This window comes from Chiloscyllium plagiosum, unplaced genomic scaffold (assembly GCF_037043375.1).
Source record: "Chiloscyllium plagiosum isolate Xiang-an unplaced genomic scaffold, Cpla_swu_hap1 HiC_scaffold_5, whole genome shotgun sequence".
Classification (NCBI taxonomy): Eukaryota; Metazoa; Chordata; class Chondrichthyes; order Orectolobiformes; family Hemiscylliidae; genus Chiloscyllium; species Chiloscyllium plagiosum.
The window spans coordinates 81,404,934-81,514,536 of record NW_028270143.1 but is presented as its reverse complement, the minus strand read 5'-3'; the positions used below and the strand labels follow the sequence as shown (position 1 = coordinate 81,514,536).

At 40.7% G+C, this 109,603-nt stretch overlaps 1 protein-coding gene and 1 long non-coding RNA gene across 5 annotated transcripts; one reads left to right on the top strand and one right to left on the bottom strand.

Moving 5' to 3' along the window:
• Nucleotides 1-13,015: 13,015 nt before the first annotated feature.
• On the bottom strand, nt 13,016-89,202 carry LOC122550012 (signal transducing adapter molecule 1-like). 4 transcript variants are annotated; one of them, XM_043690392.2, is made up of 14 exons: nt 89,067-89,202; nt 62,700-62,784; nt 55,418-55,493; nt 55,076-55,171; nt 43,470-43,616; nt 43,204-43,294; nt 36,048-36,237; nt 35,689-35,783; nt 35,359-35,447; nt 30,627-30,714; nt 28,036-28,090; nt 27,020-27,173; nt 25,674-25,849; nt 13,016-13,349 (listed from the first exon to the last, which is right to left on the bottom strand). In XM_043690392.2, the coding sequence occupies exons 1-14, from the start codon at nt 89,104-89,106 to the stop codon at nt 13,337-13,339; spliced, it is 1,395 nt and encodes a 464-aa protein (XP_043546327.2). In that variant the 5' UTR covers nt 89,107-89,202; the 3' UTR covers nt 13,016-13,336. The 4 variants fall into 4 exon arrangements, with proteins under 4 accessions (XP_043546327.2, XP_087843491.1, XP_043546324.2 ...); XM_087987365.1 differs by lacking the exon at nt 13,016-13,349 and adding an exon at nt 18,806-19,959; XM_043690389.2 differs by lacking the exon at nt 13,016-13,349 and adding an exon at nt 19,990-22,548.
• A 159-nt stretch (nt 89,203-89,361) lies between these two features.
• LOC148149966 (uncharacterized) lies at nt 89,362-92,801 on the top strand. Its single transcript, XR_015757231.1, has 2 exons — nt 89,362-89,500; nt 90,045-92,801. It is a non-coding gene; the product is annotated as an uncharacterized LOC148149966 (long non-coding RNA).
• Nucleotides 92,802-109,603: the final 16,802 nt, after the last annotated feature.

The window sequence follows — 109,603 nt, the reverse complement described above, 5'->3', positions numbered from 1 at the left end:
GTGGTGGAGGATGATACAATTGCAACATTTAAAAGGCATTTGGATGGGTATATGAATAGGAAGGGTTTGGAGGGATATGGGCCGGGTGCTGGCAGGTGGGACTAGATTGGGTTGGGATATCTGGTCAGCATGGACGGGTTGGACCGAAGGGTCTGTTTCCATGCTGTACATCTCTATGACTCTATGACTCTAAAAGCAGAAACTGCTCAAGAAACTCAACAGGCCTGGCAGCATCTGTGGAAAGAAATCAAAGTTAATGCTTCAAGTCCAGTGACCCTTCTTCAGAACTCTCTCCTTTTATTTAACATTCCCTTTAAAATAAAAGGGCAATACTTGATGTGCATTCACTGTTACCAATTGAACTTGGATGTTAGTTGTTTGTGATTCATGGATGACTCACAAATCCCAATGTAGACTGTATAGAACTGCAAAAGGGCACAGAGTTACTGGAGTGGGTGGATAGGTGGCAGATGGTGTCCAGTACAGGCAAGTGTGAGTTGATGCATTGTGGTAGGAAGAACATTGAAAGACAATAAAAAGGACAATTCTAAAGTGGGTGCAGGAATTTAGGAATCTGGGATTGTATGCACACAGACTATTGAGATTTGCAGGACAGGTTGAGAGAGAAATGAATAAAATAATAGAATATCAACAATTTTATTAATACAAGCATAGAATACAAGGGCAAGGAGGTGATGTTGAACTTGGAAAAGAAACATCTTAGACTTTAACTGGATTACTGTGTACAGTATTATTGAGTTCCACATTTTAGAAAGGATGTGAACACATTGAACAGATTGCAGAAACGATTTATAAGAACAGTTTCAGGGATGAGAAACTTCAGTTGATGGCAAACTGAAGAATTCGGGACTGCTTTCCTTGGAGAAAAGGAGGCTGAGAAAAGATTTGATAAGAGATAAGGAGAATTCATTCCCATTCATTGTTGGAGCAAGAGCTGGACGGCACAGATCCGAAGTGTTTGGCAAAAGAAGCAAAGACGAAGAGATAAAACCGTTTTCTTTCAGCAAGCACTTAGGGTATGAAATGCAATGCCAGAAAATGTGGTGAAGACTGATTCTATTGAGACATTCAAGAGGGTGTTGGGTGATTACTTGAATCACAGAATTGTTGTGGCATAGCAGGCAGCCATTCGGCCAATCATGCCTGTGCCAGTTCTATTAACTCATGTCCATTTCCTCTTTTCACCATAGCCCTGCATACTATTTCTATTCAAATAATATCCAATGGCTTTCTAAATACCTCAACGGAACCTCCCTCCACCACATTTCCAGGCATTTCATATCCTAACTACTTAAGAGTCATAGACGTGTACATCATGGCCACAGACTCTTAGGTCCAACTCGTCCATGCCGACCAGATATTCTAAAGTAATCTCATCTCACTTGCCAGCATTTGGCCCTATCCCTCTAACCATTTGCTAACCATATACCCATGCAAGTGGCTTTTAAATATTGGGAGAAAGTGAGGACTGCAGATGCTGGAGATCTGAGTCGAGTGAGGTGCTGGAAAATCACAGCAGGTCAGGGAGCATCCAAGGAACAGGAAAATCCTGCTCCTCACATGCTGCCTGACCTGCTGTGCTTTTCCAGCACCACACTCTCGCCTTTTAATTATTGTAATTATACCAGTCTCCACTACTTCCTCATACACACACCACCCTCTGCGCGAAGCAGTTGCCCCTTAGCTCCGTTTTGAATCATTCCCCTCTTACCTTATACCTAGGGCCTCTAGTTTTGGACTCCCCTACCAAGGGGAAAAGATCTTGACTGTTCACTCTATCCATGCCCCTCATGATGTTATAAATCTCAATAAGGTCACCCATCAGCCTCCAACATTCCAGGGAAAATAGCCCCAGCCTATTCAGCCTTTCCCTATAGCTCAAACCCTCCAGACTGGGGGTAAAGTCCTTGTAAATCTTTTCTGCATTCTTTCAAGTTTCACAATATCCTTCCTGTAGCAAGGACACACGAATTCTATGTAGTATTCCAAAAGTGGCCGAACCAATGTCATGTACAGTCACAACACGACCTCCCAACTCCTATAATCAGTGCACTGACCAAATAAAGGCAAACATACCAAATGCCTTCTTCATTATCCCATCTATTTGGGCTTCCACTTTCAAGGAATTATGAACCTGCATTCCAAGGTCTGTTTATTCAGCAACACTCCCCAGGACCTTGCCATTAAGTGTATAAGTCCTGTCCTGATTTGCCTTTCCAAAATGCAACACCTCACATTTATCTAAATTAAACTCCATCAGCCACTCCTCAACCTATTGGCCCATCTGATCAAGATGCCACTGTAACCTGAGTTAACCTTCATCGCTGTCCACTACACCGCCAATATTGGTGTCATCTGCAAACTTATTAACCACGCCTCCTATATTCATATACAAATTATTTATATAAATGATGAAAAGTAGAGAACCCAGCGCCAATCCATATGGCATACCACTGGTCACAGGCCTCCAGTCTGAAAAGCAATCCCCCCCCACCACCCTGTCTTCTACCTTCGAGCCAGTTCTGTGTCCAAATGGCGAGTTCTCCCTGTATTCCATAAGATATAACCTTGTTAACCGGTCTACCACGTAGAACCTTGTCAAATGCTTAGTGTCCACCGCTCTGCTTTCATCAATCCTCCTTATTAATTCTTCAAAAAACTCAATCAAGTTAACGAGACACAACTTCACTTGCACAAAGTCATGTTGACTATCCCTAATCAGTCATTACCTTTCCAAATACAGTGGTGACCCCAGAATCTGAACGCCCTATTGTTCGAACAAATCGGAATCCGAACAATTGTTTTGAGAAAATTTTGCCCTAAAATCCGAACACATTTTCAGAATCCGAACACCACGTACCGTTCAGATCGCACATTGTTTGTTCGATTCGTACCCTGAAGTAGTCGTGAAAGCATCTCTTGTGTGTCCATCACTAGTTTATCTCGTGTTTTCACCTTGATTTGTGCTTTTTTTAAAATTATTACCCTTGTGCATTCACCATGATTCCTGAAGAAGGGCTCATGCCCGAAACGTCGATTCTCCTGCTCCTTGGATGCTGCCTGACCTGCTGCGCTTTTCCAGCAACACATTTTCAGCATTCACCATGGCACCCAAGAAGAGCAGTGAAGCAAATAAGAGTAAGAGGAAGTCCGTGAGAATGACAATTGAGTTGAAGAAAGAACTTATCGCTGACCATGAGAGCGGTATGCGTGTCTGATCTCGCTGCCATGTTTGAGATGCTGAAATCGACGGCGTGTACGATTCTGAAAAATAAAGTGATAAAAGCATCTGATGTGGCACAAGGTGTTACAACTCTGACCTCTAAGAGATCGAAGTTTATAGAGGAGGTGGAAAAACTCCTCATAGCGTTGATAAACGAATAACAGTTGGTTGGTGATCCCATCTCTGAGGGCATAATTTGTGAGAAAGCCAGGCTCCTCTATGCTGACCTTAAAAAGATGTGCCTGGAAGTAATGCTGATAGTGATTAATTTGAGGCTAGTAGGGGGTGGTTTGAAAACATTAAGAAAAGAACTGGGATCCACAGTGTTGTTATGCATGGAGAGGCTGCTAGTTCAAATGTGGACGCAGCGGCAAATTTTGTGAAGAGATTTTGTGAGTTTGTGAACACTGAGGGGTATGTGGCACAACAGGTGTTCAATTGTGATGAGATCAGTCTCTTCTGGAAAAAGATGCTAAGGAGGACTCATATAACTAAGGAAGAGAAGTCTTTACCAGGCCATAAGCCAATGAAAGACAGGCTTACTCTCTTGTTGTGTGGTAATGCTAGTGGAGACTGCAGGATAAAGCCTTTGCTTGTGTACCTCTCAGAGAATCCACGTGTGTTCAAAAAGAACAATGTTATGAAGAGCAAGCTTAATGTTATGTGGAGGGCAAATATGAAAGCATGGGTTACCAGGCAGTTCTTCACTGAGTGGATTCATGAGGAGTTTGCCTCTTCTGTGAAGGCTTATCTTGAGGAAAAGAATCTACCCATGAAGGCTCTTCTTCTAATGGACAACGCTCCTGCTCATCCTCCAGGCTTTGAAGAAGATTTGGAAAATCTCAGCAGGTCTGGCAGCTTCTGTAAGGAGAGAAAAAAGCTGATGTTTCGAGTCTAACTGACCCTTTGACAAAGCTTTGACAAAGGGTCAGTTAGACTCGAAACGTCAGCTCTTTTCTCTGCATACAGATACTGCCAGACCTGCTGAGATTTTCCAGCATTTTCTCTTTTGGTTTCAGATTCCAGCATCCGCATTAATTTGCTTTTATTTTGAAGAAGATTTGGTGGGCGAATATAGCTTCATCAAGGTGAAGTTCTTACCCCCCAATACCACTCCTCTCATCCAGCCCATGGACCAGCAAGTTATCTCAAATTTCAAAAAACTGTACACCAGAAAGCCAGTCCGGTGAGCCCCAACCCTCTACAAGTGGTCTTAGTGTTACCGCAATAAAGAGACAAGGAGAGCAAACAGCAGAAGCACAGTTACCTGATGTTATTATGGAAGGTGACTCACCTTCCAAGCAGTAAACCCTCTCCCTCCTTCCTCCTCTCCAGCTTCCACATGCACCTTTAGCACTCCTCACGAAGGTAAATGAAGTTATTTTCATGTTAGTACATTTATTTCTTGCTTTTATTATTATTACTTGATATTTAGGTCATTTAATCATCTTATTTTACCTGAACCACGTGTATTTGCAGTTAAAACTGTCTTGAATTTTTTTTTTGGTTCCAGAAATGGATTAATTCACTTTCCATTATTTCTTATGGGGAAAATAGTTTCGGAATCCGAACTTTTCGCAATCCATACAGCCTCCTGGAATGAATTAAGTTCCGTTTCCAAGGCACCACTGTACATGTAAATTCAGTCCTTCAGGATTCCCTACAACAACTTTCCCACCATCGATACCAGGCTCACCGGTCTAGATTTCCCTGACTTTTCCTTATCACCTTTCTTAAATAGCGACACCACATCACCTAACTTCCAGTCTTCCAGCACCTCATTTGTGGCTATCGATGATACTGTTGTGGGGAAAATCACCAGCCTCAGAGTCAGAGTCAGGGTCAGGGTTCAACGATAGAGTTTATTGTACAAGGAAATACTAGAGCTCTGGGGAGAGAAAGACACCACAGCACAGTGGTCAGCTGCAATTCTCCTCTCAACCTGGAGCACATGTCAAGACACTTTTATACATTTTGTAATATAATAGGTCAGTGATGAGGCTATTGTCTCTGTAACATAGTTTGTTTATTGTAAACATTGCAGAATCGTTGATAGTTTTGGTGCAGTCATTGTACGCTTCAATGTCTGCATGGAAATTCATTGCTGTAGTAATGAGCACTAATCGCTCTTCCTGAGAAGAACGATTGCTGCAGCTCTGGTTATTACCACTTTGTATTGAGTCCATATCAAACGTGTTGGCTCGACCCAGACACTTCTGCGGGCAGTGTACGCTACTCATGTGTATTCTCTCCCCCACCCACGTTAAACTAATCGACCAGGTTGTGAGTGCATTAAGCTGGCATTCTGGTGGCCCCAGGCAATGTCTGTATTTGCTCTGTTGTCTCTCTCCATATAATGGTCCGGCAGCCATCTTGTGTGCCAAGTGGCCAACTAATGGCTCAGCGGCCATCTAGTGTGTCGGTGTGTCTAGTGTCACCTTGCCTCGTGCCATCTCCCACTTCACTCCTCCCTTTGTGGTCAAGAAGACAACTTCAGTGATCTCCCGCAGACCACCCAATTTACATGTGGAGGTAGGTCATCTCTACGAGCTCCTCCTCCTGAGGGGTATCATGGAATGCCAATTTCATTGGGGGGGCTCTTCCGTGGTGACACTCGCTGCTGGTACAGTTCTTGTCAGTAGCGCCTTACAGCAGAGCTTTAAACATCTACAGCCCACACAGTATACCAGCATGAGTGCAATGAGGAGAACTATCCCCTGTGTCAAATAGGGTCCCCAGTTTAGCCAGCTGTCTGTAATTGTGGCTCCCTGATGAAAATTATCTAGCTGGCCTCAGATATTCTTGATTCGGAGATGCCGGTGTTGGACTGGGGTGTACAAAGTTAAAAATCACACAACACCAGGTTATAATCCAACAGGTTTAATTGGAAGCACACTAGCTTTCGGACGCTCCTTCATCAGGGAATCACCTGATGAAGGAGCGTCGCTCCAAAAGCTAGTGTGCTTCCAATTAAACTTGTTGGACTATAACCTGGTGTTGTGTGATTTTTAACTCAGATATTCTTGATAGCTTCTGTAATATTATATGAGGCATCAATAATTCTCACCAATAATTGTACAAACTCCCCTTTGCTGTGCTAATTGATAATCCACCATGTAACGTGTCTACTGTGTGTAGAGTCTGAGTTCAGCCAGCTCTGTCTTAATTGCTTCCAGAGCTTTTGAGGTACTATTGCCTAAGATAGTCAGGCGGCATTGCAAATCCTATCATGCTCCCAACAGTCGCGACACTTAAACACAGTGAAATACATACAGATATATACATTTTGCAGTTAAAATAAAGTTATCATTCAAAGTCATTGCTTTTGTCAGGAGGTGCTGTTGTGCTTCTGTGTGGTTTATTCTGTTGTGTTTTTGGTACCCCCTCCCCGTGATGACTGTCTTGTCCGCTGTTCCTGTCTGCACCTGGGGAATGGTCAATGACATTAGTTTGGTCACAGGATTCTTTAAATGGTTTTAGTTGGGTTCAGTGCTTCCACGTGCCTTTTCCTTTAATATCTATACAGGCATAGGGGTCCCCACTTATTACCACGTCGTATGACCCATTCCATTTTGGGGCAAAGCCTGGTTTGTCAGGCACTGCTCACACTAGGATATGGCTTACTGCTGCTGGGACCTCAGGGAAGATTTCGAGTTCCCCTCCTTTATCCTTTTTGTCCTGTTGATCAATTGCGATTTCCAAATCCCTTGGGCGCTCAATTCTACAACATAATTGCTGAATTTTGTCTTTCAGTGGACCCACATCGGTGCTACCTGTGATTATTGTCTCTGGAAATTGCATTGCTTGCCTGGTCATTAATTCATGTGGTGTTAGCTCAATTGCTTGATTCGTGGTGGGGCTCTTAATCTCATCAGTATGGCTGGCAGCACTTCAGCCCATGTTCTGCCTGAGGTTTGCATATCTTTGAGCATTGTATTCATTGTCTCCATCATGCCTGAGTTATGGGGAGTTAGGGGATGTAAATTTTTTGTCTAATGCCGAGTAATTGGCAGACAGTCTTCATTACCTTGCCTGCAAAATGTGTCTCTTGGTCAGAGTCGATCTAGGGGGGTACCCCCCTCCTCCCCCACCTACCCCCTCCCCTGCTCCACCTAGGGATTATCTCCTCCACTAATATTCTGGCTACAGTGGTCGCAGTGCAGCTTTTGGTCGGGAATGCTTCTACCCACTGGGTGAATTGGTCTATGATGACCAGGCAGTACGTTTCCCAAGGGAGGGTGGTAGTGGCCCTGTAAAATCCACTTGAAGGTTTTCCCAGGATCCCCTAGGTCTGGGCTGGTGTCCCATCCTAACTTTTATGGGTCTCCCTGGGTTTTGTTGTGCACATACCATGCATCTGCAGCAGTACTTGGCCACATCTCTTCCCATTCCCTTTCACCACCACACTCTCCCTAAGCTTGCTATCATGGCCTCTCGACCTGTATGGGGGAGCCCGTGGTGCAGTTCAAGCAATGTGTTCTGTACACACGCCCGTGCTACCACCTTGTCTGCTCACCTCCAGACACCATCCTCCTCTTTAAATGCCCCCTGCCGTTTCCATTGCTCCCTCTCTTCCTGCTGGGTGTCTTCCAGTAGCTGCTGAATTTGGATAGCGTCTTTCATTAATTCAATAGTGGCTATTGCAGCCTCATCAATGGCCTCTTGTTCGAGGGCTTTCTGAGCTGTTCAGTCTGCTGCCTGGTTTCCTTTGCATTTTAGCCAATTTGGGCTCTCTTTTACTGGCTCCTTTTGATGGCTTTTATTTTTATTACTGAAGCCTCCTTTGGCTGTACACTGGCACGCAATAGTGTTTGAATTCTGATAGGTGCTCCTCCCGCAGTGGTGAACCCACTTCTACCCCATGCCACCATGTAGTCATGGACTACACAGGAGGCATATTGACTGTCTGCATATGTATTCACAGTTTTTCCTTTTGCTAGTTCCAGGGCTTTGGTGAGTGCTACCAATTCTGCTACTTGTGCGGACTGGCTTCTATCAATCCTTTTGGACATAGCGGTTTCTAACTTATCATTTACCACAGGCCATCCTGTTTGGGGCGACCCTGCTACGTATTTTCGTGACCTGTCCACGAAGAGGATTTGCTTGGATGTTTCCGGGGGGTATCTTTTACTCGCCCTCATCCTCATCCCCATCCCCATCTATATCCCCACAGCTGTGCGGTTCCCCTGTGTCCAGAATTCCCTCAGCTGGGTTTTCTCCCACATCCCTATTACCACAGACCAACTTGGGGGTAAAAGAACTGCCTCCCACTTTGCCCTTCTCACATTGGAGACAGCCCTCAGTTTCCCTGTGTTTAGCATCTCTACTGGGGTGTGTTTAGTGTGGAGGATGACATTCCCTGTCATTACTATTACTACTCGCTAATCCTAATGGCACAGTCAAAGGCTATGTACCTGGGCAGCCTGATGACTACTGGCCCTTCTGTTGTTGAGTAGTACCCTACGGGTCTTCTCCTGCTACCGTGGTCTTGGGTGGCCACCACAGAGTAAAATCCTCCCTCACTATGACAGTGGATGTGAAAATGCATGCTGGAATCTGGCAGCCCTAGGCCGGGGGCTGATGAGAGTCGAGTTTTAAGCTGACTGAATGCCTCCTCCTGTTCTGGCTCAGGTTACAGGTTCCAAGGCGGGATTGCTTACTTGAATTAATCTTTGGATCGGTTCAGCCAATTTTGCAAACTCGGGCATAAAGTTCTGACTGTAGTTGAATAGCCCCAAGACCTTCCTGACCCCCTTGACAGTGACAGGTTGTGGCTACGGTTGGATTGCCTTCTTGCGGTCGTTAGGCATTTCTTTGAGTCCCTGGGATGTATAAGACTTGTGTTTTGACAATCTGTGCCTTTGTGGGGCTGTCTTTTAACCCTGCAGTTGCCAATTCCTACAATACAGGACATAAAGCTTCCTGCTGTCCTGACTCGGACCTTGAGGCAATTAGGATATCATCTACATATTGGAGGGCAGTGCTACCCTCTGGTGTATCTACTTTTTTTAGGATGGCGCTCATTACCCTGTGAAAAATAGTGGGGCTGTTGTGGAACCCTTGTGGCAGGCTAGTCCACGTGTACAGCCTGTCCCTTACTGTAAAAGTAAATTTGTTCTGTGACTCCGAGTGTAACAGGATAGACCAGAAACCGTTGGCAATGTCTAAAACAGTAAAAATCTTGTGTTCGGGGGCAAGGCGTTTAAAATGGTGGAGGGGTCTGCTACAATGGGGTGCAATTTGGGGCGACCTTATTTAGTCCTGTATAATCAATACTGAGCCTGTAGCTCCCCTCAGGCTTTATTACTGGCCATGTCAGGGAATTAGTTGTACTTGTGGTTGCTTTCAGGATTCCCTGTCTCACTAGTCCTTGCACTATCTCCACAACAGCTTTTTCTGCTTCGGGTTTTATTGGGTATTGCTGGTGGGGTTATGCTCCGGTCCGGGAACCCTTATGGCGTCTATGTTAACTAGACCTGTATCTAACTTTGTTTCTGCCCATGCTCTGGGGCGGAGGTGCAGATTGCTCCAAATCCCCCCTTTTCGAGGTTCCAGTCCCTACTGGTAACTGTAAACACTTTAATAGTTTCAAGGTGATTTGTAATTTTCCCAATCTCAGTCTTCTGACGGTCCTGTCTGGGTCAAATCAATTTATCTTTTGCACCAATTAGAACATTATATTCTCTCATGAGATCATTGCCCAATACGGTGCCCTCATTATTTTGGCCTATGTAGAATTGCATGGGGATATATATATTGTTTATTTCTACAAGGATAGTTTCGCTTAGGTAAGCTGATGTTTTGTCCCCTCCTACCCCAGTTAAGTGCATCATTTTATTTGTGTAGGGTAAGGGTAAGTTTGTGACGGATGCAGCCACTTCTATGTCTACTAGCATTTCACATTTCCTCACTCCTATTACTGAAGGCACGCAAATTCTCCTCTCGCCCTTACGCTCACAAATGGAGGCAGCTGGTTGTCAGCTCTGCTGATCTCAGGACTCCTGCGGTTCCATGGTGCTCCGGGTGGTGTTTGGGGGTGACCCATGCTTTTCCCAGAACACTGCTTCTATGTGCCCTGTTCTTTTGCAGTGGCTGCAGCATTTTACATTGTTCCCTGGTCTATCCCCTGTTCATGGGATCCCACATTCTCTGGCAAAGTGTCCCTGTCGGCCACAGTTGTGGCAGGATTGTTTTATTCTGCTCTCGTCTCCACTCCAGTAGGCTGCTTTGTCAAGTCTTGCCTTTGCTGCACCCCTTTGTGGCAGACCCCTCCATCACTTTAAAAGGGATGGCCCTCCGAGCACAAGATTTTTATTGTTTTATACAGAGCCAAGTTTCTGGTCTATCCCATTACACTTGAGTCCTAGAACAAATTTGCTTTTACAGTAAGGGACAGGCTGTACACGTGGACTCACCCGCGACAGGGTTCCACAACAGTCCCACTATTTTTCACAGGGTGATGAGTGACATTCTGAAGAGAGTAGATTTACAGAGGGTAGCATTGCCCTCCAATATGTAGATGATATCCTAATTGCTTCAAGGGCTGAGTCAGGACACCAGGAATCCTGCACCCTGCTAGCCCATTCGACTAGGTCATCATAATCCTGGGACATTATTACTCCCATTTTCAGGATGGTTTGGTGGAAGAGACAGTTGAAACTTTATTGCTGGAACAGCACAGCAGGTCAGGCAGCATCCAGGGAACAGGAGATTCGACGTTTCGGGCACAGGCCCTTCTTCAGGCCTGTGCCCGAAACGTCGAATCTCCTGTTCCCTGGATGCTGCCTGACCTGCTGTGCTGTTCCAGCAATAAAGTTTCAACTTTGATCTCCAGACCTCACTTTCTCCTTGGTGGAAGAGACAGCCCATCTTTAAAAGTTTGGATGAATGCTGATCTGGGTTTGCTTGCCCTAAGCATTCCTGGTAGACTCTAAATAGTTATTCCCATATTCAGAGGCTCCTTTCCCTTTAAGTTGCTTGGTTGTGATCTTGCTCCAGTTTGTGGGCGTATTTCCTTGCACCCTCTGGATTTCCTCTTTAAAATGGGAGAAGGGGGCCTGTTGGGCAGCTAGAAGGGTGACAGCATGTGTCCACCATCCTACCCTAAAGTCTCAGGCTGCTATGGCATCAGGTCCACCAGCTACCTGCCTCCACTTGTCCACTGGGCAAGTTGCCCAGATTGGTCGTGTATGTCCCTCAGGTGTAGTTGGTGCCCTACCCATACACTATCCAGCTCTTCACAGAACCGGGTGCTGGCGCTCCAGGGCTGTAATTTGCCCAGGGAGGTCATAATCTGCTGCCTCTGCCATGGGGTGAATGGTTTATAATTTGCTTTGGGTTGTGATTCTGTCCCTTCTCTGGTAACAGGCACTGTTATACTCTTGCAAGGTTCTTCCAACAGAGGGAGCAGTTGATCTCTACTGGACGCTTTCGTAGGAGGGAAGAGAGTCAATCTTTTTCCACTTTTACTGTTTCTGTGTTCTAACTCCGTTATCCTGTCCTCCAGCTCCTCAATTTGTTCTTGGCCCTTTCTCCACCTACTTGTGGAGGCACTCATTTGTTCAATTAGGCCTGCTAATTGTTACACTACATTACCCCTATCTTTTCAGTTTTATCCCATTTCTGTTTATCTATCCCCTCTCTCTGTTGTGCTAATGTCTGGGATGGATCACAACCATTTTTCTTCATTTGGTCTGTCAACCCTTGTCTGTCTGCCTTGCATTTCTCAATAAAGGAACCTGCAGTATCCCCCTTAAAACTTTGATCTGCCATTTAGCAGATTGTGTACCTGCGGATACCACCAACAGTAAAGTGTTCCTAACCAATGGGGACTTCTCTACCCTCGGCCAATAATACTGTCCCAGCACCGTCCGTACGGCTGTAGCAGCCGCTAGCAAGGTGTACTCTCTACTGGTGGAATTTCTCTACCCTCCCGGCCTCCACTAGTCAGTACCTACCAGCTAGGAATGCTGGCTCAGTAAGGTGTGCTCTCTACCAGGACTCCTCTATCCTCCCAGCCACCTCTACTGACCCAACGCCTCCCGATAGGCCCAGAAACCTACCTCTAGCCCAGTGTGCGCTCTACCGGTGAGACTCTTTACCCTCCCAGCCACCACCACTATTCAAGCTGTCGTTCTACTATAGATAGGGTATCACGGTTACTCAGTGTCCATGCTCTCCACCTTGGTAACGTGCGTTCCACTGAGGTTTGGCTCTTGGTCAGTGATCAGCTCCTTTTCCTCACCCTATTGGAAATTACATTTACAAACAGCACCCAACTTTTAACTGAAACTTTAACTGAACTCTGCGTTGTTGGCCCTTACAGAGTCCAATGTTACCTGACTTTGTCACTGGTGCTTCACAACTCCAAATAGCCTTGGCACCTCAATTCTCACTTCAAATCCCAACCTTTGCATTGGGGGGGCTGCCCATCTTAACAACCATTTCAGGGCAGGGTTGAGACAGGCATTACCTTGTCCTCTGGCTGTTTCAACACAAGCAGCAGGTTCATACAGTAGTTAATACAGTTAACACATTCTCCACTGACATGCACTTAAAATTTTTTAACTCAGTACTGCAGCAAGTTAGACATTACAATCGGTATACCTTTTAAACTGTGTCTTTGGCCGGATCTGACTCTTTCCATTTGCAGGTACAAATGGGTTCTTACCCCAGCTCCCCGATCGTGGCATTTGACCAGGGCACCAGTAATAAGAACCCTGCTCGCTGCACCAATTGTTGTGGGGAAAATCACTAGCCTCGGAGTCAGAATCGGGGTTCAACAATAGAGTTTATTATACAAGGAAATCCCTGAGCTCTGGGGAGAGAAAGTTACCAACAGCACAGTGGTCAACTGCAAGTCTTCTCTCAACCTGGAGCACGTCAAAATACTTTTATACATTTTGTAATATAGTAGGTCAGTGATGAGGTTATTGTCTCTGTAACGTAGTTTGTTTATTGTAAACATTGCAGAATCGTTGATAGTTTCAGTGCGGTCATTGTCAGTTCCAGCGCAGTCTTTGTTAATTTCAGTGCGGTTGTTGTCAGTTTCAGCAGACATTGCATGGAAGTCCATTGCTGTGGTAATGGGTACTAATCGCTCTTCCTGAGAAGGACAATTATTGCAGCCCTGGTTATTAGCACTTTGTATTGAGTACATATCACACTGTTAATATTTCTATCAAAGGTGTTGGCTGGCCACAGATACTTCGGTGGGTAGTGTACGCTACTCATGTGCATTCTCTCCTCCACCCGCCTTAAACTAATCAACTGAATTGTGAGTGTATTGAGCTGGCATTCTGGTGGCCCCAGGCAGTGTCTGTGTTTGCTCTGCTGCCTCTCTCCATATTGTGGTCCAGCAACCATCTTGTGTGTCAAGTGGCCAACTTATGGCTCAGTGCCCATCTCGTGTGTCCATGTGTCAGTGTCACCCTGCCCCGTGCCATCTCTACTTCAATAGAAATATCTCAGCAAATGGCCCAGCAATCACATCTCAAGCTTCTCAGAGCTCCAGGGTACACCAGACCCCAGGAATTTATCAACTTGTATGCATTTTAAGACGTCCAGCACCTCCTCCTCTGTAATATGGCTATTTTTCAAGATATCGTTATTTACTTCCCCAAGTTCTCTAGCTTCAATACCCTTCTCCACAATAAACACTGATACAAATTACTTTAATATCACTCCAGCAACCCCGCCCCACCCAATGAATTTGTAGAATCCCTTTGGATTCTCCTTAACTGTATTTGCCAAAATTATCTCATACCTTCCTGATTTCCCTCTTAAGTGTACTCCTACTGCTTTCATACTCTTCTAGGGATTAACTCAATCCCTGTCTATAACTGACATAGGCCTTTTTCTTGACCAGAACCTCCATTTCCATAGGCATCCAGCATTCCCTGCATCTACCAGCCTTGCCCTTCACCCAAACAGGAAGATACTGTCTCTGGACTCGATTTCATTTTGAAGGCTTCCCACTTTCCAGCATTTTTTTAACCTGAGAATATCCACCCCCAATCAACATTTGAAAGTTCTTGCCTAATACTGTCAAAATTTAGAACTTGAACTTTTAGAACTGTTCCATCACTATTTTAAAACTAATAGAATTATGATTACTGGCACCAAAATGGTCCCCTAATGAAACCCCAGTCACCTGTCCTGCCTTATTTCCCGACAAAAGTCAAGTTTTGCTCCTTCTCTCGTAGAAACTAAACCTGAAACTTTTGTACACACAAATTCCTCTCCATTCAAGCCCTTAACGCTATGGCAACCCCAGTCTATGTTTGGAAAGTAAAAATTCCCTACCATTACCACCCTATTATTCTTAGAGATCTCTTTGCAAATTTGCTTCTCAATTTCCTGCTGACTATTGGAGGATTTATAGTACAATCCCAGTAAAGACTGCACGATATGCAAAGGATTGGTAGTAGGTATTGTTATGGACTAGGCCATACCCCCTCAAAATATTTCAAGGAAATAGCCCAGACCCTAACTTGGCTAGTTGTTTTAAGCAGGTGTACAGTGGATATTCCAGAAGGGATGCAGCTGGGCCAACCATTTAAACAACAGAATTTATTTGCAAAATTACCAAATGAAACAAAAGAGAACAGAATGTAGAATAACTTAACCTATCCAAAATCCCAAGAGATTATCCCAACTTAATGATGCTGTTCCAACTACTTGCAACAATCCCCATAAAAACCCATTTGCAAAAAAAAAGTCAAAACGAAGTGTCTTATAAGAGAGAGGGAGGATCAGCAGGGACCCGCTTTGTTGGTTCCAGAAGCTTCACAACTGACTGCTTGCGAAAACCAAACCAAACCAGAGAAAGGTTGAGCTGGGAGAACTGGCCACTCCCCTTTCATTGTACATGTGTTTTATTTTAAACTTGAAAACCCATTGGCTAAGACTGTATCCGTTAGCTATAATCAAATTGGCCCTAAAACCCTTCAAACCTAGACCTCCAAGACTCTCTGTAATTACTACCCCTCCGAGAAAAAAAAACAAGCACAACTTTGTTAAAGGAACATCAACACCACAGCATTGATGCAAATTTCAAGAGTTGGTACAAACACAGTCGGTCAAATGTTGTTATGACACGGTGGTGAACCCTTCTGCTAATTAAACCAACCACCCAGAGAAGCTCACCTCGACTTATAATCTGTTAAAATATGAGTAACAGAGAACTCCCAAACTGCACTATTTAAAGAAAATACTATCAAATTTATTCCTTAACTCTAAAAGTGAACATTAAACAAGTATTCACAACTCTAAGCCACCCTTCTCTGAACTGCTGGTTATCTGCCTCCAACTCTATAACAATATGCTGTTCCAATAAAAACCCATGTGAAAATGATATCAACTTAATTTCAAAACCACATTCAGTGGCTGTTGTCTCTGGTGTCTGTCTTCTTTTGGCTGAGGATCTCCCTGGGTCATCTTCTGTCTTTTACTGCAAAGATGCTTCATATGAAAAAAGTACTTTAATTACAGAGTGTTTCTGAATGGCAGTCTTTCTCAATGACAATCACTCTCTGTTTGACATCCAAAATGCTCTCTTTATTTGTACCCCAAACATCGGTTCATCTCATTGGTGTGATGGTGGCAAAACAACAAATTTGCCTGGGTTTTCGTATCCTGGGGCATAATTTAAAAAGATTGGTTCAATTCGAATTATTGTCAAAACAGCAAACAGCTCATATTTCATAGCCAAATGTTACGTATTTTCAATTTTCCAGTACAATCTGAGGCTGCTAGCTAGTCATATGACAGGTGCTTATAAGCTCTCAGTGCAAAACAGCATTCACTCTCTTAAAAGATACAGTACACACTTTCAACTTCATAACAATGGCCTCCACCTGCACCACAATACCTCTGAGATTATGTCACTAAGTCAAAATACTGAAATTCCATTTCGAACAGGATAGGGGATACCCCTACACCCCCTGTTCAAGTAGTCAGTTTATCACCACTTTTTCCAAGGCAATTAGCATAACCAATAAATGCTCACCAACCCACCACCATGAAGCAAATTTACAACTTCTACCTCTGTGCAAATGCTAATAATTGAGTGTGGAATTTTGGCATATATTTTTAAACCTGTCTTCCACAGACCTTTTAACAAATTAGTTGAAGCAAGCTAAATATAAGCAGTCATACACCAAATGACTTGCTAATTATTCATGAAAATAATTCATGATTATTTAGCATCTTTAATAATATGAGGTAACACAAAATTCTTCAGGGGAGCAATATCATGGAACAGAATCATAAGGAGATTTCAGTCAAAACTTTGATCCAAAATTAGTCTTTAGAAAGGAGCAAGTGTCTTAAAGGAGAGATGTAGATGAGCAGAAAGGGAATTCCAAAACCTGAAGCTTCGGCAAATTGAGGTACAGCTACCTATACTGGAGCAATTAAAATTGGGGATGTACAATGATGATCATTCTAAAAGAGGAGAGACTTAACAATCCAGGTCTTTTTCAATATGTAATGTCAGTTGCATCACACTGTAAACTTTTGCTATAAATTCTGTGTCTGATGAACTTATACTCCACAACCACCTGATGAAGGAGCAGCACTCCAAAAGCTAGTGCTTCCAAATAAACCTGTTGGATTATAGCCTGGTGTTGCGAGATTTTTAACTTTGTACACCCCACTCCAACATCAGCACCTCCAAATCATGAAGGTTTCAGCAACAGATGAGCTCAGACTGGTGTAAATTTGGACAATGCTATGGAGGTGGAAATAAGGCATAAATACAAGGTTGTAAGTTCACCTCAACAGCAAATGTGATATCAAGGCTGTGATCAGATGAATTAATCTCAGACTGTTGTCAAAGCCAAAGCATCAAACAGCAAGGGAACATAGTTTAGAGCAGGCAACAAACACAAAGATAATATCTTCAAGCCTTCTTAAAGTTTATTTCGAGGATATTTCTGCTCATTATGTATTGCATGTTAAATAAGCAAAAGGTTGATAACAGAAATATCCTAACCAAATCCAACAGGAGTTCATACAACAACGGCCCAAAAGACTGGATGTCAAGTATTAAGAAGAGTCAGTAGAAGATGAAAGAATAAAAATCCACAACTCCTGTTTAGGCATAAAAAGATAGTCAAAACAGTGTCAAAAATTAAGAACCACAAGTCCACTTACTCAGTATGACTTATAGTCAGAGTCAGATGTTTCTGCATGGAAACAGACCCTTCATAGAAACAGACCCTTCATAGAACATAGAACAGAGAACAATCAGCACAGAAGAGGCCCTTTGGCCTTCAATGCTGCGCTACCTGTGAACCAATCTAAGCCCACCACTCGACACTATCCCATCATCATCCATTTGCTTATCCAAGGACTGTTTAAATGCCCCTAATGTGGCTGGGTTAACTACATTGACAGGCAGAGCACTCCACACCCTTACCACTCTGCATAAAGAAACTGCCTCTGACATCTGTCTTAAATCTATCACCCCTCAATTTGCAGCTATGCCCCCTCATACAAGCAGATGTTCTTAAAAAAAACTTTCACTGTCCACCCATCTAATCCTCTTATCATCTTGTATGTCTCTATATAATCGCCTCTTAGCCTTCGTCTCTCCAATGAGAACAGACCCAGGTCCCTCAGCCTTTCCTCATAAGACCTTTGCTTCAGACCAGACAACATCCTGGTAAATCTCTTCTGCACCTTTGCCAAGGCTTCCACATCCTTCCTGTAATGGGACGACTAGAACTGCACACAGTACTCCAGGTGAGGCCGCACTAACGTTTTGTACAGTTGCAGTATGACGTTACAATTCCAGAATTCAATCCCTCTACCAATAAAACCTAACACACTGTATGCCGTCTTAACAACACTATCAACCTGGGTGGCAACTTTCAGGAATCATGTACATGGACACCAAGATCACTCTGCACATCCACACTACCAAGAATCTTTCCACTGACCCAGTATTCTGCCTTCCTGTTATTCTTCCCAAAATAAATCACACTCCATTTGCCACCACTCAGCCCAATTCTGCAGTTTATCCAAATCCCCCTGTAACATTCTTTCACACTGTCCACCACTCCACGGACTTTAGTGTCATCTGCAAACTTACAACCCATCCACTTTCACTTGTGTCCAAGTTGTTTATAAAAATGACAAACAGCAATGGTCCCAAAACAGATCCTTGTGGCACACCACTAGTACTGGACTCCAGGCTGAATATTTTCCATCAACCACCACCTGTTGCCTTCTTACAGAAAGCCAGTCCAACTCGTCCATGCCCACCAGCTATCCTAATCTAGTCCCATTTGCCAGCACTTGCTCCATATCCCTCTAAAGCCTTCCTACTTATATACCCACTCTGGCAGCTCGTTCCATATACTTACCACAATGTGTGTGAAAAAGTTCTCCCTTTAGTCCCTTTTAAAAACACCCCCCCCACCCCCCGCCCCAAACCTCTGTCCTCTAGTTCTGGACTCCCCGAACCCAGGGAAATTTATCCTATCCATGCCCCTCATGATGTTATAAACCTCTATAAGGTCACCCCATTGCCTCTGACATTCCAGGGAAAACAGCCCCAGCCTATTCAGCCTCTCCATATAGCTCAGACCCTACAACCCTGGCAACATCCTTGTAAATCTTTTCTTAACCCTTTCAAGTTTCACAACATCCCTCTTTACTTATTGAATTTCAATAAAAAGTTAAAAATATCAAAGAAACAAACTGCATTCATCTGTTCAAATGCACATAGGATTGAACTGACTACTTGATCATCTGATTCACAAAAGGTGGTAATCTCAAGATAGTTTACTCAGTTATGATACAAAGCAAAAATTTCAAAAAAAGACCATAAAGCCAGAGTTTTTTCCAAGGAAGCATAAAACTATTTTGTCGATATTTCTACTTAAGTCCACATTACAGAGTACTGACCTATAAACAAATTTAAATTAATTGACACCATTATGTAGTTTGAGTTTCAATATTTATTTAAACTATTCTTGGTTGATCACAGGTCAACTGTGAAATCATCTCCCAATGAAGATAATCAACATTTTTTTCCTCTTTTCTTTTAAACTCAGGACATGCAGTAGAATAAGAAATGGTATGACATGGTCTTAGAATTTTCGCATTCAGCCGTTCTGTTAACGAGTTATTTGAAAGCTAACAAGTCAAAGTTAATACTAACACAAGATCTAGTCATTTTACATCTTATTCTTAAATTCAAATTTGTAAAATTTTGTTGAAACATACTTCAGCATTCTTTAGCACAAGTGTTTTCACATTTACTTTGTGGATCTTTGCTTATTTTCTTATAATTCCCCTCCAAAATAATTTGTACACATGGGCAACAGAGCACAAATTAATTAGCGTTGTAGTGTTCTCTGATTAGTGTTAAATAAACATCAACTGAATTTGTAGAATTATGGACCATTAGTGTAACTATTTTGTGCATTTAGAGAAAAAAATCTTAATGTTTACATCTGTTAATCTGCACATTAATCAATACACATTTCCAACTAAATTAAATTGGACATTGTTATGGCATTGGAGTGAGCAAACAATGTGACCATTTTGAACATTAGAAAACCTAACAAAATATTTATTTTAAGACATTTAAAAAGCTTAAATACAACAAACATTTGCAAATATCACACCTCCAGTTTAAAGTACTAAATCAAAGGAGTGCCATTTTCATGTAAGCTTGAAAAACACCATCTTTCCAAAATCACCTGCAAACAGAATGAATAATAATGTTGGAGATGAAATTACTGAGTCACTTGACTGCAATATTCTTGCTAAACTGCATTGGTTTGGTTCCTTCTGAAACAAGGTCTCATCAAGTACTTTTTTCATGAAGGTAGTGCCTTAAAAAGGAGAGAAACTCTAGCGTCAAAGACTATGACAAACAACTACCTTTTGTTTAAAAACAAGTTTCCAAACATGGTTTAAAAAGAAGATCGCAACACACAAGTCTGAATGTCCTGCTCCAAATTACCCAGCAAGTCCACTAATGCACTGAATACTAAAACAATACTCCTAGTGAAGACTGTAAATGAAACCGATCTTCAATTTTTAAATGAATTTTTTAATGTGCTGCTGCCATCCCAGCGGGGTGGGAGCAGACCTGGAAAGGTGTGGAGATGTGTGCCACTGGTCTTCATACTGTTCCCTAGCTCCATAGCCCGCCTGGAGACATTTTCCTCAAGGCAGGATTTGGGATGGGTGCTGCAAGGCTGCCTGTCTACAAACTGAAACTGGCCAAGTTCAGTCTGTAGCAAGACCAGTTGTCAAAGGTCTGCTGAGTGTGCAAGTAAAAGCAGCAGAGAAGAACTTTCCAGCTAGTCTCCAAGTCACCACAGAGAGTGGTGAACATGCCGTTATCTGGATACAGTACTCAGCAGTTGATTGGCAGGGTGGTGGAGGGGAGATGAGGATTTCAGATATGTTCTCTTCATGTTTGCCTGCGTTCAGCAGCAATCACAGGCCACCCTATAGAAGAGTTATATTTGCATTTTGGTGAGTGGACTGGCTGCAAAGACCTTTTCTTTATTTTATATTTAAATATAAATGGATCCTCCATTTTCCTCCCTTGCTCACCCAATGCGGCATCCTGCTGCTCATTCCAAGTAGTGGGGGGGGGGGTTTGCTAATGGTCCGCCAACTTTGATCGGCCACCTTCACTGGACTATATGCCTGGTCTCTGAACACTAATTGGACAATGTGTTCAGAATTGTGTAGTTAAGTGAACATACACTTAGCCACCATTTGAGCATAAAATTGTTGACTTCTGAAGACCATGGAAAAATTTGCCACAAGTCTTCATAGCCATAGTACTCAAACTCTTTTAATACAATTATCAGACAGTTAGTCAAGAAAAAGATAGAACATAAATAACACCATATAAATTTTAATAAGTTCTCGAATTGTACTCTAAACTTTTTCAACCATAATTGCAGAAGCTATCAGATCTCACAATCTCGGTTCAAATTTTTAATTCCACACAGTTTATTCCAATTATGACCAGGAATCAACAGCAGCTTTTGCTTCAAAGCTGGGATTTTAAAATTGGGCAGTAAAATATCAAGCGATATGTTAAAAGAAATTTCATGCACCACATCATACTACCAGAGAGAAAAGAAATTATATGTCTGACAAGAGGTTTATGCCCCAGCAGCTGTATATTGCCATTCCAGTTTTCATTTTGGACTTCATCACATTCATTTTACCTTGGAGTAGAATAGTTTCTTCCTTCTAGAAATTAAATATTTCCTAATCACAATAGCAATTGGCTGCCTGAACCCTGAGGAAATAACAGCATGAGGAAATCAGAAGAGTATTGCTGAACTTTAAGTTGCATATAGTTGCAAATTGGCTCATAAATAGGTCTCCTAGCCTTCCACTGAGAAATTAAAAAATGTATACTACATATAAAGTTTTATTTTTAAAAATACTGCTAGCAGTAAAGTTTCTATTTTAAACACTAAAGTGGACTTACTGGGATGAAAAGGCAGTAAAATTAATGCATAAAGCAATCCAACAGCTTATTTACTCGGGCAGTTGCTCTGGTCCAAAGGAGAAAGATCACCTCAGGCATTTGGGAGGTCACTTTTGACAAAGTGCAAAATGAGACTACATAGATTTCATTCTTCACATCATAGGGAAAAAGCAAAATTTTATAACATACATACATAACTTAAAATTACTACAAAAATTTGATAATCTAAATTTAAAACCAACATGAATTAATTTCTAAACCACCTGCAACAGTTTATGTTCACACATTTACTCAAAGCTATCAAATTTAGCACGAATGCAGTAAACCAATGCATGTACACAAAACTAACACCCAGTCCCACATTTTCCGACAAAACAGGAAATCATGTTCATCATAAATAGCTGCAGTCATTGTGAGAACATAACATTTGATTGGGGTAGGTTACCATTCATATTCCTTCAGCACAAGGTGGTTCTGTTTTTTAAAAAAAAAGTTCGGTGCAGTTTGCGCAAATTGATGACTTTTCAATTCCTGTAAATTGCACTACTACCTATTTGTTCCTAGCCGATGTCAAGGATAAGATGGATAAGAGAGAGAGAGAGATCACATTTCCTATAGAAGTGCTTTCTGTGAGTAAGGAGATTGTTGCTGATTGGTGGACTGTTGGCCATGGCTCACTGAGGCAACATTGTAGTTTGGCATCTGCTGTCCATTTAGGCCAATATTCTGGTAACTAGACATATCAACATTTGAAGGGGCAGATTGACTGCAGACAGGTGCTTGCGTTAGGTATGTATTTGCAGTCACAGTACTGTCCACTGCACTAAAAAAGAAACAAAGAAATTCATTTGATTGCCTGCTTTTGCAACACATTACAATTCTTGCATTTTATTTTACATAGTAAATAGCCAAAACAGTTACTTTATGAAAAGGCATGACTCCACAACTGAAGTTTCAATTGTTACTCAGTGACAGGATATGTGCAAATATCAACTTATTCAGAGATAATATGACACACCTCTGGGATAGATGTGACTTGAAACCCAGGTCTCCTGGCTCAGAGGTAGGGGTACTACCACTGTACCACAAAAGTCCTTAATGATAGGATATGACGCAGTGCCCAAAATTTCCCCTACCTGCTCCCAATCTTAAAAGCCACTTTGGTAGGTTCGGAGTTGATTTTTGACCAAATAAATAACTAAATACGTAAAGGAATTTAACAGTAGGCATGTAGAATTTAATGCTATTCCTATGTTGTTGTTTCATTTACTATATAAGAATGCTCACCACTTTATTGAAAGAAACAAAATAGTGCACAAAACATTACAGGTATTCACAAGAAAAATATAGGCTCCAGAAATGTATATCATGCACTTGAAGATACAGAACTCAAGCAATTTGGCGAAGAAAATGCAACCGATCGATTACTGAAATAGTAAAACTGTTAAAAATTTAACTGTTAAGTAGAATTTTCTTCATTTCTTGAGGCAATATAACACCAGAGTCAAATAACGTGGTGCAGGAAAAGCACAGCACGTCAAACAGCATCTGAGGAGCAGGAGAATCAACGTTTCAGGAATGTGGGGGTAGGGGCAAAGGTGCTGGAGGGGAGTTAGCTGGGAAGGCGATTGTTGGATACAAGTAGGGGTGATTGTGATAGGTTAGTGGGGAGGGTGGGGCGGATAGGTGAGAAGGAAGATGGACAGGTGGGACAGTTCAAGAGGGCAGTGCTGAGTTGGAAGGTTGGATCTGGGATAGGAGAGGGGTGGAGATTTGGAAACTGGTGAAGTCGATGACATGTTGTTTGGAGGGTCGTGTGTTGAGGCGTTCCTCTTCCAGTTGCCAGGTGGCTTTGATTTGGCGGTGGAGGAGGCCCAAGACTTGCATGTCCTTGGTGGAGTGGGAGGGGGAGTTGAGGTTGTTTGGTGCCCGTGTCCCAGAGATGTACCCTGAAATTCTCCACGAGTTGGTGTCCTGTCTCCCTGACGTAGAGGAGACCATATCGAGAGCAATGGACACAGTAGATGAGGTGGGTGGACATGCAGGAAAATCTCTGTCGGATGTAAAAAGATCCTTTGGGGCCTTCAATGGAGGTTGGGGAGCGGGGGGTAGGTTTTACACCCCGTGTGGCAGCAAGGGAAGGTGCCGGGTGTGGACAATGCCAACTCACGCAGAGTTTCAGGGAACATCTCTGGGACATACGCAGCTAACAACCCCACCGCCCTGTGGTCGACCCTTCGAACTGCTCTGCCATTCAACAAGATCATGGCAGTGATGACATCCACTTTCCTGCTTTTTCCCTGTAAGCCTTGATTCACCTACTGCTCAAGAATCTATCTCAGCCTTCAATATACACGAGTACTCCGCCCTGTGGCGAAGTGTTCCAAAGACGTTCAATCCTCAGAAAAAATTCATTCTCACCTCAATCTTGATTCTGAAATTATTTAGATTTACATTTATTGTCACATGTATATAAAAATATTGAAGAGCATTTCTTTGAATGTATGGCGCAAAATGTCATCATGCTCCAGCACCATCTTGAAACACCAGAAAAAAGATTCTATTGCAATAGAGTCTGCTTGACATAGGCCTGTTACAGAGAGCCCGGCCAATCTCCAGCATCGCCGCCACTCCCACAATTGCCAAGTCTGAGCAGGAGCCGTAGGCCTAGTCTCATACCAACTGCACCACTTCCGATGTTCCTCCAGATGCTGCCATCAATCTTATGCCCTCTGGTCCTAGACTCTCCCATGAGGGGATACATCTTCTCAGCATTTACCCTATCAAGCCCCTCAAGAATCCTATATGTTTAAGTGAGATCACCTCCCATGCTTCTAAATTTCACTAAGTGTTGTCCCAACCTATTTAATCTTTACTCATAAGAAATCTTTCCATACCAGGGACCATCCTGGTGAAACTTCTCTGAATTCGTCCAAAGAAATAATACATTTTCTTAAGTAAGGGGACCAAACTGGTCACAGTGTTTCAAGTTTTGCCTCAACAGCACCATGTACAGTCATTATTAAGACTTCCCCACTCCGATAATCCAAGGCCTTTGAAATAAGGGCTAACATGCCATTAACTTTCCTATCTGCTGCACCTGTGTGCTAGCTTTGTGTGTTTCATGTACAAATACCCCCGCTTTTGTATTTAGCACTTTTCACAATGAAGAACAATTCATGCACAACACTATATATCCCTCTACATAGAGTTCTACAATCTCTGACCATTCAGACAACATGCCTCTTTTCATCCTTCTAATCAAAATGGACAATTTCATATTTTCTTACATCTGCCAGATCTTTGCTCACTCACTTAACTGGTCTACACCCTTTTGTAGCCTCGTGTCTGCTTCACCTACCTTTGTATCTTTCTACCTATCTTTGTATCTTTAGAAAATGTAGCAACCACACTTTTGATTCCTTCACTCAGGTTAGTTACATAAATTGTAAAAAGCTGACAATCCAGCTTCAGTGCCTGAAGTGTTTTTCAATAATTAGTATACTTTAAGTTATAAGCACTCGTATTTTAATTGTGTTTATAATTTAATTGCTGGCATCCATTGCCATTTAAAATCAGCTGCATTCAAACAAATTCAACTTTACTTTCTGAAATTAATTCACAGATCTTTTATTGACTAATAATGCACTGTATCTGAAATACACAACATACAACCTGAACAAATGGATCTGAGGTCCAGTTATTCCTAGTTAAAAATAATTACAAGACCACACAAATTTGAGACATTGGGTATATTTAGACTTTTCCTTAAAACACACAAACTTTGGAAATAATTATATAATCATATTATTGCACAAGGCTTCAAATTAGCAGTTAACATATGCAGTGGTTGAAAATGGTCCACAGCCATTCAGTTCTGCAATGGATATCAAAGCTATCAGATGGAAATGGGTTAGTACAGATGGTGCATAATAAATTATTACTTACTTGGTGTAAGATGTTGGAGCTTGCTGGCTGGACAGGGCTGAACTGACAGTTGGTGGCAGACCAGCTTGACTAAGTGATGGAATTTGATCTGATGGAATACTGTATCCCTGGCCTGAAGCCATCTGGGGTGTTCCAGATATTACATATGCACCACTTGGAGGCTGTCCTGTATATACCTATCCAGAGTATTTAAGCAGAATTAAATTGCAACATAATTTAAAATGCATTTGTAGTATTCAAACATACCAATAGAAGCAGCCATTTGTTTTGTAACAGAATGGTATCTTCTGAACAGTAACCACTTCTAGTCTGTTCACTGAGTATTTGCAGCAGCAATGGACTCAGGCAACCAAGCACAATTAGGTTACAAGATTCATTACGGTTGTACAGGCACCAGATATGCCTCCTGGGTAAAATATCATTCATAGAAACGGAAGGAACAGATCAAAAACAAAAATGAGCAAACAAAGGTAGCTAAAATATGCTTCAATTTAGTGAAGTTGGAAGCACTCTCACCTTATTCAGGTGGTTATATTCATGACTACATGAGGATTAAGAAAATAATCTGGGCTCTCACTTCAATACTGTATTGCAGGTATGCCTGGATAAGCTGCAGTCTTTCACATAAAATATTCAGCTAAATGTTGTACCTGCCCATTGCGATGGTTGTCCTGGAACCATTCTAAAAGTAAGGCATTTTCCAGTGCTCTGGTAAACATTCAAACAGCACCCCTTACCACAAAATGATGAAGATTTCAGTTTCTAGCTTTATAAACAGAGACAGAGGGGGGAAAATGAGCAAGTTAAGTTAAACCATGACTAATGGTTGGGTATGGAAGCCAGTACTGGGCAGACAACATCAGGAAGGCCACCAAGAATTTAGAAGGAGTGCAATAGAGATTTTTCAGAATTATGCCAGGGATAAAGAGATCCACGATGTGAAAATACTAAAAGCAGCTGGAATGTTTTCCTTGGAAGAAGTGAGAGGGGAAAGATCCAGCTATTGTGATCCATGTAGGTACCAACAATAAAGATAGAAAGAGGAAAGGAGGTTCTGCTGAGAGAATATTGATGGTTTAAATAATATTTTCAATAACATCAACTGCCTTACAAAAAGAATTACTGTTGTTGAAGCATTTATCCACAAATTACTTTGGATATTAATGTCTGACAGTTGGTGTGGTAAAAGCACGATATCAGATTACATCATTTGCCATTTAAAAATATTTCATTTAAATCTAAAAAGAAAACTAAGTGCTCAGGAAGAATTGTGTCCTTATCAGAGCAACAAGAAGAATGCATTGCCACATTCATTCTTTTGTTACATTAAATAACTTTGAACACACCTGAGATACTGCTACAGAAGATGGCTGCATGTAATACTGTTGGCTCTGGAGTTTAGCATACATGGAATACATTGGGTCATCATTCATCAACTTAGCATACAAGGATAGAGCCTCCATTACTTTCACGTTTAAATCCGATAGTTCAGAGTGTTTCCTAAAATTTCAATAAACAGGCATTTAAGAAAAAAGGTAGTCCAGGAGATTGCAGTACAGACAATGAAAATTTGTTAAGCCTGAGAGTTTTCAAGTTCCCTTCCACTGACAGAAGGTGGTGAAATGACTGGTCTTTTCCAGTCATCACATAAAAGGAAACAAGCACCAGGCAACCTCCAGACAGCTACCCTTCAGAGAAGAGGTAGTGAAAGTCCAGACAAACAACTTCATTGCGATAACTTACAGGTCCATCTGAGAACAGAATGTTCTGTTGCTACTTTTCTAATTGACTGCCAATAGGGAGACTTATCTCTAGGTAGTTCTCTGCCACCAGGACCAAAATGTGATAATGGAAGGGGATCTGGAAAGCAAAATGGTAAGGTCACCTTGTCCCTCTTCAGAAGAGAAAGTCCCAGCCTATTCAGCCTCTCCCTATAGCCTGAATGATAAAGGTCCCTTGTACTCTTAATAACCTTCCTCAATGTCTATTACACCAATTTTGGTGTCATCTGTAAACTTGTTAACCATTCCTCCTATATTTACATTCAAATAATTTGCATACATGACAAAAAGTAGTGGACCTAGCACCGATCCTTGCAGCACACTGCTGGTCACAGGCCTCCAGTCTGAAAAGCAATCCTCTACCACAGCTCTCCATACATTAATGTTTGAAAGTTTTTAAAAAGTCTGAAATTCTGAGGAACTGGCTTCATAGCAAATTCCTGTACCCTGTTCTGGTTATTCTGCTGTAGCACAGTCATGGCTTCACAACTTTGAGTATGTATATTAGATATGTGCAAAATACAAATTAGCATCAGCTTGGCATGAAGCAATGAACAAACTCTGAAAACATATATTTTTACCTGTCAATTTCTTCTAACTTCTGATCTATGAGTGGTCCCATTTGGTGACAGATACCTGGGAAAGTTTAAGAAATGGAGAAATGTATAGTTTTCTAAACTTGCTTCTGGTGAGATAAGGTGGGGAAGAAAAGATCAGCATTGAATAAACAGAGAAATTAAAAAGTTTAAAACTATTTGGATTAGATGATAATAAATAGGAACATAGAGATTAGGAGCAGGAGTAGACAATGCAGCCCTTCAAGCCTGCTTCTCCATTTAATGTGATCATGGCTGAATTTATCCTGATCTCAACTCCACTCTTCTGCCTGCTCCCCATATTCCTTTATCCTGCTTTTCATCAGAAACATATCTATTTCTTTCTTGAATATGTTGATTGATTTTGCCTCCACTGCAGTCTGAGACAGTAAGGTCCACAGTCTCAAAATCCTCCGAGAGAAATAAATTCTCCTCATCTCAGTTTTGAAATGACCTCCTCACTCCAAACCCTCTTGTTTGAGACTGTCCCACAAGAGGGAGCATCTGTTCAACATCCACCTCATCAGTCCCCTATTGCGTTTTGTATACCCCAAAATCAGATGCCCCACCCCATTCTTCTCAAGCCTAAACAATTCAATCACTCCTCATACAACAGCTCTTTCATCCCTGAAATCAATCTGGTGAACCTCCTCTGAACTGCCTCCAGTACCACCACACCCTTCAAGTAAGAGACCCAAAACTGGAAACAATACTCCAGGTGTGGTTATAAATTAATAATACTCCTTTATTTTCATAATCCATTTTGCAATGAATGCCAGGATTCCATTTGCCTGCTGCTGTTCAGGCACAAAGACGCCCAGATCCCTCTGTACTGATGCACTCTGAATCTGCTTCCCACTTAAATAATGATTTGCCCTTTTATTTTTCCAGCCAAAATGGACAACCTCACACTTAGCCACATCCTTAAACTCCATCTGCCAGATTCATTCCCATTCTCCTCACCTATCAATATCTATCTGCAAACTTTATCTCCTCATCTGGGCCTGCTTTCCCACCTATTTTAGCAGCATCTGTGAAGTTTGCTATGTTACACTCTGTCCCTGCTTGCAGATCATTAATAACAATGTTACACAAATAGATAACATTAGCTCTCACTGTCAATTGCTGAAAACTAGCATAATCTGTGCTGGGAAGTCAGTCTTACTGTGGCTCTGTGGATATGTTTCATCTCTGTGCTGCCCCCTGGAGATATCATCTAAAATGACAATGTCAGATTCCACATGTAAGGTGATGACATACACCTCTCCAGACTGCCTCTGATTTGTCACACTTCTTGTCTGGCATCAAGTATAGGATGAACAATTACTCCAATTAAATATTGGCATGGCCAATGTCATTAACTCCACTCCAAAAGCTGTGTTCCCTAACAATTAACTCTTATCATTCTCACTGACCATGGTCCGTTTCAATTTTAGACAATTTCACAAATTAATACCTCTACTTAACCCTGCAATGAAATTCTTACCCCATATCCACTTCATCACCGTAACCACTTACATCCACCACAATAACATCACTTGTATCCTCCCACTGCACCACATCTTTTACTTAACTACTACAATTCTTTCTGCCAATCTCAAATCGTATACCTCCATAAATCCCAGCTGATCCCAAGCTTGTTCGAGGTAAAAACAATGACTGCAGATGCTGGAAACCACCCGAAACGTCGATTTCGAAGCTCCTTGGATGCTGCCTGAACTGCTGTGCTCTTCCAGCACCTCTAATCCAGAACCAAGCTTGTTTGTCCATATCATAACTCGCACCAAGTCCCAAGGCCCTTATACTTGCAGACATTTAATGACTCTTGGTCAAGAAATACCCTAAATTTTAAAATTCTCATCCTGGTCACTGACTCACTCATGGCCTCTTCTTTCCCCATCTCTAAGTCCTTCCAGCACTTGTAACCATTCTCAACTATCAAGATCTCTACACTCCAACAATTCAAGCCTCTTGCATATCCCAATTTTAATTGCTACACTACTGGCAAGCATGACTTCAACTGCCAAGACTCAAATTCCCTCTTTAAATTGTTCCACCTTCTTAACACTTTCAGAAAGGTAGGAGGTCATCTGATTAATATTCCCCTTGTGTGGTCAGTATCAAATTTTGTTTGACTCAAGAGTTGAAATGCTTTATTAAAATCAATATTGCAGTTTTGGTACATCATTTGGTACATCAATTGACCCGGGTTCAATTCCCGCCTCAGGCGACTGACTGTGTGGAGTTTGCACGTTCTCCCCGTGTCTGCGTGGGTTTCCTCCGGGTGCTCCGGTTTCCTCCCACAGTCCAAAAGATGTGCAGGGTCAGGTGAATTGGCTATGCTAAATTGCCCGTAGTGTTAGGTAAGGGGTAAATGTAGGGGTATGGGTGGGTTTCGCTTCGGCGGGTCGGTGTGGACTTGTTGGGCCGAAGGGCCTGTTTCCACACTGTAATGTAATCTAAAAATCTAATCTAATTTGTAAGCATACTATTTAAATATATTGTTATTATTTTATGATTTGCTAATGAACTATGGAAAAGGGTAAATAATAACAGAAAACATGTAGCCACCCTACCTTCTAGATGAAGCAGTTCTGGTGAATCTGGTTGACCATCTGTGGGGTTAGCACCCTGCAACATCTGTAATAGTTGATCCATCTTTTCCTGTTGAAATAAATAAAACAATATAGTAACAGAAAAAATAATGGAGCTTAAGACAGATAAATCACCATCCTTCACAGAGTACCAAATTAAATAAGTAAGTAAATTGCAGCCAAATCAACAATCATTGTGCAAATCTCGAGATTAAGGAATTGCGCAGTTGGATTGAGAGCATCGCCCCATTATTGAAGAGAGGGACGGAGGAGGAGAGAGGGAGAGAAACAAACAAGTACACTATAGACCTGCCAATATATCAATTCTGGGTAATTTGCTGAAGTTCATCAAGAGATAACATGGTTAGCCTCTTGGTCAGGTCAATCGATTAACTGGTGCAAAAGAATAGACTTATGACTAGGATCTAGTGTGGATTTTCTGTTTGAATTACACCTTTTTTTAAAATAAGTCACTAACACAACGGAAAAGGGTGATCAGGACAAGGTACATAGGCATTAGGTAAAGTTCAAAACAAGAGATTATTAGCAAAAGTAAGAGCACACAGAATGGGATGCGTCCTTTTATTAAATTAATTTATTGAGAGATAAGAGACAGAGCTTGTGGATTAAGTGTTCATTGACAAGCTACGATAAGAAGCTCTCCATAGTGACATGTTTTTCACCAAAGATTTGAGAAGGGATCAGTCATACATTCAAGTGTACAGATGACATTTAGTCATGAGACACAGCAAGATTTGTTGAAAGGAGGCAGTTATAAAGACAAATGGACAAAGTGGTGAACAAAATAATTACAGGTGGAATTCAATGAGGAAAAGTGTGAAGTCACCCAACTTGAATCACAGACAAGTTAGAAAACAGTGAGAGATTAGAGTGATCAAAAATATTTAATTGTCCATCTACATAAATCATTAAAAGTTGATCCAAAGGCAAAAGAGAAACATTCAAAATGACTAATGGAACATCAGGTAAAGGTGCTTAGAACTGAAAATTGAGGAAGTAATGTTTCAGAGCTGAAAAATGTGTTGCTGGAAAAGCACAGCAGGTCAGGCAGCATCAAAGGAGCAGGAGAATCGACGTTTCAGGCATAAGCCCTGCTCCTTTAATGCTGCCTGACCTGCTGCGCTTTTCCAGCAACACATTTTTCAGCTCTGATCTCTAGCATCTGCAGTCCTCACTTTCCCCAAAGTAATGTTTCAGCCATTTACAGCATTCGTCAGACCAAAGCTGGGTAAAGCTTGAAGCTAAGTAAGTTTTATTTCAAATAATTCATTTAAAAATGTTAAAAAAAAATGACAGAAAGAACAACGTATACTACTCATTAAATTAGGGTATCGGCATTATCAAGATTCAAAGTTTAATAATCATTAGAGTTTGTTTGTTGTATGGAAGAGATGTGGCACTGCAGTATTCTTGATGATTATTGTTTTACATCGCAATTCAGTAAGTCGTTTTAAAATTCCACAGTGCTAGTTCCTATGAAACCAGTAGTAAACCCTGAAAGTCTGCAACAATACTGTGAAAGAAGTGCACTGACTACATCTGTTTTTAAGCGTTCAGAAAACCACAATCATGCAAGTGAAAGAAAAATCTGAGTTACTGTGGTGATACTAGGGCCAAGAATAACTTTGGAGGCCTTCAGTGAATGAGTTAAAGGACTTTGGATTGTTACACTGTGATGTCATTTGACCATACTGATATCCTACATTCCAGTAGAGGTGTATTGTGGGTCTACCTAGAGGAAATAGGCTGCAGCAGCTTAGGAGGTAGCTCTCCACCACTGTCTCAAGTGAACTAGGTCTGGGCAATAAATGCTTGCCCTACATCTCATGAGTGCATTTTTAAGAAGTTGAATAAATGAAATGAAAATGACCACAAGATCACTGCTTGAGCGCTAATGATGTTTCGGCTTTCAAAGCAGATGCAGATGGCTTCAGCTCATTTTACAACAGAATATACACATCCAATTTTAGATCTGCCTGCATAAATATACTCAACAGTTTGATAGCAATATGACATTTGATTAGGAAGTCATTCAGTGACAAATTGAGGGGGGCCTGGTTGTTTCAAGCAAGGCAGATGTCAATAATGATACACCTCCTGTGATCAAGATATATTCCATTCTCTACAGACCTGTCTTAAAATTGCTCATGAGCTCAAATTGCGAGACTCAATATAATGCTACATTTTTCAACAATGGTCAGCATATTTAAAGTGACAAAAGCTACCATCAACCTCTCATCAGTCATGGCTGTACTATATTTAGTTTTTTGCTGTGTCATCAGTTAAGCAAATGTGGACATGCAGCATCACCATTTCACTCAAAACCTACTTTAATAGTACAAGATATGACCTGCATATTCAACCTTGAAAGTCAAAATGCATTACAAAACTACATTTGGACAATGTTTTGTTTTGAATATGTCATCTTTTATATTATTAGTAAAAGATCTTACATTTAGCAGGATATTTGTAAAATGTTTATTGCCTGAAGGCATCTTGTAAACCTGCTAAAAGGACACTAGGATCTTGAGGGGTTTGAATTATTTGCTCAGATTGGCTTGAAGAGTAGAGAAAATAGAATTACAATTCTCTTGGTCTTGCTGTCAGGTAGATCCTTCCAAAGAAGCAGGGAAATCAGAGAACCTTTAAAAGCCCAATGCATAAAGTTTCATTTGGATCTGTTTGCCTTGTGCATAGAGTCACATTGGAGAGACTGTCTGATGACCAGATGTACACAAATGAGAACCTTTTCTCCCTAATTAGTCACAAGAAGAAGCCTTTGCAATTGTCGGCACCTGAGTTGTCAGAGAAGGTTCCTGTAAATCATAAGTCTTCTTCAATTAGAAGGAAGTCCATACTTGACTGGTGCTATTTCTTTTGCAGGATTTTAATTTCAGAACCTTGGGAAAACAGTTTTTGCTATAATTCCATATCATCTAGAATTAGTATCCCTGACAATACAGCACTACTGTAATGAAGTCAAGCCTAAAATGGGTCTTGAACGTACAACGTCTGATTGAAGAAAAGATACTGTGACTATGTCACGGCTGACTCTATGCTGCATTTAATTTAGCTTTGTTTCAGTTTTGTAGTCTTTGAATTTTAATAACTAAACAAACAAGGGATTCGAGGTTGCGTTGAATTTTTATGATTATGCCCCAGTGGAAATTAATTTTTAAATCTATTTTATCATTCCTTCTCATACAAACACAAACTAGGAGCAGAGGTAGATCATTTGACCCCTTGAGCCTGCTCCATCATTCAATGAAATCATGACTGATCTGTTTGCATTTCTAAAATGTTTATTGCCTGAAGGCACCTTGTAAACCTGCTAAAAGGACACATATTCCACATTCCTATCTGCTCTGATAACCGTCGATTCCCCTCCCTAACAATCTAATTAGTTCTACCTTAAAGATATTCAAATGACCCAACTTCCACCACCTTCTGAGGCAGAGATTTCCAAATTTGGACAACTCTCAAAAAAATTCTAATTTCTATCCTGAAATGGCAATCCCAAATTTTAAAACAGTGCTCTTAGTTCTGGGCTGACCTACAAGCGGAACTGTCCTTTCTGCATCCACCTTGTCAAGGCCATTCCAGAGCCACTTCACTCATACTCTCAAATTCCAGTGGAAACAAGCCAAGGCTGTCGAACCTAGTCTTTATAAGAAACGCACTCACCCCAGGTATCAAGTAAACCCCCTGTGAACTGCTTTCCTAAATTACAGTTACCTCCTACATTAAACAACTTTGGCACTAAGCTTAATTACTGAATCTGAACAGCAGTTAACTGTTCTTTTATTTTTACCCCATTTTGTTTTGTGGAATAGAACCAGCATATCCTCCTTCCTCATTGAACTAAATTATGCCAGCTTACATTAGAGCTCAGACATTCTACATGTTGTACAACTGACAAGATTTATAAGAAAGAATGAAAGAGTTTATAGTGCTAAATGAGCATATCAACCATACAGGAGATTCTTCAACAATTTCCCAGCTTATAACTATAGATGAAGAAACAGAGTAAGATATTGAATTCAATGAAATTTAGCACTTACAACATGTACTAAGACCAATACTGCAACAATCTCAGTCTAAATCAAAATATTCAATGTTTTTTTGCATAATTGTCTAAGGAAGATTGTATAATGATTCACAAGTTTTTTTTTGCTAGTACAAGGATTGTGCAGATCTATAATCAAAACCATAATGGAGTACAAAATTTACAGTTCAAGTTCTGCTGAAGTCATGGTTAGTTCAACTTTGGTTCACATCACAGTAAAGAAACAAGCAAACCATGTTCTGACCTCCAGCATGGCATTAATTTTTCTGAATAACAGGACACAACTTTCAGTACTTGTATTGATTTTGCCAACTAAACAACCTCCACATGGCCTCCAATCCAGCCAGATGACTGTGCATGTCTTATGCTTGCAGATCCCAGATTTTAATCACACTGCAACTGACAGATGTTTCTTCAATTGCTGAAGTTCTAATGTTTGGAATTAACTTCAGCACTTCTCTCAACCTCTCCAATTCTTAATCTACCCTCAAGATGCTCCTTAAAATGTACCTCTCTCAAGACATTCTTTAAAAACTCTCTCTTTCATATGCTTAATAGCTCCTTGAGCAGCCACAAACGCAAGTGGCTGTAGTTTGCATATCATAGTAAAGCATAGCACATACTTACTTCATCAACATAAACAGGTTCAAGTTCTGGTTCCAGTGTCTCAACTTGAACTTCGTCACTAAATTGTACAGTTTTCTTCTCAATTTTCACTGTGAAGAATAAACCATCCTTTAGTAATAACCAAAATGAACAATCATGTAAAACATACTGTTAGCTTCACAGTTGTGTTTAACTAAATGAAAACACTTTGAAGTTTTGATCTTAACAATGGAAGAAAATTATTTACCAATAATATTTTGCAAAATTATTGGTAATGATAAATTTTAGAACTCATTTTTGTACTTAGTAAACAACTATAAATGGACTAATCAATACATGTTCATTACTCACATGTCTCTGGTTCTGCTGTTAGGTCTGCTGTCACAAAATTTGATGGAAACAATCCAATCCCTTGATATGTTTCACCTTTCCACCAATTTGGATCACTATTGACAGTGAGTGAAGGGTTACGTAGTTCAGTGCCATATTTCAGGACACAGCGGTTTTAAATCATTATTCTATTGCACTCTTGTTTCATTTACTTACTAATTTTTTTTGTACAAGCTCTAATTTGCATAAATTTTCTAACCAAACATCTATTTTTCCTTGCATTTAATTTCCACCAAACTACACTACAAGTTAAGGTATTTTTAAGACTGCTTTACTTCGAGTGCTCCTTCTCTATCCATTATCTATTTATTTCCATGTACCTGTCATCTAGTACAGTAATAATCTCTCCAGCTTTAAAGGTGAGCTCATTATCTTCTGCAGCTTCAAAGTCATAGATGGCTCGCACCTTACGACCTTCAGATTTACTTGTCATAAGACTCGGAGTGCTTGGATACAAATTAGAGACAACGGTCTGTTGCTGTCGCTGTTCTTTCAATGACAATTCAATGGCTGTAAAATAACAGAAACCAAAACACAATGTTAAAGTTGGAAATATTCTATTCTCTATAAACAATTTCTCAACATGATCAGTAAATTATCATGTCTCTGCAAAACTGTAAGTTATATGCAAAACTTTCAATTTAGCAACATACTTTGGTCTTGTCTTCAGCCTACAAGTGACAACAAAAAATTACCATTGCATTACTGTTTGACAGTACATATCTTGGATATACAAAATCTTGGAGTGCAAAATGAAGGATATCAAATCCATTTGATAATTGAGTTTGAAAACTGAAGGTAGTGAATTGTATTCTTCCTTCTTCACATCAGTTCAAGCAGCTCTAGTGAGTGATTGTTACTTTAAACAAAGGACACACTATGGTCTACTTTGCAAAAGGGCATTTTGGAAAATACTGAGAAACTTTTCCCTGAAAGCAGTGTTCATTGTGTACTGATAAGCATTAATTATTCCTTTGAAAACAGTTGTGACAACATACATAGGGACAAGGAGTGATTTAAGCCAGGGGTGGAGAGTATAGTTATAATTAGGGACAGTATTGTTAGGAGAATAATGTCTATTTTCTGAAGCCAGGATGAAGAGTCCTGAAAGTTGTGTTGCCTACCTGGCACCAGGGTTCAGTATATCACATTTGAGCAGCAGAAGAACTTAGAATTGTGACAGCAGAGATCCAGTTGTCATGGTGCAGGTACGTACCGACAACATAGGAAAGAAGTTCTGCTGAGGGAATACAAGTAACTTGGTAGTAAATTATAAAGCAGAACCACAAAAGGTAGCAGATTACTAGCTATGAGCTAAATGGCATGGGGTCAATAAGAAGTAAATGTATGTCACAAAAATTGGTGTGGATGAATGGAGTTCAAATTCGTGGGATATTGGCATCAATACTGGGGAAAGAGGTGCACATGTGCGCAGTCTAGAATAATCATTGCCGCTGAATCGTACAGCTACAGTAATCAGGGTTTTAAAATGAATATTGGTGGTGGTAATGGTAAGGTGGTTCAGGTGTATGGAAAATATTTTGTTAAAACTATATGGACAAAGGAGGAGTGCAGGTCAGGATAAAGCTAATTATGATCATAAAACGAAAGGAATACCAAAATATCATGTTGCACCAAGCAATCATACAAGGTTAGGGAAACCTGATATTAGGACAAAGTTAAAGGCTTCGTATCTGAATGTGCATAGCATTCAGAATAAATGGGTTAACTGCACAAAGAGACAGATGGGAATGATCAGTTGACGATTATGGAAACGTGGCATGAAATTCATGAGCAGCAGTGTGCTTTAGCTGAGCATTGAGGCCATGTCTGTGCTTCCTCCAGAGCCACTGTGTCCATTATTGAAGGCAGTATCTGCTGACACCAGGAGCCCCTATCATTTGCAGATAAGCAAGCCTCCAAAGCAGTGTATACACAGGCTCCCATTACCACATGTGCAGTATGAAAACGCGGTGTGTCATGAAATTGTTCACCTCATGGTATTGTGCCTTTATAGGGAAAAGCTTGGGAAGTACTGCATTAGGGGTGTGAGAACGGATGTTAATAGTGGGGAACACAGAAATGGCAGAGATGTTAAATCAATATTCTGCCTCAGTTTTCATGGAGGAGGACACCGAAACCATCCCTATTTTAACAGGTCATGCACAGATTATAAAAAAGTAAGAACTTAAAACAATTGCTATCACAGGGAAAACACACTGAGTAAATTATAAAATTAAAGGCAGACAGAACAATACATATCAGCCAGAACCTGATATGTATCCTCGAGTCATAAAGAAAGTACTGCAGTAATGCATTGCTTATAAAATTCCAGACAGGTTCCAGTGAATTGGAAAAAAGCTGAAGCAAAGCCCTTATTCAAAAGGAGAGTGAAACAGAAAGTAGGAAAATACAAACCAGTCAGTTTAACATTTGTCTTTGGGAAATTGTTGGAATCCATTATTAATGAATTTGTAATAAGACATTTGGAAAGTCAACACAATCCATCAGAGTCATAATGTTTTATGTAGGATAAATTATGTTTGATAATTTCATAGAGTTCTTCAAGATGTGACAAACAAAGCAGACAATGAGGGTCTTCTAGATGAAGTGCATCTGAAATCCAGAAGGCACTTAATAAGATGTCACACAAAAAATTGAATACACAGCTGTGATCACAGAGATATTGTGTTATAGGTATCTTCACTAAGTCACTCACCAGCTCGCTATATTTACTAAATACTGCGTTTCCATTCATACATACCTCTTACTAACCCACTCACAAGGGCTCTGTATTTATTGAGTACCCAGTTCTCTTTTCAGTTATTCATAACTCTTTACTACGACACATTTTTTTATTCATTTATTCATAAAACCACAGTTCTATAGTAAATTTTACTTTTACAAATTAAAAGATTTCTTCCAAACCCATTATTGCTTCCTCACACCTTCAACCCTATCACACCTGATCGGACCTATATCTACATCAAAAGCTCCCTCTGAATAAGTGTCAATAGAGTAACATTCTGTATTCAGAAGAATGACTCCCCGCTATCAAGTCTCCACAAAAGAGTATAATATTAATCGGCCCTCACCAACCGTCTCTCCGGACCTGAATAGATTACAGAACATCAAGCAGTTTCCTCAATTTCATGTCAGTGTTGAATACCTTTTAACAGGGCCACTATCCCCTTGACTGTTAAAACAATGCTTGCGTGAAACTGCATGAATGAATGAAACTCACAACGGCAAACAATAAACAAACCTCTTGACCCTGCTGCAGTAGTCAATTTAATATCCTTTATTTTTAAGAAAATGTATAATTCCTAACTTATTGAGAGCATATAGGCCTAACACTTTTACTAACATTTACTAACTTAAACTTAACTTATGCAAGCAAACCGGACAGACCACACTTAATCCTATCAGGAGTAGCAGCCAGCACTTAGCAAATGTTTAAATCATCTCCTATTTCCAGGACAGAAGTCACCCAAACAATTGTGTACAATAGATCAAAAAAATGTAACACCATAGTAATGGAATTTTAATATATATAAGAACTGTGTATAAAGAAGTTATTGTAAGAACTGTATTTCGGGATTCTATCGCTTCCTCAAACTTGGGTCAGTGCAAGCGCTAAATAAAGAGGCTATTTTCGCCATTCACCAATTTCGGTCGTTATTTGAATATGATCCCACATCACACGAGGTTAGGGATAATAGGTAACGTTAATGGATAGAGGATTGGTTACATAACAGAAAGCAAAGAATCAGGATAAAATGGGTCTTTCTGGTTTGGAAGCAAAAGCTAATTTGGCCCTTGGACACCAACTGTTGCATGGATAGAATGTCTATAATCAAATTTGCAGATGGCAGTAGAAGAGGTGGGAAAGTAAGTTACAATTTAGGATTAGGGAATTTACAAATGAATGTGGATGGGTTAGGTGAATGGGCCAAAAGTTGGCAGATGAAGTTTAAGTTGGTCAATGTGAGGTTATCCATTTTTGGTCAGAAGAACCAAAAAAAGGCAAATTATTTAGAACGAACTTCAAGATATTTGGTGCAGAGGAATCCAGGTGTCCTTATGCATGGGTCATGAAAAGCTAATATGCAGGTACAGAAGGTAATAAAGGGGGCAAATGGAAGATCGGTAATTATTGCTAAAGGAGTGGAGGAGAGAAGTGGGGAAGCATGGTTGCAATCGGAGAAGGCATTGGTGAGAAAAAAAACAAATCAAAAGAGTACTCTGTACAGTTTTGGTCCTATTTACTTGATGAAGGATGTATTTGCATTGGAGACAGTTCAGACAAAGTTCACTAGATAACTTCAGAGATGAAAGGCTTGTCTTCCCAGGAGAGATTGAGCTATTTAGGCAGCTATTTCCTAATGTTTAAAAGGATGAGAACATATCTGATCGAAGTATTTAAGATGCTAAAGGGGACTGACAAAGTAGACAGAACAGGTACTTCCTTTTGTGGGGCAATCTAGAACGAGAGATCATGGTTTTAAATCTGCTGCTCTTCAAGCTAAAACTGAGATAAAGAATAATTTCTCTCAAAGGGTTGTGAATTCGTGCAATTCAATATGCCTGGGTACAATGGACACCAAGTCACTGAATAAATTTGAGGAGATAGAAGATTTTTAATTAGTAATTAGTTAAAGTGGAATGGGCAAGGAAAATGAAGTGGAGGCCATGATGAGATCAACCACAATCGTATTAAATGGCGGAGCCGGCTGAACTGCTTACTCCTGCTCTTAGTTACGCTCTTACATCATATGGGTGAATTGGAAAACACCATAGTTTTCAGATAGAGGTGGGGTCAGTGCAAATTTAATTCAAGCATCTTTAAAATAGTCAACTTCCATCGGGTTTGAAATCATACAATCTCTGAAAATAAATTTATGAGCTATACCATTACAATTATTAAATTAGCCCACCAATTCATGAACCATAGGAGGCGAATCACAAACTCCATTACAGTGTCTAATCACATTGACAAGGAGCATCTTTTATGTTCCATTTTCCACATAATGCTTGCAATTACTGTAAGTGCATGTATTAGCGCTCATTAGCAATACTGCAATGAGTGACTCACCTCCGGACTTTCAAAACCTGTCCATCATTTTCAAGGTACAAGTCAGGAGTGTGATGGAATACGCTCCAATTGCCTGGGTGAGTGCAGCTCTGACACTCAAGAAGCTTGACACTATCCAGGACAAAGCAGGCTGTTTGATTGGCACCACATTCCGTTTACTCACTCAGGTAGACATAAATGATCTCAGGACATAATTTGAAGAGCAGGGAAGATATCTCTGATGTTCTGAGACAACATTTACCCCAAAAACAAATGGACATTGATTAGATTACTTAGTGTGAAAACAGACCCTTCGGCCCAACAAGTCCACACCGACCCTCTGAAGAGCAACCCATTCAGACCCATTCCCCTACATTTACCCATTCACCTAACACTACGGGCAATTTAGCATGGCCAATTCACCTAACCTGCACATTTTTTGGACTGTGGGAGGAAACCGGAGCACCCGAAGGAAACTCCACACAGACAGTTGCCTGAGGTGGGAATTGAACCCAGGTCTCTAGCACTGTGAGGCAGCAGTGCTAACCACTGTGCCACCATATTACATTGCTGAATGCCTACACTTTAGAAGTATCCCATTATTTGTAAAGTACTTTGTGCTGTCCTGAGGCTGTGAAAATCTGTGAACATTTTTATGGGTGTCAGAAGATTCCATCATGAGCTGACTTCGCTTACTTCATGTACATGGCTCTTTTAGACAGTGGTAAAAATTGGTTGCCATATCTAGTTAACAACTCCTTAAATTGTGGATCATACAACTACCATATGATACAAGAAATAATTCAAAATGAAAAAGATGGTTTTTTGTTCACCTACCAATTCCTATCTTCTTTAGGTAACTATCAGCATCTTTGCATATGTTCAGACCTGTTCAGCCATCACCAAAGCATACTCTGACACTCACTGACTCTTCAGCTTTGGTAGTTTTATTTCAAAACCTTGTTTAACAAACTCTTCCATGGCTATACTCCTCTATTCCTCCAGCTCAGTGTGGAATTATACCTTCTGCTCTTCTAAATCCAGATGTCTACACATTTGCTTCTACCTCCAGAAGCAAAGGCATAAACTTAGTTTGAATCAGTTTTACTTAATTAAGGGTTAAAATTTCCTAAAACGCTAACTGAAAAAGTCAGAACTAAGGGAACACAGATATACAGAAAACACGGGGTAGGGGAACCAACAGGGCACACAATTAGCACAGGTAACAAAGGACATCAATAAAATAGAGATATGCCTGACTGTGGGAAGAAACCCATGCATACAAGGGGAGAATGTGCAAACTCCACACAGACAGTCGCCTGAGGCTAGAATCGAACCTGGGACCCTGGGACTGTGAGGCAGCAGTGCTAACCAGTGTGCCACTTTGCATTGAGGGGATTAAAAACCATTGTGCCACTGTGCATTAAAATTATATATATTATGGGGAAAAAGTAGTCTATATCAGACACCTGGTCAAATGTGGTAGGAATTGTAAATATTAAAAAGGGAATGCCCATTTAAAATAATAGAGATGAGGAATCAAGGCAGATGTAAATAGATTCTTGATTCCCACAGGGATGGAAAGTTTATCGGGGGTATGCAGGAACGTAGAGTTGAGCTAAAATCAGAAGTCACGATCTTACTAAATGGCAGAGTAGGCTCGAAGGGCCTACTCTTGTTCTCTATTCATAAGTGCGTAAAGAACTCAAGACATTAGATTCTAATTAAAGCCTGAATTATGTAATTTTGCAGAGTTGGTGTTATAATTGTTATGCTGAATCTCCCTGTATATATGAATAAATGATAGGAGACTCAGATTCAGAATAATTCAGTCTTGATACAACAACATTGTCAACCATCATCATTTTACATTTTAGGATGCCCTTTATATACTCCCCTACCTATCTTTTATATCTTCCAAATTTAAAAGTATCCTCAACTCTTACAATTCTAGCTGTGCCTCAAAACATTTTTATCCGAGTTATTACATGGTATCCTGTTTGAAACACCCAAAGTGCCTTATAATGAGTAAGTATGCTACATAAGTTGCTGGCGGTTTGGATCAACTAATAACAGCATAGGTGTAAAAGTGCTGCTATCTCCTTTTAAGTTTTTAAAATGTCGTATTGATCTCATAGTCATAGAATCAGAGATGTACAGCATGGAAACAGATCCTTCAGTCCAACCCAACTATGCCGACCAGATATCTTAACCTATCTAGTCCCATTTGCCAGCATTCGGCCCATATTCCTCTAAACCCATCCTATTCATGTAACCAGCCAGATGTTCTAATTGTACCATTTCCTCGGGCAGCTCATTCCATACAAGCGACACCCTCTGTGTTAAAAAGTTGCCCCCTAGGATCTAAACTAATGCAGCAGAAGGATTTTGAGTGAACTCACCTTTTGCTAAGTCTTCCTCTTCTTTTTTGGTTGCTGTTACATTTGGATCTTTTGCCACCAAAGCAGGGCTCGCCTTTGCCTGTTCTGCAGCCTATCTCAACAATATAGTTAGAGATAAACATCATTGTTAATAAAAGGTAACTTAAACCAAGGTCTCAAATGCATATCTTGACAGTTTTTCTTCCTCAACAGTGACGGACAAATATTGAGCTTAAGCTACAGAGTGAGCAATTCATTCAGCCAATACAAACACACAAAAAAACTACCTGAGAACCTGCTGCAGGGAATGTAACTCCTTGTTCTTTCAGGTTTTTTATCATAGCGGATATAAGACTAAGTTGAGGGTCATTCTTAAATTCCTCTGCCCACTCTACCATGAGGGCTTTCAGTTTTTCACAGACTTTTGGGTGACCCTGAAATGAAATTAAAGATGCAATACATAATTAAGAAGCTATTCTAAACTGTGATTAATGTAACTGAGTTGATATCAGTTAATTTATTTCGTAACCTGAAGTCATCCAACAGATCAGGTGCATAGTTCCTTGAAAGTGGAGTTGCAGGTAGACAGGGTAGTGAAGGCAGCATTTGACACACTTGTCTTCACTGGCACAAGCATAGAGTATAGGAGCTGGGATGCCATGTTGTGGCTGTACAGGACGTTGGTGAGGCCACTTCTAGAATACTGTGTACAACTCCCGTCACCCTTTTATAGGAAAGATGTTTCTAAACTAGGAAGGGTATAGAAAAGATTTAAGGATGTTGCTGGGACTGGAAGGTTTGAGTGATGGGGACAGGCTGAATAGGCTGAGGCTATTTTCACTGGAACATCAGAGGCTGAGGGGTGACCTTATAGCAGTTTATAAAGTCATGAGGACATGGATTGGGTGAATAGACAATATCTTTTTACTTGGGTGGGGGAATCCAAAACTAGAGGACATAGGTTTAAAGTGAGATGGGAAAAGATTCAAAAAGGACCTGAGAGGTGCATGTGTGGAACAAGCTGCCACAGAAAGTGATTAGATTATATTCCCTACAGTATGGAAACAGGCCCTTCGGCCCAATAAGTCTACACCGACCCTCTGACGAGTAATCCACCCAGACCCATTCCCATACTCTATATTTACCCCTGACTAATGCACCTAACACTATGGGCAACTTAGCATGGCCAATTCACCTGACCTGTACATCTTCGGAAGTGTGGGAGGAAACCTAAGCAGACTCTGGGAGAACGTGCAAGCTCCACACAGACAGTCGCCCGCGCAGGAATTGAACCCAGGTCCCTAACGCTGAGACAACAGTGCTAACTGCTGAGCCACTGTGCAGCCCCTATCCTGTGGAGGAGGCTGGTATAATTAAAGCATTCAAAAGGCATCTAGATAGGTAAATGAATAGGAAGAGTTTACAGGGATATAGGCTAAATGCTGGCAAATGGGACTAGGTGAGATGGAGATGTCTGGCCAGCATGGACAAGTTAGATTGAAGGGTCTGTTTCCATGCTGTTTCATGGTTATGACGCGATATCGCAGGGTATCAACAAATATCACAGATGGTCTTCTTCACCTTTTGAATGCAGCTCAACTTTGGCATGGGAAGAAAAGAAAGGCTAGGGAAGGTAAGGGGTTCCTTAGATCACTATCTCAACAGATTTCATAGGCAATCTTTGCAGGCACGAAGGGATCTAGGTGACCTTATACAGTCAATGAAAATAGACAGGATTGTGCAGCAAGCAATTAGGAAGGGAAATGACTCATTGGTCTTTATCACAATAGGATTCAAGTTCAGAGGTGGGCATGTCTCACTGCAGTTATACTAGGCCTTGATGAGACCATGCCTGTAGTTTTGAGTGCAGTTTGGATCCCTACCGAAGAAAGGATAGACTTGCCATACAGGCAGTGCAGCAGAGGTTCACTGGGTTGATAATAGAGATGGCAGGACAGTCCTACAAGGAGACATTGGTATTAGCTAGAGTTTAGGAGGATGAGAGGAGATCGGATTTAAACATACAACGTTTTACCAGAACAGGACAAACGAGATGCAAGGAGGATCTTTTCCTCTGGTTGGGGAGTCTAGAATAGGGGATGCAATCTCAATTTATGGGGTGGGTCATTTAGAATCGAGACAAGGAAAAGTTTCTTCAGACAAAAGATAGCGAACTTGTAGAATTCACCACCACAGAAGACTGTGGAGGTCGTAACCAATTATATTCACGAGAAAGACAGATTAATTCTCAACTTTAAAGGCATCAAGGGTTATGGGGAGAAAGCAGGAATACACCAATGAGGTAGAGGATCTACCATTATACTACTGAATGGCAGAACAAGCTATAAGGGCCAAATGGTTTACTCCTTGTCCTCGTTTCTGTGTTTATAAATCATAAAACTTTGTTCTGAATGACAACTTTAGCAAAAATCAGCAGAGCAAAGAAAACAGGAAACACGCAAGGAATGTTCTCAAGCTCTTTATGACAGCTAGCTCGAAAAGACCAGAGGTAAAAACAATGACTGCAGATGCTGGAAACCAGATTCTGGATTAGTGGTGCTGGAAGAGCACAGCAGTTCAGGCAGCATCCAAGGAGCAGCGAAATCGACATTTTGGGCAAAAGCCCTTCATCAGGCTGACCGAGACAGCTTTGTACGCCAAAGTTAAAATAAAAAAAGAACAAGATAGGTCGTGAATACTCAGATTCATTGGATAGGAAAAAGGAGGTCTGTGCCCTAATACGATATCCTGGGGCAGTCTCATACTGTCAAGTCAGCTTGTGCCTGTGCTGGGTATAGTACAGCATTAGTATTTTGATTAGACAGAGTAGGTATTTTGTAATAGTTTCCCAGCAGAGGACTACCCAAGTGAAAATGAAATAAATGACTCTTCTGGAAAACCTGCAAATGCTTAGGTCTGGTCTGCAAGTCCTGAAAATAGGATGAAAACCTACTTAGTAAGATTCAAATATTTACTAAAAAATAACCAAGATTAGTCTAAATGCCTCAGAGAGGTCAAATGCACAGACCTTTAAGCTTCACTCCTTCTAACATTGATACACAGTGGCAGCAGTGTATAGCATCTACAAGACAAATTGCAATATCTTATCAAGCCTCCAAACCCACAAAAAAAATCTAAAATCTACAAAGCAAAGGGCAGCAGACACATGATAACATCACCCTTTGGGTTCATCCCCATGCCATGGATCATTCTATCTAGGAATTATATCACCATTCTTTCATTGTCACTGGATCAAAATTCTGGAACTCCCTTCTTAATAGCAATGGGGGCAGAGCTACACAACACAGACTGCAGTTCAAAAGGGCAGCTCACCACTGCCTTCTCAAAAGCAATTAAGGATGAATAACAATACACCCAGTGTTGTCCATTTCCCAAAGGAAAAAAAAAAGTAAAACTTCTTACATCAGAGCAGTGCTATTAGTTTTCCCTGGCAAAGCACCAACAGAGCCTGATGAGTCAAAACCTATCATTCAAGTAATACTCCATTTAGGTTCATGTGGAGCTTTCTAATGCGGTCAGAATTTGTCTTTATAAAAATGTACTGCTTTTGCCTCAGAACACAGCAGCTATTGAATACAGCATCTGAAAGTTTAATCTCTGTAAAAATATCTAACTTCAACACATGCGCCACTTAGAGTCATAGAGATTTACAGCACGGAAACAGACCCTCCAGTCCAACTCGTCCATGTCAACCAGATATCCTAACCTAATCTGTCCCATATCCCTCCAAACCCTTCCTATTCATATACCCATCCAGATGCCTTTTAAATGTTTCAATTGTACCAGCCTCCACCACTTCCTCTGGGAACTCATCCTACACATGTACCACCCTCTATGTGAATAAGTTGCCCTTACGTCCTTTTCATATCTTTCCCCTCTCACCCTAAACCTATGCCCCTTAGTTCTGGACTTTCCGCACATCAGGGAAAAGACTTTGACCTATTCATGCCCCTCATGATTTTATAAACCTCTATAAAGGTCACCTTTCAGCCTCCGAAGCTCCAGTGAAAACAGCCCCAGCCTGTTCAGCCTCTCCCTGTGGCTCAGATCCTCCAACCTTGGCAACATCCTTGTAAATCTTTTCTGAACCCTTTCAGGTTTCACAACATCTTCCCGATAGGAAGGAGACCAGAAATGCACACAATATTCCAAAAGTGGCCTAACCAATGTCCTGTACAGCTGCGACATGACCGCCCAGCTCCTTTACTCAATACTCTGACCAAAGGAACAAAGGAAAGCATACCAAATGCCTTCTTCACTATCCTATCTACCTGCGACTCCACTTTCAAGGAGCTATGAACCTGCACTCCAAGGTCTCTTTGTTCAGCAACACTCCCTAGGACCTTACCATTAAAGTGTATAAGTCCTGCTAAGATTTGCTTTCCCAAAATGCAGCACCTTACATTTATTTGAATTAAACTCCATCTGCCACTTCTCAGCTCATTGGCCCATCTGGTCCAGATCCTGTTGGAATCTGAGGTAACCCTCTTCGCTGTCCACTACACCTCCAATTTTGGTGTCATCTGCAAACTTACTAACTGTACCTCTTATGATCGCATCCAAATAATTTATGTAAATGACAAAAAGTAGAGGGCCCAGCACCGAGCCTTGTGGCACTCCACTGGTCACAGGCCTTCAGTCTGAAAAACAACCCTCCACCACCACCCTCTGTCTTCTACCTTTCAGCCAGTTCTGTATCCAAATGGCTAGTTCTCCCTGTATTCCATGAGATCTAACCTTGCTAATCAGTCTCCCATGGGGAACCTTGTCGAACGCCTTACTGAAGTCCATATAGATCACATCTACTGCTCTGCCCTCATCAATCTTCTTTGCGACTTCATCAAAAAACTCAATCAAGTTTGAGAGACCTGATTTCTCACACACAAAGCCATGTTGACTATCCCGAATCAGTCCTTGCCTTTCCAAATACATGTATATTCTGTCCCTCAGCATTCCCTCCAACAACTTGCCCACCACCGAGGTCAGGCTCACTGGTCTATAGTTCCCTGGCTGGTCCTTACCACCCTTCTTAAACAGTGGCACCACGTTTGCCAACCTCCAATCTTCTGGCACTTCACCTGTGACTATCGATGATACAAATATCTCAGCAACAGGCCCAGCAATCACTTCTCTAGGTTCCCACAGAGTTCTCGGGTACACCTGATCAGGTCCTGGGGATTTATCCACCTTTACCCGTTTCAAGACATCCAGCACTTCCTTCTCTGTAATCTGGACATTTTGCAAGATGCCACCATCGATTTCCCTACAATCCATATCTTCCATATCCTTTTCCACAGTAAATACTGATGCAAAATATTCATTTAGTACCTCCCCCATTTTCTGTGGCTCCACATAAAGGCCGCCTTGCTGATCTTTAAGGGGCCCTACTCTCTCCCTAGTTACCCTTTTGTCCTTAATATATTTTTAAAAACCCTTTGAATTCTCCTTAATTCTATTTGTCAATGCTATCTCATGCCCCCGTTTTGCCGTCCTGATTTCCCTCTTAAGTATACTCCTACTTTCTTTATACTCTTCTCAGGATTCACTCGATCTATCCTGTCTGTACCTGACATATGCTTCCTTCTTTTTCTTAACCAAACCCTCAATTTCTTTAGTCATCCAGCATTCCCTATACCTACCAGCCTTCCCTTTCACCCTGACAGGAATATACTTTCTCTGGATTCTTGCTATCTCATTTCCATTTTCCAGCCGTCCCTTTACCTGCAAACATCTGCCTCCAATCAGCTTTTGAAAGTTCTTGCCTAATACCGTCAAAATTGGCCTATCTCCAATTTAGAACTTCAACTTTTAGATCTGGTCTATCCTTTTCCATCACTATTTTAAAACGAATAGAATTATGGTCGCTGGCCCCAAAGTGCTCTCCCACTGACACCTCAGTCACCTGCCTTGCCTTATTTCTCAAGAGTAGGTCAAGTTTTGCACCTTCTCTAGTAGATATATCCACATACTGAATCAGAAAATTGTCTTGTACACACTTAAGAAATTCTTCTCCATCTAAATCTTTAACACTATGGCAGTCCCAGTCCATGTTTGGAAAGTTAAAATCCCCTACGATAACCACCATATTATTCTTACAGATAGCTAAGATCTCCTTACAAGTTTGTTTCTTAATTTCCCTCTGACTATTGGGGGGTCTATAATACAATCCCAATAAGGTGATCATCCCTTTCTTATTTCTCAGTTCCACCCAAATAACTTCCCTCTATGTATTTCTAGGAATATCCTCCCTTAGCACAGTTGTAATGCTATCCCTTATCAAAAATGCCACTCCCCCTCCTCTCTTGCCTCCCTTTCTATCCTTCCTGTAGTATTTGTATCCTGGAACATTCAGCTACCAGTCCTGCCCATCCCTGAGCCATGTTTCTGTAATTGCTATGATATCCCACTCCCATGTTCCTAACCATGCCCTGAGTTCATCTGCCTTCCCTGTTAAGTCCCTTGAATTGAAATAAATGCAGTTTAATTTATTAGTCCTACCTTGCCTGTTTGACTCACGTCTGTTCTCACTGTGCCCGTCTCAGATCGATCTCTTTCCTCACTATCTCCCTGGGTCCCTCCCCCCCACCTTACTAGTTTAAATCCTCCCAAGCAGTTCTAGCAAATTTCCCTGCCAGTATATTAGTCCCCTTCCAATTTAGGTGCAATCCATCCTTCTTGTACAGGTCACTTCTACCCCAAAAGAGATTCCAATGATCCAAAAATGTGAATCCTTCTCCCATACACCAGCTCCTCAGCCATGCATTCATCTGCTCTATCCTCCTATTCCTGCCCTCACGAGCTCGTAGCACTGAGAGTAATCCAGATATTACTACCCTTGAGGACCTCCTTTTTAAATTTCTACCTAACTCTCTAATCTCCCTTCAAAGTCTCAACCTTTTCCCTTCCAATGTCGTTGGTTCCAATGTGGACAATGACCTCCTGCTGGCCCCTCTCCCCAGTGAGAACATTCTGCACCCTCTCTGAGACATCCTTGACCCTGGCACCAGGGAAACAACACACCATTCTGCTTTTTCTCTGTTGGCCACAGAAACATCTGTCTATACCTTTGACTACAGAATCCCCTAACACAATTGATCTCTTGGAAGCCGACGTACCCCTCTTTGCATTAGAGCCAGTCTCAATACCAGAAACTTGGCTGTTCGTGCTACGTTCCCCTGAGAATCCATCCCCCCCTCCATTTCCCAAAACAGCATACCTGTTTGAAATGGGTATATCCACAAAAGACTCCTGCTCTAGTTGCCTACCTCTCTTACCCTTCCTGGAGTTAACCCATCTATGTGACTGTATCTGAAACTTTCCCCCCTTTCTATAACTGCCATCCATCACATACTGTTGCTGTTGCAAATTCCTCATCACTTCTATTTGTTTCGCCAATCGATCCACTTGATCTGATAAGATTCGCATCCAACAGCATTTATGGCAGATATAATCCGCAGTAACCCTTAAACTCTCTTTAAACTCCCACATCTGACAAGAAGTACATATCACTGTAAAGGCCATTTTTCCTCCTTCACAATCTACAGACCCAGAAAATGACACCGTCTTATTCCTCGACAAACACTGCCCCAGGTTAAATTAATAGCTATGGCTTATATTTTAAGCTTAATCAAGAGACTTATCTCCAAAAGCATATAATCAATAAAGAATCCACTGTACCCACTACTGCAGCCTTTCTCTAGGACAGACTTAAAACAACAATTAACTTATCAGATTCTGTGCTGTGAACTTCGCCCAACAGTTCCTCCAAGATTAGTTGTGAATTTCACTGTTTGTTAATTTTCCCAGATGCACTCCGATGCCCAGCGATACACAAAGTCAAACAGCAAAGGCAGTAACTGTGCAGGTTTTCTCTCTCTCCTGCACTGACTCGAACGTTGGGCAGCTAAAGGTGTGTCTTGCATGGGTAATTTATTTGAGGGAAATATAATGTATCCTTTGATCAGTTAGCACAGAAATACGAGTCATCTAACAAGGACCTCTCATTTTTTTTCAAATTAGGGATTCTATTCAAAAAAGTCTACACTTTTGACTGATCCCTACAAATCTGACATAGAGAGGAGGGTGCTCAGGACTAAGAGAGTACACTTTCTGTCAGCACTTTGTATCGTCAATTGGGGGGCATCCCCTCAGATGAGTTCAATAGACTCTGCAGGGTGTGGGAGAGAGCTAGGCATTGAGGTCTCCTCAGAGGCATGGGAAGATATTTAGGAAAACGCAAGTAAGATATCAATTTGCAATAGGATCTACGCTTTAAAGTTGAAGATTTCCACAGGGTCCACTTGGCTCTGGATTGTTTGTCAAAATTTAAACCAGGGGTATCTTCAACATGCCCCAAGTGTAGAGTTAGTATGGGCACTCTTACCCATTGTCTTTGGTCCTGTGGTAGGCTTCAAACATACTGGAGCACTGAGGCAGGTGCAATGGAGAGGATTTTGGGTGTAAGGGTGGAGAAGGACCCGATCTCTCTTCTTCTTGGCCTGCCCAGTGTATTCCCTGTAGATGCGCATAAGAAAAAACTTTTCAACATCCTTGCTTTCTGCGCAAGAAAGAATATCTTGTTGGGTTGGGTATCCGAAAATCCCCCGGGCCTGTCGGGTTGGCGGAAGATTGTTATGGAGCATATCCCCTTGGATTGTCTCAAGTATTGTACATCACAAAACTCAGAATTTTTATAAAGGCATGGCAGCCCTTTTAGGAATACCATACACATCTGTCCACCATACTAATTAGGACTTTTAAAAAGCTGTAACTATTGTGTTTTACGAGTCCAATATCCAAGGAGGGACATCTGTGAATATATGAATATGTGAAAACTAATGCTCTTGATATTTGAGAGTGAGTGTTTTGGTTGGCTGAACTGAGTTACTATTTATTTAAGTAGTTAGTTTGAGTTTTCTATTTATATGTATTTTTCTATCAATATTTATACATTTGTACATGAGGGCAGTTTGGGTTTTTTACCTTTTTTTGGTGTTCTTTCATTGTATTATTTTGAATTATATTGTTTTGTATTTGTTGCAATATTTTAAAAAATATATTTTTCAGTATAAATATATTTAATATAAAATTTGTAGTTTAGAATGAAGACACTCTCATTATCAACCAGTCCATCATAGAAGAGGCTTGCATTGTATGTTACTTCAATCTGCAAATTCAATGATGCAGGCTCCTCTGCTTTCTGGGAAAGAGAATTTCACAGATTAACGTCCTTCAGAAAAAAAAATTCATCTCGACACATAGAAAATAGGAGCAGAAATAGGCCATTCAGCCCTTTAAGTTTGCTCTGCCATTCAACAGGATCACAGCTGGTCATCCAATTCAGGACTTTGGTCCTACTTTTGCCTCATACCCTTGGACTCCTAGGAACAAGATCTAACTCCCCCTTCAAAACACTCAACCACTTCCTGTGACAGAGAATTCCACAAGCTAATCACTTTCTGGGTGAAGATTCTTCTCCTCATCTCAGTACTAAATAGCCTTCTCCTTAGAAGGTGACCCCTAACTCTGACTGAGATCTCCATCGTGCGTATTTAAGTTGTGTCCATGGACAGGAACAGATGCTAGCTATAATCGTCCAACTGAAATTTTAAAAAAGAAAATGTGTGATAACAATCCTTCCCAAAAGGCCACAATTCTTTCTAATTTATTTTAAAATTAACACAAGTCTGAAACTCACTTTGAAACATTTTTCATAACATCAAAAACTACAAGAGTAACAATTAACAGCCACTAATATTGTGTATTAGTTTTTTTGGGAGATATTTTCAAATTTACTGCACTTCATTTCAGACACAGTTACTTTGCATCTCTAGCATAACATTGAAGAATTATGATTGAAATATGTACTTAAGTCCAGCCATAATCTAACCTTCATGTATGGTCTATCTTTAAACCGTATCTGGAAGATGGATTTAGTTTTTTCCAATATCAATATACAATTTTGACTGAAGTCCATTATTAAGAATGATCAATAACAAACATGAAAAAAGGTCAGAAGATCAGGCCTGATTAAGGTAAACTGCTCGATGTCACCATATCCAAGTCCAGTAACTAAAAATGCCAATTGTCTTCTTTATTTGAAGAATAGCAGTATTGCATTTTAGCAGTGTGATCAATTAAATTCTTCAATCCACTTAAATCAGCAGAGGAATAGTAGCAAAACCACTTATCTATGAAAAACTGGACTTACAAATGAAGAAATTGGACAAAATTAGAAGTACACAACTTCAGGAATTTGGGAACAGAGGAAGACTCTACATTTGAGAAAAAGAAACTAAATTAGCTCTAAATTGCTCATAACTTTGACAAAAATATTTCCTGTTAATGGTCACTACTCTCATTAACAAAACAAAATCACAAGTTTTCCCTGGATTAGGATTCTCTGCAATTATTTTTAAAATCTCACACATTGCAAGGTTTTGCCTCGTCAGAAAACTCCCATGGGAAACATACATTAACAGAAGCATTAGTCTCAAAAGTGAAAAGTTACAAAAAAGGCTGGACAACATAATTGACAGCATGGTTGTATTTTATCTTATTTCAAATATTACCACTGTGCCACCTTGAGGGACCTTTTATGTTTCTCAACTCCTAGGAAGCTCCCAATAACACTGGAACCTTAAAGATATCATTATGGATCCTATTGTACATTAGTCAGTGAGTGCAATAATAAAAAAAAACCACAACATGCAGGCTTTGTCAAAGAGCTGAGACTAACTCAATGGCTTCAATATCTGTGCGAGGATGGCAATTCCCTCTCCCAGGGATATTGACAAATCAAGAGACATGATCGTTAGTACAGGAGTGTCTTAAACATATGCAAAACAAGAAAGAACTAACTAAACATTGAAATCCATAGATATTTAATTTTTTTCAGTCACAGCATGCTGAACTCCAAATAACAATAATCAGATGATTTGCAAACTTCCTGGGATTCTTTTGTAGGCTTGAGAGATAACGAATTCCTAGAAAGTAACCTATTGATCATGCAGAACCTGAACTGGAACAATTCTAAACTTGTTTTTAGGGCTGAACAGAGGAAAGATACTTTGTTTTTATAATAAAATCTGTTATTTTAATTGCCAATACATCTTTATCTCCCCTACTCTAAAAGTATTAAAAATTCTCCACATCATGTCAAGCAAAGTCACGTACCACTGTGAAACATGCAGAAACTGGCTTAGCGCAATACTGATTGGAATCAGGAAATGGACTGGATTCCTCTCCGAGATATGAAGAATGATGCATATGATAGTAAGGGCTAAGTGAATGGTGACAGAGAAGAAAAGAAACTTTTTTTAAAACATAAATAAAGTCCAACCACTCCAGTGCTAAAAATAAACTCCTGGGAGCTATTACATTCATAATTTGAGATTTCAGTTGTTAACTGGCATTGCCACAATTGAACTTAAATAAATTATTTAATATTACACCTAGGCTACTTCTAAAATTTCTGGAAATTCCTTCTTAAAAATTATTTTCAATGTGGATAAGTTTAATCTTTATATTCAAAAGAGATTTAGATCAGTGTGTCACAGATTCATAGAATGTAAAACAAGGAAATGTGCAAACAATGAATATATTATAGCACCAGAAATATATTTATTAGCCTGTCCCTACTCTCAAATCTTCACTTCAGCCTCTTAACAACAACAGACAATAGCATTCTTGATTACAAGAAAGCAATCTTTAATATTCAAATAACGATCAGATCAACAAATGAAGAAATAGCTGAGCAAGAGTTTAGTAACTGCCTTATTTTTCTGATATAGCCTAACTACAACTGATAATTCTCCAAAATTTGCTGTAACTTAAGAAAAATAATTGCATCAAAAAGTACAAAAATATTTACCTTATTTAAGACATTGCTCACTTCACTTGCAAAGTCTCTTGAGCAAACTTCAAGGTGAAAGATTTTGCCACAGTTTGACACACATGCTCCGAGCAGCTTTAAAGAAACAATTCAATCATGAACACATTTCAAATTATGACAGAGATGATCAATGAAAATAGCACCACCTTGACAGCAGTGAGTACTATCTCAATACGGACCAGAATACAAAAAGTATCAAAGTTTGTAGTCCCAAGACACAAATAATACTGCATCATAACAGAGAAACTCTGAAGGTGGGCTAAAGCTGTTGCAGAGAAAAGGACGAATAACAGTCTCTTAGAAGTAACAGATAGTACTTACAGTTAGTGCCTGCATAGCAACATGAGGATCTTTGTGATTCACTCTTTTCATGATAGATCTTAAGCAGTCTTTTGGCCTAAATGATTAATAGAGGAGTAAGTAATCAATTTTTAAAAATACAAATGTTTCCAACTTAACTAACAAACTCAATCCAATCCAACTGGCTTGCCAAGATTTGATATGGACAGAGAATTAGATTTAAAAGAAAAACGACATCATACAGAGTTCACAAATGACATGGATCATGGAACGGAGAGAGATTGAAAGGCTTTATTAAACTCAGTGCCTAACATATCCAATCATTGCAGAGAAGCCATCAGCAAATGGCATATTAAAATTTAATGGACAGGATGTAATGAACTACACAGCGCTCGAGTCAAACAAGAACAGTCTTGCATACTACTGTGCAAAGTTCTTGTCGTTCAAACACTGGAGTTAGTTGAGAGAAAGACCACAAGATGCAAAGGGCCCAGTCATGAGGAAACAAATCAAAAAAATCTGAGCTTTTTGACCCTGGAGGAGAAAAAAAACAACCAAGTATAAAAGTAAGTATATTGATGTGTATTACGGAAGATGAATAGGTGGAATTCAACATTCAGGAAATGAGGTGACAGAAGAGGAATACACTGAAGTTAAAAGAGTAACAAAGACAGAAGTAACGTTTTGAGGTCCATTTTTCTACTCTGTCTGGAGATAGGGGAAGGTCCCCTTCATTAATCATATACCAATTTACATACATAGTATTGGTTTGGACCATGGAGACTTGATATTGCCAACAGCACAAATCACGTGCAGAATTTTGAAAGAATACCTTTTCACATTAAGTCGCCAACAGGGTTCAAACAAAGACAAAAGCAATAGATGCACTGTATATCCCCCGAAACAAAAGGAAAGCAAAAAAAACACATGCAGTCAGTGACCAAGCAACTTAAAACCATGACAATCAACGATGCAGGTCAGAGGTGTCAAGAACATTCAAACCCCTTACTCAGACACCCCTCCATGTTATTATTTCCTTCCTACTCAATGTCCTCCTCCGATTTTATGACGGCTGCAAGTTTTGGCCAGATATGATAAACATTTTGCAGAATGCAAGGAGGCAAAGGATCTGAAAGGATAAATGTCCTCATCATAGAGTTGTAGGATGACCAGCGCAAAACACAGTGCCTCACCGATGTCATGTTACAAGGGGAAAAAAAAATTGTTCTGTTCAGAAATACCAAAGTAGTCTCTCTACTCCCTGGAAAAGACACTTGCTGAAATGTGCAGGCTCAGCCAGTCCAACTCAATGAATTACCCCTAGGTAACTAACTAACACACTAAGTTATACTTGCCCGGAGTACAGGTAGTTCTCCTATAACACCATGGTTGTGTTCTCGCAAAACCTTGTAAATTGTGAACGGAGGTAAGCGTTGTCCAAAATACCATTATACACCCTGTTCCTTTTCTCAGGGGGTAGTAGATGGGGTATAACTCGAAGGGTTTGTTGATAGAGTTCCAGTTGGAATGCCATGCTTCTAGGAATTCTCATGCGTGTCTTTGTTTGGCTTGTCCTAGGATGGATCTTTCAAGTTCATTAGCTGCTCTTTTAGTGTATTGGTGCGTTTGTGGGCTAACATGATGCCAAGGGGTCTGAGTAGTCTGGCAGTCATTTCCGAGATGTCTTAAATGTAGGGGAGAGGAAAAAAAAAAGAGTCGGAAAACAACAAACTGCCATTGCTAGATGTCACAGTAGAGCAAACAGCCAATGGGAAACTTCAAACCAGCGTCTCCAGGAAAACAACACATACGGACCAAATACTGAACTACAGAAGCAATCATCCCAACACCTACAAACGAAGCTACACCACAACATTATTTCAACGAGCCAATACACACTGCAGCACAGAGGAATTATGCAGAGCAGTGAAAAATCACCTATACCATGTATTCAAAAAGAACGGGTACCCAATGAACACAATCCGCCGATTTCTCAGCAACAAATCCAAACAAGCAGACAAAATACGCCCAGAAACCCTTGCCACTCTCCTCTACATGAAAGGCATCTCAGAAATGACTGCCAGACTACTCAGATCCCTTGGCATCATGGTAGCCCACAAACCCACCAACACACTAAAACAGCAGCCTAATTAACTTGAAAGACCCTAGACAATGAGCAAAACTAATGTCATTTACAAAGTACCATGCAAGGAATGTAACAAACACTACATTGGACAAACAGGCAGAAAACTAGCCACTAGGATACATGAACACCAGACAGCCACAAAAAGACATGACCCTCTCTCACTAGTATCCTCACACACAGATGAGGAAGGACACCACTTCGACTGGGACAACACATCCATCCTAGGACAAGCCAAACAAAGACATGCACGAGAATTCCTAGAAGAATGGCATTCCAACCGGAACTCTATCAACAAACACATCGAGTTAGACCTCATCTACCACCCCTTGAGAAAAGGGGCAGGAAATGACTTCACCACAGGAAATGATATCACCAACCCAAAGAAATCCAAACATATAAATAGAAAGCAGGAATTTTAAGCATTGCTTCGTCTGAGGCCCACTGAAGATGTTACCTCGTAGGGTAACGAAACATCTGGAAATGAACCTTGCAGCTCAGCGAGCAAACTTAAACCTTCAATGAGGTTATAGCCGAATCGTGCGTTATCCCAGAACTACCTAAACCTGAATTCCAGTGGTTAATGCGCATTGCAATGAAACCAACAGGCAGTACTATTAGCTGCAAGGTGGTGTTAGGACTTACATTTAATAATTGCAAAAAAGATTGCCAATCCATTTAATTACGTTGAGAGGGCTTAAGAAAATTCTGGCAGGGATCCCTGGATACGATTTGAGGCACAGCTCAAATAAGGAGATTAGAGCAGAAATGAGCAAGCAGAGATAAAAGTGAAAGTTAATGCAATGAGAGCAAGTCAGAAAAGGAAAATATCACTTTCAGACCAAAGCAAAATGCAAGATAAAATAAATACAAATTCCAAATGAGTGTTCGAATTCACAGAATTACACAGCAAAGATGACAGACACTAGGCCCACCACACCTATGCAAACTCTGTGAAAGAGCTACCTAAATAACCCAAAGCCCTGCTTCTCTGTCGTCTTTTTTCTTACTTAAATATCCAATTCCTTTCTAAAAAATAATGCTGAATCACGAGTAGCAAACAAACTTCAAAACTTCTGTCTCTTTTGCTTAGGAATAGGAATTGGTCTTTCAGCCTGTCGAACCTGTATCACCATCTACCACAATGCCACTTGCCTACATCTCTCCATTTTCCTTGGTATCAGTCTTCATGAAATCAGACGAACCACTGTATTCCCACGATGGGGAGTATACACCGCCTTGTGAAAGGACTAAAGCTGTACACAGTACTTAAGTAGCATCTAACAAAGATTCTATACAATTACAACAAGACATCATTATTAGTGTATGCTTGCAATTCCCTTGCAACAAAGGTTAACATATCATTTGTCTTCCTAACTGCTTGCTGCGTCGGTATGCTAATATAAATTATTCCCAGGTTGGACACCTACACTTTCCAACCTCTCACCATTAAAGAAATATTCTACCTTTCTATTTTTCCTACCAAAGTAAATAAGTACACATTTACATTATATTCCAAATGCCTTGCTCTGGATCATTCACTTCACCCCCTCATAACTTACATTCCTACACAGTTTGGTGTCATTAACAAATGTGGAAGCATCATAACTGTTCCTCACATTCACATCATTTATAGAGATCGTAAACAGTTGTGAACCTATAACTGACCCTTGTAGAACCCCACTATCCCAAGATTGATCAATTTACTCCTACCCTGTTTTCTATATGGTACAGTGCTCACTTCTTACCAGCACATTTCCCCAATTCCACGTGTTCTAAATTTTACTTACTAACATTGTGTGGGACTTTATCAAAAGTCTTCTGAAAATCTAAAGATATGATACCCAGTGATGTTCCTCTATCAATTCTGCAAGCAAAATCCTAAAAAAAAGCTCTAGCGTGTTTCTTAAACATTATTTCCTTATCATAAATCCATACTGACTGACGAATTTTGTAATTCTTTTCTAAATGCTTAGTTATCATATCCTTTGTAATAGTTTCTAACATTTTCCCTACAACTGACATCAAATTAACAGATCTGTAGTTTTCCATCCTCCATCCCCTTCCCTTCTTCAATTGTGGGGCCACAGTTGCTACATTCCAATCTACAGGAACGTCTCCAAAATTTGTAAGCTCTCCGGACTCCACTTGCAATGGACACGCATTTGTCCTGGCTAATTGTTTCCGCTTGACATACTTTAAAAAAAAGCTTTATAGTATGCCTTTACATTCCATTCCAGTCTGCCTTATTATTCTCTTTCCCCTTATCCAGTTTCATGATCTTTCTCTTCAGGATTCTAAATTGCTAGCAAAGCTCAGGCTTACCACTTTTTCTGGGATGACTTCCTTTGATCTAATGCAATCTTTAGCTATTTTCTTTACCACAATTAACTACCCAAGCTGTACCTTTGTCTTTGGATGTGTGTGCTTTAAAGAAATGTGTATCTGTTCCTTACCACGTACAGGTCATTCTACTGTAATGCATGTTTCATTTCAAGTGAATTCACTAGAACACAATTGATGAATTAGGGACAAATATTTAAAGCATGTATTGGTTATAAACACAATTCCAGCCCCATCAATTTAAATGGTACGGCTATTAAGCAATTTTCTTAAAACACAGTATTGAATGAGAAAGGAACGCCTGTGTTATAGCTAAACAGAGTATAATCTTTAAATACCAGCCATTGCCTGTTTACTGTCAAATCTTTTAATGTATTTTCCTAATCCACCTTTGCCAACTTTCTCCTCATACCTACATAATTTTGTTGCTTGAGAACACAGACCCAAGTTTCAGAATGAACTACAATTCTTTCAAGAACAATGTGAAATCTTATCACGTTACTCACTGCTCATCATTATGGTCACTATTTCCCAAAGGTTCCTTTACAGCAAGGTTCTTGATGAATGCCTCATTATAGAGTCATACAGCATGGAAACAGATCCTTCAATCCAACTTATCCATGCTGACCAGACATCCCAATCTGATCTAGTCCCATTTGTCAGCATTTGGCCCATATCCCTCTATTCAAGTACTTGCCCAGATGCCTTTTAAATGTTGTAATTGTTCCAGCTTCCACCACTTCCTCTGGCAGCTCATTCCATACAAGCACCATGCTCTTTGTGAAAAAGCTGCCCCTCAGATCCCTTTCAAATCTTTCCTCTGTCACCTTAAACCTATGTCTTCTTGTTTGGACTCCCCTAACCTGTGAAAAAGACTTTGGCTATCACCCCATCCATGCCCCTCGTGATTTTATAACTCACTTCTACCTGTCCTTAATTAGTTAATAAGCTCATCTTATAGCCAGGTCTCTACAGTGGCAACTAAGTCATACCCATTTATTTCAATTTGTCCATTGAAATCATCTTCTCAAACTTCTCTATCCTTTTCAAGCTGTACGTTCCAGATCAATAAACCGCAGTCTCAGACACTCCAGGGAAAAAAAGCACAAACCTATCACAGCTTCTGTCTCCTTCCCTCAAGCCAATTTTGTATCCAATTGGTCAGCGCCTCCTGGATCCCACGTGATCTAACCTTACAAAATAGTCCACCATGTGGAAACCTTTTTTTAAGAAAGAATTCATTCATAGGACAGGAGCATCACCAGCTAAGTCAGCATTTATTGCCCATCACTAATGGCCCAGAGGACAGTTAAGAGTCAACCACATTGTGTGACTCTAGACCCACAGCATCAGCCAGACCAGATAAGGTAGGCAGTTTCTTTCCCTAAAGGACATTTGTGAATCAGAGGAGTTTTTCCAACAATTAACAATGGATTCACAGTCATCATTAGACGCATAATTCCAGATTTTTATTGAATTCCAATTCCACCATCTGCTGTGGTGGGATTTGAACCGGCGTCTCCAGAACATTACCTGGGTCTCTGGATTAACAGTCAAGTGATAATACCACTGGGTGAACATTGCCTCCCTTACACAACATCACATTCAAAATAGCCTGATCCCTAGTGTTCAATACTTCACAACTTGGTGCTCCATAAACCCATCTCATATGTATAACAGAAATTCAGCCTCCAGAATGGGCTAACTCAATATGTCCAGTCTGTGTGCAAACACCAATTACTCATTATTACTCTATCACCCATATTACACAGGTTTTAATTTTGCAATGTATAATCTGTAAATGTTATGGACCAGGCCAGAGACACAAAATATTTTAAGAAAGTATCCCAGACCCGAGTTGTTTCTTATTTTAAAAGCAGATGTGAAGTGGCTATTCCAGGAGTGATGCAGCTGGTCAAACATTCAGCTTTAAGCAAAAGAGAATTTATTTAAATACTGAAGTTGAAACACTAACAAATGACAGCGGAATTTAGAATAACTATTGGAAAACATAGCCGACCCGATAGAGTAACTATTACGAAGGAACTGTTCCAATACAGTTACATAACGTAAACACATCCCTTGGTAATTCTTTACTGAAGCTTGCAACTTCCCTGGACTCACATCTTGCGGTTGCTACAGCTAAAAACAAACTCGAGAAAAACTGGAACTGGAAGAACTGGCCACTCTGCTTCCATTGTTAAACTCGACTCTTAAAGACCTGTGTGTTTATTACCTCTCTTCAAAACAAAAACAAACACAAAATAATCTTGTTAAAGTGACAGCATTGTCAGACATTACAGTTAACATTTAGTGGCTAATAAACAACTATCAATATTTGCTGCCCCTTGCTATTTCTTGGCTCCACCCAAACGGATTCTACATCATGATCCTGCAATCTGAAATCTTCTCTTACCAATCTCATCCCTCATTAAGAGTGCAACTCACTTCTACCTGTCCTTAATTAGTTAATAAGCTCATCTTATAGCCAGGTCTCTACAGTGGCAACTAAGTCATACCCATTTATTTCAATTTGTCCATTGAAATCATCTTCTCAAACTTCTCTATCCTTTTCAAGCTGTACGTTCCAGATCAAAAACTCTAGAAAAAAAAAGTTCAACTGAACCGCACTGCTGAACTATACTTGGTTATACTCACCTTTTACACAAACTCTCACTTTGACATGGCACTGCTTAATTTAGAAACAAATGATGAATGCTCCATTTACACAGCTACTCATGAATTTTCTCTCTCTGTGGGGAAGATGCAAATTCTGTAGAATTTAGTGGTACTCAAGAAAAACAAGAATATGCTCACCCAGTACGAGACTGTCCCACTTTGTCACAGATATCTAGGATGAGGCCCCAGTCTTCTGCAGTGTTCATCTCACTGGTTGCTTTCTCTGTTAAATTTTAAAAAACAAACAAAATTGTACTTTGATACAAGTAGTCACATACTCCGAAAACACAATCTCTATAGAATCCCCACAATGCAGAAACAGGCCATTCAGTCCAACTAGTCCACACTAATTCTCCAAGGAGCATCCCACCCAGACCCATTCCCCTTTCTCTGTAACCCTGCATTTTCCCATGGCTAACACACCTAACCTAAATATCCAATGTAGCATGGCCAATCTACCTAACCTGCACATATTTGGACTGTGGGAGGAAACCAGAGCAGAAACCCACACAGGCACAGGGAGAATATTTACGTAGAGTTTGCACAGTCATCAGAGTGTGGACCTGAACGCAGGTCCCTGGCGCCGTGAGGCAGCAGTACTAACCACTGAACCACAGTGCCAGACAATCTGAATATATTTGAGCACATTATTGTTATTTCTAGAACCTCTTTTAATAACAATGGCAGCTTACATATATAAAACTCAACATAAAAATAACAATTTGAGCCATTGAGGTACAACTTACACAGGATGTGGACATCATTGGTTGGACAAACATTTATTGCTCATTCCTAGCTGCCTGCTGAAGTGGAGATGAGCTACATTCTTGAAGTGCTGCTGTCCATTTGCTGTAGTGCTGGTGAAGAAATTTAAGCATTTTGTCCCAGCAAGTGATGGAATGGTGATATATTTCCAAGAGAGGAAGGTGAGTGGCTTGGAGGGGAATTTGGTGGTGGCAGGGAGGATGTTATAATTAGCAGGCAGTTTCCCTGCCCCTGCTCGACTGACACTTGATATGGGTCAGAGTCTATATTCAGGACTCACAGGCCAAGTCACTCCCAACTGTGATATCACTAATATATCACTGCTGCTGGGTCTTTTCTGCAGGTTCTATTCAATGATGGTGATGGCTGGAACATTGTGTATAAAGTATGACTCTGCAAGTACGACAATGCCAGGATGTAGCTTCACCAATCTGTGATACATTGGGATACGGAGTACAGCTACAGTAGAAAGTGATGCATGGACAGGTTTAGAAAGAAAAACAATGCAGAAGGGAACATGGATGGCATTTATTTTAATGCAAAGTCTTGCATGAAAAGCAGATGAGTAGTGGAAAGTGTTGATTAACACATGGGAAAATGACATCATTGCTATCATGGTGACATGGTTGAAAGATTAACAAGTCTGGCAGCTCAATACTCTATGGTATAAAATCTTCAGATAGATGGGGAGGGGGAAATGTGTGTGTGTGTGTGTGTGTGTGTGTGTGTGTGTGTGTGTGTGTGTGTGTGAGAGAGAGAGAGAGAGAGAGAGAGAGTGAGTGAGTGAGAGAGACAGACACACAGACAGTATGGAGGGTGATATTTTCAAATCTCAGTAAAATGTGAAAATATAAAGTAGTAATAGTAGGGGAATTCCAACTTTCCCAATATTAAGTGGGATAGACAAAGTGCAAAATGCTTATTGGGGGTGGAATTCTTAAAAAGCTCTCTTAGGTACATTTTAAGTCCTACAAGTCAACAGGTGTCACTGAAAATAGTTTTCAGGAGCATTTCAGTGACAGTGAGCATAATTCAGTAATATTTTAAGTTGTTATGGAAATGTATAAAAATGTACTGGCAGTAAAGTAATTTGATTATGATCCTAGCTATGTTATTAGTAGACAAGTCAAACCCCAGACTGAAATCTAGGTTGATTGATCATATTTTGCTTTTCTTTTGGTTTTTACTGAAGTGGCCTCTCATGGAAATATAAACAAAATACTGAAAATGTGGCTTTAACAATAAAACAGAAGTTTATACGGCAAAACAAAAAAAATTGGAATAAATCAAACAATTTACATATTACACATGTTTAAAGATTTCAAAATATACAGTAAAACTACAATCGTATTAATCCCAAAAGCATTCAATTATAAAACCATAAGAGAGAAGTGGAAGGCCATTCAGCCCATCAAGTCCACTCTGCCATTTAATCATGGTTGATGGGCATTTCAACTCCACTTACCCGTACCCTCACCGAAGCCCTAAATTCCTTGCAAGATCGAGATATTATCAATCTCTGCCTTGAAGACATTTAACGTCCTGGCCTCCACTGCGCTCCGTGGCAATGAAATCCATAGGCCCACCACTTTCTGGCTGAAGAAATGTCTCCTAATTTCTGTTCTAAATTGACCCCCTCTAACTTTAAGGCTGTGCCCATTGGTCCTAGTCTCCCTGCCAAACAGAAAAAACTTCCCAGCATCCACCCTTTCTGAACCATGCATTATCTGGTACGTTTCTATTAGATCTCCCCTCAACCTTCTAAACTCTAATGAATACAATCCCAGGATCCTCAGCTGTTCATTCTATGTTAGCCCTACCATTCCAGGGATCATCCATGTGGATTTCCGCTGGACACACTCCAGTGCCAGTATGTCCGGTAAGCCTGACCTTGGTGGTGGGCAAGTTGTTGGAGGGAATCCTGAGGGACAGGATGTACATGTATTTGGAAAGGCAAGGACTGATTCGGGATAGTCAACATGGCTTTGTGCGTGGGAAATCATGTCTCACAAACTTGATTGAGTTTTTTGAAGAAGTAACAAAACAGATTGATAAGGGCAGAGCAGTAGATGTGATCTATATGGGCTTCAGTAAGGCGTTTGACAAGGTTCCCCATGGGAGACTGATTAGCAAGGTTAGATCTCATGGAATACAGGGAGAACTAGCCATTTGGATACAAAACTGGCTCAAAGGTAGAAGACAGAGGGTGGTGGTGGAGGGTTGTTTTTCAGACTGAAGGCCTGTGACCAGTGGAGTGCCACAAAGATCGGTGCTGGGCCCTCTACTTTTTGTCATTTACATTAATGATTTGGATGTGAGCATAAGAGGTACAGATAGTAAGTTTGCAAATGACACCAAAATTGGAGGTGTCGTGGACAGCGAAGAGGGTTAAATCAAATTACAACAGGATCTGGACCAGATGGGCCAATGGGCTGAGAGGTGGCAGATGGAGTTTAATTCAGATAAATGCGAGGTGCTGCATTTTGGGAAAGCAAATCTTAGCAGGACTTATACACTTAATGGTAAGATCCTAGGGAGTGTTGCTGAACAAAGAGACCTTGGAGTGCAGGTTCATAGTTCCTTGAAAGTGGAGTCGCAGGTAGATAGGATAGTGAAGAAGGCGTTTGGTATGCCTTTATTGGTCAGAGTATTAAGTACAGGAGTTGGGAGGTCATGTGGCTGTACAAGACATTGGTTAGGCCACTGTTCGAATATTGCGTGCAATTCTGGTCTCATTCCTATTGGAAAGATGTTGTGAAACTTGAAAGGGTTCAGAAAAGATTTACAAGGATGTTGCCAGGGTTGGAGGATTTGAGCTTCAGGGAGAGGCTGAACAGGCTGGGGCAGTTTTCCCTGGAGCCTCGGAGGCTGAGGGGTGACCTTATAGAGGTTTATAAAATTATGAGGGGCATGGATAGGATAAATAGACAAAGTCTCTTCCCTAGAGTGGGGGATTCCAGAACTAGAGGGATTAGGTTTAGGGTGAGGGGGGAAAAGACATAAAAGAGACCCAAAGGGCAGCTTTTTCACGCAGAGGGTGATACGTGTATGGAATGAGCTGCCAGAGTATGTGGTGGAGGCTGGTACAATTGCAACATTTAAGAGGCATGTGGATGGGTATATGAATAGGAAGGGTTTGGAGGGATATGGGCCGGGTGCTGGCAGGTGGGACTAGATTGGGTTGGGATATCTGGTCGGTATGGATGGGTTGGACCGAAGGGTCTGTTTCCATGCTATATATCTCTATGACTCTATGCCCTTCCTGATGTGTGGGGCCCAAGATTGGACACAGTATTCCAAATGGGGCCTAACTAGAGCTTTAAAAAGTCTCAGAAGCACATTGCTGCTTTTATGTTTCAACCCTCTTGCAATAAATGACAACATTACATTTGCCTTTTTCATCATGGACTCAAGCTGCAAGTCAACCTTTAGAGAATCCTTTCTAGCACTCCCAGATCCCTTTGTACTTTGGCTTTATGAATTTTCTCACCGTTTAGGAAATAGTCCATGCCTGTATTCTTTTTTCCAAAATGAAGGACCTCGCATCTGCTCATGTTAAATTTCATCAGCCTGGACCACTCTCAAATACCAGGGAATTACTTTCACTATCCCATATAGGGTTTGACTTAGCTGTAGTTTTAATTCCCAGTTTTGAGAATTTGACAGCCTCTTTCTTGATTTATCATATGACAGCTTAAGCTTTCTCAGCATCAAATACCCATTTCACCATTTGAACCAAACATCTCTGGTCTGGAACATGTCCAAAATCCCTTAGGCTGAGGTACCGATTTCTAACAACTCTATGCTATCTTCTCTCCTTGTTTACCTACCCCTTTGGTATGTCTCTCTTCCCGCTTACATGACTACCAATCACCACTAAGCCACCAAACTCCCCCGAAATGGTAAATCTTCTTTCTTCCCATTAGATGCTACTAGACCTGATGAGTAGCTCCAGCAATTTCTATTTGCTTCAGATCTTGAGCATCCATAATTCGTTGTTTTCTTACAGTTGTTACAAATATAGATTTAGTGATGGTTCCACTTTTGAAAGTGGACAGCTTTTAAGTTACAATGATTAGTACTGTTCCCAACATAAACTGCAGCAGCTAAATGGATTTCCATGCAAATTGTGGAATCGATTTTGTACACACTTCAACATGTACACATTAAAAGGATGAATCACAACTACTTCTCGCACAGCAGAATTCTATTGTTATGAAAAGTACGTAAATCTCCAAAAGGATGTTTATGTAAATTTGGACTAAGATTTAGACATCAATTTGCTTATTGCTCTGCAATAATTCTGTTTCTACTCAAATTTGTTAATGAACATTTTATGCCTCTTTAATCACAAAATATTTAATCACATTTGCCAAAATACTTTTAACACTGACATTTTCAAATGTCTACTACAAACAAACAATAACAGCTCATAAAATGGTTCACTTTTAATAACTGGAGCATTTACTTAAAGCAAACTTTCCATTTACATAATAGCCCATAATAACTAGCCTTATTTTTTCCAATAATCTCTTAGATGAAAAGGGCAGCACAGTGGCTGTGGTTACCATGCTGTCTCACAGCGCCAGGGACCTGGGTTAGATTCCAGCTTTACATGACTGCCTATGTGGAGTTTGCACATTCTCCCAGCACCTGTGTGGGTTTTCTCTGGGTACTCTAGTTTCCTCCCACAGTCTAAAGATGTGTAGGTTAGGTGGATTGGCCATGCTAAATTAGCCCAGTGTTTTGGGATAGGCAGACTAGGTGAATTAGCTAAGGTAAACAAAGGGATGGAGGGGAAACAATTTGGAGGGTCGGTGCAGGATTGATAGTTGAATGGCCTTATCATAAGGCCATAAGATACAGGATTTGAATTAGGCAATTTGGCCCATCGAGTCTGCTCTGCCATTCAATTATGGCTGATATATTATTCTCAATCCCATTCTCCTGCCTTCTCCCTGTAACCCATGATCCCGTTACCAATCAAGGTCCTATCCATCTTTGTCTTAAATACACTAAATGACTTGGCCTCCACAGCCTTCTGCAGCAATGCATTCCTCAGACTCACCACCTTCTGGTTAAAGAAGTTCTTTCTCATCCCAGTTCTAAAGACTCATCCCTTCACTCAGACTGTGCTCTCAAGTCCTAGTCTCTTCTTTTATTGGAAACATCTATCCAAGCATCTCAATATTCTGCAAATGTTCCCACTCCTTCCCCAGGACATTTGTCTAAACCTGCTCTGGACCTTCACCAACACCACCATATCTTCCTCAGGTACAGAACCCAGAACTGCTCACAGTGTTCCAAGTATGGTCTGACCAGAGCCTTACACAGCCTCAGCATGACATCTATGCTCTTGTATTCTAGTCCTTCTTTGCCTTCCAAACTGTCACTGAACTTGAATGTTGACCTTAACAAAATCCAGAATTGCTTTTATGCTTCTGATTTCTAAATGCTCTCCGAGTTTAGAAAATAGGCTATGCCTCTATACTTCCTACCAAAATAAATAACCTCACTTTCCCACACTGTATTCCATCTGCCACTTATTCCACTCATCTAGCATGTCTAAGTAGTTCTCCAGCCTCCCTGCTTCATCAATACGATCTGTCCCTTCACCTATCTTTGTGACATCTGCAAACTTGCAGCAATGTCCTCTGTTCCTTTGCCCAGATTATTAATGTATAACTTGAATAGTTGTAATCCCAACACACGAACTCCACTAGTTACTGGTTGCCATTCTGAAAAAGACCACTTTATCCCTACGCTCCGCCCTCTGTCAATCAATCCTTTATCCATGCCAGTAGTTTGCCCTGACACCATAGGCTGTTATCTTATTCAGCAGCCTTCTGTGTGGCATCTCACAAAAAGCCTTCTGGAAATCCAAATAGATCACATCTCATGTCTCCTTTACCTAACTTACATGGTACATCCTCAAAGAATTCAACAGATTTGTCAGGCAAAACCTTCCCATAATGAGGCTGTGCTGACTTGACTCACCCTCTTACCACGCACTTCCATATATTCAATTACCTCATCGTTAACAATGGACTCCAAAATCTTACCTAAGACCGAGATCAGGCTCACCAGCCTATAATTTCCCATCCTCACCCTCCCTCCCTTCTTAAAACAGGGGTGTTACATTAGCCAATTTGCACTCCGCTGGGAACCTCCCCGACTCCAGTGATTCCTGAAAGATCACTTCCAATGTCTCCACAGCTATCTTCTTCAGAACTCTTGGGTGTAGCCCATTTAGACTGGGAGACTTATCCACCTTCAGATCTTTCAACTTCCCAGTATCATCATCTTTCCGATGGCCACTACACTCTCCTCTGTACCCCGACTCTCCAAGTTCTGGTATGCTTCTGATGTTTTCCTCTGTGAAAATTGATGTGAAGTACCTATTCAGTACATCCGCTATTTCTTTGTTCCCCATTACTACCTCAGCAGCTACATTTTCCAGCAATTAAAATGTCTGCCCTTGCCTCTCCCTTAGCTTCTGGATATTTGTAAAAAATTTGCAATGTTCTTTCAAATTATGAGCTAGCTTACTCATATTTCATCTTCTGCCCCCGATTGCTTTTTTCAAAAGTTATCCTGTGCTGGTTTTTAAAAAAGGCTTTCCGATATTCTAATTTCCCACTAATCTTCACCACATTATATGCTTTGCCTTTTGCTTTTATGCTGTCCCTGACCTCTCTTGTCAGTCATGGCTGCCTCATCCTCCTCTTGGTATGCTTCTTCCTTGGGATGAATTTCTGTTGTGTCTTCAGAAACTCCTCCCATTGCTGCTCCACCAACTCCCCTGTTAAATTCCCCTTCCAATCAACTCTGGCCAGCTCATCCCTGCTGTTTTTGTTGTTACCTTTCCTCAATCATAATACTGTTACACCTGATTCAATCTTCCCCTTCCAAAACTGCAGTGTGAATTATGGTCACTGTCCCCTCAGGTTTGCTTCACTTTAAGCTCCCTAGTCAAACTGGCCTCATTACACATCATCAAATCCTAAAATGCCTGTTCCCAGTGGGCTGTATCACAAGCTGCTCCAAACAATAAACCATCTCAGACTTTCCATAAATTTCTTTTTCATGATACTACTACCAACCTGATTTTCCTTGACTTATTTCCTTCCCCATGTCCTGACTCCTGCTAGAAGGCCTGTGCACGACTCTCATCGTCATCGTTCTTTCCTTTGTAGCTCCTCAACTCTCCCCACGCAAACTTTAAGCCTTCTGACTTCATATCAAATCTTGCTAGTGATTTAATAGCATTTTCCAGCATTTTACTGCATTTCCTACTGAGGCAATCCCACCCTCTCTGCCCTGTCCTTTCAGTAGGATGTGTTTCCTTGGATGTTGAGTTCACAATCTCATCCCCTTGCAGCCATGTCTTTGTCTCAGCCAACATTGTACCTGCCAATTTCAACCTGCACTATGAGCTTACTTACCCTGTTTTGTAAGTACATACGCTGCTTACTGGATGTAGGTTTGCTCGCTGAGCTGGAAGGTTCATTTCCAGATGTTTCATCACCCCACTAGGTAACCTCTTCAGTAGGCCTCAGGCGAAGCAACGCTGAAAATTCCTGCTTTCTATTTATATGTTTGGGTTGGTGATGTTATTTCCTGTGGTGAAGTCACTTCCTGTTCCTTTTCTCAGGGGGTCTAACTCAATGTGTTTGTTGATAGTACATACCCTTCTTACTGACTGCCTCCTTCTCACAGTTGTTCCTTTATGTCTGTGCCTGAAGTAAGATTCCTGACCCTTACCATACTCTCTTTCCTTTTACTTGTTGTGGAAACTTCAATAACCTCTGCTGAGCACACTCCTCCTTTAACTTCTTCCACTATTTTCCATACAACTGAACCCACCTCACAACCATTTAGTCTAATCAGTCAACTTAAGCTGAAAATCCTTCTCACTAAATACAAATAATGCGGTAGTCCTGTGCAACATTTTTCTTCACAACATAAATCTATTCAAACATCCATAAAGAACAAATGTTTCAGGTTGCAAAATGAAATGTTATTTTTCCGTGAAATATTACTTATTTCTTACACACTTTTCGGATGATAGTTCAAATCTGAAGTTCCTTAATCACTCCATAACACAAACTACCTATTCCTATTTGGATCAAGTGTCACACATTTTTCACAACATGTTCTGCCGAGTCAGACTGTGATTGCAATGCTTAGGTTTTGCAGTATCACTTTTTCCTCTTTTCAAGCAAAATTAATTAATAACACGACTCAACGAGTACTTGCTAATATCAAACCTATAACTGTCAGCTATTATCAGTGTGCACGAAAAGATTCCACATGGGCATATAACTGCAAAATAACTTATGCAATCTGAGTCTCACATACATGATTCATGACTGAAACAGATAGTTTATGAGCTCACATCCCCGGAGTGTCTGCACTAATTTCTATAGGCTTGAAACAGAAAACAAGAGAAGATGGCCATTCAAGCCTGTTCTGCAATTTATGATGATCATGGTTGACCATCCAATTCAATAGCTAATTCCTGCTTCCACAGGCCCATGTCTCTCTCTCTCTCTCTCTCCGCCCCCACCCCCAACCCTCCCCCCATCCCCGTCCAAACAAATGTCATGCTTTTAGCCCAAAGTGCTATATCCTTTTGGCTTCAACTACTTTTGGTGATAGTGAACTCAACAGACTCACCACTCACAAGCAAACAGAGGATAACAAAGAGTGTAATAAGAAAGGAGAGGATCAAATATGAAGGTAGGCTAGCCAGTAATATTAGAAATAATAGTAAAAGTTTCTTTCAGTACATAAGAAACAAACGACAGGCAAAAGTAGACATTGGGCCACTTCAAACTGATGCAGGAAGCCTAGTGATGGGAGATAAGGAAATAGCAGGAGAACTTAACAAGTACTTTGCGTCAGTATTCACAGTGGAAGACATGAGTAATATCCCAAACATTAAATGGTATCACGGGGCTGAGTTGAGTATGGTTGCCATTACGAAAGAGATAGTGCTAGAAAAGTTAAAAAGTCTTAAAATTGATAAATCTCCTGGCCCCGATGGGATACACCCTAGAGTTCTGAGAGAGGTGGCTGAGGAAATAGCAGAGGCATTGGTTGAGATCTTTCAAGAGTCACTGGAGTCAGGAAAGGTCCCGGATGATTGGAAGATGGCTGTTGTAACCCCCTTGTTCAAGAAAGGATCAAGGCAAAAGATGGAAAATTATAGGCCAATCAGCTTAACCTCAGTTGTTGGTAAAATTCTAGAATCCATCATTAAGGATGAGGTTTCTAAATTCTTGGAAGAGCAGGGTCTGATTAGAACAAGTCAACATGGATTTAGTAAAGGGAGGTCATGCCTGACAAACCTGTTGGAATTTTTTGAAGAGGTAACAAGTAGGTTAGACCAGGGAAACCCAGTGGATGTGGTCTATCTAGACTTTCAAAAGGCCTTTGATAAGGTGCCACACGGGAGGCTGCTGAGCAAGGTGAGGGCCCATGGTGTTCGAGGTGAGCTGCTGGGATGGATTGAGGATTGGCTGTCTAACAGAAGGCAGAGAGTTGGGATAAAAGGTTCTTTTTCAGAATGGCAGCCGGTGACGAGCGGTGTCCCGCAGGGTTCGGTGCTGGGGCCACAGCTGTTCGCATTATATATTAATGATTTGGATGAGGGAATCGGGGGCATTCTAGCGAAGTTTGCCGATGATACGAAGTTAGGTGGACAGGCAGGTAGTACTGAGGAAGTGGGGAGGCTACAGAAGGATCTAGACAGGTTGGGAGAGTGGTCCAGGATTTGGCTGATGGAATTTAACGTGAGCAAGTGCGAGGTCTTGCACTTTGGCAAAAAGAATAAAAGCATAGACTACTTTCTAAATGGTGAGAAAATTAATAAAGCCAAAGCACAAAGGGATCTGGGAGTGCTAGTCGAGGATTCTCTAAAGGTAAACATGCAGGTTGAGTCCGTGATTAAGAAAGCGAATGCAATGTTGTCTCTTATCTCAAGAGGGTTGGAATATAAAAGCAGAGATGTACTACTAAGACTGTATAAAGCTCTGGTTAGGCCCCATTTGGAGTACTGTGTCCAGTTTTGGTCCCCACACCTCAGGAAGGACATACTGGCACTGGAACGTGTCCAGCGGCGATTCACACGGATGATCCCTGGAATGACAGGTCTAACATATGAGGAACGGCTGATGATACTGGGATTGTACTCGTTGGAGTTTAGAAGATTAAGGGGAGACTTAATAGAGACGTACAAAATAATACATGGCTTGGAAAAGGTGGATGCTAGGAAATTGTTTCAGTTAGACGAGGAGACTAGGACCCGTGGACACAGCCTTAGAATTAGAGGGGGTCATTTCAGAACAGAAATGCGGAGACATTTCTTCATCCAGAGAGTGGTGGGCCTGTGGAATTCATTGCCACGGAGTGCAGTGGAAGCCGGGACGCTAAATGTCTTCAAGGCCGAGATTGATAGATTCTTGTTGTCTAGAGGAATTAAGGGCTCCGGGGAGAACGCTGGTAAGTGGAGCTGAAATGCGCATTAGCCATGATTGAATGGCGGAGTGGACTTGATGGGCCGAATGGCCTTACTTCCACTCCTATGTCTTATGTCTTATGGTCTTATGGTCCCCGAATCAAGAAATTTCTTATCTCAGTTCTAAATCATCTACCCCTGATTTTGGACTCCCCTGACAGCTGGAGCATTTGTTATGCATCTACCCAGTCTAGTTCTGGTGGAATTTTATAGACTTCAATGTGAGGGAGCTTGTAGATGAGAGCAATAGCTTGTAAGGATGATGAGTTCAAGAGTTGTTTTTTCTCCTAATAGGTGATGACGGTGATAGAATTAAAAGTGAGTAGGACAGAACCAGAACAGTGTGGGAGGCACGATGGCACAGTGGTTAGCACTGCTGCCTCACAGCGCCAGAGACTTGGGTTCAATTCCCGCCTCAGGCAATTGCCTGTGTGGAGATTGCACATTCTCCCAGTATCTGCGTGGGTTTCCTCCGGGTGCTCCGGTTTGCTCCTACAGTCCAAAAATGTGCAGGTTAGGTGAACTAAATTGCCTGTAGTGTTAGGTGAAGGGGTAAGTGTAGGGGAATGGGTCTGGGTGGGTTGCACTTCAGAGGGTCGGTGCGGACTTGTTGGGCCGAAGGGCCTGTTTCCACACTGTAAGTAATCTAATATAATCTAGAAGAACAGAGAGTTAACTGTTCACAATATAAGCTAACAGGGGAAGTTGTGGTCAAGTTTAATGGGAGTAGGCCAGAAGCAACTTTCTCCAACAGCACAGTGTCTATAATACAACTGGGCCCAGAAGAGAGAATAGATTGTTTATGATTGCAGGGTCAACAATCATAAACATTAGTTCCACACAGCTCTCAACTTCGCCTCTGTCATGATTGTAAAAGAGAACCATTATTACTCTGTTGGTCATGTGATACTACAATATTTCCCAATTATGTAAGCTACTTTATTTACTTAATATGAATATTAATCAGTTACACTACATCTTTCCCCTAAGTCAATGACTCTATCCATTGCATTTCATCTCAAACTTCTTTTCCCTCTCCCCTTCTTTAATATAGAGGAACTTCAATTAACCGGCATCTAATATCCGAACGTTAGATTATCCGGCAAAATACTCCCTGCCCGTGTTGTTTGGATAATTGAGGTTCCTCTGTATCTGGCTTCATCCCTAATTTGGAGATAACCACTGTCGTGGCTGCAGAATAGTCAAGTTTAAGATTGAGAATTCCAGCTCTCCATGCATTTTCCCAAATTCTACTGACTGAACATGAATCATCAGATGGTATCATCTCTCCACTAAGGCCAACTTCCAGGTTTTGTAAATAGCTGGTTGATTATTTAGAAGCTCATCTCCTTGTGGAAAGTAGTTACTCCTGTTTCTTCACAATGTCCAATTTTGTGTTTCAAAAATATAAAATCATTGATGTCATGTTTTCTTAATAGAATGTACTGGTCGGAGTTCTAACTACTGCTTGCTTGGTCAGCAGAATGGCCTTTAACACTGTCAAGTCATCAAGGCTGTAAGGGGAGGGGGACTGGAAGAAAAAGGCTACAGATAGGGAACACTAACTGCAGAAAATGTGAAACAATGGAGGAATGAATTCCTTGCAAATTAATGTGGAATCTCTAATTCAAGGCTGCATCTGGTCAAGAGCCACTGCATGTGGAAAATGTATTGCAAGCTATTATAATTACAACTGCATTAAGTCATTTAAACCTAGGATTGAAATCAGATAAGCAGCCAACTGTCTGGTTAAAGTGTTTTAGTTTTGTGCATATGCAATGGAAACACATTTGCTGTGACCTCATCAATTTGCATAATGTATGTTTAGGGTAATAGCTTTTTGTATACAAGTGTGTGTCAGTTTCTTTTCCAAAATAACTTGTGTTGCTAACCTATGCCTCTTATCAAGTGCCAATTTAAGTATTGCGGTGCCTAGGAAATTAATGCTTTCTTGTATTGTGACTTTTAAGTTTAATGGAATGTTGATGTTTGGTGAGCATAATGTATTAAGTGCGCTAATTCTGCATCTGAGAGCCCAAATACTCTAAAGTATACAAAGAGAGGGTTTTATTGCTGTGTCGTACATAGCCTAATGTACTACTGAGTATGTAAGAAGTGCCCCTGAAAGGCAAAAGGTAGCCCCAATAAAATCTCAACAAGAGGCCAAGAAATATGTTGTTCTCCATTCACAACCCTCTTCAAAAACGTTGAGCACATCCTGCTTGTCTCTCCTCATTTTTATGAAATACCTCAAAATATTAGAATCACACAGCACAGAGAAAGCACTTTTGGCCAACATAATTGTGGTTTGAAAGGACTAGTCATTAATCCTACTCCCCTATCTTGTTTGCTGGAGACTGCATTTCAGATCATAACTCTGTAAAACTAAATAGGCTACATCTTTCCACATAACTGATATTCCTCAAAAATCATATAAACTTTCTCTCCACCACCTCCAAGGTCTATCCTTAAAGCACAGTCCCCAAAATTGAACAAGATCCAGCTGAGGCCTAACCAGTAATATAATACATATACTGGGTACAGTAACTGCCTTGCTTTTATACTTCAGGCCTCTGTTTATACAGCTCAAGATTTTGCATGTTTTGTTTTTTTCAAAACAGCTTTATCACCTTGTCCTGTTACCAAAGTCAGCTCAAAGATCTGCTAATGTCACCACAACCGGTTGCAAGGTGGTATACAGGAACTAGCAGAGTTGAGTTGGCTTCCAGAATTTTCCAATCCTTTAATGAAGCAGAGGGCTTTAGTTGGGCAAATTATCAGAAGAAGGAGACACAGAGTTCAGAGAAATATCAATGTCAATCAAAAGGATGATCTGTCAATTGCAACATGGGTAGTGAAGAGAAAGAAAGATTTATCCAATAATTTCAGCAAGTAATAGCTGAAATATTTCTAAAGGAATAAATTTTGCACCTAACAATCATCATTTGCCAACAAGTAATGAACAATCAGCCAGTGTCACACAAGGTTATAAACAAACTGTTACTACAACCTAACATTACATTAAGAGCTAATCTGTCATCAATGGAAATGAGTACACTATTAAGCAGAGATGAATGTAACCCCACGACTAACTATTTGGCTCAGCTTTAGTATTTGTTGACAGTACAGATCTGCTTTGATTACAATTAATTCTTTCTGCAGAACTGTATTGTGCTTTCAATAAGTCAATTTTTAAAGTCAGCACTATTTTTCCATCAGCAGCTGACTTGCAGAATAAACTGGCTCACAAGTTTTAATTCAAAGGATGTTTTCGGTTATCCTTTCCTTATACCGTGAAAGCCTTTCCTGTGTTAATGAAAACAATCCATTAAGCTGTAGATCTTTTAATAAACATATAACACCAACTTAAGAATAGGTGCTGATTACATTTTGCCAGGTTACATTTGGTGACAATACTAAACCCAGTTTCAGAAGGATCAGGTGTTCTTGTGCAAAATAAACAACAAAATGTTAGCATGCAAGTGCAGCAAGTAATTATGGTGGCAAATGGAATTTTAGATTTTATAGCTAGGGGTTTAGAGTTTAAAATTGGGCATGTCTTGTTAAAATTGTACAGGGTTTTATTAAGGCCACATCTGGAATACTGTGTACAGTTTGGTTCCTGGATTTAAGAAATTCACTAGGCTGATTCCAGGGATGATTTATCAAGAATGGCTAAGCAGGTTAGGCTTTTATTGATTAGAATTTAGAAGAATGAGAGGTGATCTTGGTGGTACATAGAAAATTCTAAGATGGCTTAACGAGGTAAATGTTGAGAAGATGATTTCACATGTAGGGGAACTTCACACCAGGGGACAGAAAGAGGAAAATCGGAGAAGATGGAAATTCTTCTCCGAAAAGATAGAGAGTGCATCTGGAATTCTCCACCTCAGAGTTGTGGAGCCAGATGACAAAGTATATAAAGAGAAGATAAATGGATTTTGAAATCTCAACAAGTTGAGGGCTATAATGAACTGTCATGAAAGCAAAGTTGAGGGCTGGGACAGATTAGCCATGATCTTATTGAATGATGGGGCAGGCTGGAGGAGCTGAATGGCCTATTCCGACTTCTGATGTTCTCACTTCACCATTAGCAAGATCTTGAATAAACTGCTATCTGAAAGCAAATAAATCAGAGGCCTTCCATCCCTTTTTACATCTACTCAAAAGCCAAACATCTCTAAACTTGAAACAAAAACAGAAAATACTGGAACAACTCAGCAAGTCTGGCAGTATCTGTGGAGAAAAGTCAAAATTAACTTCTCAGGTCCGGTGACCATTTCTCAGAACCGAAAGGAGCCTAGTTCTAATAAAGGGTCACAGATTCAAAACATTAGTTCATAGGGACACAGGAGCCAGAATAAGCCAATTATCCCATTAAGCCTGATAGGCCATTCAAATGATCATAGTTAATCAATACGTTTGCCCTAGTTATCCCTTTAGGTCATTTGGATTTTTAAAATGTCTGTGAATCTTTACTTTAAACATATCCAATTACTGAGCTTCCATATCGCTCTTGGGTAGAGAATTCCAAAGAAACTCCATTCTCAAAGTAAAAGTAATCCTAAAGAGTTTATTTCAGAATTCTCTCTTCTGGATCTGGACTCTCAACTGGGAAGACAATCTTACTTGCATCTATGTGAACCATTATAATTATTTTGTTGATTTTGACAAGATTACCTCTGATTCTTTGAAATTCTAGAGAACACAGATTGGGAAATCTGAGCCTTTCTTCACAGGATGGTCCCACAACCTAATGAATATTCTTTGCACTCCCTGTACTATAATAATATCCTTCCTATAGTAAGGGGACGAAAACCACACACAATACAACTCCAGACACAGTCTAACCAAGACTGGATACAGTTGAGGCAAGACTTTGCTTCCTTTGGTTTCAAATACTCTTGTGATAAAGGCGAACGTACTATTAGCCTTCCTAATAGCTTACTGTACCTGCATGTTAGTCTTCTGTTGACAAGGACACCCTGATGCATTTAAACATCTACACTTTCTCAATTCTGAAAGAAATACTTTGTATACCTGTTCCTCCTACAAATCAAATATTCTTATATTTTCTGACATTAGAGACCATCTGTCATGTTCTTTCCCACTCTCAAAGTCTGGCCAAATACTCGTAAAACCAGTTTACATCTTTCTTTTAACACACACCTACAAACTTAGAAGTATTACATTTGGTCCCCACACCCAAAATCACTGATATATACTCTGAATTCCAGGGCACAACGAAGTTCCATTTGAATGTCAGGAGGACCATCAACACAGGTTCAAACAATTTAAACATTGTTAAAAACATATTATGACTCAAGGAAAGAGACAATCTTAAAAGGTCAATTCATCTCAAAAAGGGTTAGAAGCATTCATTATGGAAATTGACAATCTAATTATATTTGACTCGCAAAGTACAATTCCGGTCACCCTGCTATAGGAAGGATGTTATTAAATTGGAAAGTATACAAAAAAGGATGTACAAGGATGTAACCAAGACTGTAAGGTTTGAGTTATAGGAAAGGCTGCATAGGCTGGGATTGTTTTTACCCTGAACATAGGAGGCCTGTAGATGTTTATAAAATCCATAAGGGGCAGAGATAAGGTGAATAACCAAGGTCCTTTCTCCAGGGTAGGGGAGTCCAAAACTAGACAGCATAGGTTTAAGATGAGAGGGGAAAAGATTTAAAAGGGACTTGAGTGGCAACATTTTCAAACAGAGCATGGCGCATATTTGGAATGAGCCACCAGCCAAAGTGGTAGACGCAGGTACAATTACATTTAAAAGATGTTTGGACAGGTACATGGAGAGGAAACGTTCAGAAGAATATGGGTCAAGAGTGTGGCGCTAGAAAAGCGCAGCAAGTCAGGCAGCATCCGAGGAGCAGGAAAATTGACATTGCGGGTAAAAGCCCTTCATCAGGTGGCTGTCCACTTGAAGAAGCAGCACTTCGAAAGCTAGTACCTCCAAATAAACTTATTGGACTATAAATTGGTGTTGTGTGATTTTTAAATTTATTATGAAAACTGAGCACAACTTATTGTTAATGACTGGGCATGACCTAATGATCAACTAGGTAAGAACAAGGACAGCAGATGCTGAAAACCAGAGTCTAGATTAGAGTGGTGCTGGAAAAGCACAGCAGGTCAGGCAGCATCCAAGGAGCAGGAAAATCGATTCATCTATTCCTGATGAAGGACTTGTGCCCGAAATGTCGATTTTCCTGCTCTTCGGATGCTGCCTGAACTGCTGCGCTTTTCCAGCGCCACTCTAATCTATGACCTAATGATGATTGCCCTAACGAGACTCTAGAATACAACAGCTTTCAGTAAGAATATACAGGGTATGATTTCGATGCCTGTTACAAGTCAGAGTATGGCTACTCTGTTTCTCTCTGCAAAGGTGCTATCAGAACTACTTAGTATTCCCAAGCTTTTCTACATTTGTCCTAAAAAAACCAAATTATTAAACTATTTATCTAACTGTGTTTTAAATGATTCTGCTGCATGCAGTCTGACTACAGTTCCCTACAAAAGTGGTTATATTTCAAAACTTGATTAGCTGCAGAGTATGGAGATCAAGACACGTCTTTTAACAATACTGGTTTTCAGTTTCTCATTTGCAAACAGTACTTAAACATTACTACAGAAACAAAAAAAAAATTAGGGAACAGAAAATCAGAGGTTGCAGGGCTTCACTGTCTCTGAAGTTTGCATTAATGTCCAAGGTAACAATTTGGTCAACGTGATGCTAGCCCCCAAAGTCCATAACTCAAAAGCAACAGGGCAAACTTTCCAGATGACAGAGGCCAGTCTCCACTCAAACCTTTATTAACAATCCGACAGTATTACAAGCAGGGACCTTTCCCAAGATTCTACAGCTTCTTCAAAAGGTCCACCGAAACCAAACATGCCACACCTCAAAGTGTAAATCTTTGTGTAAAATATTTGACATTTATTGGAACAGGACCAGGCTTTTTAGCTCCTTGAGCATATTCCATCATTCAACATGATGGTGATTGATTTATGACCCAACTCCATATCATCCAAACATTCACCTTTGCTCCACATCCTGCGATACAAAAGAACAAATTTTTAAAAATCTCAATTTTTTAGTTTAGCAACTGATAATGGCATCAATTGTCATTTCTGGAAGAGAGCTCCAAACTTCTATCAAACTTTGCCTATGGAAGTGTTTCCCAATTTCACTCCTGAAAGGCCTGGTTATAACTTCTAAACTTTGCCCTCAATTATAAACACCCCAAAAAAATACAAAAGACTTTCTCTCTATCTATTCCAATTGCTCCCCTGAATATCTTGAAAACCTAAATCAAAATGTCCCTGCTGGACCTCCTAAATTGCAGGAAATAATACCTTAGTTTCCCATGTTTAATCTTTACTCAGAAATGTAGAAAATAGGAGCAGGAATAGGCCACTCAAACCTTCGAGCCAGCTCTGCCATTCAATATGATCATCACTGATCACTAAACTTCGGAGCCTTTCCCTGCTTTCTCCCCATATCATTTTATCCCTTGAGGCCTTAGAATTACATATAACTCTTTTTCCAAAGAGCACACCCGTGAACTAAACACATTGATCAGGACTTTGGATTCAGTCCTTCAGAGTTCCCTACACATCCTCATCTCATGTACTTCTCATGTAGGGGACTTCTACAGCCTTCCGAAGATACATAAAGCCAACACACCAGGACGTCCCATTGTATCAGACAGTGGGACCCTGTGTGAGAACCTCTGGCTATGTCAAAGGCATCTTGAAACCAATTGTATAGGGGATCCCCAACTTCCGGATCCCCGACTTGCGGATGATACGAAAGTCGGAGGAGTTGTTGACAGTGAGGAAGGATGTGGCAGGTTACAGCAGGATATAGAGAAGCTGCAGAGCTGGGCAGAAAGGTGGCAAATGGAATTCAATGTAGCTAAGTGTGAGGTGATTCACTTTGGGAAGAATAACAAAAAGATGGGGTACTGGGCTAATGGTCGGATACTTGGTAGTGTGGATGAGCAGAGGGATCTTGGTGTCCATGTACACAGATCTCTGAAAGTTGCCACCCAGGTAAATAGTGCGGTGAGGAAGGCATATGGCGTACTGGCTTTTATTGGTAGAGGAATTGAGTTCCGGAGTCCTGAGGTCATGATGCAGTTGTATAAGACTCTGGTGCGGCCGCATCTGGAATATTGTGTGCAGTTTTGGTCGCCATACTATAGGAAGGATGTGGAGGCACTGGAACGGGTGCAGAGGAGGTTTACCAGGATGTTGCCTGGTATGGAAGGAAGATCGTATGAGGAAAGACTGAGACACTTGGGGCTGTTTTCATTAGAGAAAAGAAGGTTTAGGGGTGACTTGATTGAGGTGTACAAGATGATTAGGGGGTTAGATAGGGTTGACAGTGTGAACCTTTTCCCGCGTATGGAGTCGGGTATTACAAGGGGGCATAGCTTTAAATTAAGGGGGGGTAGATATAGGACTGAAGTTAGGGGTAGGTTCTTCACTCAGCGAGTCGTAAGTTCATGGAATGCCCTGCCAGTAGCAGTGGTGGACTCTCCCTCTTTATGGGCATTTAAGCGGGCATTGGATAGGTATATGGAGGATAGTGGGTTAGTATAGGTTAGGTGGGCTTGGATCGGTGCAACATCGAGGGCCAAAGGGCCTGTACTGCACTGTATTCTTCTATGTTCTATGTTCTGATGCAGCAACAGATTTCTTACAGAAACCCAGCACCCACGGACCAGTTGAACCAGGAAATTTCCTCGTCACAATGGACATTTCAGCACTCTACACCAGCAACCCCCAAAATTACGGCATTGCGGCAACAGCCTCAGTACTCAACACCAACAACTGTCAATCTCCGAGCACCGTCCTACAGCTCATCCGCTTTATCCTCGATCACAATGTCTTCACCTTTGACAACCAGTTCTTCATCCAGACACAAGGAACAGCCATGGGGACCATATTTGTACCCCAATATGCTAACATGTTCATGCACAGGTTTGAACAATACCTCTTCTCTACACAGGACCTACAACCAACACCATACGCCAGGTACATTGACGTCATTTTCTTCTTCTGGAAACATGGCGAGGAGTCACTGAAAAAGCTACACAATGATATAAACGAGTTTCATCCCACCATCAAACTCACCTTGGGACTACTCTCTAGTATCTGTCCCATTCTTGGGCACATGCATCTCCATCAAGGATGGGCACCTCAGCATCTCACTCTACCGCAAACTCGCGGATAACCTCATACTGCTACACTTCTCCAGCTTCCATCCGCAACATATTAAAATAGCCATCCCCTATGGACAAGCCCTACACATACACAGGATCGGTTCAGATCAGGAGGAATGTAACGGGCACCCGGAAGTACTCCAGGATGCCCTCATAAGCACGGGATACGATGCTCAACTCAATCGACCACCAATTCTGATGTGCCACAGTGAGAAACCGTAATGACCTCCTCAGGAGACAGACACAAGCTCCAACCGACAGGGTACCTTTTATTGTCAGTACTTCCCAGGAGCCGAAAAACTACGCCATGTTCTTCGCGGCCTGCAACACATTATCAATGAGGATGAGCACCTGGCCAAGACCTTCCCCACGTCTCCACTTCTCGCCTTTAAAACAACCATCAAATCTCAAACTGATCATGATTCGTAGCAAACTGCCAGACTTCCAGGACAACACCATAAAACCTTGTCACGGTAGACACTACGTGTCAGAATGTCGACACGGATACCACCATTACATGGGGACACCTCCCACCGTGTACGTGGCAGGTACTCATGCAACTCAGCCAACGTTGTCTATCTCATATGCTGCAGACAAGGATGCCCTGAGGCATGGCACATTGGCGAGACTGAGCAGAGGCTACAACAGATGAATGGACACCACACAACAATCAACAGAAAGGAGTGTTCCCTCCCAATTGGAGAACACCTCAGCGGTCCGGAACATTCGACCTCGGACCTTCTCGTGACCATACTCCAAGGCAGACTTCAGAACAGGCAACAACGCAAAGTGGCCAAGTCGAGGCTGATAGCCAGGTTCAGCATCCTTGGGGATGGCTTCAACCGAGACCTTGGGTTCATGTCACACTGCAGGTGACCCCACTGCACTACAGAGACAAACACACACATACACTCCCACACTCTCACGCACCCTCTCAAAGACTTATACCCATTTACACACTCTCTCACAGACGCTCATAACCCCCACCTACACACATACCCACGTGCGCGCGCACACATACAAGTTTGTGGGGTGAATTTGTACTTGCAGAATCACATTTTATTTTGCTCAAAAACTACATGAATCCATCTAAGGTTCTATAAATCAGTTTTTTTAGATTAGAATCGGTCTGATCTGTCTGTGCCACAGACAGACTCACACAGGCCACCTCACACCTTCAATGCATTATCTGAGTCGATATGACACCAATTGTTAAAGTTCACTTGAGATTGTAACTTTAAAAAGTTCTGTGATTTACATATGAAAGAAATGAAACCAACACGCTCATTCTAAAAGATTAGAGACTTAAACAATCCAGGTCTTTTTCAATATATAATTGCAGTTACATCATATTTTGCTATAAATTGTGTCTTATGATCTTATGCTCCACCATCACCTCTTGAAGCAAAGTTAGTGCTTCGCTCCGAAATCTAGTGCTGCCAAATAAACCTGTTGGACTATAACCTGATGTTGTGTGATTTTTAACTAAGTCATTGATAAAGGTAGTGAATAATTCGGTTAAAAATCACACAACACCAGGTTATAGTCCAACAGGTTTAATTGGAAGCACACTAGCTTTCAGAGCGACGTTCCTTCATCAGGTAATAGTGGAGGGCCCGATCGTAACACAGAATTTATAGCAAAAATTTAACAGTGTGATGTAACTGAAATTATACATTGTCTGACAATCAATTTTTCAATGTATAATTTCAGTTACATCACACTGTAAATATTTGCTACAAATTCTGTGTTACGATCGAGCCCTCCACTATTGCCTGAAGGAACGTCGCTCTGAAAGCTAGTGTGCTTCCAATTAAACCTGTTGGACTATAACCTGGTGTTGTGTGATTTTTAACCGAATTATTCACTACCTTTATCAATGACTTAGTTAAAAATCACACAACATCAGGTTATAGTCCAACAGGTTTATTTGGCAGCACTAGCTTACGGAGCGAAGCACTAACTTTGCTTCAAGAGGTGGTGGTGGAGCATAAGATCATAAGACACAATTTATAGCAAAATATGATGTAACTGCAATTATATATTGAAAAAGACCTGGATTGTTTAAGTCTCTCATCTTTTAAAATGAATGTGTTGGTTTCATTTCTTTCATATGTAAATCACAGAACTTTTTAAAGTTACATTCTCAAGTGAACTTTAACAATTGGTGTCATGTCGACCCAGATAATGCATTGAAGGTGTGAGGTGGCCTGTGTGAGTCTGTCTGTGGCACAGACAGATCAGACCGATTCTAATCTAAAAAACTGATTTACAGAACCTTAGATGGATTCATGTAGTTTTTGAGCAAAATAAAATGTGATTCTGCAAGTACAAATTCACCCCACAAACTTGTATGTGTGCGCGCGCACGTGGGTATGTGTGTGGGTGGGGGTTATGAGCGTCTGTGAGAGTGTGTGTAAATGGGTATAAGTCTTTGAGAGGGTGTGTGAGAGTGTGGGAGTGTATGTGTGAGCGTATGAGAGAGAGCTTGTGTATGAGAGGGGGTCTGTAGGAGTGTATGTGTGTGTTTGTCTCTGTAGTGCAGTGGGGTCACCTGCAGCGTCGCTCCAAAAGCTAGTGTGCTTCCAATTAAACCTGTTGGACTATAACCTGGTGATGTGTGATTTTTAACTTTGTACCCTCCAGTCCAACACCGGCATCTCCAAATTGTGAATAATTCAGGCTACCAACATAGAAGCATGCTCGGCAACACTGTCGGAATTTGAATACCTGCTCACTATCCCTACTCTTCTTTCCCCCGCTACTCTGTCAATTCTCCAACCAGGCCCATGACTTATCTTCAATTCAATGAATTTTAATATGCACTCGCAACTTATGACGGACTTTTTCAAATGATTTCTGGAAGTTCATATGGAACATGCAAAGATATTGCTTCCGCTGTCCACTACCTCTATCGCATCTTCAAGAAATTCAAACAGATTTGTCAGATATGGACTATCTGTTCCAAATCCCATGTTGAATCCTTCTGATCAGCTGAAAGTTTAAGCTGTTCAGTCATTCTCTCCTTCATAATAGACTCTAGAAATTTCTATTTGACAGATGGTAGGCTAATAGTACAGAAATAAACATTACACGTTTCAATTGTTTTGAACCTTGGCGCATCAGCACCTGACGTATTGCATGCAATTTTAGCTACCTTACATCAGTTAAAATTCGCCAGACTCATTCCTGGGAAAGCAGACTGTCCTATGAGGAGGGATTGAGGAGCCTAGGCCTGTTTTTGATAGAGTTTAGAAGCATGACAGGTCATCTCAAAAAGACTTTCAAGATTCTTCAAGGATATAACAGCGTAGGTGCCGGAAGATTGGGCAAGCCATTTAGGCCTAAGATAAAGAACTTCAGAACTCCGAGCGTAATGGAACTAACCTAATGCTCAGACATTGAATATGTCAAGATTGAGGACATAGCAAACACAAACCCTCAAATCTACAATAGATTTGTTAAGCATGTGTTAACCTTCTGTAAATCCATGTTGACTCTACCCAATCTTCCTACCATTATTTCCTAAACATCCTGTCATCACATCTTTTATTATAAATTCTAGGATTTTCTCTACAACTGATGTCAGGCTGACAGGTCTGGAGTTCTGTTTTCTCCCTCCACCTTTTCTTAAATAGTGAGGTTACATTTACTATTTTCAAATCCACAGGAAACATTCCAGAGTTTATAGAATTTTGAAGGATAACCACCAACACATCCATCATCCCCATCACTACCTTATTCAACACACTGGTACGCAGATCATCAGGTTCAAGTCTACATTAAAGCCCATTAAATTCTCTGGTACTATTTTTATTTGTATTTACTAATCGCTAGATTCTCCATTATTTCTTGGACAGTTTAGTAATTTGTTCAGTGAAGACAGACAAAAAGCATTTGTTTTGTTTCTCTGATAGAAAAAAAGAGGAGCACACAATCTAAAATGGTAAAGCAGATGCAAGGGGAGGAGTGGCGTACTCCAGCTAGGTTTTAATAGGTCTAAAATTCCTGGTTTCATTCTCATACCATTCTTAAAATGGAGCCAAATCATACACAGCAAGATTCCACAAACAGCAGTGCAACAATAAAATAAGTCATATGGATGACACCAAAATTGGTGGTATAGTGAACAGCGAAGATGGTTATCTAAGGGTACAATAAGCTCTTAATAAGCCCTTTCCTGAAGAAGGGCTTATGCCCGAAACGTCGATTCTCTGGCCTTGGATGCTGCCTGACCTGCTGAGCTTTTCCAGCAACACATTTTCAGCTCTGATCTCCAGCATCTGCAGCCCTCACTTTCTCCTCTTAATCAGTTGGGCCAAGGAGTGGCAGATGGAGTTTAATATAGATAAATGCAAGGTACAGGGTATTGCATTTTGAGAAGACAAACCAGGGTGAGACTTACATAGTTAATGGAAGGGTTCTGGGGAAAGTTGCCAAACAGCGAGACCTAGAGGTGCAGGAATATAATTCCTTGAAAGTAGTGACAGAGGTAAACAGGCTGGTAAAGGCGGTGTTTGGCACACTTGCCTTCGTTGGTCAGAGCACTGAGTAAAGAAGTTGGGACACCATGTTGCCACTGTACACGACATTGATAAGGCATTGGAATACTGCACACAATTCTGCTATAGGAAGGATATTATTAAACCAGAAAGGGTGGAGAAAAGATTTAAAAGGATGTTAACCAGAGAGTTTGGGTTAAGAGGAGATAAGTTAGGACTTTTTCCACTGAAGCATTGGAGGCTGAGGGGTGATCTTATAAGAGGTTTGTAAAATCATGAGGGGCATAGATAAAAGTGGTTCTCTCCACCATGGTAGGGGAATCCAAAATGACAGTGTAGGGGAGTCCAAAGTGACTGTGCATAGATTTAAGGTGAGAGGGGAAGATTTAGAAGGGACCTAACAGATAGCTTTTTCCACACAGAGGGGAATTATTCAACCCTTTATTCTATCCCTTTCTGTACTGTGTTCATTTATAGTTTTCTAGTTCCAAGAAAGACTGCATATATACTTATATATTTTCTACAGATGTCAACCTATCTCCAGTATGCTTCTGTTTAGATAAACTGGAACAAGTCTGTTTCAATTTTTTTTAAACGATAACGGTTTCATAATTTTTCCAACCAGTTTCTCCTGAAATTTAAAAAAAATGAAAATTGTTACTTCTCATCAGTACAAATGTAGGGAAAATGCACATGCTGTTATTTAGATAGGATTAACCACCTTCAAAAGGATCTGCCTCAATCATATAATTCAATCCACTGTATGATTTGGCTCAGTGGGGTTCATCTCTTGTTTCCATTACCTCCCAGGAGGGGGAGGGGAGTAATTGCAAAATTTGTCACGACAAGTATTAGTAAAATTAAGGCAGCAGGCACTACACGATCTGTAGTTTTTCAAACTCCTTACAAATTTATTCACAGCATAATTTAACATACCCCAACCAATGTTAAAATATCATTTGCAAATACTCCATGCACTTTTTAAAATCAATGTTTTATTTTCAGTTCAACCTTGTCTGCTCTGCATTGTTTACACGCTCCTCCAACAAGGGACCTGAAGCATGCTGTGATTTTAAGACCGACATTTCAATTGGACATTTGCGATTTACGCTTCAAATTTAACCGACGCTTTCAAATGATGCATTGAAAGCAAAAATTAAAAAATGAACCGCTGGACTTAAATGAAACATTTTAATCTGGGGTTCGGCGTTCTTTGCCCCTCAAAGTATGATTTGCGACGCTGAATGAAAACAAAACTTGACCAATATATCGCACAAGTGCCCAAATTCTCACCCCGTCCTTCTGCAAACAAAAGGCCCACATCTGCGAACCCTTCCCGGGTCCTTCTCCGGGAGAAAGCCCGGAAAACACCGTAGCCTCATATCGTCAACTTCCAAACAAACACTGAGCCCACAGGCCAGCAATTCGCAAATTACAATTTCGACCCCGCGGGAGGACTCACCGACATCCTGATCGAACGGATTGGCGGTAAACAGCGGCATCTCCACAGCCTGTGCCTTACTGCTGCCTGCCTGGTGTCCGTTGGAACGGCTTCGCACTCCCTCACCCCCCCTCTCCCTGAGTCACCTCGGTGCCCGGGCTCGCGCCCACACCCGAGCCCGGAGACACTTTTAACGGCACCTTCGGCCCTAACGACGCGCGCAGGCGCGCTCCCCCTTCCGGGCCGCGTTCTATGCCCGGCACGAGACGCGGGCTGCGTCCCTCTCTCCTTTGCAGCTTCACTCCCGGACGTGTCAGCCTGACTGAGAGCCGCTCTGTCTTACAGGCAAACGCAGCATGCAGGGAAATCACGGGCGCCTGCAGCGGAATACCAAAGAGATGAGTAGTAAATCACGGAGCTAGCAGCGGGGAAGCACAAAAAAAATGCAATATTAGGTTGGTATTTTTAAGAGCAGAAAAAAAACCTGAATGTGACCAATTCCACTTGCATTTTATTATCAACACTCATGCCTCACCACCTCCTTTTACTGCATTTCCAATCCGGAGAAATGCTAATGTAACCCTGCGACGCATCTCAAAGCCTCCAGCGGTAAACATAGATACTGCTGTCTTTCTCCACCTGTCGGTGCAATAATGGACAGCGGGTCTATTCCAGCTGAATGGCAAAAATCATGCATGGTGCCAAAGATTGCTCACTTTACAAACGTATTAAAATAACATAAAGCAATACTTTTTAAATAAATACCACACCCTGTAGAAGAACAAAACACGATGATTACGGTGAAAGTAAATGGCACTGTCCCGCAGGATGGTTCTGATAAGTAAAACAAACTGGTCACAGTGCCTTCAGCATTCGGTAGACGGTATTGGCGATGATCAATAAAAAAAAGTCTCTTGCCCCGTTTTTTATCTCTTCCAATTTACATTACAAATGTTGAATTTTAGCATTAAATTTGATGCATGGCATTTTATTTTACAGGAGAAAGTCGAGAGTGTGGCGCTGGAAAAGCAGATCAGGTCAGGCAGCATCCCAGGAGCAGGAGAATCGACGTTTCGGACATAAGCCTTTCATCAGGAATGAGGCTTGTGAGTCGGGGCTGAGAGGAATAATGTTTTATTTTACATGCAACGATAATTAATTGATAAATGTGATAGCTTTAACAAAGGAAAGTAAGAAGTAATTTCAACAACAATGCGAAAAAGTGGACGTGAGGAGTATCGAATCATTCATGACCTAATTGAATGACGGAGCAGGCTCGGGGGCCGAAATCACTTTCAAATTTTCCTATTTTAAATTTAAATCTGGAAGTCACCACCGACTACAAGAGTTCCATATGAAGAGCAAATGCGTTTTGAATCCATTCCATATAATTTTGCTAATTTAATTAGTCCTATTATTTCGGGTAATTTTTTCTTCAATGAGAAGGATGAGCTGCGGTGCCCGGGTCTTCTGTACTGCTGCATGGATGTAATCAGGACTTTGCCGGCTCCACTGCTCTCGGCTGCCTTTTAATGTGGAGTGAATCAAATTCCCCAAGTCCTGATATTTATGATGAAATGAACTGTGGAGGCTAGAAATACTTGCAAACACAATTCATGTAAGAGGTTAGGACTGTTCTCCTTGGAGAGAAGGCAAAAAAGAGATCTGACAGAAGTTTTCTAAATTATGAAGGTCCGAATAGACTAGATAGGGAGAAGCTGTTGCCACACGTAAAAGGATCGAGAATGAGAGGGCACAGATTAAAGTGATTTGCAAATAAAGCAAAAATGATGTGAAAAAAAAACTTTCATATAGCAAGGTGTTTGAGTCTGGAATGCGCTGGCTGCAGTTTTGGTCAAGGCAGAGTCAATTGAGGCATTCAAGAGCACATCAGTTCTATTCAACTTCAATGTGCATGGGTGTGGGGAAGATGCAGGTAAATAGCATAAAGTCATAATACTCGGAGAGCCAGTTGGATGCAATGCCTCATAGAATCACACAGGAAAGAAGAGGCCCTCAGCCGCCAAGTCTGTACCACCATGGCGACACTAAACCACACCAGTTCCAACTTCCGACACGAGGCCCATAGTGTTTGAATGTTATGCCATTTCAGGGCTCATTCAAGTACCTCTTTAATGTTGTGAGGTTTCCCGCCTCAACTACTCTCCCAGGCAGTGTATTTCAGATGCCCACCACCCTCTGAGTAAGATATTTTTCCTCTAAACCTCCTTCCTGTCACATTAAAATTATGCCCTTGTCACTGACCCTTCAACTAGTGGGAACAACTGCCTTCTATCCAGCACATCAGAACATACATCTCTATCGGATCCCCCTTCAATGTTTTCTTTGGAACAGAGAACAGCCCAAACTTTTATTCAACCTCTCGTCATAGCTAAAGTACTCCATCCCTGGCAACATCCTGATGAATCATCTGTGCACCCCTTCTAGTACAAACACATCCGATAGTGCAATGACCAGAACTGCATACAGTACTCCTGTGGCCTAAACAAAGTCTTGTACAGCTCCAACATATCCTCCCTGCTCTTATAATCTATGTCTTGACTGATAAAGGCAAGTAATCCATATGTGTATTCTCCTGCCCTGCTGCCTTCAGGTATGTGTGGACAAACACCGAAGATCCCTGTGTTCCTCAGAACTTCCGATGTCCTGCTATTCACTGGATATTTCCATGTTTTGTTACTTCTTCCAAAGTGCACCACCTCACACTAATTAGGGTTAGACTTCATCTGCAACTGAATTATCCGTTTTACCAATCTGAGGACCTGAGCGCACAGCCTTAAGGTAAAGGAAATACCTTTTTGAATGGAAATAGGAAAAATTTCTTTAGCCAGAAAGTGGTGATTCTGTGGAATTAATTGCCACAGAAGATTGTGGTGGCCAGGTTATTGACTGTATTTAAAACAGAGGTAGGTAAGATCTTAAAAGCCAACAGGATCAAAGGTTACAGAGAGAAATTGAGAAAATGGGGTTGAAAAACCTATCAGCCATAATTGAATGGCTGATGAGCCAAATGGTCTAATTTCTTCTCCTGTGTCTCATAGTGTTACAGTCTTATTGCTTCCATACCCTTAGTTTTCCTGTCTAAACTGGGAGAATGGTTGACAGAAACGTAGAACCATTGATAAAACAGGAAGGAGTGTTACACCATGCAAAAAGGTACAGTGAATCCCAGAAACTATAGCACCTATAGTATTGGATATCACACTTAAGGACATAAGAACATAAGAACTAGGAGCAGGAGTAAACAATTCAGCACCTCAAGCCTGCTCCACCATTTAATATGATCATGGCTGATCTAATCTCGCCTCATTTTCCAACCCACTGGTCCATAGCCCTTCAATCCATTAAGATGCAGTGTCATACCTGTGAAGATCAAAGCTTATAATTTTGTGTCAGGGCAGTGTCAATACTATGGAAAATATCACCAGAATATATGTTGTTATGTGACTCGGGTACATGGAGTAAAGGTAGCTACATCTTAGGTGGGCAGCAATGTGCAGCTCTGTATTTAGGTAGACCTGGGGAGGGTTTAGAAGCCACACATTGAGGACCTTGGCACACAGAAGGAGGAGCCAAAGAAGAGAATGTAACAGACAGAAGGCATCGATAAAAATTGAAAATGAAATCACCTGTATCCAGGCAGATTCAAGGACCAAGAATGAAAACCAGCTTGATTATTATCACCAATGGTGATATATTTGTTCAATCATTTACTTAATAAATTTAATAACTTGTTGCACCAAAGTCATTGTCACCTTTTTCCCTTTCCCAACAGCTTTGTTAGCATCAGGGAGCCTTATAGTGGAATCAGATTTGCTGTATAGTCTTAACCCAAATTCAGAATCATCTGTGAACTGTGAATTTTGATTGCTTGTTTCGCCCCTCTTTTCATTTTAAAATTTGAAATTTAAAAAGGATCAGCAGCACATCTTTATGCTTTAAACAAAATTGAGTTTAATGCATTACACAACTTTTGCTACAAGATACTCAGTAAAATGTGGTATCATTTTGAGCTAAGTAACATTTGTGCACATTATGTTGCATCTGCATTGTGTTCCCCACACACGTAGATTAGATTAGATTACATTACATTACAGTGCGGAAACAGGCCCTTCGGCCCAACAAGTCCACACCGCCCCACCGAAGCGCAACCCACCCATACCCCTACATTTACCCCTTACCTAACACTACGGGCAATTTAGCATGGCCAATTCACCTAACCTGCACATCTTTGGACTGTGGAAGGAAACCGGAGCACCCGGAGGAAACCCACGTAGACACGGGGAGAATGTGCAAACTCCACACAGTCAGTCGCCTGAGGCGGGAATTGAACCCGGATCTCTGGCGCTGTGAGGCAGCAGTGCTAACCACTGTGCCACTGTACTTGTTTAGATTGCCCTGAAGCCTCCTTGCGTCCTCCTCACAATTCACAATCCCACCTAAAATTGTGTTGTCAGCAAATATTGGAAATATTGCATTTGATTCCCTTATTTAAGTCATTCATATCAGTGTGCTTCATTTGTATGTGCCTAAAACTGTTTACATTAATACACAAGACACTATTTTACTTAGATAAAAGGAATTTGTATGAGCATTGCACATTTTCTACAAAAGAAATGGGTTATGCAGACTGCATATCTCTGCAGTATTCCTGTGATAATACCTTGACCAATTATTCTACCTGAGAACTAAGATTTACAGTCAATTGTTTTTGCCTCATCTTAATGCCAATTATGGCCCAAGCAGTCAGCACACTTTTCTCATTATGCTTTTGATGTTCCTTTTCTCAAGTCTGTTTTTTGTGTTGTAATTTCCAGGTTTTACTGTACCTTAATGCAATTCCTGACAGTCTGACCTGTTTTACTAATGGTTCTACAGTCTCTCTCATCTATTCTCCCAATTTAGACATGGAAGCTACGGGGATCGAGGCAATCTTTTTGTGCTACTTAAAAAAAGTTTGATTCTACTTCAGTTAGGATGTAAGTATCATTGATGCTACGAAGACTGATTCTAGAGATGTTTTTTCATAGTGCTCTTCCCATTCTGTCAGATTCCTAGTCTTGTTAGAAACATAAGAACATAAGGAGGTGAATTAGCCTGTCCTGGCTGTTCTGCTGTCTTTCAACTAAATCACAGGTGATTATCCACTTAAATGTCATCTTCCAACACTATGGGGCTTGTTTCACTGGAGCAATGGAGGTTAAGGAATGACTTTTTAGAAGTTCATAAAATGATGAGGGGCATAGACAAGGTGAATAGCAAAGGTCTTTTCCCTAAGGTAGGGGAGTTCAAAACTAGGGAGCATATTTTTAAGGTGAGAGGGGAAAGATTTAAAAAGGACATGAGGGACAACTTTTTTACACAGAGAGTGGTTAGTGTAATGAACTACCAGAGGAAGTAGTGGATGCTGGTACAGTTGGAATATTTAAAAGATATTTGAATAAGTACATGAATAGGAAAGGTTTGGAGGAATATGGGCCAAATGCAAGCAGGTGAGATGAGTTTGGGAACATGGTCAGCATGAACTAGTTGGACTGAATGTTCTGTTTCCCTGCTGTCTGATTCTATGACTCTATAACCTTTGATGTCCTTAGTCGCAAGAGATCTATCAATTTCTGCCTTCAAAATGCTCAATGACTGAACTTCCACAGTCCTCTACTGTGGAGAATTCACAAGATTCACCACCCTTTAAAAGAAGTAATTTCTGGTCATGTCAGTCTTAAATAATGCTTTATCTTGAGATAATGCCCCTGGGTTTAAACTCCCGTCAGGAGAAACCTTTACACCCGCAAGCAAGAATTTTGTCATTCTACAAAACTCTAGGGTATACAATGCAATCTCCTCAATCTCTCCTCATATAACAATCCCACTATCCCAAGGATTAATCTGGTGAACTGATACACTTCGTGTATGGGATATATAACTTGCTTGCTATGGGAGTAAAAATCTAGATGCAATGCCAACAAGACTCTGCACAATTGCAGCAAGACATTTTTAATCCTGGACTCATATCCCTTTGTGATGAATGCCAGTGTTGCATCCACCTTCCTAATTGCTTGCTGCATGTACACATTAACTCTTATTTGGACAGGTAAGGTTGAGAGGGATATGGACTAAACACAGGCAAATGGGACTAGTTACAGTTTAGGAAACCTGGATGGCATGCACAAATTGGGCTGATGGATCTGTTTCTGAGCTGTGTGACTCCATGATTCTATGACACCCAGGTCCTTCTGGACACCTGAACTTTCCTACCTCTTACCATTCAAGAAATATTCTGCTTTTCTTTTTTTTGACTACCAAAGTGAATAACTTCACACTAATACACATTATATTCCAAGTGTCATGTTCTAGCTCATTCACATTGCCTAGCCAAGTCCTCTTGAAGCTTTCTTACATCCTCCTCATAATTTATGTTCTTGTTCAGTTTAGTGTCATCATTCAAAATTTGGAGATATTATAATCATTCTCCACATTCAAATCATTTATATTGTTTGTGAAGAGCTGTGAATTGGTTCAATTCTTGTGGTATCACACCAGTAATAGTCTGCCATCCTGAGAATGATCTGCCAATTCCTACTCTTTTAGTTAGCCAATTCTCAATACATACTAGAATATTTTCCCGAATCCCATGTACTCTAATTTTATTTACTAACTTTATGTATGGGACATTATCAATATCCTTCTGAATACCCAAATATATCATATCCACTAGTTCCACTTTATCAGTTCTACAAGTAATGTACTCAAAACACTCTAACAAGTTTGTCAAAAATGATTTCCCTTTCATAAATCTATGTTGATTCTACCTAATGTTACCATTCCTTATATTATTCCAATTATCACTTCCTTATATTTTAACATTTCCTCAAGTACTGACATCAAACTAAAAGATTTGTAGTCCTCTGTTCTCCCTGTTCCTCTCTCCTTAAATAGTGAGACTTACATTTGCTATTTTCCACTCAGCAGGAACCTTTCCAGAATCTATAGTATTTTGGACGATAACTAGCAAAGCATCCACCATCTCTCTCATCATCGCTTTCAACACTCTGGAATAAAACATATCTGCTACAAGGGATTTTTCAACTTTCAATCCAATTAACTTTTCAAACATTACATCTTTACTCATTCTAATTCCTTTCAGTTTCTCAATTTTACAAGTCCCTTATTTGCCAAATATTTTTGAAAGTTTTTCATTTCTTCTGTGAAAATTGACAAAAAGTAACTATTTGTTTTCCTTGCTATATCCCTGTCCTCCAATATAAATTGTTCTGTCCCTACCTGTAATAGCCTGTTCATACTAATCATTTCCTTTTCTCATACATGAGAATGTTTATACAATAAAACTTTGCATTCTTCACTCATTTATTGGCAGTGACCATCATCTTGTCCCCACAGGAGAAGCAGAGAAACCTAGTTGGGCATCATTAAGGAGGAATGTCAGGGGACAGTGAGCAAGGAGGACAATCAGAGGCAAAATCCTCTGTGGAGGGGTAGAGGGAGGAGTGGGTGGAAATGGGCTGAGGGGGTAGTGTGAGGTAATATAGGACACAGAGGCTCTGGGAAGGTATCTACTTACAAACCAGAGCCCAATGCTGAAGATGAGCCCTGCTATCATTTGCCATTTGACATTTGGGAAATGCAACTGAAATATGGCTGGGACAATGCCCAGCATGGGCAGAGTGTCACTTTGATGGGCTAAAACTTTAGGATGCAACTACAACATGAGAAGGTTGAAGAGTCAATTATGTAAAGTATGCACTTGCAAACTACAGCTACATTAAATCTGCAATCATTTCATCACCCATTTGCAAACATAGAAAAGTATTCATGTAACCAAAGTTTGGGAGAAGATTTGTTGCTCGGGTGCTCGCTGAGCTGGGAATTTGTGTTGCAAACACTACATAGGACAAACAGGAAGACAGCTAACGGTCCGCATCCATGAACACCAACTAGCCACGAAACGACATGACCAGCTATCCTTAGTAGCCACACACTCAGATGACAAGCAACATGAGATTGACTGGGACAACACTACTATTATAGGACAAGCCAAACAGAGAACAGCCAGGGAATTCCTAGAGGCATGGCACTCATCCACAGATTCGATCAATAAGCACATCGACCTGGACCCAATATACCGGCCACTACAGCTGGAACTGACAACTGGAAGCGGCAGATTCAAACCACTATAAATGCCGGAGGAAACATCACAGAAGCGCTTCACAAGAGGCTCCCGAGCACTGAGGATGTCACCTAGACAGGGGACGAAACGTCTGCAACATAAATTCCCAGCTCGGCGAACAAAACCACAACATTCATGTAACCCCTTCAAGATTTGGACAAATAGAATAAAGGTTGGACTTTTAGGCATTTTTAACTGCAAAAATGTTTCCATCTCAGTACTTCATTTTCTAACTGGATCAAATTCATTTGCAACAACAATCTTTAAGTCTTTCCCAGTGCATCAGGGAATTTGTCCAGTGTGCATTAACATTTACAGAAGAGGGCAGTATAACCAATATTAAATACAAAAATAGAAAATGCTGGAAAAACTCAGCAGATCTGGCAGCATCTGCGGAGAGAAATCAAAGTTAACATTTTCGGATCCAGTAACCCTTCCTCAGAACTCAGTTCTGTATTTTTTGTAGAAAAGTTTGAATTGTCATAGTGATTGATTGTACCGTTTGCAGCTATGAAGAAGTTCAAGTTTAAAACATTTTTAAAAATGCAAATTTTCCACAGAAATCTGCTGGCTGCCTACTGGCTTGTCTATGGCTGCTGTGCCACCAATATGGACTCTACTGTCACATGATCAACAAATGACATGCAAAATTCACCAATGAGCATATATTAGATACCAAACCACACATAGTCAGCGAACTAGGTTATAGGTGGTAGGGGGCAATGTGCAAAAGTGCAAGGAGGCAGACCTGTGGAGAGTTTAAAACTAGGGACCTCAAGGGCCATAGCAAACAGAATGAGGAGCCAGAGATGAAAATGCAAAATAACAAAAAATTAAGTTTATAATGGAAACAGCTATTGAATGTTAATTGATAAATTGATCGCTGGATATATCAACTCCATTGTGATTTAGCCCTTTGCCTCTCTCTCTACATCTCCCTCACCTTTGTTGGTTTGAATCACCCTTAACAGGCTTTGCACATTCCTGATGAAGAGCTCATGCCCAAAACATTGACTCTCCTGCTCCTCGGATGCTGCCTGACCGGCTGTGCTTTTCCAGCACCACATTCTGATCTCCAGCATCTTCAGTCCTCAATTTCTGCTTTGCACATAAATTATTCAAACAGAAACATGAGTGATTTACTGGTGGTGATTAATAGATGAAAGAAAAATACTACAGGTAATTTGGTGATCAGGAAAAGAAACATTTAATTCTGTGTAAGAGCACTTCTCAATTCAAAACAAAATGTCTGGGTGCTCTTGTGATGCAGTAGTAGTGTTCCTATCTCTGATCCAGGAGGCTTGGGTTCAAGGCCCAACTGCTTCAGAGGTATGCATTAATATGTCTGAACTGGTTGATTAGAAAATATCTGGTTCTGTAACCCTTAATACTTACGTCTCATAAAATAAAGATGCCTGGATACATAAAAGGGCAGTCAGGACTGGGTACAGGTAAATTACTGGACAGCTATAACCAATACATTCTGCACAAATCATTGTTTTTATTATTTGAACATCTTGGTTAGACTCCAATAACAATAGTAGCAAAGGTTGGTTACCTCAAATAGAAGGTTGTAATTGGAGCTATTTGCAAGAGGAATGGCTAAAACCAAGTGTAAAGTGCCAGGATGATTTCCCAGTGATGATCTGTGAAGGTGAACCTTATATCTACTTCGTTTTAGAGAAAGTGAGGACATCAGATGCTGGAGATCAGAGTCGAAAGGTGTGGTGCTGGAAAAGCACAGCCAGTCAGGGAGCATCCGAGGAGCAGGAGATTCGACATTTTGAGCATGAGCTCTTCATCAGGAATGAGGGGATGGGGATGGTACCTGGTAATGCAATAGGTAGATGAAGGTGGGGAAGGTGATGGTGATAGGTTGGAGGAAGGGTGGAGTGGAAAGGTGGTAAGGAAGATGGACAAATAGGACAGTTCAAAAAGGCGGTGTGGAGTTGGAAGGTTGGATCTAGGATAAGGTGGGGACAGGGAAAATGAAGAAACTGGTGAAATTGACATTGATCCCATGTGGTTGGAGGGTCCCAAGTAGAAGATGAGGCGTTCTTCCTCCAGGCGTCAGGTGGCTAGAGTATGGTGGTAGAGGAGGCCCAGGACTTGCATGCCCTTGGTGGAGTGGGAGGGGGAGTTAAAGTGTTCAGCCAAAGGGCAGTGGATTTGATAGTGCATGTGTCAGAGATGTTCTCTGAAACATTCTGCAAGTTGGGGTCCTGTCTCCCCAATGTACAGGAGACCACATCGAGAGCAACAGACACAGTAGATGACATTTGTGGAAGTACGGTAAATCTCTGTCAGATGTGGAAGGATCCTTTGGGGCCTTGGATGGAGGTGATGGGGGAGGTGTGGGCGCAGGTTTTGCAATTCTTACGCTGGCAGGGGAAGGTGACAGGAGTGGAGGGTGGGTTGATGGGAGGCATGGACCTGACAAGGGAGTCGTGGAGAGAATGGTCTCTGCGGAATGCAGATAGGGGTGGGGAGAGAAATATATCCCTGGTCGTGGGGTCTGTTTGTAGGTGGCAGAAATGGCGGAGGATGATGTGTTGTATCCAGAGGTCGGTGGGATGCAAGGTAAGAACCGGGGTTCTGTCCTTGTTGCGATTGGAGAGGTGGGGTTCAAGTTCAGAGGTGCGGGAAGTGAATGGGGATGTGCAGGAGGACGTCGTCAAATATGTGGGAGGGGAATTCGCAATCCAATAAGAAAGTGGCCATCTGGGATGTTCTATGGTGGAATTGATCCACCTGGGAGCCGATGCGGTGGAGGCGGACGAATTGGGAGTCAGGGATAGCACTTTTACAGGTGGCACATTGGAAAGACGTGTGATCCAGGAAGCTGTGGGCATCAGTGGGTTTGAAGTAGATGTCCGTGTTGAGTCAGTCACTGGAAATGGAGACAGAGAGGCCGAGAAAGGGGAGAGAAGTGTCCAAGATAGTCCAGGCAAACTTGACGTCAGGGTGAAAGGTGTTAGTGAACTGTTCAATCTCCTCGTGGGAGCACGAGGTGGCACTGATACAGTCATCGATGTAGCAGAGGAAAGGGTGGGGAATGGTGCTGGTGTAGCTGCAGAAGATTAACTGGTCCACGAACCCGACAAAGAAGCAGGCATAGCTGGGGCCTATGCGAGTGCCTATGGCTACCCCTTCATTCTGGAGGAAGTGGGAGGATTTGAAGGAGAAATTGTTGCGGGTGAGAACCAGTTCAGCCAATCGAATGAATGTGTCAGATTTTGTATGGGTTACGTCCTTTCCAAAGAAGCAAACAAGGTATGACATTGGCATAATTGCCTCCTAATACAAGCAAAATAAGCTGCGAAGTATTTTCAGAGCTAAAGGCTCAAAACTTATACACTAAGAAAGGTTTGGGTAATCTGTTAATATTGATGGAAAAACCTACAAAGAGAAATGATCCATTTAAACACATGATCAGACTTTGATAAATTCGGAAAGCTGGATGGTTATTTCATAGAAGAGTATATAATTGGATTCAGCAGACCATATTTAAGAGTAGAAAACAAAAACTTTTATTTGGAGATTCCCAACTTGGTGCTTCCACAAATTGTTGGACTGTGCTAAGGTATCGAACACAAATACATTTCGAGTATTAACTGGAGTTAGATTTTCAGAAAGAAATATACATTTGGAACAGATGTCAAGAGCCTTAAAAAATCACTGAGAAAACATACATCCCAAAGGCCTTTATAGAGCAAAGGAGGCATTCAGCAGTAACATAAAAATGGAACATCCAATATTAAACACATTTCAGGACCATCCAGGTGTGAGGCGTAAGTGTTGACAGGAAGACAAATTATAATTAGAATGAGTGAAGTTAGCTGCCCAAAGTCTCTCTGTGACAGATAACAGGAATTGGGGACTAATAAGAGAAGAATGAAATGCCAGAAGTATGGTCAACAAGTATTTCAGATATGACTCTGATATTATTATGCAATGAGTTTTCCTAAATGGAATAACACATTTCAAAATGACACAAAACATCAAGGTTCTTGAATAGAAAAGGAAGAGACTGATCGGACAAAAGGAATTGCATTGATTGCAAGAAGATTCAACCCAGGCCTGAATGCTCCAGTTGCAGTCTTTCAATTGTGCTACATTGGACAGAGGATACATACTCACAGTGTATATTGGTTCAAATGTACTTAAATTCCCTAAATAATAAAAACCAAAGTAAAATTAAAGAATTTAATATTTCTATGTGCATCAGTTTTGTGGATGACCACATACTGAAGACACTAACAAGAGTCATAACTTCATATAAAAACAAACTGGTGTAAACTATGTTATCAGTATATGTGTTATATCTAGTGAAATACTCTTACAGTTGAGCAGGCTGTCAATGAAAAAGACTCAAATGAAATTGGATATAGAACACAATGAAGCAATTTGTTTGGAGAGGGAGTCAGTAGATTTAGAGTTTAAATCCATCTGGACGTTATTGTAACATTCTAACGAGACTTAATTTCTCCAATCAAAATATGAAAGAAGTATTAAGAACAGGAATTTGAAGGAAAACAGGTTGATTATCTTCAAACTACATGACCGGTTTGTCCATGTAACTTCTCATAAGTTAAAGACTAATGGAGGAAGAAGGGGTAAAGTACAATGAGCACACTGCACCTTTAAATGATAAATTTGCCAATGATACATTTAAAGATATGTGTGAAAATAAGAAAATTCTGGTAATGAACACTGCAGTGGGAAGTCCTTTAATGTATTAAGAAGTGAGATGCTTCATAAAATCAACCAGGTTTATTTTTTTTTTCTTTTTTTTTCCCCCTTTAACCCCCACACTACCACCTAAGTGCGGTAGTGCTTATTTTATCCCCAGCACCCATGGTGTGTGTGTGCAGGTGTGAGACACAGTGGAAGACACAAAGTGCACGAATCTTTATTCAATTTCCACCACCAGGAAGATAGGAAAACACCCGGGTGGCCAGTGACAAGCACTGCCCTTCACATCAAAGGGCAGTGCTGTGTGATCAAAACAGTGAAGGGGAGGGTAGGGACTAAATCAAAATAGAGTTGGAGGGAGAAATGATGCACTCCACTCCCTGCGGCGCCCACCTCTCCCTGAACAACTCCAGGGTGTTGGTCGACACCGCGTGCTCCTTCTCCAAGGACACCCGGGCTCTAACGTAACCGCGGAAGAGGGGCAGGCAGTCGGCCCTAACGACCCCCTCCACGGCCCGCTGCCTGGACCTGTTAATGGCCAGTTTGGCCAGGACCAACCAGGTTTAAACTAGCATCTGCCCTAGCATGTGTGGTCTCTGTTAGGAATCCACTACAAGTGGCTACAATTGTATCAATTGTTTTCTGGGAAAATTCCTAAAACTGCTCTGGCAATGAGTGATAATGCCCCAGCTGGAAAGGATTTATAATTAGTTTCCTTTTTTCTGAACATTTGAATGTTGAGAGAAGGGCAATCCATAAGGAGGAAGATTCAGACAAAATTTGATGTGTCTTACTGCATGTGTAAGGCCATTCGAAATACATTTTAATCTGTAGATGTGGCATGTTACAAAACAAAATGCCAGAAACAGTGGCAAGGTCCTGGTAAAGTTTAGGTATGGATATTTTAAAAATCAGTAATTATACTACATTGCCACCAAAATCTTTAATTCTCCTCCTCATACATTTGCAGAACTGGAATAAGTGTCAGAAAGTGATGAGGCACCATGCACTATGCATACATATATATTGCACAGCAATGCAATGAAGGTTCTTGCAAGCGAAGGGCTAACTGATAATGGACAAATTGATGCCAATGAACAGGATTGGGCTATTTATTCCAATGGACAATGACCAAAAGTTGACCTGAAGGTAACTTATGTGCTAGAATGGACTAGTGATGGAGGGATTCCACTTTAGCCAGGAAAAGCAACCAGGAAATCGAGAAAATATATGATGAGGGGCAAGAGGTAGGAACAAAGGATTGGCAAAATGAGGTAACAATGTGCAAGGCCAGAAATCACAATTGACTTACTTGGCATCCTACCGACGTGGCACCCTACTTATCTGGTCACCTGACATTCGTAGAAGTAATAGACATGAAGATGTGAATTGACATGAATAGACATGTCTATTCAGAATAGTTGTCAAACATTCTGAAAACATTCTATACATTGTAATCTGAATAAACATTGCCCATATAATGCTATTTTTATAATTTTTCTCTTTGGGACAATGATGATTTGACAAAATATGTTACAGAGAGAAGATTAAGAATTGACCTTGCTAGTATGAAGGAAATGTTTGAGAGAAAAAATATTACAAAAATAAAATGGACTGACATGAGTCATCAATTGTCAGCCTGTTTAACAAAAGGAAGTGATTGCCCCAAAGACTTATTAGAAATTCTCAAAGAGAGATGTCTTGTGTTATAAAAATATGACAAATTAATAGTTTATTTGGACCACTTTGAAATTGAAGTACTTCTTCTTTAAAGGATGAAGAGTTAATATGGCAGATTGATTGTATTATGGGCAGCGTATAGAACATGGAAGAAAAGTAATTTTATTCCTTCATTCTTTTAATTAGATACTTTGTGGATATTGAAACATGTATTAGTTAAAGAGAAGAGGGGAATCTACTAATGTATTAAGTAATTAAGATTAGAAGGAAAACAAGTGATGGCTGTTGATTGATTAATTGATGTCAAGATAGATTACCATGAGTGATTTGGTAATGGAAGAGAAATATTTAATTGTTTGTAAGAGTATTTCTGGAATATAAAAAGCAAAAAATGCCAAGATAGATGAAGGAGGAACAGTTGGATTTGATGTGGGAGTGCTGCTAGACCGCTTTAGTCAATAAACTCTCAGTTCAGAGAAAGCCGATAACAGTCTGGTTAGAATCCAATGACTGAAAATGAATTGAAGAAAACTAAAAATGACATCACCTATGTCCAGGCAGCTATGAGGAATAAGGATTGAAAGCAATTAATATATTTTTTCTGTTGTTAAATATTTTTGTTCAATAATTTACATGGTGTACTCAGTTAAAATATTATACCCAAATCATTGTCTATTTCTTTCTCATCTTGTTCCAAGAACTGAAAACAAATTGAAGAAAACTAAAAATGACATCACCTGTGTCAGGCAGCTATGAGGAATAAGGATTGAAAGCAATTAATATATTTTGTCTGTTGTTAAATATTTTTGTTCAATAATTTACATGGTATACTCAGTTAAAATATTACACTCAAATCATTGTCTATTTCTTTTTCATCTTGTTCCAAGAACTTAGTTAAATTCATGGGATATTGCAGATTTGTTGTGCAATAGATGTTCTTTTACTGTGTGATCCCTTATACTTAATATAATGCAATCTTTAACTAAAGTTGATAGTTGATGGAGGATCACGATCATTTTAAAAGCTCGCAAAGGAAAACCACAAAACTGATTAAGAAAGAGAAAAGACATGAGAGACTGTGCCCATGATTGTCAGTATCTGGAACCACTGATAGACTGCAATATCCCTCCCCCCCCTTGACTGAATTGAGGACTACCATCTATCCAATTCTGACATGGTCAGGATAAATATGCAGAGTCTTTGTTGTACAGCTGGCACATGCGATGTTTGAGTGATGTTGTTATGTGCCATTCATAATGACCCCAACTCCAACCCTGGACTAGTCCCTACTGACAAGCATGACCATCTGTTTGTGTGTTTGCACAAAACAATACATACGGTAATGCAGCAGTACTGACAGCTGTTGGTCCTAGCTGAAGTGCCAAAGTGCTAACAGGCATGGAATGGCATGACAAGGCAATAAATGACATGCATGTTCCAAACACAGGTAGGTGCAAAGGCAGCATGTACTAAGAGAGCAAGTAAGCAGCCCGATCCAATCAATATTCTGTCTGTCCTGTCCTTCCAACAGGCTTTCAGTATTAATTGCAGGAGGGGAGGTGCTGTGTAGTGATAATGACACTGGCTCAGTAAAGCAAATCATGAGGTGTTCTGGAGACATAGGTTGAATTCCTGCCGTGGTTGATGGTAAAACCTGAATTTGATTTCTGAAAAAAACTGTGCTAATGGTGAACATGCAATTCCAGTTGAATGCCACAAAATCCATCTGTTTCACTTGTCCATCAGGGAAGGAAATACGCTATCCTTACACTATTTGACCAACATATGACTTCAAACCTTGTTGACTTTTAACTACCCTCTGGATAAACTTTGGCTGAGGTGGTGATGCTCTTGTGACCTGAACAATTGCTTTTTTAAAGTCTGTACTTCCTAATGTGATAGTAATGTCCTGGAGAGTAATGGCCTTTTCCTTACAACAGGATAATTTTAGGAGTGGGTAAAAGGTAAACAGTTAAGCTTTTGGCTCCAGTTTCGAAGATCACTGATTGATTTTGTTTTTCTTTTTATTGGGGAAACATCTAGATCTCGGGAAAAAAAGGGTTTTATCTAGTTTTAGTTTGGGAAGTGCTGCAGGGTTCTTAACTGAAGCTGGATGTGTAATGGACTTTCTCCTGAGAAATTGAGAAGCTGGTTTAGAATTGTTAAAATAGGTTATCTTTGCATAAGGAGTTTATTAAAAGTTCTACATTGGGGAGTTTGTTAAAATCCTGGAGGGGCTATTTGAAGCTGAGAAATGTTACACTCAGTTTTACAACAAATCAAGGAAGAGGCTATCAGCTTCTCATGACCAAGAATTGAAGCCATAGCTAACTCAGATGGGATAGAAAAGGGAACTGTCTTTGGTGTAACTACAAGGATGGTAAAGGGATACTTTTGGGATTAGCTGGGTGTTTAGAATCTATAAATGTGTGTTATATGTAAATAGTTTGGTTCATTGTATTGAATCTTTATTTCATTTGCAGAATAAGCTTCTATTCTTTACTGGCACGGTGGCACAGTGGTTAGCACTGCTGCCTCGCAGCGCCAGAGACCCGGGTTCAATTCCCGCCTCAGGCGACTGACTGTGTGGAGTTTGCACATTCTCCCCGTGTCTGCGTGGGTTTCCTCCGGGTGCTCCGGTTTCCTCCCACACTCCAAAGATGTGCAAGTCAGGTGAATTGGCCATGCTAAATTGCCCGTAGTGTTAGGTAAAGGGGTAAATGTAGGGGTATGGGTGGGTTACGCTTCGGTGGGTCGGTGTGGACTTGTTGGGCCGAAGGGCCTGTTTCCACACTGTAAGTAATCTAATCTAATCTAAAACTAAATCTGCAACATTGCACACTTATGCTTCAGTGAGAGACTGCCTTGTAAATACAAATAAAATCTCAAGCCAGATGTCAATCTGCTATCAAACTTGTCTAGCAATAACATAATCTGGGATTGTACAAACAAAATATTATTCAGGATAGAAAATGTATCAAAATAAAAGGATAATAGAAATCTTATTAAGGTAACATAAATATTTCCTGTTTTTTTTTAACCTGTGGGCAAAACTGGAGAAGTAATTAAATTAACAAATGAAACATAAAACAGAACTGCAGATGCTGGAAATCTGAAATAAAAATAGAAATTGCTGGAGAAACTCAGCAGGTCTGGCAGCATCTTGGAAAGAGAAGCAGAGTTAACGCTTTAAGTCCAGTGACCCTTCTTCAGAACTTAGTAGGAAGAAGTGAATATTAAATGAGACCTGGGTGTCATAGGGCACCAGTCACTAAAAGTAAGCATGAGGTGCAGCAGGCAGTAAAGAAGGCAAACTATATGTTGGCCTTCAAAACCAACAGGATTTGAGTGCTGGAGCACGAATGCCGAGCTGCAATTATAGAGGGGATTGGTGAGGCCACACCAAAATATTGTACACAGTTTTGTTCTCTTCATCCGAGGAAGGATGTTTTTGCTATGGAGGCGGTGCAGTGAAGGTTTACCAAATCAATTCCTGCGATGGCAGATCTGACATATGAGGAAAGATGCAATCATATTCACTAGTGTAGAAGAATGAGGATGATTGTATTAAAACCTCTGAAATTCTAACAGGACCAGACAGGTTAGGAGCAGGAAGGACTTTCTTGATGATGGGGTAGTTCACAACCTAGGGTCATAACTTAAGGATAAGGTGAAAACCTTTTAGGATTGAAATGTGGAGAATGTCTTCACCCAGAGAGTGCTGAGCCTGTGAAATTCACTATCACAGGAAGTGGCTGAGGCCAAAACATGATGTGTTTTCACAAAGGAGGTAGATGTAGCTCTTGTGGTTAAAGGGATCAATGGATATGGGGAAACGTTGGGATTAGGTTATTGAATTCAATGGCCAGCCATGATCATATTGAATGGCAAAGCAGTCTTGAGAGGTTTTATGTCCCACTCCTGCTCCTGTCTTCCATATTTCTATGCATCTATGGAACTTCAGAAGTTAACAAGTGATCTGGTATGCTAAATTACACTCATTTGGAACTCATCCAGGGTTGTCAGAGTGCAGTGTGAAGTAACTGACAACAGAAGAGGTGACCTATTTTAACATTTATGCCACTCACAGTGATCAATAGAATTGAGAGGGCTTCTTTGAAAATTACAGATTTTAAGATAAGTTCATGTTTTCAACTTGTTGCTAGTCATTAAACAAGTTATCCATTTTGGAAAAGGTCAAGGTTTCATGCTTATTAAATATAGTTGGCGAGAAATTGAGTTTGTTCGCCTTACTTGTTTCATTACAAATCAGAGTTCCAAAATGGTCTGTGTGATGCAAGGTATCAACTTGCCATAAGAATTTAAGATATAGTAGTGTACATGCCAATTAAGAGGAGAGGTAGGCCATCTGGCCCCATCACATTTCAACAAAATTGGGGTTGTTCTGTTTGTGTTCTGAATTTCACACTCTCATGTGCCTTCTGACAACCTTGCCTGACAAGAATTTTTCTGCCTCCTTCTTAAAAATATTGAGTGACCCCACTTGCACCACTTTCTGAGGCACAGAGAGTTCCAAATTCTCTTGATCTCTGTCTTAAAAGTGGCAGCAAAAATATTTAAACAGTGTTCCCTGATTCTTGTTGTGAGGTCATTCTCGAGTAAACTGGGAAGGTTGATGAGGTGGTATATTTCAGTTTTGTAATTAATAAGGGCATGTTATTAGAACCAGACTAATGTAAGTCAGGCTTCTATCACTTACAAACTTTGGTGATCCTCACCTAATGCCAGCAGTTAAGTACTTGGAAGGCTTCCTCTTTCTGAATTTCTAAAGAATTAATGTAAACTTTGTGGGGAGGGGGGAGAGAAAAGCAGGGGAATTGGCCTATTTAAATTGTCCATTTGAAAAGGTGCACCAACACATGAAGTTGAATAGTCTCTTTCTCTGATTCTATTTCCTGGGGTGAAAAAGATGTTCGAGAGTAAGTTAATATTCCACCATTATAAACAACTTTGCCTCAAGTAGCACCTCCATTCCCTTCTTTAGTCATTATGCTAAATAGTTCTGCACTCAGCAGCCATCATGCACTTATACTTCAGGACATGCAGGCTGCATTTAAATGGCTGTAGAATGCCATCAATGAAATGTGCATCAAGTGTCATCTGCACACAGTACTTTTGAAGGCAGCACCAATATTACATGCTGTCATAATCCTTTAGAAGTGATTTGTTTGCCCAAAATTGGCAGAGTAAACCTTCTAAGCTGAACATACCTAATATCGTGGCTAAGACTTGTTTTAATTATTTTCTTGTTTTGTTTTGATTCATCTATCATGTGGCACATTGTGAGTGTTCTGAGCTGGATCAGCCACATTCAAGTCCTACTCCAAGACCTGATGGCTAAAGAAAAGGTGTTCATGACCTGGCCAGACAAGTTAAATATCAACTTGTGAATCTTTTTAATGAACTACATTGGCAAGTGGGAAGTGTGGGGGAGATCCCTGATCAGCCATATGATGGAAAGAAATTCACAGATTTTAGGGAGGTGTGGGCAGAGTGTTAATGTCACTGAATGAGTAATCCAGAATCCCAGACTATTCTTCTGGGGGAAAATGGGTTCAAATGCCACTGCAACAGATGGTGAAATTTGAATTGAACTAAAACCACCTGTGATTATTGCAAAACACAACTGGTTGCAAATGCCCTTTAGAGAAGGAAATCTGGCATCCTTACCTGATTTATGTTTGACTTTGGGCCACAGCAATATAGGTGACTATTAACCTTCCTAAGGAAATTATGAATAGGCCATAAATGCTGGCGTAGCCATCAATTCCCACAAGCAATGAATGATTTTTTTAAAAAGTGTTGTTATGGCACAGAAGGAGGTTGCTTGCCTGTTGTATTCTATCAGGCTCTCTGAATGAGGTTTTTGACCTGGCGCGACTCTTGTGCATTTTCTGCATAACCTTGAATATTGTTTCTGTTTAAATAATCCTTAGGGGCTTATTTTTAAGGTGAG

Bases quoted from the DNA above. Each gene is read 5' to 3' on its own strand.
- LOC122550012 (XM_043690389.2), bottom strand. From the start codon at position 89,106: ATGCCGCTGTTTACCGCCAATCCGTTCGATCAGGATGTCG. The intron at 28,091-30,626 runs GTAGGGTGGCTA...AAACTTTCCCAG, and splicing joins AGAACTGCTTCATCTAGAAG to GTATCTGTCACCAAATGGGA. The intron at 27,174-28,035 runs GTAAAAATATAT...TTGAAATTTTAG, and splicing joins AAGTTAGAAGAAATTGACAG to GAAACACTCTGAACTATCGG.